At 32.1% G+C, this 117080-nt stretch overlaps 3 protein-coding genes and 3 long non-coding RNA genes across 6 annotated transcripts; 3 read left to right on the top strand and 3 right to left on the bottom strand.

Annotated features, from left to right (window-relative positions):
* Positions 1-11144: 11144 nt before the first annotated feature.
* LOC136987660 (uncharacterized) lies at positions 11145-11609 on the bottom strand. Its single transcript, XM_067285413.1, has one exon. It carries the CDS (start codon positions 11607-11609, stop codon positions 11145-11147), a length of 465 nt encoding a protein of 154 aa, XP_067141514.1.
* A 5797-nt stretch (positions 11610-17406) lies between these two features.
* On the bottom strand, positions 17407-28883 carry LOC136987647 (origin recognition complex subunit 1-like). Its single transcript, XM_067285396.1, has 14 exons — positions 28726-28883; positions 25678-25805; positions 25412-25590; positions 25099-25342; positions 23385-23934; positions 21454-21634; positions 21306-21388; positions 21132-21233; positions 20896-21067; positions 20578-20835; positions 20386-20505; positions 17918-18087; positions 17712-17836; positions 17407-17640 (listed from the first exon to the last, which is right to left on the bottom strand). The coding sequence occupies exons 1-14, from the start codon at positions 28818-28820 to the stop codon at positions 17477-17479; spliced, it is 2571 nt and encodes an 856-aa protein (XP_067141497.1). The 5' UTR covers positions 28821-28883; the 3' UTR covers positions 17407-17476.
* Positions 28884-43233: 14350 nt separating this feature from the next.
* LOC136987642 (uncharacterized) lies at positions 43234-43706 on the top strand. Its single transcript, XR_010882637.1, has 2 exons — positions 43234-43455; positions 43629-43706. It is a non-coding gene; the product is annotated as an uncharacterized lncRNA (long non-coding RNA).
* A 1862-nt stretch (positions 43707-45568) lies between these two features.
* Positions 45569-97920, bottom strand: LOC136987650 (testis-expressed protein 2). The gene is made up of 9 exons (XM_067285398.1): positions 97807-97920; positions 78926-80466; positions 69279-69517; positions 64430-65120; positions 62855-63105; positions 61567-61662; positions 59946-60182; positions 52313-52433; positions 45569-46727 (listed from the first exon to the last, which is right to left on the bottom strand). The coding sequence occupies exons 2-9, from the start codon at positions 80417-80419 to the stop codon at positions 46650-46652; spliced, it is 3207 nt and encodes a 1068-aa protein (XP_067141499.1). The 5' UTR covers positions 80420-80466; positions 97807-97920; the 3' UTR covers positions 45569-46649.
* Positions 97921-98947: 1027 nt separating this feature from the next.
* Positions 98948-101950, top strand: LOC136987656 (uncharacterized). The gene is made up of 3 exons (XR_010882650.1): positions 98948-99180; positions 99329-99496; positions 101720-101950. It is a non-coding gene; the product is annotated as an uncharacterized lncRNA (long non-coding RNA).
* A 7588-nt stretch (positions 101951-109538) lies between these two features.
* Positions 109539-111122, top strand: LOC136987657 (uncharacterized). Its single transcript, XR_010882651.1, has 3 exons — positions 109539-109638; positions 110548-110672; positions 110773-111122. It is a non-coding gene; the product is annotated as an uncharacterized lncRNA (long non-coding RNA).
* The last annotated feature ends 5958 nt before the right edge of the window (positions 111123-117080 follow it).

The following is a 117080-nucleotide window of genomic DNA, read 5'->3' as shown; positions in this document are numbered from 1 at the left end:
TAGTAGGCCCATTATGGGTTCGGCCAGGCCCACAATGGGGCGACCGGGTGGTGAGGGACGGGGCCCGACATATCCGAACGGACCACCCCCGAAAAATTCCTGGGAATTATTCGACCCGTTCGGATTCGAAACTTTTGGTATAAAATAGTTTTCGCAAGGTGTCCAGCATTTATCTAATCGCGTGCCGCGTAGTTTTCCAATGATATATTAACTGCTGTAACACTACGTTACGGGTTCTCGACCGAAACTAGACACGTCGAAATCAAAGTAACGTTTGTTTAAATTGAAAATACAGTCAGATAAAAGCACAGTATGAGTTGCCAGAGTCTTTCCGCCAAAAAACCCGAAAACGTTCCCTCCTATCCTCCCGCTACGAGCATTCCAACCAAAATGCCAGCTTCTATTTTCCCTACAAAAGGCGCCCTAATATTCACAATAACTCTTAACAATACAATTTTGACAATCGTAGAAACGAGTTGTTTATTCGAAGCGATTCTTGTCGGATGCAAGTTTTTGAAGAGCGAATTAATTTTGTGATAAAGAGTTGTATAAGTAAGTTAAATTATCTTATTTTGTATTTAATTACATTAGTTGTGTTTATGGCAAGTCCTTAATTGAAATCAAAACAATGCTTGAATGCTGATTTTCGTGGCATAATTTAAGAAATTGAAGCCTGCCATTTATGACACTTATTTGTAAAAATTGCTCTACTAATCAAATCCCCGATGCCTTTAATTGATAAAGATACGTTATTTTTAATTATTGTAATTATTATTACTTTTCCGCTGTTATATATAATGGAGGGAAAGTACAGTGAGCGATGGAAAACGACTTTCCCCAACATTTTTACACTTTTTGAATTGGAGGAACTGTAAAACGTATAGAAATGAAAAAAAAAACTTAAATCTTCAAAAGTATTAATTCTGGTCAGAGTTTTACTAGGAACTTAGGCGTAAGACTAAAGGAGCATAGATATAACGAAAGAAAAGGGTGCTAATGCTACAATTTTGTCACAAATGGCGCAAGCCCAAGGTTCTGAACTGAAGTGGGACGAGGCAACATTTATCGAACTTTTGTCTTCTCCAACTTTATCAATGACGGCGAAGAAGATTGAAATGTATAGAAATAGGCTACAAGAAGGCTGTTTAAATGCAAGAGATGCCGAGAGCCTGCCGTCAGCGTGGAAGTTCATGGTTAAAAAATTTTCTAAAAACTCTGACTTTTGAAGATTTATGTTATTTTATTTTGTTTAATTTTATACGTTCCGTTTAGTTTTATACTTCCGTTTTCTCTTGTAAACATTTTTAAAATTTTTGTTTAAATTTTTTGATTTAAATTTTTGTATTCTATTCATGGAACGTATCTGTTTCATTTTCGTTTTTGACCTGAAGATGGCCTGTTAATCGAGCTGAAAACGTTTGTTTTTTCAATTATATATATTTCTCGGCAACTAAGGTGTTTTATTTCTGTTTATTTATTATGCTGAGTACTTTTGATACTCAAGTATATTAGTATTCACATATCTGCATATACAGTCACGTAACTTCCGACAAGATAATTGACACAGAGGATAGATACACTGTGTATTATTGAAACCTATGCTCGGGCCTTTATCCACAGCAGAGCCATAATCTGTGTAATAAAATTGTTTCCGCTGTCTCTCTGATAAAGTCTAGAAAAATCTATCCAAATAATTAAAAGCAAATTTCAAAAAATATAGTAAATCAAAGCACTGTTTAAAAATTGTAGGGTCTTCGATCAATCATCCCGTCTTCAGTTGCTAATATATCTATCATTGACCTTGCAGTCAGATCTTTGATTTCGTTTCTTATTTAATTAAAATACTAAAATATTCATAGAATTAATTTTTCAATTCGACTATCAAGAGACTATTTATACTCGAAATGTTCTAATTTTTTTCAATATTTTAACATTAGTAGTCAGTGACCAATGTCATATTGTAAGTCTTGATACCTAACAACATTTACCCTCATGGTTATACATAGTTATGCACAATGCATAATTATATAGAAATAATAAAACGTCATACATAAGGTAATGAATGTATTCAATGGCAGAAAACTCTTTCAAATATTTGACTACTTATTTACTGAATTTATTCACGTTATTTCTGCCTTTTTGGTGTTATACAAAACTAGGTTTTGATTTCAAGCTTAATAATGATTAAATTACTAATTTTGATTTAAGAGGTTGTTACAGACTGAAACACCAGTGGCGTGCCGTCATTGGAAGCGGTGGAAGCGCCGCTTCCACCTTCCAATAACCTTCCCTTGTATTTTCTAAAATATAAATTTTCACGTACTTTGAATAAATTAAAATCAATATTTTATTATATCCGCATTATGTATCTTATTACAAATTTCTATACTACATGTGAAAAAAAACGATAAGATTGCTATTGTATATTCGAATAATCAGTGGCGGAATGGAAGCGCTTACGAGACAGCTTTCACGGCGAGAATAACTGAATGGTGTAAAGCAGCCAAGGGCATTGGCGCACGCGCTTTACAGAGCACCAACCTCAGCCGGTTTAGCCGGTGGATGCTACACACCGTAACGCTTCCGACGATTCTATCTCTTAGCCACTGGTAGGGAGCTATGTGACTAAGTGAATTGTTTAAGATTTAAAAAGTAAAGAGTATTCAATGTTATTTTTATGTACGTTTCTTCGCAAAGTTATACTTAATTATAATTTTCTTTTCATTATACTGTAATTATATTGTCAGAAAATCTTTAGAATTTTTATCACTTTTAAATGTTAATAATTTTAATATGAAAAACAATTTTTCCAAGCGTGTTTTAATTCTTTAAATTAAGTAAATTTTATGGGAAATTTTTTGATTTATCTAAATTACGTAGCAAATCGCAATATTTATATTCGTGTCCGGACTATATCGACAAGTAACTCTTAGACATAAAAAGTATTATAATTAATGTCGATCCGAACAAAGACGTACTAAAAGAATTATATGATTTAATATCGTTAATTTTTACGAGACCATCTACCAGTGGGTCTGCTGAGCGCAGTTTTTCGACCACGAAGCAAATTCATACATTGGCCAGGAACACTCAGTCGGAGGAAGATTGTCGTCGCTAGCGTTCCTTTCGATAGAAAAAGTGCTTTTAAATACGTTGACGGAGTCGACGACCAGCGACTTTTATGATAAAGTAATTAACGACTTTGCCGAAAAAAAATCGCCGAATAGAGTTAGTTTATAAAAAAAACAAGTTTTTCTATTATTGTTTGTATCATGTCAATTTGTATTATGTATGTATTATTTGTATTTTAGAACTAAAATACGTAAATTGTTTATTTTTGTCATTTCAAGTATTTGTTTAAAACTTTTATGGAAATGTCATGTACCGGACAGGTCTGACCCGTCACGAAAGACGCGAAAAACAGTTAATTTAGAGAAAAATTGATTAGTTTAAAAAAACATAAGTAAAAGTCGTTTGTAGTCGGACACTCATTGTTTATATCAAACTGCCATGCAGAAACCATAAATCGCGGAAGGAAGTCGTTCTGTCATCGGTGGAAGATCGAATTCATCTTCGATTTTGACTTTTCTTGCGCTCCAGGTAAGAGTCTCGTTACGTTTAGTAACTAGGGACCAACCACTCGGGAAGCGTGATTGAGGAAAAACGACTAATCAAATGGACGAAAGAAAGAACGGAGATCGATATAATCCCCGACAATCGAGGACACCTGGCACTCGGTTAACGTTCCGAGTAACCAAAACGCCGTGTGTCAACGCGCGCAAAAAAAAAAAAAAAAAAAAAAAAACAATTTCTCGTCTATTGTGCCAACCTGTAACCCGTGCCACTTCGGACTTAGACCGTGTCCCCGACGCCAACAGAGGAAGTCTCCCCGTGCCCTACAGACTTCTCAACGCCACTGTCCCGCGGCCACCTTCGATCGACCATCGAAGAACCACATTGACGCCCGGGATGTCCGAACGGCTGATTGTTTTAAAGCAAACTATTTTGTACATAATATATGTTTATTTTATGTTTCTTCTTTGTCGGTTTTTGTCAGATACGTCTTTTCCGCCACCACGCACGTACGAATGGACCCTAGGCCATCAAGGGCGTCGCCAGAGGGGCAGTTGCCCTTCCCTAGACATGCGAAAAAATTATTTAAATGCTAAGTCATTTATTGCCCGATTTATAATTCCCGCGCGAAAAACCCAAGAAGGTTATGTTTTAATTAAAATAATCTCCTTAAGCTTCTGAAAATTTATGAATCGTTTTTATTTTACCTACATACAATTCATATCCTCTATCAATTTATATCATCTTGCCCCCCCTGGCCCATTGGCTGGCGACGCCCTTGTAGGCCATCACTGACGCGCAATTAACTGATTGCCCCTGGAAGTCGGCTTCTTACAGAAACACAGCTTCCCTATCATCAAATGTCACGGCACGCCACTGTGAAACACAGATTGCATTTTTATTATATAAAACTTTATAATAAAGATATGTAATTTTTATTGTAAATTTTCATATTTTAGTGGCTGAATTAAACATTGAAAAAAATAATAAAGTAAAGTATCAAGGATTGAACTGAGACGATTGTCTACAATTTATAAGAAGGAGTCAGTAACAGAAATTCTTAAAGAAAACGAATCAATAACCAGAAAAAGTGTGACCACGGAAACATATTCCGTAATTTCTAATGAATTTTCTGTTGTAAGTTTTAAGTTAATTCAATTATTTTTCAATTTTTTTATCATTTGAATGTTGAGTAATACAAACCTGATAAATACATCATTGTTATATTAATACCAAAATATACATATATATTTAATTATTCAGCACAATGAAGTGCAATTGATAGGACACAAGATGTTCATTACATACTTTATTTATTCATTGATACGCGTTTTGGGTTCTTTTACCCCGGTTCATTCAGTTTTTAATTCCTTTTTTTAATATACATAACACCCAAAACACGTATCAATGAATAAATGAAGTATGTAATAAACGCCTTGTGCCCTATCAATTGCATTCCATTGTGCTGAATAAATAAAGCAAATAAGAAGACACAATTTAAAATAAGAGAAAGAAACACATTTATTTTATGTAAGTTCACTTCATATTATTTATTTATGAAGTTGTTCCTTGTTTAGTTTTTAAAATTGATAGATTCGTTTCTCACAGAATATTTGAAGTAATTATTGCTTATATTAATGATACTACGTTTAGAAATAATTGCTTTCATTTGATCTGGGAATAGAATATTAACATATTTTGATTCCAAGTCATAAAATAGAAAGACAATATCATTTTGCAATTAAATAATTGAAAGTATACTCTCTTTGATGGATTTAAATAATTAATTTTACGTCATATCTCTGATGTGAATGAAAATATCCACGATAAAAATTGTTTTTGAAAAGTTATAATGCGAAACGACATTCTTGTGTTTGTAAATGTGTACAGATTGCAGATAATTCAACAGACAGGCAAACAATGACAACGACCAAAATTCATCGTGACATAGTTACAATGCAAAGCGGCAATACTTTTGTCAGTTTTTTTTTTAAAATTTAAAAAAATAACACCACTATCGGTCTAGCCCGAACACCGTATATAGTTAATCGACACTTTGGCTTTCTAAGGTTCTCTTATGGTGGTCTCGGTTTTCATCTATCTAACTCCGTTCCCGAGATTAGCGAAGAACAGTCAAACAACCAGACCAACGACAATGCAAATGTATAGTTACAATTTCAAGATTGCAGTTCAGTTAATATACACCTGGGGTGCAAAAGTAGGTATATGTTACTATCGAAAAACATACAGGAAGAAAATAGGAAGAAAAAACATATATTTTTATGTACAAATTAAATCAAAAATTAGGAACACGAACTAATAAATGATTATAAGAATAATAATAAATGAACACCAGACATTTGTATTTCTCATATTATCAACTGTATACCTACTAAATCATACCCTCCATCTCGTCGTTAATGAAGTCTTAATGTTTTCATTATTACTCTGCGATATCCACAATAAAGGACAATTTGAGCAGTGTTTTTCCAATTGTTCATTACAACCACTTTTCGAAACGGCCTGTCATAGCGTTATTAAATTCGTTCAGCAATTACTAAAAATATAACTGTTGATTATTATGAATCAAATTTAATATTTAATAAATATATTTAATTTTTTTTAGAATTCTGCAAAAAATTCAAATTATCAAGTTGATGAATAAATAGAAAAAGGTATGAAAAAGTTAAAAAGTTTTTCTATGCCAGAAGAAGTAGCATATAATAATGAGAGATTTCTGGCAAAACAAGAGTTCTCTCAAAAATCTGAGGAAGAGGTTAAAAAATATTTTTCTATTTAACCTTTGTCTAAATTAAATTAAACATGTGTTATCATCTCATGTTAAACTCTCATTCATGACCACATTTCATTTTTTGGTTAAAGTTTACCTAGGGAACACCAATGGCCGCGCTTCCGGTAATCTCGACGGCAGGTGATGTTAGAAATTCGGTGTAGGTGGCGCAATTTTTAAATAACGCTATCGTATGCAAATTTTTTGTTTTTCGTGACGGCTCGACTGCTGCGAGTGGTTTTTTTTCACCAGTTAAACATTTTTGAAGAAAAAATGCTACTTTCTGCTATTTTTAATAGTAAATAGGTAAGTTTTTATTCCGTCTACTTTTCGTGATGCAACGTGCCGGAATCAAGCCGAAATGGAAAGAACCGGGGTCCGTTCCAGCTGCTCCACAAAGCGACGAGTGTAAGAAGGGAAAAAAAGTACAGGCACATTCGTGTGGCGAAACTAAAAAACGTTAAAAATATCAAGTAAAAAGAGAAACATCAGCGATAGGGATTGCAAATCAAGGAAAGCGAGAAAAAACGGAAAGGAAATGTATGACAGAGCGTCAAACACGTGAGTAACAGTTTATTTTGCAAGTTCAGCTAGCTATGAAATATAAAACAATCTTAAAACATTTATTTTTTATTAATGTAATTATTATTATTTCAAAAAATTATACATACTAACTAATTTGCATAATTTTTTGAACGTAGTACGCGTGCGTAGTACAGCAAACAAAATGGCGACCGGAAGCGCGGCCATTGGGGTTCCCTAGGTAAACTTTAACCCATTTTTTTCTTTATCTTAATTTGAATTAATTCTCCTCCTCCTCCTCCTCTTGTAATAGAAGCGAGAAAACCTCTCTCCTCCTCCTCTCTTGTAATAGAAGCGAGAAAACCTCTCCTTCTCCTCTTGTAATAGAAGCGAGAAACTCTAGAAGTCTGCTATTGCAAGAGAAGGTTTTTCTCGCTTCTAAGAAGTCTGCTATTGCAAGAGAAGTTTTCACTTCTATTGTTTATTTATGTAATACAATAGAATATGGAACTATTATTCATAAAAAATGTTGTATTATTAATTTAATAAATAAATTTTTATTTTTATTTATTTTATTTATTTAGTCATGCTGGGAAGAACCCATGATGCAGGGAATACAAAACTCAATACATAACATTTACAACTAAACTAATATACAAATACAATTCATAAGTTGTTACAGAGAAAATTAAAATATACATAAAAAAATAAATATATTACACAAAGCGATATCAAAATTATATATTTAATCAAAATTATATATATATATATAATATATATATATATAAAGAAAAACAAAATTGTGGGGAGAACTATCCGAACAAAAGAACATTATATAAAAGAAATAATCGCACCCACTTATAAAAAAAAACAAAAGAATTAAGTTGTCACGTCTGACAGCAGATAGACTCCCAAAAATTCTTTGCCATGAACACACTTTTAAAGGAAGAAAGCAAATGCCGTCTTTCGGCAAAATCGAATATTCTAATATGCAAAATGAAACAAAATGTACGCCATACTTCGTACAAAGGCTCACTGAAACAATAAGACAATAAGAGATTGTTCAAAAAATTTAATTAATTTTACCTAAAAAATAATTTAATCAAAATTACGTGCATTACCAATAAGGTTCAAAAACTTATCAAACTGAATACTGGGTATACCGAAAATACTTTCACGAGTTTTTTCTAAGTTAGTACACCTAGCTATCACATGAAAAGCATCCAATAGCTGATCACCTTGACAATATATGCAAATTTCTCTGCAATGATTCTGTAAAAAATTAAGGGAATTACATCTGATTTGCATTATCGTAGAGCTAATATTAAAAGAGAAATTGTTATAAATCGAACAGTCAAAAAAGGATTTGTTTAAGTGCTTATACCAAACATTATAAGAACTTACGTTAATACGTCGATTTAAAATCAAGAATAAAATTATCAAAATAATTTAATTTCAAAGTAAAGCAACAGTAATAATTATTTAGTAATTCATCAAAATTAATACCGTTATCAGCACAAATTTTCTTTAAACTTTTAGACCACAACAAATCCCTTTTATTTAACACATAACATAAGCACGTTCTACTCCATCGCTTTTCATCCAATTCAATAGTCTTAAAGATCCAATTCAGACACTTATTTAGTATTGTAAAAAACAAAGGTAATAGCGAACACTCCATAAAAATCAAATATCTTGGGATACAACGAGACAAACCAAATAACTTTTTAATAAAATTTGCCAAGACCGGATCTAACTCATCGGATTGATATCCCCAAACTTCGGCAGCATATAACAAAGATGATGTGACAATTGAATTAAAAATCCTTAAACAATCTTTTAAATTACGTAATTTAGCCGATCTACACATCTGAATAACTATCAGTTTTAATAAAGGCGTTCCTTTTGACAATCTGAATATGAGATTTATATTTTCCATTAGATTTAAATACGACACCCAGATATTTATATTGAGAAACTACCTGAATTACATCGTTTCTAAACCACCATTTGTCCGACTTAGCAAGTTTACCATCATTACGGAAGACAACAACTTTAGATTTCATAAGATTCAAGCTCATGTTATTTTCTAATAAATATTTATCCAAAATATTAATAAATCCTTGTAAACCTCTAACAGAATCGGCTATCAAGACTGTTATCTGCATAAGCCAATATTTTGGTACCAATGCCATTCACCTCTATACCTTCATAGTCAGAATTAGTTATTTGTTCAATTAAATCATTTAAATATATACTAAACACCGGACTTAAAACACAGCCCTGTCTAACCCCAGTAGCAGTGAAAAAAGACCTAGAACAGAGACGACCCCATTTAATCTTTACATTAGACTCACTATATAATTCTGTAAGTAAAGAAACAAATTTAAAACTAATGCCATATTTCAAAAGTTTTTCCACATTAAATTCCTATCCACAGTATCAAAAGCTGAGGACAAATCAACAAAGAATGCATAAACTTTTCGCCTTTTCCTCATTAAAGTCTTAGTAATAAGGGTATGCAGAATAAATATATTATCTATCGTAGAATATTTTTCACGAAAACCGGCCTGATTCTCAAATAAAATATTGTTTAAATTTAACCAAGTAACCAACCTGTGATACAATATATTACAAAAAATCTTTGACACAGTTCAGCAGTGAAATTCCTCTATAATTACTAGGGATTGATTTAGAGCCATTTTTATATACCGGACATAGAATAGCACTGCCCCAATCTTTTGGGACTACCCCCGTTCTCAAAATTCTATCAAAACTTCTAAGCAGTATCGGAAAAAAAGAATCCATTTTCCAAAATTCAGAAGGTATACCATCAACCCCAGGCGCAGAACCAACTTTAACTTTACTTAAAACATAGCTCAATTCAGAGTCCATAATGTCTACATCCAAAATTTCATCAGACCAACTTAAACACTCATTGAAAACAGACAAATCCACACTATAAGGAAGTGAAGAACCATATAAAGAATAAAAATAAGTAAACCACTCCTCCAAAGAAATATTCACTTTACTATTATAATTTGTGATTTTACACAAATTCCAAAACCATTCGTTATTTTTACGGAAGATATCCGAATTCTGAACCGTATACAAGAATTTTTTTTCTTAGCTACACAAATCTTTTTAACCAAACTACGAAATAACACAAATAATTTACGATACGATTCTAAACCATTTTTCTTAAACGCTCTCTAAGCTCTATTTCTATTACGGATCATTAGGCGACAATCGAGATTAAACCAATTGTTAATATTTAAATAGTCCTTAGGTTTAAAGTTCATATTATGAGAATTAGCTATTTCGACAATTACTTTACTAACACTTGATAAAGAAACTGAATCACAGTCTAACAAATATTTCTCAAAGTCACGCACAAATGTGTTCATAGTCTCACAATTCCAAAAAATTCTTTCGTAAAAGCTGCCCTTATTAGTCACCTTAGGTTGAACAGGATTGTCCAAACATAATACTATAGGAAAATGATCCGATAAACAACAATCATCAACAAAAAAAGATTTAACACAATCCCATACACAGGAAGTTGTTAGACCAAAATCAATAACCGATGAACCCAAACTCGACACAAATGTATATTCACCGGCTTCATCGCCCGACATTCTACCATTTAATATTATTAGGTTTTTATCTATACAGAACTGAAGCATCTTTTGACCTCTGCTGTTCACAATAGAATCCTTAGATGTTCTGCTTCTTTTAGTATAATCAATACCAAAAACATCACCAATGTAATCAGGGATAACATTTTCCGCACCCATCCGAGCATTTTGGGTGATCTTAATGATCACCCAAAATAATTAGGTTAGAGTCTTCATTGAAATGAAAATTAATTAAAATCTCAAAAATTTCCTGCCAACTATGCTCTTGCATATAAACAAAACATAACAAAAATTTGCCCGCAGGGACTATGATATTAATAAAAACCAAAAAAAAAAATCGCCTCTATAAATTACTTTATAACAAAAACACAGTTTTATAAACAGCAACCATCCAGCCTTGAAACTACCCCTACTACCATCTCGGAAAGCATCACCAATGATACAATTATAATCCGATAAAACCTCAAAATTACTTTTATTACCTTTAGCAGAATGCCAAGTTTCAGATAAAAAGATTATATCAAATTGCGATATATAGCCTACTTCCAAAATGAGTTCGGCTTATTTTTGATACCAGCGCAATTCCACGCCACAATAGAGGTAGCCTGGATTAGTGATTGCTATGAGGAAACAACAGTAATTTTCCCGAAATTCTCATCATATCCATATTTCACTCCATCAATAAATATTTTATCATAGGTTAAACGAATACTATGAGCACCTTCTGATTTCTTCTGCCTTCCAAACACACGTAACTTATATCTAATGTCTCTTAGTCGTTGAGAAAAGTCATCGTTAACAAATACATTTAAGTTACGCGACTCAATAACTGCTTTTTTATAAGATAATTTATCACTAAGAGAACTAAACTGACAAATTATTATTCTAGGCCTATCACCAAATTTTTTACCAACTCGCCTAGCATCAACATATCGCAACAGAGGCAAATTCAGCTTATTCACAGCAAAAGATTTAACTGCCTCCAATGTATCCATTGCCGATTGTCCAGCTCCCTCCTCCAAACCGTGTATCACTAAGTTATTAATTCTCCGCTGATTGTCCATATAATCCATCTCTCGTTCCATTTTCGACACTTTCATACTGATATTATCAATAAGGGAGGAGCTCATCGTCTCCGACCCACCCGAACCAATCCTAGTCTCAATATTATCTAATCTAACCTCAAAAATCAACAAGAGCCTCAACCACATTCTTAAGCCATTCCGTAAGATGGTCGAGTCGCTTTATAAAATCCTCCACTTTACCATTGAGAGCAGCATGCATACGCAGTAATAAACGAACACCTTCCGATACATCAAAACTCGGATTTTGTAGTAATTCAGAAACCTCATCGTCCTGACCGGAACTACTACTTCTAGGTCTACTTGGTGTTCTCTCCGGAACAGTTGGTGAAAAAGTCTTCCTCTTAACTCCTTGAGACATAATAAAACAAGAACTTACCTATAAAAAAAACAAAAGAATTAAGTTGTCACGTCTGACAGCGGATAGACTCCCCAATAAATTTTTATAATTTATCTGCATATATTATCAGTATATTTTATTACTTTTAACTTTGATATTCTTGCTAATAAAATCAACGCTTCGATAATTTAATAAACACTATAATACAATACAAATATAATATAACGTCTTAGTCGATTGTAGGGAAAAGAAGTGCCCCATTTGTTTCCCTCTACAGGCGCCCCTGTACATAGTTAAAACTTATTGTACTTGAAAGCTTTTTCTTTCACTATGTTTAATATTCCACCTTCTGGCATATAAAATCATTATCTATGTGAAAGTTTATTATTACATTAGCAGTAGTGCTATGTCATTTAATGGGTTAATTAAAATGAATTAATAAAAATGAATTAATTAAATTGTAATAATATAACTCTCCCGATTAAACAAACGTTGTCCACTTATACGAGTTGCCATAATACATTTTTTTATGTCTTGTATTATTTTATTATTTTAAACAAATTTTATTTTTACTGCCGAGGAAAAAACGGAATTCATCTCGTTTCCAAATATCTTTTGATATTAATTTATCGAAAGATTAGGACGTAGGAGAAGTAATGTGAACAATGAATTAATGTTTTTCTCGTGTTGCAGAATCTTACTCTAAGCGTTACTCTCACCCAATAAAAACGGGTTACCTGGAAGGTGATCCGTGGCCGCGCCACCGCCGTGGCTACATATCCAATTCCTTACATCGGGGTCATAACGAATTATGTCGTTAAATCGATAAATACTAACAGAAAGGTTTCTTTTTCTCTATAAAGCCGTCGATATCGCGAGGCTGACTCAATATCCGGTTGGAAAAACAACGGGAGATAAAGGCGGAATTTCTGTGGAAAATTCCCTTTGCTGTCAGATTATTACGTTATTTCGTACTTTTAACTTTTCTATTATGTTATATTATAGTATTTGATTTATATTTACAAAGGTTATATTACGTAAAAGTTTGACATCGAGTGACCAATGTAACACATTTTAAAAATTCTTTAAACCGCGAACACTAGATTCTCAGAGCGGTTCTGGGCTGTTAGCCGCCTGCCTGCTAGATATTTGGCCGCCCTCGCCCGATTATGTGAATCATGAGTAGACTAGATTTATAACTTAACCCGACAGATAGGAGTTTACTGGCATGTTTTTATGATAGTTCTGTATAGTTGACAGGAGTTTTAAAAAATCCATTAAAATATTTGATATATTTATTCTGCGTTTATTCCGCTCTCCCATCTTATATTACTTACGGATTTCAATGTTAAACCGGTGATATTACGATTTAGTATGTCCCATCTGTAAGGGGATGTCGAAAAAACGTGTACAATTCGTGTATAATGTTAAAAAATTAACTGTTACTTTGGCATCGTCATTTACAACCAAATTTCATGAATGAGACGTACAAGATACAATAAAAGCTCTAGAATTTATTTTCCTTAAATTTACGATTTATGTATCAGTTGTCATAAAAATTTGTCTTTCCACTGTTTTTCCAAGACTACAGATATTCAAGTACAAAGTAACTGGTTTCGACTTATTTCTACTTAAGAAGTAATTAAATAATTAAGAGATTAGGGAATTAGGGACATAAATAAAACCCTGCCGAAAGAGCCAGAATTTTAAACAAAAGCTTAACCCAACCAATTTCTAGCCCAGTACAGTGGGGACTGATTTCTTCGTAATATTAGATAATAAAGACAGAAATTTTTCCAGTTCAATGAGAGTGACTGAAAAGTTGTAAATTTTGGAAATTTTCGTGGACACTGGTCCTAAAACGAATTAGTTAGAAAACAAATGACGGACAATCTACTTAGTATTAAGTTTAACATATTTAGATTTTTACAGCTATGGTGAAAAACGTTTAAAATTTACAACAACCCTGTCGCGTTCCTTCAGGTACACTAGTGATGCGATTTAAGAGGCATTTGACATTGACCGGTATCGGACCCTCGAGATTTGGCATGCAAACACTGCACACCTACCTGGACCGTCTCTGATTCCATCCATTAGCAACTCGTATCGAGCTATTTGATTAAATGAATTGTTTTAAAATTTAAAAAGTAAAGAATATTTTATGTTATTTTTATGTACGTTTTTTACAAAGCTACATTTAATTATAATTTTCTTTAAAAGTATATTAATACAATTGAACAATATATTGTATCAGGTATGTATATCCAGCGCACATTTTATTTCCCCGAGTAAGTTTTTATAATTTATTTTTAATTTTAGCTCGTATGTCGTGGCTAGCGATTCGGAATGTAACTGTGATATTAAAAATACATTTAGAGAAGTCTACAGTTTTTACTGGCTTATCGAACAAATGAATACGAATGAACCCTACTAAACCATCACTGACGTGCAATTAACTGATTGCCCCTGGAAGTCGGCTTCTTACAGAAACACAGCTTCCCTATCACCAAATGTCACGGCACCAGTGGCGTGCCGTGACATTTGATGATAGGGAAGAGACTTGTAAACCGGGGAGACTTCCTCCGTTGGCGTCGGGGACACGGTCTAAGTTCAAAGTGGCACGGGTTACAGGTTGGCACAATAGACGAGAAATTGTATTTTTTTTTTTTTTTTTTTTTTTTTTTTTTTTTTGCGCGCGTTGACATACGGTGTTTTGGTTATTCGGAACGTTAACCGAGTGCAAGGTGTCCTCGATTGTCGGGGATTATATCAATCTCCGTTCTTTCTTACGTCCATTTGATTAGTCGTCCTCCTTCAATCACGCTTCCCGAGTGATTGGTCCCTGGTTACTAAACGTAACGAGACTCTTACCTGGAGAGCAAGAAAAGTCAAAATAGAAGATGAGCTCGATCTTCCACCGATCATAGGACGACTTCCTTCCGCGATTTATGGTTTTTTTTTAACTCTTTCCGCCCTGTGGGCACTAAGAGGGCCTCTTTTAGAAGGCCCATTATGGGTTCGGCCAGGCCCACAATGGGGCGACCGGGTGGTGAGGGACGGGGCTCGACATATCCGAACGGACCACCCCCCGAAAAATTCCTGGGGATTATTCGACCCGTTCGGATTCTATCCCGGGTCCCCCAGAGCGGTAGGCTGTTACCTTGACCGCTCGGCCATCCGGCCGCGATTTATGGTTTCTGCCTGGCAGTTTGATATAAACAATGGGTGTCCGACTACAAACGACTTTTACCTATGTTTTTTTAAACTAATCAATTTTTCTCTAAATTAACCGTTTTTCGTGTCTTTTGTGACGGGTCAGACCTGTCCAGTACATGACATTTCCATAAAAGTTTTAAACAAATACTGGAAATGACAAAAATAAACAATTTACGTATTTTAGTTCTAAAATACAAATAATACATACATAATACAAATTGATATACCAACAATAATAGAAAAACTTGTTTTTTTATTTTTTATAAACTAACTCTATTCGGCGATTTTTTTCGGCAAAGTCGTTAATTATTTTATCATAAAAGTCGCTGGTCGTCGACTCCATCAACGTATTTAAAAGCTCTTTTTCTATCGAAAGCAACGCTAGCGACGACCATTTTTCTTCCGACCCAGTGTTGCTGGCCAATGTATGAATTCTCTCCGTGGTAGAAAAACTGCGCTCAACAGACCCACAGGTAGATGGTACCGTAAATATTGATGATATTAAATTATATAATTCTTTTAGTACGTCTTTGTTCGGATCGTCATAAATTATATGTTTTATGTCTAAGAGTTACTTGTCTATATAGTCCGGACACAAATATAAATATTGCGATTCGCTACGTAATTTAGATAAAATCAAAAAATTTTCCATAAAATTTACTTAATTTAAAGAATTAAAACATGCTTGGAAAAAATTGTTTTTCATAATATTAAAATTATTAACATTTAAAAGTGATAAAAATTCTAGATTTTCTGACAATATAATTACAGTATAATTAAAAGAAAATTATAATTAAATATAACTTTGCGAAGAAACGTACATAAAAATAACATTGAATACTCTTTACGGGAATAGTTTAAGATTTAAAAAGTAATCAGACAGCTCCCTACCAGTGGCTAAGAGAGAGAATCGTTGGAAGCGTTACGGTGTGTAGCATCCACCGGCTAAACCGGCTGAGGTTGGTGCTCTGTAAAGCGCGTGCGCCAACGCCCTCTGGCTGCTTTGCACCATTCGGTTATTCTCGCCGTGAAAGCTGTCTCGTAAGCACTTCCATTCCGCCAGTGATTATTCGAATGTACAATAGCAATCTTATCGTTTTTTTCACATGTAGTATAGAAATTTGTGATAAGATACATAATGCGGTTATAATAAAATATTCATTTTAATTTATTCAAAGTACGTGAAAATTTATTTTAGAAAATACAAGGTGGTTATTGGAAGGTGGAAGCGGTGCTTCCACAGCTTCCAATGACGGCACGCCACTGGTATGGATGTTAATATGTGCGTGCACAAAACACGATTATCTTCACCCACTTCGAAACTTAATAATTCCTGTGTCTTTCGTTAATAATTTCTGAAATTTTGAAAATGGAATTATGTTACTTTATAATACTTTTATAAGTGCATACAACTAGTAGCCATGACCAGTGTGGGGCCCTGGAGTAGAGTGGACCTTTTAGTCATTGTTTTTTAAACAAATAAAATATGTAGAATGTTAAAAATTCGTAATATTTTTGTCATGCAAATGGCATTAATTTTTATCTGCATATATCTGCAACATAATACAAACTACAATTTGAAAAAACTGCAACTCATGACCTGCGTAAGTTCATATACAGGGTAGGTGGAAAGTGACTAAGCATTGAGAAATTACTGTAAGTTTTGTAATATAATGCATTCATAATAAAATTTGTATATGCCTGTACATCAATAATTGGAATTTTATAATTCCAACATTGGTGGTGTGAGCAATGAGTGAGAGGCTGCGTGAACAATGCCAAAGAATGGCCGATCACTTGTCTGTTCGGTTGTCGGCACCCAGCCACTGCATTGTGGGTCTGTCCAAACCAATAATGGGCTTGATAAATAAAACCCTAATAGTGACCAAAGGATTGAAACAATAAAAAGCCCAATCAGAAGACCAAATGTGCTGGGCAGCCAATGCTTATAAAAACTCCTCTCTGGACATCTATTGCAAAGAGGGCTAACAGGATATCACACAGACAAACAAAAACCAGACACTAATATACTACTGTACTGACGTGCTATCCCAGCTCGTCGGACCTATTGACTACGTCGGCATAATCTAATACACAATATCATGCTAGGTGGATCTATTGATCAAACTAGAGTAATGCTGCTAGATCAAGAGCAATTTGTTAATCACACTTTCTATAAATAGAAGAAAGCCACAAAACATCAAAATATGTAGAAAGTAATAAGATAATGACCACAAAACCACATACAAGTAACTGAAATTTTAAAAATACCAAATTTTCATTTACATATTTACAAAAGCAGTTGAATACAAATTTAACATTCGTCCTCTTTCAAGGCGTATTGAATGTCATCGGTAGAAACGTTGACGCGAATTCTCTGGTGCAAGTCGCAGCGGCCGTCTTCCACCAGAAGTAATCTGCAGCTTCCCAGTTTCATACATATCGAGCTGGCTTCAGACGTAGTGGGAGGACTGATACCTAAATTACAATATCCCTTAAATATCCTATGTATCATTTTGTATTCAGATTTATATAATTACCGTACTCACCTTCAAATCTGCAGTATGAGATGTGTTGTCGAAATACTTGAGAAAATGTAGCCTCCTCCACTCCTGTTCTCCGAAACTCTGCCATTAATGATTTTAAAAATATTTTTTCGTGCAGAGTCAACGATCTGAAAGAAGAGTAGACTTTATAGTAGAACTGATCCCTTGTACTAAATTAATGTTAGTAAATAAATACTGAAAATTAATACTTTATGGCCAGGATTGCCGGAGAGGAAAACATTTCCCTTAGAGCTTTCTCAATGTGGATCATCCCGACAAGACAGGAGGGCTTTTTTCCCGTAGTTTCCCTTTCGGCTATTTCTGTAGCCCTCCTGCATATATCCAAAGCTCTTCTTGCATCGCCTGAGACTGCTGCTACCTGATTATAATACATGTGAAAATCAAATTAGAACATTTCATAATTATACAAAAACCTAGACACATATATTAAATGCTGTGTTTCCTACTTAACTTCAATTCTAATAATATACTCATTGCCATAAAAATTAGTGTACCAAGAAGGAACTGTCTGAACCAAATGAAACTGTACATGTGCGAGTGTAATAATGATATAAGTAATTACAAAATGAAAGCAAAAGGATCATTTATTGCAAGAAAAATTACATACGAAAGGAAGTTCTAGTACCCTGTAAAGCTACCTCTAGCATGAATACACAATGTGATATGGGTGGGCAAAAAGGCATAGAGGTGCCATATAGTGTCCTGTAGCATCTCGGTCCACAGTTGCAGCAAGCTGTCCCCTAGTTCGACCAAACTCCTAGGCTGTCCAACCCGGAGTCCCAAGTGATCCCAGACATGTTCCATTGGTGACAAATCAAGGGACCGGGCAGGACAGGGAAGCGTGACAATATGGCAGAGGCAGTCCTGTGACACACTTGCCTGTGTGGTAGAGCATTGTCCTGTTAGATCAGTGTTCCCACAAAGTGTGTCACATGGTAAAAGGTGTGACATGAACTTTTACATATTCTATTAATTTCAAGTTTTATTTATATATTTTTATCACAGTTGTGTTTCTTGTGCTTGTATTTCATTCTCTGCCACAGAAATTATGAAATAAGTTTATTCTTTATTACAAGCCATGCATTTTTATTTATTCTAAGAAATTATATGTAAAATAAATTTGCTCACAAGTGTTGATGCATGTTTAATAATAATAATAAGTTAGTGGAATTACGTAATTCTATTAATAGTATCATATCATATGTTTCTGAGGGGAATAACATTTTGGTGTGCCATGTTGAGTCATGGGTGTGTTGCAAGTAGAGAAAGGTTGCGGAACACAGTGTTAGATAATGACTGTTAGAAGCCCTGCCACGAGAGGCAATACATGTGGTTGCAGGATGTCACTGTCACTACCATACTGCTGGTCTGTCATGGTCCCTCAAATCACTACTACTAGAGGCTGTCGTATGTGATGGCATCCCAGACCATCACACTGGCTGTGGGGGTTGTGTGCCAGTCCACAGCATAGGCAGGATTGAGGTGTTCACTATGGAGTCTCCAGACATAAACATGGCATTGTCAGTACACAAAGTGAATCTAGGTTCCTCGTGGACAACCCAGTTGCAGTCTAATCCTTCAGGTGCAGCACCACTCCAAACGGAAGCAACGATAGATGGTGTCAATGGCAGCACAATGTCAAATTTTTCTCACCCAGGGGCCTCAAAATGATATGGACAGCCATAGGGACCTGTAATGATGATGCCACCTGTGTCCAGATGGTAGACAATGGTACAAGTTGTGTGCATGCTTGTCGAAGGACCAGGAAGATCTCTCAGCTAGGGGTCTGCTGAGGGCATCCTCAGCCTGAGTGTAATGTGTATGAGCTTTCTCTCATCCACTGATTACAACACCTCCTCACAGTGTTGTCAGAATGGCCTAGGTCAGGGGTGGTGAATCTATGGCACGCGTGCCCAAAGTGGCACGTAAGAGAAATCATCTGGCACGTAATGTATCATATGATTTCTGTCCTTTTCAATCATCCTTTCTGTTTATCACCTGATCATCCTTTTTTCAATCAGATTTTTTACATTTATTCGAATTAAAGTGTATTTGTTTAATTTCTTTAAATATCATTATTTGAAGTCTAAGACTTTGGCATGCATTAACATCTTTAAAGCTAAGTATGCTTACAATATGGCACAATAGTGAACATTATATTAAAATACAATAGTAAACATATAATAGTATACAATAGTAAACATTATATTAAGAATAATTAGATATTTTATATTATTCTTAAATATCTAATATCAAAATAATCTAATTATTCTTAATATAATGTTTACTATATCACACAAAAAATCGTTTTTTTGCCCCAAAATATAAATTGTTACTAATTGCCCCCCCAACATGGAAAATAGCCCACATGGGGCGATGTTGCCCCATTGAGAATAACTGGTCTATAGGAATACGTTTTGCTGGAAAAAATCATATTGTTGAAACCAGCCTTTACAGTACTAAAAGTACATTTCACTTAATCACCCATGCATGTTTAACAGAGCAATGGGTAATTAAGTGAAGCTGTTTACATGGAGGATTTATGACACATGAAGATTTATGGTAGTGTGGTACAAAATTTAACAAAAGAATCAGGATGGCTAATGTTCATTACGTCAAATCCATTATAAGCAAACGCTGGAAACTTTTACTATACCTTTCTGGCTGCTAACTGAATGGCATCGGGATCAAACGCTCGAGACATACTCATTCTCGAGAGCAGAATCTCTTGAAGCTGTTGGTGTGTATATGGCTGGAAAGTCATTCTGGTGAGTCCCTATACAAAAACAAGAAAACACTTCAGTAAAATACATATACCACATTTAATAAAAGATATATTAATCCTTACCAATCGACTGACAACACGATTCATAAGCATTCTCTCTGGAAGATCCATCGTATTGGCAATGGCAACAACAATCAATTTGGAAGAGGGACAACTCGGCCAATCAAACAGATTATACATTACCGCCTGCTTACGGGTCCATAATAAATCTAACTCATCGACCATCACTACCACCGCTTCCTTTCCAGGCCCTCCTTTATAGAATCGCTTCTCTAACAAGTCGGCCGCATGACTAGGAGTTAAAGTCTGACCAGTGAGCTCCTATTTGAAGAAAATTGTGTCAAAATAACACTAAAAAAATATTTAAAACACTGTACCAACCTTCAATAATTGAACATAACACTGGTGAGGATCTGTCATTCTCATTCCATTGATTTCCACAAAATGAAAATCAGGAAGATCCCCACTATCTTGTGCCTTCTTTAAACATCTGATAACTTCAAGAACCGTGGCAGTTTTTCCAGTGCCGGGAACTCCAGATATATACATGCATCTATGATTAAAAGAAAATTTTAAAAACTAAAGCTAACCCCCTTTTGTTCATTACTCTTACTTACCCTCCAGTTCCATTCAATAGCTTTCCTTCTACAAAAGAATAAATATCAGAAAACTCGTATTCTCTGCACGGAAGTGAATCCGGAACTGCTGATACATGAAGTCTAAACACAGATTTAATATGTTGTGTAATTACAAATTAAAAAATTGATAACTCATAATTTCAGAACACTTACTTTCTTCTGGCTTCTTCTAAAGGACTCTTCAATTCTATTATTGGTTTTTCACGCCTAAATGATGCTACAAATTCCTTGACATTCTTTAGGAAAATCAGTTTTAATCGTTGCAATTCTAAATCAAGACATTGAAATTTAAATAACTTACAATTTTACTCCTCCTGTTATTTGGTGAACATTTAGTTTTTGTAAAATTCTTATCTTTCTTTACAGGTGAGTCATAACTTGCAAGACTGTCTTCACTCTCGGAAGTCGACATTTCGTAATCATCACTACTGACTTCAAAATCGTCCAAATCAACTTCAAATAACTCATTTCCCATGGTTATCCTGTTCCCAAAATTTCAAAAATTAATTTAAATTCAGGAGGAGTTAATTTCTTTTGTTTAATTAATCTATTCTATGTTGAAATTTCTCTCCATTGCGTGTCGCTTTGCGTTGAATTTTTGTCAATGTTAAGACTAACGAAATTTTTTAAAAAATTATTTCTTTATTTTTCACAAACAAAATAAATATATTGAAAAATATAAAAACAAAAACATTATATTTTGGAAGTTAATCTAGTCTCAAAACGTTCCAATTCAGCACAACACAGTCCTCAGAAAAACAAGCAAAACTTACCACTCGCAATGGGAAAAAAGTCTCGTTCAAATACTGGCGCGTCCTTAAGCACCCTCTCATGGTCGCGCCAGTATTGCCAGCTAAAAACGCATATCAAATAAAATAATATCGGAGTATCCCAGACATAGCCAAATATTGCAGTGCCCCAGCACTAGCAGAAATTCGAATTTGCCGACTGACACGCTTTTGGTTGATCGGTTTTCGGATAATCGACACTCTACTGTATTTCTAATTCGACTTGCCTACAGACGCAATGCTGCTAGCACCGTTGATATGATAGAACACCGTTTCAAATGACAACGCTGTTCTATCATAGTTTAGGCAGAGAGTGGAACTCGGGGATTCCCCAATAGCGCACAAATTTATGAATATTATATTTAGGCTCGTATTTAAATATTTATATTGTTTTTATTATTTATATGTGCAATTTATTTAAGTAAAAATTATTTTATATATTTTTTATTTCTATTATTTCTAAACATGAATCCATAGTAAATTTATAAAATATTTGGAAAAAAAATTGATCTCGCATCAATTTTTCAGCAACCCCCCCAAATATTTTTCGCAACCCCCACTTTGAGAATCACTGCTTTAACCAATAAGCATCAACTTGGGTTTGTGGGGTGGGAACTTTCTTGGATAAAGTTATACCAACTCTGAGCTACATTGTCAGCTACAAACATAAACAAACAATTATAAATCATTATTCTTATCTATTTTTAGCTTGAATTTAATAAATTTTTATGTATATTTATCCTATTTAACAAATAAGCAATTTTTTTTTAAACCATTCAGCCATAAATCTTTCAAAAAACAAAGTACTTCCGGTTATCGTGGTACCTCCATAATACCTAAGAAATACACGTATAGTCATTAATATAATAAAGTAATAATCTCTTATTATAGTCTACTATTAGTACAATAGTGTAAATAATGTATAAATAGAATCAAATACACATCATCAATAATAAAAGTGTATTGACCTAGATTTAAAAAGGCCACCACCCCCCACGCCAATCAGCCAATCAGCGTTATAATCTATAGGCTGTATTATTTCTCTACGTCGATTTAGAAAGCTGCAGTTTTTTTTCTATTTGACAGAAAATAGACATATCTAAGTAACGTATATAACAAATTAATTGAATATTTATAAAACACGATTTTTTTTAATATTTTAAAGTCTTAAATTTTATTAATTTTTTTAAACATACATAATATTTTGAAGTTAACAATCGTAAAAGTGTAATATGTATGTGATAGAAAACCAAAAACAGATCATATCTACAACAATTTTTAAGTGAGATATTGCAAATTGAAAAATTACAAAACGTCTATGCAACAGCGGTGTTGTTTTGGATTATTGAGTGCACAGCTGACAGGTTAATTTGCTTCAAATGAAAATCTGACTAAGAAAAATAAGAAACAAATTAAATTATGACTATTTTAGTATTTGACTTACCCTGAATCCATGGTCATGAGCAAGCGCTTAACAGGGTGAACTTTTCTTCCCGATCTTGTAACACTTCTAACCATTTTCAAATCGTCATCTGCTGTTGTAATGTCAGAATTCTCTTTCTTTATTTTCACGCCATTCAATAGAATCCTCTCCGGAGGTGTCAACTTCACAGAACAAGCTTTGATATTTTCAATGCCATCATAGTTTATAGATCCATTTGTGATTTTTTCCCTTTCTTCTCGACATGGTTTGTGCTTTGATCTTTTCTTTTTTATAACAGTTTTATTTTTAACAGATACCGATAGTTTATTCTCGACTTCAGACAAATCCTCCAAAGTAATCTGTGAAAGATTCTGCGATTCCGAAGACGTAGATTTCATTAATTTGTCTTCGATACTATCGTCTTCTGTTTTGATTTTCCTCTTGCTTCTTTTAAGTTTTGTGTAATTCAAAGAATTAACACTGTTGCATTTCGAACATTTCTGTCTGGTTTCAAAAGTATCTTTATTGGAACACGAGTTCTTATATCTATTCACGATGGCACTTTTTGGCACTGTAAATATGTAGTTTACTTTAATATCACTTTATAAATAGTAACTTTCTTTTAAAGAATAAATAATTTAATATTCTTGATGATTCTGAGAGATGTAAAAAGTATACATTAAATAATAAATGAATGCATTTGTTTTGTAATTTTGTGCCTTATTGATTGATTAGTTAATGCAAAGCACCCGCACATTCATGTCTGTCATATCTTTTACAGATATTTGCTATAACAAGAAGCTCAATCTTACCCTCTTAAACAGAGACTTGTGATCTTGGGGCAAATATAGTTAAAACCCATAATGAAATCATCACTAGGGGATCAAAATTTGTCAAAGAACACCCTCAAGATTAATAATTGGAGTACATATATAAAAGTAAAATTGTTATATGGATACTGTACATGCCAGTTAACAATAGAGTTCTTGTAAAATTATACTGAAGCTAAAAGATATATAACTGTCACACCTCTTCTAAGTTTAGACACATGTCATGTTACAATTGTTATTACAGCTCGATTCATCTAAACACACTATAATGTTAGTTTAACATATTTCTCCAAAGATATCATTGTTAAGTGGCACATACTTCTATATAAAAACCACATTAATCATATATGGCATTGCAACTTGCGAGTGGGTGATCTGCCAAAAGATGTCTCTGGAAAGACATTCTATAGGAAACTCACTCCTATTTAGGTGTTATAAATGTGAAGAAAACCCAGAGAACTTCACAACATCCTCAACCAGCTACTAGTGTTCAGTGGTTTTATCCACTTAGTTAATTGGTAGATCAATTAATAATAAGAAACTGCAAGATTTTATACCATACATTGTCAATGCTAAATGGAATTAATGAGAAAAAAGAATTTGTTTTTAATGTAGACAATTCAGGCTAATTTTTCAATCTATAATTCTATAATATATAAACTATTTGTAAACTTCTACTCTATATTAGTAGAGACTAAACAATATTTTCTAGAGTAATTATTAATCAGGTAGCTTAATAAAGAAAGTCTGTTTTCTCTGAAAACATTTCCTCATTCTTGTGTAAATGCTTAACATCAGTATAATTGTCCTGTTAATGATTAATGTCCATGTTGACAAATATATAATAAATATTTTCTAGAGATTAGCATTCATAGTTTAACTTTCCTCACTGCAAATTTCCTTACCTAGCAATTCAATTTCTGAAGAAGCCCTACTAAGCGCATCAAAATTATCATCAGAACATCGCACTTTACACCTTCGTGATAAACTCATTTTACGTTTTATGTTTTCAATCTTTCCATCACTCACATAGGCTGGCTCAAAATTTGATCCATCAAATTTCCATTTGCAGTAATAAATTGGATTCTCCTCGTCAAAGTTTTCTGCCCAAAAAGATTTCCCAGACACATTCAGAGGTAATATCACAACCTGAAAGAGCAAAAATGGCTTGAAGATATCATCCATTAAATTAAGCAACTATAATGATAATTTTCTCACCACACATTTTCCAAATATGGTTTCGATATCAATTGTAGAAGACCAGTATTTTCTATGTTCTTGAATAAGTTCTTGTTTGTAGCTAACTTCCTTCAGTTTACGCTGATGGTGAGGGGGTATGTCGGTAATTCGTGAATACCACTGCACTTCCGCCAGATACAAAATGCTAGAATTTTGACCTGAAATATAATATATATTAATTTAAATCCTACTGAACTTGCATTTAATGCTGATTTTGAGACTTTAAATAACTTTGCAAATTGTACCTTTCTCATATAAATCTTTCACCTGTGCAATGAAGCAATGCTGCACACTCTCTGGATATAAGCTGTCGTCGTTACGAATCAGAACAAAATCTCCAACGTCCACATGGAAACTATCTGACTGAAATGCCCTGTAAAATAGCACATATTTAAAAATTTCTGGAAAATCTCAAGTATTTGCATATTTATGCAAACCAGTTAGACAAACATAAATTCATCTTACTTTTAATTGTCTACATGGACATTACTCATTACTAGGACTTTACACTGGTGTTTAGATAGGCAATAAGGACTGTAAGGCAATTATAATAAATTCATCTTATTTATGATTAAAAATAAATAATAGTGGAGTGAGTGATTATCAGTGGTTGGTGTCAGTTGCTCTCCTGTTGTGCCTGCTTTTTTGAACCCCCTCCCAGTACAGACATTACTTATGGATAGCCTGTTGCTGATAATACATCATAAAACAGTTTACTCCAAAACAATTCCTTGATAAACATATTATTTTACCATTTATTAAAAACAAAAGCAAATTTGCATACTAATGAAACAGATAAGCTTATTTTTACATAAAGAATTAAATCCCAGCTGAATATTTGATATTGTAAGATGCAGGACATGTTCAACATTTCTGAGTCGACCAACATTTTGTCTTTGTAACTGTCAATGTTGAAAATGCCACTTTGCATAAAATTTCTGTTGCCAAATTTCCCAACTCCCACACTGAGTTATGCAATTCCAAAGGGGATCACAACCCAAGGTTAAGAACCCCACTGTAGAAAATTTACTGGATTTTAGTTTTATATAGTAAATTTTTCTCATAGTATACAGCAGTGGTGGCCAACTTTTGTGCACATAAGATCTACTTTTTATTGTAAAAATGTGTTGCGATCGACTTGTCATAGGCATAGTCTAAGTGGGGAGGGAAAAGTGTGAAATACATACATGTTTATACACTGTTTCAGTACAAAGAGCACTCACTGCTTATGAGTCGAGTCATAACTGCATGCATATAGTTGCGTTCGGTTACAAATATAATACATTAAGTCAAGACATCGCTAGCGATCGACCAAAATTGGTTTGGCGATCGACTTGGTGGCCACCCCTGGTATACAGTAATGATATGTGGCAAATATGTTTTCAAGGTTACAATATTCATAAAAATTTCAATATTGGGTAGCATAACAAGTTCATTCTGATTTTGTGAAGGATTTATATTAATGTTATCTTAAGACATTGCTTATAATAAATACAGTATAAATAATACAGTGTACATAGTAAACTACTTATAGACTAATGTGAGCAACATGCAACATACAATACACTGTAAGAAATGCAACACAAAGATATAGGAAAATGAGAAATACACACATTACAAATAAATATGAGAAACGAATGAGGACACACAAGAAATACACCTTTTTCTGTCTGTGTTTTGTGTCCCCATCTGCATTTCACTCTTTTTATTCATGCTATTTGTGTATGCAAGATGTCCTTTCATGCTAAATCAGTCATACTCTAAACTCTAATTGACTTTTTTCCATTTTGTGCATTGTTTTCAAGATGGGAATGCTAACTTCTCAATTTTACTGCTAGGGCTGCCACACAGTCTCATCTTCAAGTGCCTGGTCACTTTACTGTAACTAGACGTCACATAATAACTGCAGCCATTCTGCATTTGTCAGTTAGAGGGTATGACGACTTTGCAACCTAATAATCAGGTTGAAACAATTTTGAAGTATTACCTATATACAGAACTAAACAGTTTTAAAGAAGGAAAAAAACTCTTTTCTCATGAAAATACCAGACAAAATAAACTCCATTATACAACCTAATAAATTAAACCAAATATTTCTTTTGAATCAGGGTAAAATAAATTCATTCATACATTTTCATACAAAGAAGTATTATTTTACTCTAATGTCAACTCAATAAAACAAAATAAAAGAGATAAAAACATACAAACAAAAATGGCTATAAATTATTGGCATAACTCACTAAAGATACCAAAGCCAAAGATCATGTTAATGGCATGGCCATGTTACCATAATAGGTTCTTGTGTCAAAAAATTTTTAATGAAATAAGAGTTCAATAGTTTGCATTTGCTACTAAAAGATAAGGGGGCCATACGTAAATTACATAATGCAGTTACGGGTGCCTGGGTACGAATGCCGTCATTATGATGCATTACAATAGGTACGTTACATAACGCTAAGGTTTTTAGTGTGTCGTCGTTTGTTAAATGGATTAAGTTACTGATAGTGTTTTTTTTTTTTAATGCCAAATGGTGACAATATATCTTGTGCTGTTTTGTTCCTCAATATAATTAAGGTGGTTGATGAATAATACGCATTAGATAATTTTGTGTATGTGTGACGTTATAGAGCAGGGTGCAAATATACTTTAAAACATTTGAGCAAAATCTATTAGCATTAACGGCAAGCAACAGAGCCATTATGTGAATCATATTTACCCGTCAACTTACGTCGCCATCACTCGATACATCCATTCTACCTCGGGACCGACAAACTCGGGCAACAAAATTATGACAACAATAGGCATCGATCGTCTCTACAATCAGTTAAATGCCAGTGATCATCTTAATTTTCCCATTGCGTGCATTAGTTTTAACAACTGGAACTAGAAACTGCTATCAAAGATTGCCGAATGATTATCAATATAAAATTTGTAATATGAAAATGAGATGTAATCTAAAACTGAGGAAATAAATAAGATCGGCACAGAAAGTGGAAAATAATATTTAGGAAACATGTACATGATAACTCTGTAGGATACGATTAAAGTATACCTAGGTAACCCCAATGGCGGCACTTCTGTTAGGTTGGGTTATATTAGATTAACTACATTTTTAGTAGACGTTTCCTTTTTTTCTTTTGTTCAATAACTACCGTGAATCAATAACTAGTGACGTTTAGCACACGGCGGCTTCCCTCCGGGTGGTCAGTCGGGAGCACTAACAGTCGGAAGCGCGGCCATAGCGCCGCCATTGGGATTACCTAGGTATACTTTGACGGAATAGATTATCTCACCGATAATGTAATTCGTCCTTTTTCCTTCTGTCTGTCCTAAAACCGTCTCCAATCCACTTAAAATTACATTCGCCATCCAAATATTCACATTGCATCGTGTAACGTTTACAAATATCCACTATACTATAAACACCATTCAAAGACTAGGCAATCTGGCGGGAAACAGCTCGCCCTCTGATGGATAAAATGTTTACGGAATTCATTTTTAAAATTTATTATTTATAAAAATTTAATTAATCTTTATAATAGACAGATGTAATTTTCTTAATCATTAAATATATTTATAACCTGCAGGACACAGACGGAAAAAGTTATTGTTTAATGGTTTTTTAAAAACTCTTTCCGCCTTGTTTGTTAAGTTATTGCAACGCAACACTTGGACGCTCTGCCTAGGGGGATGCCTTCCGGGAGATCTTTTTAAAGGAAACTGGCCCCTATTTAGGCGTTACAGACGTGGAGAAAACACGGAAAACTCCACGTGGCCGGAGTTATCCGGGTCCGAGCGAGGCGCGAAGCCGGGGCAGAGACCGCTTGGCCACTGGTGGGCCCCCAAGTTCATTATGAATTCGGCCAGGCCCACAATGGAGCAACTATGTGGTGAGAGACGGGACCTATCCCTATCCCAATGGACCATCCCCCGAAAAATTTCTGAGGATTTTTCAACCTGTTCGGTCGATCCCGGGTCCCTCAGAGCGGTAGGAACCTTGACCGTCCAGCTATATTTGTCACCTTAACGGTTAATATACGCAAGCTATGCACTAAAACCTAAATGCCAGTGGCGTGCCGTGACATTCGATGATAGGGAAGCTATGTTTCTGTAAGAAGTCGACTTACAGGGGTAACCAATTAATTGCGCGTCAGGGCCCGTTCGTATTCGTTTGTTCGATAAGCCAGTAAAAACCGTATACTTCTTTAAATGTATTTTTAATAGATTATCCGACGTACTTAATAAATAGGAAAGTTCAATATAATTTCCTTCGTTATTAGATTCAATAAATTCCCTACGCCCTCTAAATGCCAATTCTCGCTTTGAGAAAAAACATATAACATCTATTAATTTAGATATATCTATTAATCGTAATTATCTTGTTATAATTTTCAATATTTATTTTATATTGTCTACCAATGTTAAATTGTATTCTGCTTTGATTTCCAAATTGCTTCAATTTTACGAAAGAATCGTCATTCGTCATAAACTTTATCGTCAAAATGTCGAAATTTTTTTGTCAACGTATTTATATTTAATTTAGGCATTGGTCTTTCTCTTTTAATAATGTTTTCTTTTTCATTATACGGTCTCGAGCCAAAACTTTTTTTAAATAAATTTTTGAATCACTAGCCACGATATAAGGGCTAAAATTAAAATTATCAAAAAAAAAAAAAAAAAAAACTTACTTGGTAAAACAAAATGTGTGACGAATATACATACCTAGTACAAAAAATTCTTCAATTGTACGAATATACTTTTAATGAAACTTATAATTAAATATAACATTGTGAAGAAACGTAGGGGAGAGCGGGGCTAAAAGTTCCCGGGGTAAGTTGTTCCGATTGAAATAGCTCCACAAGGAAAAAATATATATATAATTAGTAAATATGTCATGAAATCGAACGTTTCTGCGCACCGACGGCAGGTATCTTAATCAGGCCAGTGACGTCCGGTACATTGGAAAGAGAGCCTGTACGTCGCTGATCCACATAAGTAAATATTTTCGTGTTTGATATTTTTGGTATATCTGGCGAATTTAAATAATTAGCGATTAGTTGTTTGGCATTTTTAATCAAAAATATATCGAGTATCTTGATATACTACGCTAAAACTGTATATGTCTCGTAACCTAATCTAGTAGCTGCTGTTTTGAAGCCATGTGCTATCGGGGCTAGATGTTCCCTTCTTTGGGGGCATGTTGTGACCTTGGAACAACTTGCCCCAGTTCATCTGTACCGGTAATGCAGTAAAAATAATGTTTTTTTTTTTTTTCCTTTTGCAGTATGCGGACTTATATTCGAAAAGCAACACGGGGTTCTGTATCTCGGGAGTTGATGCAAAGAGCCGCAGATGCAGTTATTAAAGATGGTTAAAAAATAAAAACTGTTGCCAGAGAATTAGATATTTGTCATATGACGTTATATAGATTTGTAAAGAAGTTGAAACCTGGAGTAGAAAACACTGCAATTGGCTACAAAAAAGTAAAATTGGTCTTTACTGAAGAACAGGAAAACAAGTTAGCAGAGTATTTGTTAAATGTAAGCTTTACTGACGAAAGACAAATCTTGGATCAGTCAGGGTCATCGGGAGTTGTAAATTTGCCTGCAACTTCTGGTGTTATACAAGAACTTGGAAAGGATGTTCCTTTCTCCCCTTTTCTTTAAGTAAAAGTTATAAATGTTGAAACGTAAAAATGTTTTATTTATAATAAATTTAAGAAAAACAACTAATTATTGATAAGATATTATTGATTAGTCTTTAAATACATACTTAGTTAAATAAATTATTGTTTTTTTTACATATTACACCTTCCATAGATCTTGTAACAACTTGCCCCACCCTGTTAACAACTAGCCCCGAACCGGGGTAAGTTGTTACTTTCCGACTTTAGGTATTGTATTATTAATTATAAAAAAAACTTACAAAAAATCAACCCCAAAAACTGTATTTATAGCAAAGTTAGATATATTACTAAATTTTAATCTCTTAATACTTATGCTAGAATTATGTTTCCTTAACAAAATATAAGGTTGATTAAAAAACGGAACTTGTAGCCCCGCTCTCCCCTACATAAAAATAACAAAATATTCTTTACTTTTTAAATCTTAAAACAATCCACTTAGTGAAATAGCTCCCTACGAGTGGCTAATGAATGGAATTGGAGACGGTCCAGGTAGGTGTGTGCGTGCCAAATCCCGAGGGTGCCGATACCGGTCAATGTCAAATGCCTCTTTTGTCGCGTCACTAGTATATCTCAAAGGACGCCACAGAGCTGTTGTAGATTTTAAACGTTTCTCACCGTAGCTGTAAAAATCTAAACATGTTAAACTTAACAGATTGTCCGTCGTTCGTTTTCTAACTAATTGGTTTTAGGACCAAGTGTTCACGGAAATTTCCAAAATTTACAACTTTTCGGTCACTCGGCAAGAGATTGGTTCGGTTAAGCTTCTGTTTAAGTAAAATTTTGGCTCTTTCATCAGGGTTTTATATATGTTTCTAATTCCCTAATCGCTTAATTATTTAACTACTACTTAAGTAGAAATAAGTCGAAACCGGTTACTTTGTACTCGAATATCTGTAGTCTTGGGAAAGAAGTGGAAAGAAATTTTTTATGACAACGGATACATAAATCGTAAATTTAAGGAAAATAAATTCTAGAGCTTTTTTTGTACCACTGTGCGTCTTGTTCATTACATTTGGTTGTAAATGATGCTGCCGAAGTAACAGTTAATTTTTTAACACTGTACAAGAATTGTACACGTTTTTTCTGCATCCCCTTACAGATGGGACATACTAAATCGTAATATCACCGGTTTAACATTGAAATAAGTAAGTAATATAAGATGGGAGAGCGGAATAAACGCAAAATAAATATATCAAATATTTTAATGGATTTTTTTAAAACTTCTGTCAACTATACAGAACTATCATAAAAACATACCAGTAAACTCCTATCAGTTGGGGTCTAGTCTAGGGTGGGAAACCTTTTTTATAACACGGGCCAGAATAAATTTTACGTTTTTCCGCGGGCCGTAGTAGTTAATTGACGCCTTCTTGTGACTCGTAATTTTTTTAGTCTGCAAATATGAAATAAATAAATAAAAAGTTAATTACTACATTTATTTCACTTATCGTTTTCGAAAATTACAAAGAATTAGAAAAATAACTATTAATTAGTTATTTTTCCAATTTAATAATCTATTAAAGATCTCGCGGGCCGGATAGAAACTTTTCGCCAGCCGTAGCTGGCCCGCGGGCCGGGGGTTGCCCGCCGTTGATCTAGTCTGCTCGTGATTCACATAATCGGGCGAGGGCGGCCGAATATCTAGCAGGCAGACGGCTAACAGCCCACAACCGGTCCGGGATGTAAAATTAGAAGCTTTATGTGTGAAGCATCCACCAGCTAAACCGGGTGAGGTTGGTGCTGTAGCGCTTCGCCGCTATTAACTATATGTATATATTTATGTATTTTTTTTTGTATTTTTTTTATGTATTTTATATGTATATTCGATTGTTCTATTTTATATGTTTGTTTTTTCGTTTATGTCGCGTCGCGTATATGTTTTTGTATCGGGTTTTAGATGTAACGCACAGCCATTTTGTCGTGTACCGTACCGTCTGTTGTCCTCATTGCTGTGCCGCGGTTTTTGATTGGCTATGTGGAGGATCACGTGGGAGGAAAAGAAAAAGCTCCCGGATGGTGGGAGATAAAAACGGGTGACTTCCACGTGTCGGGGCATTCTTTTTCTTGGATCGGGGACTTGGAGCGGTGAAGAGACGAGAGAAAGGATTCGAAGCAGAGCAGCCGATCAGGAAGAGAAAAAACAAGAACCAGTGAGAAGAATCTCATTTTGTAACAACGTATCCCACGAAATACGGCGACGGTATCTACCATCTTGTAAATGTTTGTATAGTTTTTTAAGGTTTAATCGCGTATTAGTTTTAGTCTCGTGATTAATTACTGTTGTAATCATAGTGTTATTGTCATCCATATTTTTGTTAAGAACGCTGTTTGCCTGTTTAAATCAGGCGATCAATCCCCCTTTTTTGTGTGTGTAATTAATAAACCTTTGTTTGTTTATCTATACGCTTCTACCGACTATTCATTTCCACTTTCTTTCATACCCGCAAACCACGTGCTTGCGGAGTCTACAGTGCTCTGTAAACCGCATGTGCCAATGCCTATATAATCTGGCTGATTGGAGACTGACCCGGTTTCGACACTCCTTCCGCCACTGAATTCATTCGAATATACAATAGCAATCTTATCGTTTTTTTCACATGTAGTATAGAAATTTGTAAAAGATACATAATGCAGTTATAATAAAATATTACTTTTAATTAACGCAAAGTAAGTTAAAATATGAAAATTTATATTTTATAAAATACAAGGGAAGGTCATTGGAAGGTGGAATCGGCGCTTCCATCGCTTCCAATGACGGCACGCCACTATAACAATGGAAATTTAACATATTTAATAATGAAAATTTTTCGACATAGCAAACTGCCAATGATAATTCGATTACTTTTAATCAGGAAATAAAGGTTTTTAATTCGACTCTTTTTTGGCATAATTGAACGTTCTATAAAAATAATTTTACAAATGTGAAGTATCTTTTGTGGACACGAATAAAACAACTAAACTTCAGAGACATTTTAAGTATGCATATTTGAGGAAAATGTGTGGAATGACGAGGAGGAAACTAAATGAAGAATGAGGACATCATGGAAGAATGTGATGTGAAAGAAAATGTCGTTCAAAGGTGATAATATCTGCTTATGGTAATTTGGCTATGTTGGGAGGATGAATGAGGAGAAATTTCTGAATGGGTTTATTTTTACTTGGATTTATTTATTCTTTTTATGGCAACGCAACACGTGGGTAATCTGTCAAAGAGGAAGTCTTTTATGGAACACTGGCCTTGCCCATTTAGGTGTTACTAATGTGAAAAAAATCCGGAAACTCCATATGCCAGTCCATTGAAGAGGCGCGAACCCACTTGGCGAGAGTACACGTGGGAATAATGAAAGGAGAACGACTAAGGAAATCTTAGTTGTAGCAAATGTATATACATTTGAAGGGGACAAAAGATTATGAGCATGAGAGCTGCGAGAAAATGTGCTAATATGGCAGTAGGATGGCAGTAGCGAAAGAGTTAATGATAGAGAGAGATTAAAGTTGAGCCAAAAAAGTTAAGAACAGGTTAGAGAAGGGGATTAGAAGTCAGTACACTCAAACCTGTTTTTGTGCGGTCGATTTTTGTGCGATTTTTTATTTGTGCGGTTTGTTTTGTGTGATTTTTTGTGTGCGGTATATGAATTTCAATCAAATTGGTATACTGCACAAAATAATTGCACAAAACACATTGCACGTATAAAAAATCGCACAAAAAAAGACCGCACAAAAACAGGTTTGAGTGTAGATTTAAGAATAACTTAGAGGTAATTAGAGGATGATGAGGTTGACAAATAAAATAGGCAAATGTAGGATGGTAAGAGTTCAGACAGTATTATTAGATATTGACAGTGATTAGTAATGACATGGAGTCTAAAAGAAAGACATGTTACTAATGTTTTAGGTCTATATAAACTATATAAACAAAGGACAGGTGTAGTAGGCCATCAATAAATCTTCATTCATATTCTACTTTTGATGTTATATAAATTACCAAAATATGTAGATCCAATGTGAGTGTCGTAAGAAATGTAATTTCTCAAAAAATACAAAACTATTTCTCACTATACCGAATCAAGTAAAATTGTATTGCACACTTTATGTAGTTTTAATGTTGACAAACTATTTTTTAATTAATTTATTTTTATCTGGATTAAACTTCTGTGGCTATTTAAATAAATCAGAGAATGAGCTACGGTTTTCCTAATTATATTATCATACACATGTAATAAAACAAAACAGTAAAATGCAAATTTATTTACTTATTTTACCAGTACCTATTTATTGAACAGATATGTTATACTCAGAACATTATGTACAAAAACTCATTCACAATATGTTGCAATATAACAGTTTTAAACAGACCTCTATTTAAAACCTGGATAAACTAAATCGAAAATATAATTATTTCCGATTTATCCACATCCTCATCTGTAATTTCAAATTATCATGTCATTAATTTTTTTTTATAAACCAAATATACTTTTTCTGTCTTTATACGTGATATAAAATTTAAAAAATGTAATTACGAATAAGATTTCTTTTGACAGAACAGTAAAAAAAGGTTACAAAACTGCTCGAAAACGATAAAACTACCTACAACCAAATAGATAAACCAACTTCTCGTCGTAGAGCGACTTAAACGTCATCTATCGGTAACCTGACACATTAACTCTAATTGAGAACATATCTGAAGCGTGCAATGCCATAAGGTTGTAAATGCCAAAAAACAAATTTTTCAGGAGAGAGAAAAAACACTTTTTCTAATGAACAAACTTTAATCAAATGCTAGAAAAATTATTTTAACAATTTATAGTTTGGAATAAAACATTGGGTTTAATTTCAAACACCTACGAATAATAGTAAGGAAACAAAAAAAGTTTAAAAACAGGGTTAGAGCCATAACGTTGTAAATGCCAAAATTGTGCAAGTGCATAAAGTTGTAAATGCCAAAAACGATTGCAGTCATAAAATTAATGTTTCTACAGCTGAAAAACAGTTTTGAATACCAAAAACTTATATTTAAATTATTAAACACAATTTACAAATTCAATATCAATTTTAACATTAAAAACTGACAATAATCTATTAATGACTTGAACTGGGCTGTAATCTTTATCAATAAGGTATTAATTTAGTGTAATAAAAGTTAAAACGTATTTAAAAACTTCAAATTTGAAAGAATAATGGAAGTCCAAATATCATTTTGAAATATCAAATAATAAAGTGACAGGTTAACTATTAATAAACTGGCATTTAGTTATCCGGTTCTGCTAGCATCTCCTTGAAATAGGTTTGTGCTATTGGATTTAAAAATGGTATCATTTTACCAATGTCAGGTTTCTTCTTTTGAGGAATCCCAAAATGGGAGCGAGCAAGAGGAAGTGGAAGATTTTTGAAATCATCAATGCTAACTCCATCTTTCAGCACATTAAGCCCAGTGCACCATCTTGCTGCTTTACCTCCATCTTTAGCAATCATAACTTTACCAAAGTTATTTGATGAGAGTCTAATTTGGGATGCTGTTGAGATTCCCAGGTCTTTTGTATTCAAAAATGCGTGGGCAATCGATTTAAAGTCATGAAATTTCTCAAATACGATGCACGTAAAAGGGTTTTTGGTCCCTGCACTTATAATGATGTCCACAAGATCCTTTAGTGTGTAGGCTTTGCATTTTTTCCTCCGTTTTTCAATTAGAGCAAAGTCTCGATCACAGCTGAGAAATGTGTGACCCTTTACAGGGTATTTATGTGTTATTTCTGAAAATACATTATTGGCCAATAACACCAGATACATGGCTATCACGTATTGATTTTTGTTTTGACCAACACAATTGTCTGTCCACAAAGTCAGCTTCTTTCGGTCACCAATAGCAGCCTCAGTAGTAATATAATGGTATATACAGGATGATATTTCCAAAGACCCTCTTCCTCCAAAATTCTCACTCCACAAACACATGCATCCTTTCTCTTTAATTGAATCGTGAATTCCAAGGTTGTAGCATGCCAATTGTTGAGCATAATACATTTCAGTGTGTGTTAATTGTGGTATATACATTTGCTGCTGCAAGTCAAAAGATATAACATACGAATCTGAGGTTTTAGCATTTTTTGTGTCATCAGACATGTCTTTTGTGGTTACTTCAGCTCTGTAATGATGTAATTCCAGTTCTGTTTTTGCTGATGCATCACCAGCTTTTATTCGTACATCAAGGCGGTCACAAGTTGAGCAAGTGTCCATGCGAGGTCTTTGAAAAGACAGATTGAATTTGGTCAGGAAAATTTCATTGTACCATTGTCGAGTAACTGGGGCTTTGCTCCCAGCATACTGTTGACAATATTTCTCAAGGAAGGCTCTATACATTCTGCTAACATTGAGATCAGGTGATAAGTACATTTTATCTGTACTTTTGGCTCGAGCATAATGACTTTCTTCACTTGGAAAACTCTTAATGTGCTCAATTATTTTTTCCGTCCACAACTGCTTTTCAGTACATTTTCGTTGGCCTCCTCTTTGATCAGTAGCATCCATTTTTCCTTCCAAAATCTTTTCTCTAATCAACTGAATTCTTCTTGCAGTAACCCCGAATGTATTACACAAAGTCTTAAGACAAACTCTTATTTCACTTCCACCGGGAAGAAGCAAATGATAACTGAAAGAGTGTTGCCTTCTACTTCCAGAAGGATGGTGGTACTTCCCATATCGTCTCCTTTTTATCATCTGGGGATGAACAAGTCTTTGAAGATAACTCTGTTGCTTATTGTAGTCAGCCAGTTCATAAAATTGTTGGAAGAGTTCCTGACGGTAAGCCAACGTTACGTTTTTGCAAGCGAAGGAACACTTGCATGTCACCTGTAACGTAAACAAAAAGTTTGACAAACTTGTTGGAAACAGTCATATACAAGTTGTTCACCCATGCATAGACACAATAACTATCCATATCTTGCAAATCTCAAATCTACGTCTATATTTTTGAAGTATTAAGTCTTTTACTTACCCCTGTTGGTGGATCCTTTCTCGGATTAACTTTCTGTGCTTTGGGAGAAATGTACTCTAAGCCACTATTTTTTTGTTTCTTTCGAATGTTCTTCTTCCATTTTTCTGCACATTTCTTTCTTCTTTTAGGTATTTCATACTTTAAGGAATTCATTTCACTCGTACAAAACTCAATGCGTTACAAATTGGAATAACAAAATGATGTAAAAATAAACCGTAACATTTTACGGCCCAAAAGTCACGTGGCTTGCGCTTTGGCGCTTAAAACGTTATGGCTTGCACATAACGTCATCTTCAAAATATAGCCACTTAGAGCGCCACAATATTTTTTTGTAGGAAAAAACATTGCATTTAAAATTCATTTCTTCAATAAAACGAATTTTGAGAAAAATGGCATTTACAACCTTATGGCATTGCACGCTTCATCTATTATATATCGTCACCGAAATGTTTTGAAAAGTATATAAATCTTCATTAAAACATAACTTTTATCTATAAAAATAAATTTGTCTATCGTAAAGTTCCAAATTTCTGTAAAATTTAAATACAGGAAGTGGACATTTTAAACGATTTGATGTAGTAATCTCGTTCTGTTATTAGGACAATCGAACGGCTAAAACTTTTAATTTTAAGCTAATCTTATTTTTAATAATATTAAACAAAAAGAATACAACGAAAATTAAGTAATCAAAATTGTTAATGTTACTCTAGGTATACAAAATGGCGGCTCGTCTCTGACTCCAGCATACAGAAGCGAGGAAACAGTGGGGGCGCACGTTTTTTAAACCTAACCTATTCTGATAAATTATCATAATTATTAGCAACTAAATTATTAGAATAGGTTAGGTTTAGAAAACGTGCGTCACCACTGTTTCCTCGCTTCTGTACGCTGGAGTCAGAGACGAGCCGCCATTTTGTATACCTAGGGTAACATTAACCGATAAATAAGTTGATTTAAATGAATAGCACTGAATGAAGCGTGATATTTATCAAGCACGAAATCAATAGCCGAAATCATACGCTTATAAACAAACCTATTATTTATTATAAAGCGTCACTAGTTATTAATAAATAGTAATAAACAACTTAAAAACCGTTCCGTGATAGATCGCGTTATGATTATGTGGTCCGGGGCTTTTATTTAATATATTTAAAATAATGAGGAGCAAATTAATTAAAAAAATAAAAATAAAAATAGGAAAATGGCGCTTAAATTGATCGTCCAACGGAAGCCAGTAACAAATATGTTTTACTTTAATTAAACGGCCCGGGATTTTTAATGGCATTCCATAAAAACCTCTTAACACAAGTTTTTCTCGTGTCTTTACTTTTGCTTACACACAAGGTCGTGCACACGGAAAATTTTGGTCCATTTAGAAAAAAAAATTAAATAAAAAATGTCTATAACATTGTAAAAATTAATAAACTACGTTATTAAAAAACAATGTGTTTTTAAACCCTACTCCATTCCCTCTTTTAAAAATCCCGTGCACGGGCCTACTGGAAATACACACGATCCCCTTTCCCTTTATCTCCTCACCCCTTCGACCTTTAACCACCAAAATTTAATAATATCGATTTCCCTAATAAACAAACCTCCCTGAAAAATTTCAGAAATTTTCCATAAAAAGCACAGGAATTATTAAGCTTCGAAGAGGGCGAACTCAATTCTATAACCCACATAAAAGGCTTTGCTGACCTTTCGCCTCAAATATGATCAAAATTAATACATCTTGTCTTAATTGTTGTTTACCAAATGGCCACTCTTCTTTAATAAATGTTTAGTATAAATATATTTTATTTACATTAGTGTATACATAGTATAATTCGAACGATATTGTTCGGATTAGCGGAGTTACATTAAACGGAAAGTCAAAAAAGGACTACAAACACGTATACAGTAAACCCCCCTCTAACTCGGACTAATAGGGGGTGAAGGCTGTCAGAGTTAACGGTGGGTGGGGGGGGGAGTTTTCTCCTGTGACGTGGAACAGGAGATGGTTATGCAGTAATTTGTTACGGTACGATACAGAATCTTTATCTAGTAAGTTATACCGATAAATTCTCGCCAATTGGAACAAAATTGGTTCGGATTGGCGAGAGAAAGCTTTAATTAATTAATCTACAGCACTAAATACTGATCCTAGACTGTAAATTTAAATGCCGGATGCTTATGGTTTAAACGAAGACAGGGTTTATATTAAATATCAATAGTCTATAACCATCGATGATACAAGGGAAAGACCTCTGTTATATATAACAGTTTTCCCGGCTGTTATATGTAACAGAGGAAAAGTATGGCGATCGGTCAAAAAAAGAACCCTCCCCAAGATTTTTCGGACTCGGAGATATTGAAACGTCAAAAAATGCAAAAAATTAGGAGTGTTTTTTGTATGTATTAATAATGTTAGTGTGTCTGGGGACAAGATTTTTTTCACTCACTTTGAAGCTTAATAAGTCCTGCGCCTTTTGTCGAAAATGTCTGAAATTTTGCAGGGAGGTTTGTGTTTTAAGGGAAAATATTTCTAGAAATTTTCAGGAAAATCGGATTATTAGTTCGGAAGATATGACCAAACGCCCCAAATATCTCCCAGACCAATGTGAAGACTTAAAAGGTGACGGTAGAGATTATTAGAGATGAAAACAAAAAAGAATGCAGGGAAAGTGTCTTTTTCTTTTCTTCTAGCTATAATTTGACAGTTTTTAAAATATAAACCTTTAGATTTGTCTATAAAATTGTCATTTTTCTTCAAATGAGTCAGGTTTTATATCCTTACATAAGAAATGGACATAAGAATTACCTTTCATTAGACCCAACAATACAGGTAAATAATACTTTTTATGTTTAAATTAAACGTTATATATTTTAATGTTTCGTGTCCAGAAAACTTTTATGGTTTCGCCAATGGATTTATATTAGAATAATCGAGTTAATTACTTCCCGTATAGTCTATTATTAAGGCCCTTCATCGCAGTTAAATAACACTACCAAAAAGATTTCTTACGTAATTAGAGTTTTCATTTATTTATTTATAAAGAAATAAAAATTTGGATATTTTCTCATCTAATGGACGTTTATTTTACTTCTTTAAATTTGTAATTTCGAGGAAAATGATAGACTACGCTCGGGTCTATTGTTAACGCTTTAATGGGATGGCACGATTTCGTGAATAGGTAAGTAACTACGTCAATAAAAAGCTGATGGAAGTAATTAAAAATTAAATAACCAAATTTTTCATGGTCAAATTCGACATTATTGTTGCGAATTTCACATATTGGGGGCCATTCTTAGTTATTAAAATCAATTTAGGCTATAACATTGATTTCTTTTTAGTATAGAATAAAGTGAAAGTAAATGATCCAACTATAAGACTCATAACAGGAAACAAAGCATTGCTGGGGTCCTTCTCACTTGCAAACCGATCATCATCGGGTAACTTTATACATTAATTATACACTATAAAAGAAATCGTGATAAAGCAGTAAGCATTTGAATACAATTCTTACCTTACGACGTTTGTATTAAATCATTATTATAGTTATAAGAAGTTTTATTGGGGACGTTAGTAAAGAGAGATCAATTGTAAATTAGCACGTTTCGATCGATCATTTTATTATAATTTAAACGAAGAATTTCATTCGTTATTTAAGGGCATCAATCGATTTCCGTTGTCTGTCTTACAAAGTAGGTAATTGGCCAGATTTCCTTTCGATTTAGAATGACTAAGCTTCCTGTTCTGATTCAATTTGATTAAGAGCAGACTTTTCTGTCCAGACGTATTGTCCATTATCGAGACACGACCCATTCTTCGTACATGTGGCCTAATCTGCCGATAACAATAGTTGAATGGGACTTATTTACATAGAATTCACACATATATAATGATTTCATTCTGGACACTGATTTACTCCAATATTTAATTAAATGAGAAGATTCGACGACTGCCAGCGAGTTTACACGAAAATCTATATACAATTTAAATGGTTGGTAGAATTTATCAGTTAATTTTTGCCCCCAAAATATACATAGATAAAATTTTTATGTAAAATCGCCTATTATTACGGTTTAAAATCATCTCGGTACCGTATGATGATGGATAAAAATGCCGAGGAAATAAAATATAAAGTCCTAAACGAATGGAAGATGCCGATAGGTTAATTTTAATTAAAATAGTTTACGTAATCATTAACAATAACGAATTCTGAATAGTCGGTCGGTTGTAATACGAGATTCTTTATCCATTATAATCCATTGTAGTAGAAATAGATCATTCTTTAGTGTTCAATTGAAACGATTGTTCAATTTACTTAGAAGAATGCTACGCATTTTTCTCTGCAACCACCGGAATATATTTTAAATGTTCCAACATTTATAAAAGAATATAACTTATAGCAATTTTTAATATATTTACAGTATATAATAACGATTCAAACCAGAAAATTATGTACAGAGAAGACTGAAAATAGAACAAAGTAAGGAATGCAAATTAGACTTCTGGAGAGATTTTTAACTTATATTATTATTAATTAAACGGAAAATTAAGTGATAAAGTATTAATTTATCTCCCGGTTGCTAAATTTCGCATTATTTTGTACGAATATACGGCTATATTTTAATATTCGAAGTATGTAAATTGATATTGTAGTAAGTAAAATTATTCTATGACGACTAATTTATTAAATAAAATATTAGTATGTATATATAATTATGTAAGTTTTTATAGAAATTAGATCGTATTCCTAACTTGTCTTTTCTATACAGAATGGTCAACAGTTCTGCTGTTTGCCACTGTCCGAGTTTATCTGAATAGATTCTTAGTCACGCGGGATTGTGTTTATTAAAGTTAAAAACATCACGAATTTACGATTTTTTTAAAAAATAGTATAAATTTAGATACAGAAATATATTATATTTTTTCTTTTTTTGATCGGCATTAAACGTAAGTTTTGCCGATTAAATCGGAATAACGCACGGAATAATACACGTTTAACAACGTTTTCTGGTTACGTAGCGCCGTTTTTGTTTACGTATTTTCTGGGAATAATTGTTATTTTTGTTGATGACATAGTTGATGTTTCTGTCGAATAAATGACATCATTCAGTCCCCTCGATTCCAATTAGGTCAGAGGTCGCAGACGATCAACCTTGACATCGGCCATATTGTTCGTGGTTGAAACAGACGTATACTAATCCGGCCAATGGCACAATAGAATCAATCCGAATTCAACCAATAGCTACAATGCTGTGACAAAACTTCTAAACTCAAGAAAGAGAAAACGATATTTTCTCTTTCGATTCTGTTGCTTTCGGGTCGATATTTTTCCTTTCCATAGGCGAAATGAATCTAAGGTGAGTTAAGCTTTATTCGAACTTAATTCCGTCGTAATTACTATATATAACATTTACTCCGATTGGTTGGAAAAAAATCGAACTAATTTAAACCGAGTAAACACTAAAGTCTTTTATATATAAGAAATATGTATCTATTTTTTCTTACAGTTTTATATTATATTTTTAAATAGATCCCTCTTATTTATCGTGCTATTGTTGGGATTTTTTTTGTTCCTCGTCCGGACTGAATGCAAGGAAGAGGATAAGAAGGTCGATCCAAAAGTATTGAAAAATTCTCCCATTCATTTGGTTCAAACACTTTTTGGTTTTCCCTTTCGAGGGCAAGCTGCCGGTCCTCTGTTCTCCTTAGTTTCACCCTTTCACAGATTGCCCTTTTCGTTTTACAACAAAACAGCTTCGACTACTGCTTCCACGACCAGTGTAAAGCCGACCGAAATATACACTAGCAGCAGTAGCAGCAGCACAACAACGACGACGACGACGACGACAACAAAACCTCCACCACCTTCCGACGTTCCTCAATTGTTGTCGAAATCATCCGACAGTCGACCCAACTCGGCCGAAACCTCCAAGACAATTTACATCCCACTCAAATTTGTATCCAATGCTAAACCGTACAGAATCGTAGTACAGGACCCACAGACTATCGAGTGAAGTTCTTTGCAATATATTATTACAACTGATATGTTTATTCGTTTATTTAGTCGATGTAATTATATTTTACAATAAACAGGAGATAATGTAAGCACGTCGAACTCGATTCTCGAAAAGTATAATTTGCTCTAAACATCAACAAGATCTTTGTTTTGACGAAACTTACAAGATTTAATGGCAATCAAAGGTCGAAATTTAAATTCGATGAAATGTAATGTACATAGATTTTTAAATAATGCCACAATTACCGTACCGAAATTAACATTGTATTAAAAGATAATCTAATAAAATATTTTAACGATCGAATGTAACGAATTTATTTTAATTATGGATTAAGCCACTATCGAGAGAGATTTTAACATTACAATCAATCGACTTTGTTCTAGGAAAAAGGTATTTAAATGGGAGTTTTTCCTGTAAGTGGGGGGGGGAACTAATTATTGCTTCTCGACCTCGTTTTTTCACCGTTTTTAATTAATTTTTTAAGTCATTTCTCCGTTCGTTATTATTTGTAATCAATTAAATATTAAAAAGTATATATAAATTACGTTAAAAGAGTGAAGTTTTTCTCGGTAACTTCGGTATAAATACGCGATTCGACTGTTAGAGAAAATATATTGTAACGTTAAACATAGTTAGTTACAAAGGATTAAAAGCTAGTGGCTTTCTTTCTTCGGTAACACGTCACACGAGGAACAGTTGGGATTTATGTATATTTTATTAAAGGAAATGCTCTTTGAAGAACAAGTAACACAAACCTAATTAAGATTAGTTATTGTTAAAACAGTAACATTTTAAGATATTATGGAAAATGTTGGTAAAATGAAGCAATTTACGATGCAAGAACTATCTAAGATAAAGATGTCTTTAGCGGTTTTCAGCCTTTTCGTAATAAAATACATCGAGATTTTATTAATATTTTGTTTATTTTTAATAAGATTTTCTTGATAAATATATTGACATTTTACTGTTAAAAAAAGTAGACAAAATGTACATTAATTTAAACACTTTAAAGAAATCTTACAGCTTATATTAATTAGTTTCTATAATTAGATCTTAATAATGTATATAAAAAATGATCTCAGATTAAAGCAAAATCTTCTCTTTATTAAAGTTAAGTACGCTCTTTTCTGAAGCAACTATGCATATTTACAGATTTCTGGGGAATCCATAATCATTATTCACTTCTAAATATTTATTCATCTCTTCCCAAATATTTGAGTATTTAAGACACTAATAGTTTCCAGGTTAAGAGCAGCTTGAAGATCAAATACAATAATGGCAATTTACATATTAGAAAAAGAAAAAGAAATTGGAATTTTATTGAAATAAAATTAAAAACAGATTTATCATCATCAAATGTAGAATTATAAATCAAGATAAGCGAATTTAATATCGAAAAATCTTGAATATTTAAAGTCGAATGTTTTCATTGGTAAGCATAAAAATACACAAATGAGCAACCAACATTTTATTTTTATTATAATCAACTTGTCATGGAAAATAACTATTTTTCTGCATCAGTTATTCATTATGACAATATTTCTTAATGCCATTTATATATATATTATATCAACAAACAATATATTTTATTATACTATCTTAAAGTTAAGGCTTTTTACAATTATCTATTATAAATTCTCTTTAGTTTGAACATTTAAAATGATTTTCCTTAAATCCATGTTAAACATTCACATTTTTAAATGAATTATTGGATGGTATTTTTAAGATTTTCGTATGTACAACACACATCAAAATATAAATATTTCTGATTCCTCTTCTCAGAAATCTAATCATTGTGGAATTTTTTTAAAAAAAATTGCACTTTAATACTAGGAAAAAGTGAAAATCTTTCTAATAACTATTGGTTATTTTATTAATTAAGAACTTATTAACACTGTTAAAGAAGGAAGAAAAGAATTACATCTTAAAATTAATGAGATCAAATGACTTCTTTGGTATTTTAAATTAATGCTGCGGAATAAATAATCCTATTAAATACATTTCCTTTTATTTAACAATATAAATTTTTGTAAATATATATATAATGTATGTATGTATATATATATATTCAAAACATAACAACATACTCCACATATTTGCACAACGTATCACAATTATAAAATTCAAATTAATTTCTCGTCGTTTCGATAGAATACGAGCGAATCCCCGCGAGAAAACAAGTTTCGATTGTATTCTGCCGGAACCTCGATCCAAACGAAATCATTTAATAATTACAATGACCAGAATTTACTCCCAAAATAATAATAATTAAAAACAGATTTGAAGATCACAATAAAGGAAGCCCATGCCACATGTTACGTAACACGAACGATTTTTATCACAACCCTGAATTTCGGAATTTATTAATACCATATTCTGTTTTGTATCAATTTAGAAATAATCGCATCTCTAATTAAGAAACGAGCTCCTTTTAATTTTTTCTTCTTATTTCTCTTTTTTTTAGACAAAAAAATATTTATATAAAAAAGTTCACGCAAAAACTGGCAGGCAATTTTCGTTATTTTCGAAGGAATTCAGGATTTTGAAGATGGTAAATTGGCATTCATAATAGGTATAATTAAATCATCCATGTTAGGCATCACAAGAATTTTCTGAAATACATAGAAATTAATTATTTTTTTTCTAAATAAATAAAGAAATTGCTATATAGTTTGTATTATATTATTATAAATATTTAGTAGATATTAGATTAACTATAATAAAAAACCTAAGTTAATTTTAAAATTATATTTACTAGTAAGTTGAGTGAAATTTAAATTACCATGCATTATCCACACATGTATAAACTAAGCACAGTATTTTCTTTTGAAATTCTTTTGAGGCATCTCACAAGTCAATCATCGTTTGAGTGTCAATATATTTAAAATTGAAAATAAAACTTACTTTGAATAAATTCAAAAATGATTTGTATTATTATTAAAAAATTACTCCTTGCTATCTGAGATAAATGCAAAAAATATGCTGCCGGAAATGGAAATCCCAATATCGAGGAGGAATTATACCAGGCGAACAAAAATCACATAGAATATTCATCTACGTGATTTATTACGTTGATAGGAATTGAGAGTATAGCTCTCAAAATGCACTCGGCAGCACCGCACGAAAGTCGAATGTCGTCGTCTCGATATCCGCTGCGGTTACCGCCGTGTTGAATGCAGGCATCCACGTGTGTATGCATCCGATTTTAAAAGCGTTGACTGTCATTTGAACTTACAGGTGCTTATCGATAGTTATTGCTGGTTGGAATCTTGATCCAGATTCGTGTTCTATTGGTGAAAAATCTGGTGATCTTTCCAGCTAGGGTAATATGTTGCTATCTCAAAGAGCATGTTTGGTTGCAACTGCAGTATAGGAACAGACATTGTTTTGTTGAAATACACCTACCTCAATATTGTTCATGAATGGTAGAACAACAGGTTCAATCACCATTATGATGTAAACATTTGCTGTCATGATGTTTGGGATAACCACTGGGAGTCCTGTTGTCATACAGAATCCGTCCCTAGATCATAATGCCTAGGGTCAGACTGGAATATTGATGATGGATGCTCCTTGCAAACAGACATTCTTCAGGTTTCTTCCTGATCCATGTTAGTAGTACTGGTACCAAGGCAAAAGTGGCTCTCATCTGAATATCACAGAATTCCATTCTGCCCTCCAATAGGTTCTTGTGCAACACCACTGAAGATGTATCTGGCAGCGAACAGAAGTGTGCTGCAACCATGTCCCAGGGTGCCTGGATGCAAAGTTGTTAATCCCTTGTTTATGGAATATACTACTTAAATTTTAAGAACTTATTTAAAAGTTTAAATAATTTTTTTATGAATTGTATAAATTAACTCTTAACTAGAGCAGAGGCCCATGGAAAGTGGTCTCTGCTGTAGTTAAAAGTTAATTTGCTGCTTGAGTTTTTACTGCAGATGACCTCAGATCCATCTGTGGCATCCTGCATATGTGCTTATCTTCTCTATTTCTAGTGGCCTGGGAGTATCTGGAACCTGGTCTTCTGGTAGTTATACCCTCCTTGGACCACTGCTGCTAACAGTTGTACATGGTGGATATGTCTCGACCCATTTTTTTTCCATGATCTCACAAAATGAAAATCATTTCTTGTGACCTACCTCATAGCCTTGTTCACGTTGGGTTAATTGCTGATATGCAGTTCATTGTTGCCTTTGAAAACATCTAATATGCATTTGCTGTGGCACTGTACGAGCATCCTATGAGTTCTGCTATTGAAACTAGTATAAATGTAATAAACCGTACAGATAAATAGTTATATAATTTTTTAATTATTTGTCATAATTTTTAATAATAATTTTTTTCCACCTAGTATAACACTGTTGGAATTCCATTTCCAATATCACGACATCATAGTTTTAATTAAAAGTTAAACTGTAACAAAAATCTCAGATTTGAAAATATGCCTGATAATTTTTGCTTGATATTTATCATCTAATTTTATCTAACAGAATTATAATATCTGACGGCACCTTTCAAACTGTTTTAAACTACACGTCTACAAGTTTTTGTTTGAAGATTTTATGATTCTGTAATAATTACCAGCTATGTTGTGTCAAGATATATTAAGCAGTTATAAAAGTTAGAGATTGAACATATAATTATTTAGAGCGTTTTGAAAAATTGTCTTAATATAAAACCTTTTTGTAATCAATTTAAATTTCTCACTTTTCACATCTTAATTACAAGAATGAATCAAAAGGTAAAATGAATTTATCAGGAGAGGCACTAATTCAGTAATTTTGTTTAGTTAGTGCTGTCATTGTTTGCAAATCTGCTTTAAAGATGGGAACGCCACCTTTAAAAAAACTTGTTCAGTTACATCACTGAAACAGTGAACTGTAATACCATTTTTTTTATGTGATCAGAAGGCATTAAAACATATGAATAGATTATTTTAATACAAATATTTTAAGACACAATAATAAAAGTCCACATTGATGAAATTGTCCTTTAAAATATTTGTATTAAAATATAATTATTTCTGTAATTTTTCAAATAGATTGCTGAAGTCACAAGGTTAGCGTAATCATAAATTCACAAATACTAATGTTTCCAGCCTCTCTGAGACTGTCTTCAAGCATCGTTATAAAAATTGCTTAAGATTGCTAAAGTCATAAGGTTACTGTGATCTATTTAGTTGTCGTGTTCAATTTAAAAACTGAATAAATTTATATAAAATGTGAGTCTGTCATTAAAAATCATGTTCTAAATGATAAGAGTATTGAATGGGGTGTTTATTCCCACATGAAAACAAAGTTCAAATCCCCATGCTTCTTGGGAAGTGATGCTCATCTTTGTTTAGGACTGTAATTGTCCAAATACTGGAATTGAAGATCAAAGAATCAAAGGGTTAATTTGATGACTAATCCACAAGATACATGTAGTAGGCTATACAGAGTAAGTGCACATGTTTATATACATGTTTTCGAGTTTGTTTCATTGTAATACATTCAATATTTACTGACAAACATGAGACTTCACAAACACCTAGAGACAACTCTTGACAAGGCTAGAAAACTTTTTCCATGCGGTTTTAGTACGTATTATGTAGATTTAACCTACGAGTAGAATTTCCTAGCATAAACACAAAGGTGCCATCTAGTCATCATTCATACTTACTATCTCCTGAGTTGTTGGAGTTATTCAACACCATGGAATCAAAAAACAAAAATACTGTATAGTTTATTAAGAAATACAAATTAGAAAAAGATATATATATATATATATATTTTATATATCTATATATATATATAAATATATATATATATATATATATATAATTTTTTTTGTAAATTTTACATTTTTGAGGCAGTGTGTCAGCAAAGCCTCTTATGTGGCTTATAGAATTGTGTGTTTTCATAATTTCATTGGTCAATTTGATTAAACTTTGTCAACATACATAATATGAGGTGAAGAAATTAAAAATGTAATAAAAATTAATGTTTATGATTTTGAGAAAGAAATTTGTTAGCATAAGCATGCACGACTTTTTAAAATTCTTTTTTTACACAGCAGCAGTGATTGTCAGAAATGGTCTCCCCAATCATTGACTTGCTAGAGCTTTGACCCAATTCTTAACTCAATTCTTTTTAAACTAGGCACAGTTCATTTTCTATCTGTGTTCAAACAGAAAATTAACTATTAACTAGTTCACTCTGGGAGTAAAGGGAACCACTAGTAAACTTAGTCACCAAAGGGTTAAGAAAAACTATTGATAATAGTACTGAATAGTATCATCAGTGGAATAATTGAAACAGAGCTGATGCTAATTTGAAACAGGTGCAAAAATTTGCTCTCCAAGACAGTTCTTGTGCACCATGACAACACATCCATCTTTTGCTGCAGCATTATGTTGAAATAATAAGGTAGCTGTAATTTATTTTTCCTACCACTCTCAAAGTCTGAACTTTGGTCTGTTGAACTATCACATTTTTTTTGAACAACTCCACAATAACAAACTTGATGACAATGATAATGTTAAAGGCACAGTGTTGTGTTGTGTGTGCTGATGAAAGCAGGAACATTACAGATTTGATCAGAAAGCTTTTGAAATGATATAAACCATGTTGAAAAAGAGCAATTATATTCAGAAATAATACAATTTTCATTTGTCATAGTTATACAGAAAATAATAAATTCACTTTTTGATTTGTCTATATACTTCAGTAAGAATTAACTTTATAGCAAAATTAAAGAAACTAAATTGATAAACTTACGTGAACTAAGCTAGAAAACTACAATAATATAAACTATTTTCTATTTAAATAAAATTTTTATTAATTTCACAAATACCATATATGGCAGAGACCACAAATACCCAAAATAAAGTTCTGGAAGAAAAGAATCAGCCCGGAGTGTGATTCAAACCTACAACTTACTGTGCAGATGCATTATCAGTTATGCTACCTGGACATCTGCATCTGCCAAGTAAATGAGAGTTGTAGGTTTGAGCACTTATAATAATGACATCAAAATAAATGGAAATCTTATTCTATCTAAATACATACAGTGGCTGCCATGGAAACTGTATCACCTATATGTACCAAAAAGCATTCAACACATGTGCAAAGTAGCATACTACAAATATTATCATCACAATTTATAATGATAATATATGTAGTACAGAGAAAAAACAACGAATAAACCATAAACTATGAGTCATTACATATAATGCTACATTGAATTTAAGTAAGTGTTATTTTTACAGCAGAGCCTCAACAATACTGTTAATGAATACTACAGTAAGAATTTGCCATTTGAACTACTGTCTGAATAATTATGCAATCCCTGTTACAGGCCTCACCTTTCCTGTGCCCAACATGGGTTTGCTGTTAGATCTGTGCAGGTTAGATCTAAAAACATAACAGAATCATGCATGTTAATGCTCCAGTCTGCATGCTGTTTAGCCTGGATAAACTGCCTGCAATTTTATTCGTCGGCATTGGCTTCTAACATATGATGTACCTAAACTATTTGACTCACTTTTATATCTGTCTGCTCTTCCAACTTTACTTTTAATTCATAAGAACTACCAGTATGTTCTTACAGGTGAAAACACTTCAGCATCTTATTATCTTGGCATGTCATACTCACATGTGAACATGGCAAAATCCAGGAGATAAACATCTCCTTTGTAAATCCAAATCAATTAATTGTTTTAAACACAATTGTTAATTGATTTAGTTGATGACAATACACACTGCACATCAAGAGGATAAATTTTCAGCATTCAAAGCAATTACAAACTTTTTATATGGTGTTAATTGTTGAAAACTTTCCATTTTTCTTATAAAGGTGCAGTATCTCTAAATAATTTTTATACCAATGGGCAATACAATCACCAGGAACATTTCTGCAGAAACCTGCCAATCAGTGAGAAGGATGATACAATGTCTGATTTCACGAGATCTACAGCAAAATGATGATATTTTAATTTAAAAAATAAACATGATTTTATAGAATTTTATGGTTGATGACTGCTACTGTATTAAAATAATTAAAAAATGTACAATTTGAAGATTTATTATTAATTTACACATGTTCTGGCATGTGCTAATTCTGATATTACTAAACAACTGATAACAATATCCATGACAATAAATGAATTCTACTATATATGAAAAATTTATATTTAATAAATTAAGACATTTACCTGAAATTCTAAAACTAGTTTCTTTTTTATCCAATCAGTTACAGGAGAAAGAGTAACTTTTCGTTCTCCAAATTTTGGACGAGCAGATATACTTAATTGTGGATTTTTTCGAAAGCCATACCTTAAATAAATTAAAGAATATTAAGATATACAGTTATACTTTCAAGAATATATATATAGTTGAACAAAATAATGTAAAAGCAGCTTTGTTTAATAATATCTTGGCATTCACTGGGACCTACTATAACACTCAAAGGAAAGACCATGGCACATTATTTTGAACATTTGAGCAATCTACTCCACTCCATGATGCAAGTTTTGTTTCCAAAACTTGCCATCACAGGCCAAGGCCATAATACACCAATCCACACTGCCAAATGTGTCCAGTCACAGATTGATGAACATCAGAACGAAGTTCTACACTTTCCTTGGCCTCCACAATGTCCTAATCTCAGTATCATTAAATCACTGGGGAAATCTTGAAGGCTGAGATATGAAGCAGGTTTCCTCCTCCAAAGACACTTTCAAAATTTGATCCATTTTTGTGAACAACAAGGGCATTTCTCTGGACACTATCCATAATTTTTATTTGTCTATTTCATGTTGGATAAATACTGCAGTGTATGCAAAAAGTGGTCCAATCTCATTAATAAACATTCAGCATGATGTCAACTAGTGTTCACATTAGCTTGACCAACACCCTGTATATTTATAATAAAATCTAGTAGTTAATCTAGCTAGGATTTAATCAAAAGGTTTTATTGTTTGTTATACAGGGTTCAACAAAACAAAACATAATCACTAGATGAATATATTTCAAAACACCATTAGTACAGAGCCAAAGATATGCCATTTGCATATGCAACTGCACAACTTCATTCATCATGGAGACTTGTTTCAAAAATAATGAGTCTACCATCACTGTGCAAAGAATCTTCTATTGCCACTTTGGGCTAGGGCAGCATGCTTAAGTCCCTGACTGCTATACAATATTGAGGTAAGTGACACAGTTATAGAATACCATATCATGAAGAAACATAAAAGAACTGAATGGTAAAAACTCAATGGACTCCCTCATTGTATGTAGGAAACCTGCAACATACTAGTCAGTAGTCCTTGGTGATCAAAAAACAGGCATGCAATGGCATCTGGGAGGTCAGCTCGCTCACTATGCCACATCATCCACACTGACCTGCACTTTTATTCCTACAAAATCCATATCATGCAACAGTTGAAAGAACAGGACGAAATACATTAAAGAACCTTCACCACAAATTTCCTAGGACTTTTAGCAGCTAACCTACAGATCTTGAATAACTTCATGATGTCCAATGAGGCCCATTTTGACACCTGACAATCAGGAAATGATTTTTGAAGGTCACAAATATGAAAACAGCTTATCTTTTGTTGTGTACTGATGTTATTTTGAAATATATTCAGCCATTGGTTTTGTTTTGCTGCCTCATTTATATATGGCTATACATTTTGCCCAACCCCGTAAAAATGTTTTGGATAATTACTGATCTAAATAAAAGTCTACAAAACTATTAATACCACATTAACAAAATCAATTGTTTAAAGTAGAATCACTGTGCAATCACAGTATTTCATTTTTACATTATTAAAACAGTATTTGAAAAAAAAATTTGGTAATATTTAATTATATTAATAAATGCAATAAACTATAAATATTTACTTTTCAATATCAATTTCTAAAGCATTCCAGATATTACATAATATTAGTTTTCTATACTTTTCTATATGTTCTCAAAGAACACATTAATTTCCATTAAATTCAAATACACGTTACCTTCTTGGAATCACGAGGAATCATTATTCTTACTACTCGAACATTCATTTCAGACCCAGACAATTACATGCACTGTAAACTACAACAACCATAAGAAAAGATTTAATTACCTTGCAGCAGTCTAAAATGGTAAATAAAAATAACTTAGTTTATTTATCATTTTTAGATTGTTTTTAAAAAATTTCTGTAAACACATGCTCATGCACCCAACAGATTTACATTGCATATTTTTCCTGGTTAATACTATATAATCAATTAAAATATACAATTTAAATTAATAAGTATATCTACAATTTACCTCTATCACAACATATAAAATATATTGAGTGGCTAATCAGCCTTATAACAGTTATTTCTTTAAAAGAATGACAATAAACCTTAAGGTTCCATTGGATCTGAACATGCAAATATAAAATGCATAATAAATGTATTTTTATAAATAAAATGTATGCCAATTCTATCCCTAATGTTAGTACAATGGAACTTCACTTAACGAGCAAAACAAATTGTAGAAAAATGACTTGCTTAATGAGTGATGTTTCGCATAACAAGTGACAAAGAAAGAGGAAGTCCCAGATTCTGTGCATGCTCCACCAGTCTGTTTAGCGCTCGTTCCACTAGCATCTTACTGTTGCTTGTGATCACACATATTACATATAAACACTTGGAACATTGAGCATGATTCCAACGACGTCCCAAACACCAATGTCAAACTTCTAGCTTTACAAGATGGTGGCGCTCAACGTTCATGTTTTAGAGATGAAAACTTTGGTCGCAACCTCTAATATTTAATTTATAACCTTTAAATAGCCCAGGAATTTGGCATATCTTTTGGTGTGTTTATCAGACATGTTATATGTGATTTTTTTGTTTTCTGCAAATCGAATTTGCATTTCAGGTTGGTTCATTTAGTGCTAGAAGAAAAGCTGAATGATTCACGCTCCTTAACAATGTATATTGTATAATTTTCTTTGAATAAATGTTATACATAAAACATTTCAGTATTTTTTTTCGGTATGGAACACATTATCATACTTTTCATTAATTTATATGGGAAAAACTGTTTTGCTTAAGTGTTTTGCACTACGAGTAAGATTCTGAAACGAATTATGCTTGTTAAGTGAGGCTCCACTGTATGTTGTTTATGCTTGTTTTAAGAACAACAGGACATAAATGTCCAAAATACATGTTTAATAAGAATAAAGATTTCTCAGGACCCCAAGAAGGCAACAATCAGCCCTATTAGCATTTTTTTCACAACTGAAATTGCTTTTTTTCCCCCTCTCACACTTTTTCACATCATTACAAATGACCTTTATTCACATAGTTTGTTAATTATTTACTACTTTTCTCTACTATTTTCACATTATTTTAATAGAATTTAAAATAAAACAAAAATACATAAAATTACTTTCATAAACATAAGATAATCATTTTAGGTTGTTTGTATCTGAAGATGAACAATTAAACCAAAAACACAAGTATTTTCAAGTTAGTCATCAATAGATACAAACAGTATAAATAAATTAAAACAATAAAATACTGTTGCCAGGATAACAATCATATCAAATTTACTTTGTACTTCCTGTCAGCTATTATGAGGGTCTACAAATTCTCCTGTCTTAACAGCAAATAAGTAAGATTCAACTTACTAGAATTTATATATTGATTTGGATGATTTAATTGAAGTATGATAATGAGAAACACGTCACATAACATACACATCAATAAAAATTTAGTCAGCATTTTATTCCCACATGAGAAACTAAAAAATTCTGATTCTTAAGATATTCTTTTTTAAAAGACAAATATTGAGATGGGCCAATTCAAATTAATCAGGCATTTCTTTTTGTTAATTTGATAGTAACTTTCATGTACAAAAAACTGACATTATAGTAGGATCATGTTTTGGTTGAAACAATAATAGAAATGATAAGAGGTACACAGATGACATCTTAGTGGTTTGAAAGGGAAACCTCTCCAAAACTCTTATCAAAAGGAATATCAAACTTTGTTACAACTTTTCTTAAAACTTGGATTCAGTATAGTAAACAACAAATTCATTTTTTGGAATCTGATTACACTCATGTACAAAAAATAAGCATAGCCATAAATTTGACCTATACACTTAACATTAGAGAGATTGCAACTGATGTTTTCAACATGAAAACATGTATGTCAGATGTTCAGCGCCGCCATCCTGTAGGCCTAGAAATTTGACAATGGTGTTTGCAATATCAAGCATGATTCCACTGACGTTCCAAATGCCATTGTCAAATTTCTAGGCCTACAGGATAGCACCGCTGAATGCCCGACGTACACGTTTTCACATTGAAAACTTTGGCCGCAACCTCTCTATTATATTTTTTATGCAACAAAACAAGTGGAAAGCAAAATTTTTCATCAAAATTATGACAAACTGAAAATAAGAAATAGTAGTAAGTATTATCATAAATATTTTTTACACAGAAAATTATTAACATGTGTGGTTGCCTCCTGCATGTACACGTTCCACAGCACCTGTTCATAATGATTATACACCAAAAGGACAAAACATCAGAGATATTGTATGGAATGGAGTATCTCCACAGCATGCTGAGTATATACATATTCTGATAATATAAATAAGCATACATCTCAGCTTTGTAATAGTTCAAAAAAAGTGGCCAAGATTAGTAGACAAGACAACATTTCTGACTTTGGACAGTGAACATTTCTACACTATGGAAGGTCAGTGTGTACTGATAGTACACTCTTCATACCATTGCCTTTGAAAATTATAGTCTTGCTACCAATTGGAAGAGTGAATGCCTCATCTGCATAGCATCAACAATATGTCTATGATCCATATTGTTGATGCTGTGCAGATGAGGTATTCACTCTCCCAATTGGTAGCGAGACTATAATTTTCAAAGGCAATGGTATGAAGAGTGTACTATCAGTACACACTGACCTTCCATAGTGTACTGATGGGAACATTCTATAGGATATCGAGTCTGAGACAGTGGCTCTGTTGACAAGTCTTACATCTACAGTAGAGTTGTGGACCATAGAGAAAACGTAGCTGGGCTATCTTCAGCAACAATCCAACATCTTGTAGATTCAATATCTAGACAGATTCAGGCTGTTATCCAAGTAGGTGGTGGTTCTATTCAATATTAATCTTTGTTTTATCCTGTCAGTGTAAAGTTTTTGGGGCCAAACATGAAAATGCAGAAGAACTGTGGTTTCTACTTCAACATTTTGTAGTTTCACAAAGTGGAGAAGAACAATGTGCTCATTAATGGACCATTGTTGAAAGGCAAGCAAAACTGCTTCGAGATGAGGAATTGTGAAGGGCTAAAATGAATGGCTACAGAAATTCAAAGAATGCTTTTGCATCACATGGTACAATATTGCAGGTTGGCTCAACAGACACTGTGGCAATGAATAAGTGGTTGAAGAATGTAGCCCATTTTTAAATACTACTGTGAAAAGAACATTTTTAATGCTGATGAGTCAAGTGTATTCATCAAAGCAAGGTCACTGAAGGCAGCCATGCCATGAAGCCAAAAAAATTAAAAAATCATAGTACTATTTGCTTGCAAAAATGCCAATGGAATTGAGAAACTGCCACGTCTTGTCTTTGGTAAAGCATGGAATTCATGCTGGAAAAGTGAAACAATTTGCAGTGTGGCAGTTGCCTTGCCAATATGAAGCAAATGCAAAAAATGTTCTACGAATGGCCGTACATCCTATAGAGAAAATGGCAGTCCAAAAGAAACATCTTGCTCTTGCTGGATAACATCTCTTTGCATACCAAGATTGTCTCAACTCTGCCAAATATTTGAGTGTTGTTTTTGCTATCAAATATAACAACAAATTACATTTAACCATAAATTAACGAAGCCTTTAAGAGATGTTACCGATAGCTACTGTTGCACTATTTGGTAAGAAATTTTGTGAGATAGACAACATATAAAAGTGAATATTTTTAGATGTCATGCAGAAATGTATGAGCACATAAAATGATATTCCAGAAGACAAATACAAAATTGCTTATCTTAGGCTGGCTTCATTGGATGAAAGCAGCAGAATCAAAACAATGGAAAATTGCAACAAGCACAGCTGATAAAAATGATGATTGAGATATTCTTCACAAGCTTTTGGCACTGAAATGGACTTTAATTAATATATGGCTGTTGACAAAGATATAATGTGTGTCTTGCATTGTATCCTAATGATGAGCATGTATCTGTAGTTAGCAAGAAACAATATTTGTCCAGTAGTGAGAATAAAGATGATTATGACATGCTTCAGTCTCTTGAAAAGAGGCATTAACTGCAATTTTATGTGTAGAAACACTACTTAAGCAACATTTTGAATGCTACAGATGATGTCCTTGCATCATTGAAGAAAGATTTAAGATTTAATTGATTACTTACAAAGATAAAAATTTAATCTACATCTTTGAATTGTGACACAAAAGTGAATAAAAGAGAAACGTATACTAGAATGTAAAACAAACGTATTACACCTTTAAAGTAGGAAGTTTTTATTAGCTTAAAAATGTTTTCGGCTGCGTTAATCAGCCTTTGTCAGTTAAACGAATACCAAAAACAAACGAAATTCGAAATTTACAAAAAACCGTGTCTGCGCATTGACGGGTCTAAGCTCCATTTTCTGTGTCAAAACGTAATGTTATTCGACAAGAGACTTCCAGGCCGATGATAGGCCGTCCGCATCCCAGTGGTTGATGCAAAGCGTAGATAAGTGCGCTTTATGTATTTCCATTTTTTCCAAGTATTTGATAGCCTGCTTGGATCGAGTGGCTCTTACGATGGAGGCCTTATCCCAATGTACCGTTATATCTTGTTGTCTAGCAAAGGTCGCTAGGACCCTGCTGTCACTGCCACTGCTTATCGAGTATTTATGCTCTTTTATCCTCTGTTTCAGGTTACGTAATGTGGCGCCTACGTACACAATGTCGGTGTTAAAACGATGATCTTTTATCGGTATAGAATATACCCCTGTTAACTCACTGGAGCGATCTCTCCTCTTGTCGTTTCTCAATAGTCGGTAAATCGTTGGATTGCGTTCGTAAATTACGTGCAAGTTCTTCTCTCTGGCCACATTTTTGACAACCTTATTAAGAAAGGGCATATAGCTCAACACAACTGCTTTCCGTGAATTTCCATTGTTGCGATGCTTTGTGACAAAAGTTTTTGCTAAATTTAAAATATGCATTTCAATCTCATAATAATTTAATCTCTCTCTTCATTCACAGCATACGCACCAAAATGATTCAGCAATCCACCTTAGATGATTTCTTTGTAAAGAAGCAATAAAATACAGACCATGTAACAATTGAAAAGTTGATTCTTCATTACAGTGCCTATTTTATCCTCCTGTGCTCATATTATACTTAATATATTTATATAATAATTGCAAATATGCAAATATTTATGTAATAATTGTGTAAAATTTTCTTTATATTTTTTTCTTCTTTTTTCTTGTAACCCCAGAAAATAGCAAGGGCTATGAGATTTCCTACTGTATAAAAATGTGCATTGATGCAATAGATAATGTTTATGTGAATTTTTTTTACTCCATTTGAAATTTAGGTTAAAAATTAATTAGTCTGAAGTGTGTTCATAAGCCTACCAACTGCTTTTATACACCAAATATTGAATTTTGCTGCATGAAAATGACAGTGGGAACTTGCAACTCTGTTTTTGGAAGGAGTACCCAGGCAACTCAAAACTTTTTAACAAAAAGACAATTTTTTGGTCCTGAACATTTCGAATTAACAGTACATAGAAATTTCAAATATTCAAAACTTACCATAATCTATCAGTTGGCAGAGGAGGAATGTTAATTGCTAAAGTACCTATCAGACCATGGATTTCCACAGTCAGAAATAATGGTGTATTAGATACTTCTTCCATAGCTCTTTTTACAAATTTATTTTCTGTAGCCTGTTGAAAACATTTTGATTGTGCAAGCTTATCAACCCAACGTAATAATTTTTTACTCGTACTACTTCCTGAGGTAGTAATATGTTGGGATACAGTTGCTGAACTGGAAATGAAAGAAACAAAAGTAACAAGTTATTATTTTAACAGGAAATTCTAATGTTTATTAAATACAAAATTTATATATATGTTAAAATACATTAATAAAACAACTTGTACTTCCTTTCTAAAGATATTCACATTCTTCTCCTCTTTTTAAATATATTATGTCAACTTTCATTGCAGATTTAAATGATGATTAAAATGTATATACAACAGATTTCTCTTTACAATGTATTTATATTAAAAATTAAAATATTGTGTGTGTTAAGATCATATTTATAAAATTAAACTGTAGAATACATCAATATTTACTTTTGAATTAAATTATAAGATATGAATTAATTGACTGAGTTTACTGTTTGCATAATATTTTAAATGACTACATTTTAATTATAAATTACAATACAAATACAACATTTACTCATAATGAAACATTATATATTTACATTTTTATAATAATTATAGTATTTAGTCATAAAACTGAACTGTTTATAATAAATACATTATACTATACATCTAATGCAAAGCTTTTTTAAAGCAACAATAAGTGTATTTTTAACATAGTATTTTCCTTTATTTCATATATATATAAATAACGGGATCTTAGAATCCTGGTTGTTTTTTTAACCCAGGAAATTCTTCTAATCCTGGGAAATCGTGCAAATTTCTTAAAAGTTCACTTTTTTTCTTTTTTTGTGTTAAGGTTGGGGAAATTTTGCAAATAGAAAGTATACTTAACTCATAGACTGTCAGAATACATTTGTTTTTATTAATTTTAAGCCTGCTTTTATTAGTTTTTTAAATTTTTGCTTGTTATGACATCTCAGATTGTCAATAATCAATATGTATTTGTGGCAAGACTCTGAAAATTCTTTACTTGTCAGAACCTGTAACATCTTGAATAATTGTGCTGATGCTGTCTTAATTTTAACTATGCCCAGTAGCTTCAATAACTGCATTATGCCAGATTGTATCCTTGCCCAATTTGCACAAACAAGTATGAAATCTGCAAAATATGAAATCCAGTTCATACTAATGTACTATCCAACAACTTTTTGTTAACACCCCAGGGTTGTCCAAGGTTTTATTTGGTGAAAAGATATTTTAACATTAACTGTACATTTTGAATTTGCATTTTTATTAACATATTTGTTTAAACTTATTAATAAACTATAACATTTGTTTATATAATAAAAATGCTGAATGGAATTTGTATTCTTTTGTTTGCTTTTCTGCATATAAAGTGTAGTTCATTTAAATTTTGTAAGAGTCCAACGTATTACTTGTTGGAGTTGTAGCAAGTGAGCATATGAATTAGTATTAAATATTATTTAATTTTCTTTTCATATAAAATTATTTTAGAATACACAAATATGTAAGATACCTACATTAAACTTCCATGTTCGCTCATTTCATTCGAATAGAGTTCATCATCACTAGAAGATTCTGCACTATCTTCTTCTTCGCTATTCAGCATATAAGATCTACAATTAGATAAACATATTAAAATATTCTTATTAAACACATTGAAGAACTAATAAGTATTATTACAATTTAAAATGAAAAGAGAAAATAATATGCCTAAAAATTACTAAAAAGAAATTGAATTCAAATCTAAAATTTAGTTTAATAAATTAATATATTTCACCAAAAACAATGATTTTTAATATATATATTTGTAGTAGTACTTCTTTATAATGAAAATAATATTTCAAAAATATTGTTTATATCACATTAAAAATTATAATTTATAGAAAACTATATATATAATATGCAGATATTCTTCAAGTTGTTCACAAATGTATTCGCTTTAATAAAATAACAGTAATTCCTATTTCCTTACAATGTATACTATTTATACTCATAATATATTGAGCAAGAACAAAACTATTTACAATTTTTATAATACCTAATAATACAGACAGAAAACTATATCTAAAGTCAAGAATGTAGGCCACAGAAAATCTATTTAATAGCAGATGTTACATACAGTATGAGTATCTGTAGTACAAATTATATATCATATAAATTGTTTATAATCTAAAATATTTGTCTTAATGAGTGTAAAATCTTTAATAGTTAATGATAAATATGAAAGATGATACTTATTTAAGATCTTTGTCATTATCACTAATAAAAATCAGCCTACATTAATCTTAAAAGTATCAAAATATTACACTTCATTTATATTGTATTAATACAGGTACTTGTACAAATATAGTTATTAATATGTGTCTCTCTTCAAATTACTATAATTAGCTTTAGAACAATTCAATAACTCTTCCTTCACTTTTTAAAAATGACTAGAAATCTCCTAAATAATACCACCATTGGTTAATCTGCCAGTTCATAAGGTATCGTAAATACCCAAACAATCTCATTGGAAATAAAAACTTTTTGAAACTAGCTACACATAATTATTCATAAAATACTCATATTATAATAGCTACATATCAATACTTTTATAATGCTTTTGTTCCTCTAACAAATGAAAAACTGAAAACAAACCATTCTATCAACACAATCTATTTAATATATCACATTTATTGTTATTTTTATCTAATTCTTTTCCAGCAAAATGTTTAAAACTTCATTATTCAAAATTCTTTAGAATATTAAATTATTTATTTAATATTCAAATTATGAATATTAAATTTATTATATTAAAATACTAACCTTGATTTCTCGCTTAGACATCTATCAGACATTAAACCAACTTCGCCCATCTCAACACTTTGATTTTTTTTCAATCGAAGTAGATTTAATTTTGTTTCTAAAGTCATTTCAAATGATCCATTATAAGTTATATCTAAATCTACCCAGACACCTTTATCATCCATGACTGGATCAGATGCTCTTTGAATCTGAGGAATTGCTTTACCTAAATTAATGTCAGTTAATTTTAATTCTTGTATAAAATAAGGAACCTGAAAGAAAAATTACTATAGCTTTATTTATGAACAAAAATTTAAACCTGTAAATGTGTTGGTACATATTATAAGGGATCACCGTTAATAATCGGTCATTTGTGTAAAATTAAAATAAAAAATAATATCCCAGAGTGCACGAGAAGGAATCCATTATTATTCACAGTAGTAGCTAAAGTTAAAAGTAATGATAATTACGATCGTTATCATATTTTAAATCAAAACCCTTGTCTACTGATCCCTTATCATACATACTGACAAAAATAATGATTTTTAATCTACATTTTAAATTATTAATTTACTATAAATACAGTTTACAACTAGGTAAGAAAGAAAAAATAGTACATTAAAAATAAGTAAATTTAGTTTAAGTATAAAATACAGTACTGTGGAAATTTTTATTTTAAAATATATTTTTTTTCTCCTTAGATCTTTAGCAAGATTTTTTTCTTAATTCATATGTTCCACTACAAACACTTAAGTATACTTGAAGCATTTATTATTGGTACATACATAATGTATCATGTGGTGCTTATTGTTTTGGACTGCAAATATAAGATGCCATTGATTCCAAGATGCATTGTACTTCAGATAAGGTTAAAAAGAAACCTCTCTTAAGCTGAGTCCACATTAGTAAAAATTTGCATTGTGCATTGTATTTGGCAAAAATTTTTGCGCACACAAACAAAATTTCGTAAGTTTGGATGCATACACCACAGGAGAACACACAAGAATTTTTGACACATTCAATACACACAATCTGTTCACTATCAGTTTTTGAAAAAAAGACATAAGAGATTTACACTGCACCTGTATTTGAATATGGATGCTCACAAGATTTTGACACAACAGGTGCTTAATTTTTCATGCTAATGACTAGTTGGTGTTATTATGAGACCATTATTATGTCTGAATTAATCATAAGTATCACATTCTCTGACTCCAACACTACAATTTACAAATCTAAACTATTGACAAAAGTACTAAAACAAGAAAAAACAAGTTACTACATACAGCTTGAGGGTTGACGCACATAAGACAAAAATTTGTGTGGAAATAAATTCAGATTTATGGCAAAAATATTTGTGCTGAATTCTACATTCAACACACAATGCAAACTTTTACTAATTTGGACCTGGCTAATCAAGAAAATATAGTTTATTTATAAATTATTTAGATCATTATAATTGTATTATAGTTGTCATAAACTTCTTGCATTTTTTTATTAGACACAGTCTTATACATTATATATATATATAAATTCAATTCATTTTATTTTAAATTTATATAATAGACTAATTCTTAACTATTAATATATTCTTACCCTAATTTTGTCCAATTTTTTCTGTATTCGATCAACCACTACATCAGACCAATCTTTTTCTGTCAGAAAATTATAAAATATCCTTCCAATTAGAGCATTTAACCATAACATACTTTCTTTAATATCACTCTTTACAATATTGTTTTTTGCATCAGGAGAAGTCAGTCTTCTTTCTCTTGAATAAGCTATTGGAGCAAAAGATGTAAAAGTTGAAAACCATTTTTCTCTGTCTAAAAACTGTGTCATATATTGGTTAAATTCTAAACTGTCATCTTTTGTAATTTCCTTATCTGTAAAGCCAGTAGTACTGGAAATATTTGCAGATGTGCCCAAATCAGCAGAGTAAGTTCTTTTTTCTTTTGTTAATGGAGGAGGAATACTACCACTTCGAGAACCAGATAACGATGACTTTAACCAGTTTGTTTTTTGTTTAGTTGCAGCATATAATAACCAATACCATTCTTCTTTCTCTCTACTTGTGCGTGCAAATAAATATATGATATTTGAACCAGTAGTACTAGTTGCTTTTTTAAGCGACTCGTCGGGGGTATCATCAAAACTTTCTAAAGATGAAAAAGAACTCATGGAATCTCTTGGAGAAGTTTCCTTTGAACCACTGCCGTCAGAATGAATTACTTGGCTTGGCGAATTTGGAATTTCAAGACAAATTGGATACTTCTTGCTCCATAATCTATATAGAAACCTTATAATTAATTCTTGAATTTTATTCAAAAGCTAATTTAATAATTTCACATAAAACTTTTTAATTTTATATGCAAAATTATAGAAATTATTTATAGTTGAAAATTTATTATATAACAACATTTAAAGTATAAAAAAATACACACTATAAAACATTTAATAATTATTTACTTAGAGTAATCAATTTAACATGTTTAATGTGAAATTAAGTTTAATATACGAAGAGCTTTAGAACACTTTATAGAATAACAACAAATATATATGTACTGTCTTTTCGGCATTAATACACATCAATTCTCATACACACAAGTACTTTCAATATTGCATAAATGTCATCATCTTAAAATGTGTTCTATTTTACCTGTAGATATCATTTATACAATGTTGAAAGTACAGTGGTGCCTCATATAACGTACTTAATCCATTTCAGGTGCACGTCCGTTATACAAAATGCATTTTCCCATAGAAATACATGTTAAAACATCTAATTTGTTCCGCAGCATAAAATAACCGTACTGCACCATAAAAAAATGATGGAGCAGTCACAAAGTATGCTGGGTAGTCAGATGTTGTGAGGTGGTGGTGGAGGAACACTTTCTTCACACATTCATACAAACACACACTTTTTACACATTGCAGCAGGTCTCTTTTTATTGTTTTTTAATCTGAGTCAGATTCAAGAGGTGCTACTGGGGCTTGCAGGGTCAACTCCTCTTGTTTCATCCTTTGTATTTTGGCAACTGGCATCTTGAAAAGCATGTCCAAGGTGATCTGTTTCTCTCTCTTCTTCAACACCTGTCGGAAATGACGGGCAAGGGTCATTGTAGAGATCATTGATCCTGTTGGCCTCAGCTGTGTTTGGATAGTGAGTGTTGGTAAACACCTGAACCTCTCCCCATTTGACAAAAGTCCTTGATGGCAGCAGTTGAAATTGGTTGATTAGATTGCTCCACCTCGTCATCAGATGAAGCTTCCCTTTGAGCTTCATCATGTTCCTGGGCCAGAAGTGCTTGGAGCTCTTCAGTTGTCAAGCTCTTCTTGGTGTTCTTCAATGAGCTCCTCCACATCCTCTATTTCCTCCTCCAATTCCAACTCTTGGGCCGTCAAGATGATCTCCTGCACCACTTCTGTATCCTCAGCTGGTTCTTCCTGGGTCCATTCAGGAACAAGCTTCTTCCAGGCTGAATTGAGAGTCTTCTGCGTGACTTCTCCCCAGGCCTTCTGGATGAGTCTGATTGCCACAAGAACATCAAACTTCTCTTTCCAGAACTTTCAGACAGTCATGTCTCCACAAAGCTGACATTCTTCAAACACCTTCGTGAAGAGAGCTCTGGTGTACAGCTTTTTTGAAGATGACAATGATTGCTGATCCATTGGCTGAAGGATGGCAGTGGTGTTTGTTGGCAGATACTGCACCTTGATGAAAGGATAGCTTTCTTCCAGGATCTCCTCCAGGTCTTTTGGGTGACCAGGAGCATTGTCCAGTATCAAGCAGGGCTTTGAGCGGCAGCTCTTTGTCCAGCAGGTATTTCTTTACAGCAGGAGCAAAGGTTTCCAGGATCCATTCCTTGAAGACAACCTGGGTCATCCAGGCTTTTTGGTTAGACTTCCAAGGGACAGGCAGGTTGGACTTGACAATGCGGTTCTTCTTGAAAACCCTGGGATTTTCAGAATGTTAAACCAGCAGGGTTTTGATCTTCAGGTCTCTGCTGGCATAGGCTGCTAACAGGAGTGTCAGCCTGTCCTTCATGGGCTTGTGTCCAGGCAAAGTCTTTTCCTCCTTGGTAATGAAGGTCCTGTTGGGCATCTTCTTCCATAAAAGACCAGTTTCGTCAGCATTAAAAACTTGTTGCAGGTGGTATCCTTCATTCTTGAGAAATTGTTGAAATCAACAGAGAACTTCTCTGCTTCTTCCTTGTCATTACTGCCAGCCTTACCATGCATGGCGACGCTGTGGATTCCACACTTTTCCTAAACCTAAAAAACCACCTAAAAAACCACCTGCTGGCTTTAAACTCCTCTTCTTCATTGCCACTGCTTGTTCCAGGAGTGTTTTTCTTCAACTCACCGTAGATGAGTTTGGCTTTTTGACAGATAACTTCTTGGGTAGAAATATCACCTCTCACCTGCTTGTCATTGATCCAAACCATCAACAGCCTCTCCATTTCGTCATGGAGTGAAGACCTACACTTCACATGGAAGAGCTTGGAGACTCCCTTGGCAACATTGGCTGACTTGATGGCGTCTTTCTTGCTTAAAATGGTGTTGATGGTGGTCTTGTTGAGACCAAACTCTTTGACAAGATCACACTGTTTTACCCCACTTTCACTCCTTCTGATGATTTCTTACTTTGTTTCAATTGAAATCACCTTTCTGTTTTTTTTTAGAAGCCATGATTTGCACAACACTTGAATAAATGTAAATACCCTGCACTGAGGTGATGTACGTAATAAACAAGAGAGCAAGCAGAAAATCCCAACAGCAGCTTTGTACTTCAGACGGTGAAGGAGCGCGACTGTCGAGGCTACTCGTGAAGAAAAAAAAACAGCTTACTCTTCTGCAGCCAAAAAGCAACTGTTTTCAAAGGCTCCCAAAATACCTACATCAAGAAGCTATTCTGGGAAGCCAAGAAGGGGAAAACATCTAAAAATAGCAGATTTTCATTGGCAATGGCAAAAAAGTGAAAACATCGTTCGCCTCACGTAACGGCCAAACAGAAAGTTCGTTGTTCACAGCGTCCGTTATTTGAGGCATATGTTATACGAAGCACCACTGTACTTGTGTGCACGAGAATTGATGTATATTAACATCGAAAAGACAGTACATATAGATTTATCAGTCAAATTTTTATAGGTTGACCAGACAAATAATGTCAATTTTTTTATCACTGATATTTGATATATAATTAATTTTGATGAAAAATTAGCTCTTAGACATTTTCTTCTTTGAAAATGGAATTATTTTATTTCTTTGAAAGAAAAACTATCAAAAACAGTTTACATAGACAATTTCAGATTCAAAATGTAACTAAATTTTATCACCAAAAATGGCTAAATATGTTCTATATGATGATGCCATCTGTCGGAGAAATAGCGAATTAAACATATAACAACAGTTAACGTATCCAATACATTAAAGTAAAAATTTCAAGAGCATTTTTCATACTGAATGTTTGACATATGTCAAAGCCAAGAAAGCAATCACTTTATGTAGACATATGGGATGTGTCAATGACTGAGAAACAGGATTAAAGCATGTCAAAGGTTTTGCAATTAGATACTTTTGTAAACTTTTGTCTCAAAAGTTAGCCCCAAAAATGCTTTATAAAACAGAACTGAGGTACATTAGGTAACTTTTCCTTTTTATATATGCAATTTATACTGTATTTTTCATTACACCAATTGTTTCTCCACCATAGTATGCAAATGTTCTGTCAAGCCAAAAAATACTGATTTTTTGGATAATTTTCTTTAAGAAATTATTTCAGTCTTTTGTTTTTTACGTGGCAAAATAAGATTTTTTAGTTGTGTATTAATTTTTCTAATAGGCAGTGGAAATAAGAACTTTTAAAATCACATAAGTGTGGTTACAAATTGGTATGATAAACCCTTGATAATCAAAACCAGCAATGAGTTGCTCAACTTTTCCTTTATGCCTGGAAAGTTGAGCAATGTTGCTAATAATGAGTAAAATTGTCATTAAGTCTGACCCTAATAGATATACATGCAACCCCATCCTCTTGACCTTTAACAACTAAAATTTAATAGCATTAACTCTCTAAACAAACCTTTTGACAGAAAGCACAGGAGTTATTAAACTTCAAAGAGAGTGAACAAAATTGTGCCCCCCCACACACACTAACATCCATACATACAGAAATTACCCCCAAATTTTTTTGCATTTCTTGATGTTTCAAGATCTCCCTAGTCCAAAACACGTAAAAATCTTGGGGGTCATTTTTTTTGACCGATTGCCGTACTTTCCCTCTGTTATATATAACAGCTGGGAAAGTAAACATACTAATCTATATTTTAATATTAATTTACAAAATAAATAAGATCATATATATATATATATAAATGATCTTATGATAGAGATTTTATATATATAAAATTGCAAAAGAAACAATAAAAAAAATTTGTTTTGCCTTTTTCTAGCAAGTCCATCTGGTAACAAAGAAATTGTGGCACCAGCAATGTTAAAATGTCTCTGATGAATGAAAACTGGATCGTGTCTGACTTCATTCCACATGGCTCTCTTTGGAATATTATTCTTTGGATGAGAGAGACGAAGTGATGTGCCATCCAGACGTACATATACTGAATGTGTGCAATTTACATGATATGTATCTGGATTATATTCCAAAGGAAGTTCATTCATCCAACCCTTTAAAATAAATAAAAAAGTTGTATAAATAGAATACAAAAACATTAATTCTTACAATGGTAAAGATATTAAATTTTAATATAACTTTAATTCTAAAACTTGAATTCAAAGTTTGAGCATGCTTTGATTTGAAAATTTAGATTTTATACCACTCTAATTTCATGTGTATTAAAACAAACATTTTTAATTATTATATAATTGATTAGTAATGATGATAATTCAAATCTTTTCTATTTCAATGAAGTTTTTAATTAACTATACTATTTATATCATTTTACAACTGGCATAATTATTTCAATTCAACCAAATTGCAGGTAAAGTTTGCTTATATCTAAAAACACTTTTAATACAGATTTATTTTCTCCCTTTGATGATGATAATACCATACTTTTCTGTATATAATGCACAGAAAATTGAGAGAATAAAAATTAAAACTTTTGCATAACCCAGAACTATGAAACATGTCCAATTGCATAAAGTTCAAAAGAAATTAAAGCAATACTGAGGAAATTTGCAGTAGAAATTATTACAGCAATATCTGCGAAAACATTACAATAAAATGGAACAGTCTTGACTAAGCCCGTAGACCTTAATTACTTGCCAAATCACAAGTTTTAAAAGTGAAGTTGAAACATTGTTTACTTTTGTTTCTGATCAGTTTAGTCACGCATTACAATACTGCCTACTTACATGGTTGTGTGCTTGCAAAAGGATAGTCATCATCCCTTATCAAACCACTATTTAATTGATGAAATTATAGGTTTCCTCAAATTTTAAACTAAAATATTCACTCATTTCTCACAAAAAGTTTTAAAATTAATAAACTGTTTAGTAACGTTTTCCAAATTGTCTCAATTAAATAGCTAATTAGAAGTTTTATCATCATCATTTTTCTTTAATATATTTTTATTTTATAAAAATTCTAATGAAATGTTGAAATGTATTTTAAAACATAAAAATATAGTCATTTTTTTCAAAAAATAAGTAATAGTATAATGAAAAAGTCAGTCAAAAACTGTAAAAAAAATTGGGTCATTTCTTAAATAATTATTCAGAAAAAGATTGTGCAACCATTATCATCAAAGAAATTTTGCATTTTTTTTTTTTTTGGACATTAAAAAGTCTTAATTATTCCACTGTTATAAATAGGTCATTCACGGTGTCAGCAATGACTTCAATTTTATTTACATTGATCGATTGTATGTCAAATTTATAATTGTATATGCTTAGTGTGTATGCATAGATGATGACATGTGCTTAAATTAAATCATTCTTTTAATTAAAAAAATTTTTACATTAATTTATGTTTAGTATTGGGCTACAGATTATATGGTAGGCCTATTTAATTATTTGTATAAGTTAATTTGAATTTTCCAAACTACATAATAGGCTAATAATTATTAATTCATTAATAATTATCACTCAAATTATTGTGCGCGCAATAATTTCGGGAAATTCTGTGTATGTTCTAAGAAAACTTTTGGTCTTAAAAATATTCTGCATAGACCACATCTCTAAAATTGCCATTGAAAAAAAATTACCTTCTGAACTGCATGGAAGTAAAAAATGGAGTTGCAAACTAAGTGACGTGATTTGAAACATTTTTCCTCGTATTTTTATTAGCAATTCGCTGTAAATATGGTTATAAAATAAGAGAAATGGAAAAAAATAGTAATATTTGAGACAGAACCACGTAAACTTTATTAAGTGTCAAAAATACAAATAGTTATCAAATAAAACTTGTTTCATTCTATATTATATTGTATGTATCAAATATCCTCAATAAAACAAGGTGATCAAAACTTTAAAAATAGAATACAATGTTCTAATGTAAGTGGAACACACATTATTTAAATTAAAAAAAAAAAAAAACATTATGAACGTCCTACAAAGTTTGATTATGCTGGATGTGATGTCTTGCGGTGCATATGTGTGGATACAGATCCACATTAAAGATGTGATAGCAGACATATATCACTAACCATTTATAGGGCAACCCACACACTGAGCAGGTCAACTATGTAGCATGTTCATAACAGTCTTTTAATTTTTAATTTAAATAATGTGTGTTCCACTTACATTAGAACATTGTATTCTATTTTTAAAGTTTTGATCACCTGATGACAAACAAAAGTTTGTTGAAAGTGCTAGCAAAAATTAACTGTTAGCACTGCACTCAGTGTGTCTTTACTTCTCTTTTACAATGTATTTTTTCCTTTGTTTTAATATAGAGTATTTTGAAACAACAGATTCTTTAAAAAAAATATAGCAATAATCTGTTTATTAAAGTCTACTTTAATAACGGTACTTAAAAAAAAACTGTTATTAAAGTGGACTCCAATAAAACAGATTATTATTGTTATATATGGAGGAATGCAATACAATAGATTAAGGAGAAACTAAATGGGTATCAAAATAAACAAACAGGGTTCCTACTCAAATTCTTGTTTTGAATTCCCTGACTTTCCCTGACCAACTTTGTCCAAATTCCCTGACCCTCACATTTCTTACAGTGTGGAATATCGACATAATGAAACAGCATTTTATTTACCGTGAACATTGATTGAGTATATCTATCCCTCTTTTTTGAACAGTTGATATGTTTCAAAGACTGCCACATTAAAAAAATACAGTACATACCGGTACATCTTGTAGAAAAATGTTTGATAGAATCCAAAACTTCAATGTAATGAAAAAATAAGCAACAAATGAAACATGAGCTTTTTATTTTATCATTACTTATCATTATTATTTGTATGTAAATCTAGTAAATACAAGATAGCATAAAATCAACAAACGGTATTTGATATACAGTACAAATAGTACTGTACTGTGCTTAAAATGAACTCGACTTAGAAACACGTAATTTTAAAACCAATCTTTCAACAAAAAGAGTAACTTTTTTTAAACAGCAACATAATTTTAACAAAAAGTTAAATTTAAAAATTTTCAAATAAAGCATTTTTTCCCTCAAAAAAATTGATCATGTAAAAAAAAGAATTAGTTTTCTTTTGTCAACCACATTGTATACAATCTATTTTTACACAATTTTGAAATAAAGAGAGATAGGTGTAAGTTTACAGTATAGCTTCTCTAACAAATGTATCTAATTTATTGTAAAATCTTTTTATTTTTACAAAATGGACAATCAAAATACAGAGAAACTTCTTAGTATTAATTCTCTGTTTTTCAAAATACAGATAATTAGAAAATAAAAAATTAATTACAATTCACAAAATAGAAGAACTATTAATGTAGTTTTAGCTTTTTCTCCTCAAGTGTATTTATTTTCATTTCAATCTCTTTTTCTTCCTTTTCATGATCTTTTCTTAACATTTTCTTGTGTTGTTTTAAATCCTTAAGTTGTTGTGTAAGTTTTCTTTTTTCTTCAGCCCTCAATGCCTGCTGCTTCTGAATATCTTTTTTCTGTTGCAGAGATGCAATATATCGCTGTCTAGATCCTCTGACTGTTAACAACATTTTCTGGTCTATATTTATTTGATCAATACCACCGGCAAAATGGATCCCATCATAAACTAAGCGTTGAGCAACTAAACTTTCTTCCTTAAGATTTTCACTCAACAGTGATTTGTTAACTGAAAAACCACTCTCAACACTTGCATTCCCATGTGAGAAAGAAAGAGAAATTTTGATAATAAACCATAGATCTTGCAGTTGCCTATCATCCTTCATAATTTCACAATAAAATGTGTCCAGACCATCATCATCACTCCTTTCAGATATGAAGTCCTCAAACTTTGTAGAATAGGGTTTTATGGATACTTTATTGCAGAGTATATTATACTGTTCTTTTGCTTTGACAGCACATCTTTCATCAATCCTGTTTGTATCATGTAGAATCTCCAGTAAAGCATTGAAATACAATTTTCCAACATTTGATTGCATTTTAATAATTTCTGGATCTAAGCTGCTCAAAGCTTTCACAAGTACTTGACAGGTCCCTTCTCAATAATCTTTTGTGTCATCACTTTCAGCACTTTTTGACAATCTCTTAGAAAACACAGAATATCTTTATCGCTTACTTTAAATTCTTTTAAAACCTTTTTTGCTCCAAAACCAATATCCAAATTTTTAAGATGTACCAAGTTTTCATTAGCATTTAAATCTATTTTTAGAAACTGCTTGTCGGTGACCCTGTCATTTTTCACAAACTTTCTCATCAGATTCATTAATAATTGAACAACTGCTTTATAAAGATAAGGTGCAAGAGGTTTGTTGCTCTGAAATCGGGTGAGAAAGCTCTCACTTTGTGTACATATTGACCGAAAATTGCCATTGAGAAATGCAGAGAGAAGATCATCTGCTGTACTATGATCCAGAAAGACACTATTTAAATATCTGGTCATAACCTTATCTTTACTCTCATCCCAGTATTTTATCACAAGATCCATTTGAGTTCTTTGAGCAACTTTGTTTAGTGATTCGTCAAAGGAGATAGTAATATTATCACAACTTGTAACAGCATCAATCAATTTTTCTCTGAAATAATGGGCTAGGCCATAATTTATTATATAGGAAGCTTTATCTGGACCCAATTGAAATTGTGTGGCTATAGCACTGTCAGGAAACATTTTTTTGAAAATGTTTTTAATATCAGAGCATGAATTGAGTGACATCTTTTTCTTTACAACTGCCAATGCCCAAGTTATCTCTGCTTTTATTACATCATCTTTTATCACAAAAGGTGTCAATGTGCTGCTAAGAAATGTTGATTTGGTGAGAGACTGTTCATTAATGATCTTAGATCTATCTTCCACAACAGAAGCCGTTTCACACACATTTTGTTGACTATTAGAAAAGTTTGAATTTGTCGGGGTTAAAAACCTTACCAGTGAAGTTTGTTCCGACTTCAATCTTTTTATTTCAACATGACTAGAACTATTTGCATGGGATATTAATGCACGCTTTCCCATATTACTTAACGAGAAAACTTTACAACAAATGCAGCAAAATGCTTTTGTATCATCATCTTTTACAGTTCCTAACCAGGAATTGAATTCTGGATGAATAGCTGGATCTAGCCATTGGAGATTAAACCTCGTTTGTTTCCGTGCCATTATAATTTAAGAATGTAGAAAAACACAAACCTCGAACATTATTATTAAAAGACAGATGAACCAGATCAGATAGCAATGTGTAAGACTTGTTTTGTCACAATACTAAGTATAACATTCAAACGACATCCAATCCGCATCTGCATATATATTAATTAAAAGTAGTGTTGCCAACCAACTCAAAATTCAAATTTACAGCTAGACATTTTTTAATAAAAATACTCAAATCATACTGTTTCCATTAAAACTGTTTGGTTTTTTTAGCTAGATTGTTCATAAATCCACTAAATTAGCTGAATTGGCAACTCATTAGAAGAAAAAAAAATGTTCCGTTGCCGCCATTTTGATTTCGGTTTGGATGTAAAGCCAGAGTTTTAATAATTATTTTTAATAATTTTTATTTATTATTTATTTAATTTTGCATTAAATTTCATCTTTTCATAAAATTTTCTTAATAATTCAGACAAAACTTATTTATTTTAACCCTTAATTACAATTCTTATAATTATTGCAAATCATATCACAAACCATCTTTCTCACTTTTATAGCAAATTTTAATTAAACGAACTAATGTTATAGAATTTAAATAAAATAAAATAAATACAGAAATAAACATCAAACGAAATTACAATTATACATTAATAAAATATAGAAGTTCAGCGCATAGAATCGTAACTATAAAATCTCGTTCTTTTGCAACATAACTATAAAAATAGTTTTGGTGTTGTTTCGCACTAAGATACTAAAAAATTAAAATACATTTGATTAATTTTTTAAAAATTTACCAGCTTTTTAAATTTATAATTAATTATAAGCAAGTTAACATTGGTTAAACTATTGGATTATCTAGTTCACTGTTTCTCAACCACCGGTCCGTGGAGATTCTTGATCGGTCCGCAGAGAATTTTTACCGCTCTGCGTTAAAAATTTTCTTATTGAAAAAAATAGTGATAATTTAATAAATAAAAATTTTATAATGTATAAATGATAATAATAATTTTACAATTTACTTCTGTAGTAATTCTTTAATATATAGTAAAGTTTTTTGTTAAAACACTACCGGTCCGCAAAATTTTTTTCACAAATTTTATCGGTCCGCGGGCCAAAAAAGGTTGAGAAACGCTGTTGGTCAGCCATATTCAGCAAACGAAATCAACGAGGCAGCTAAGGAGACAAATTCCCTGATTTTTTGACAATTTTTGACAAATTCCCTGACATTCCATGACTTTTTCCGAAATTAATGAAAATCCCTGACTTTCCAGGTGCGTAGGAACCCTGAACAAAAGTTTACAATACAGAGTTTTATAAAAATAGTAACATTTTTCTGTTTGGGAGAGATTAAACCCCCATGTGCATGGCCTTGCTTTTCACACAGAACTATACATAGGAAGTTTGGAGTCTATTGCTATATAATGAAGATTTTTCTACTTATTGTATTAAATTAGAATTTATAGAAAATAAAAATAATCTTTATAATCTAATAATTATTAGCAAGTTTAAAGTTAATGTTACACTTATCACATAATTTCACAACTTGTTTATGTTTACAATTTAAATTTGTGAATTTTTAATGTGCTCTAAAACTTAAATATGAAATGATTCTAAATATCAAACGTCTTCTAAAACTCAAATGTAAAATATTCTAAAATGTCAACTTATTAATTTTATATTTTATTTTCTGAATTATACCTAAGTTCTACTTAGATTGCTAGTGCTGTACTAAATTTGATTTTGGATTTAGTATTTATGGTACCATCAGTTATCATAGTTTAGCAGTTGATTTCTTGATATTCGAAATTAAATTATTATTAATAAATAAAAATGTTCCTTTCTAAGATTACAACACAGATTCACAGTTAGTAACAAGACTTTACTGTGACTTATGAACTTGTATTATTTTACAATCATCTCCTAAGATATTCTGCAGTATTTTTTCTTTAAATTTGTACTTTATTTTACTTTAAACTATTCAATCTTTCTTGAATCTCATTAATTTTTACATAATCATCTACTTTTCCTGATCTTAATGTTCAAGCATACCAAATAAAAAGAATATGTTGTGGGACAACCTGATCACTCGAAATTACTCTGCAATTAATTTTTGTTTTTCTACATAACATTTAGTCTATCTGAGAACTAATTTATGAATGATAAAACCTAAAATCTTATTGAAAAGAAATTCATTTTAGATATATAAAATCTTACAGTAAAGTACGTAAATCCTTTCTCATTCTTGAATAGCAATTCCAAATCCATATTGACTATGGATTCACTTAATTCCTTCATTCCTGTATCTATGTCCATTCGGATCATCTCCATTGTTCACTTTCATTTTCTCTTACATCTGCATTTCTACCACCAATTTTCAAAATTGCTTTCTTTCCATCTATATATCTCACTGATGGGATATACAGATAGCAGAAGAATTTACATATTTCTGATCTTGACACACATTTAATAAAAATATAAAATTTTCTAACAAGTTTTCTTGTGTATGAGTAATACATACAGTAGAATTTTATTTTAACAGATTGCGGAACAATGGATTTCTCAGAATAACAATTTTTCGCCCAGGTCCCGCTGAATCAGTATATTTTTACCTCCTTAGCAGATCAGTAATTCGGAATAATGGATTTTTTCTAGTCCCATCTATTGTAAACTTTTTCGACATTTAGTTAATATTTGGGTATTTCCAGAAATTTGTAGAGTTCAACGATGCACTTTTTACATGTGGGACAGGCACAACTCAAGAATTGTATGAAGAGAATCAGTGGGCCAATGCAATTGAAGAGGAGCCACCTAGTGAACATTCTGATGCTGAGATTTAGCAAGACCACAGAGTCTTTCCAAGTTGTGAAGCACCTTTCTGACAAGTTTCAACATAAACAAACAGGCTGTACTTGGTATTACTAATATCAAGTGGTTGTTGTATTCAATACACAAGAAAGTGACATCAGAACAATCTAAGATGGATGAGTTTTTTTAACAAATCATGAAGTGAAGTGCTAATGAGCATATGTAATTTGCCTCTCTTTGTGCTTCTAGTAAATACAGTTTCCGTCAGCTTCATCTCACACACACACACAAATAATATAAGGTTTTGTAACATACATGTTTCTATAGAATAAAGAATAGAGATCTTAGAAGCCGAATACTTTCAACTGTAAGTATTTCTTATAAGTAGGGTTTAATGCGCTCTTTTTATGTGCGATTTTTATTTGTGCGATTTTTTTAATGCGAATTTTTAATTTGTGCGGTATAGTTGGCGACTAGTCTCGTGCGATTCGTCGTGTCTCACGTTGATTTATTATAGCTAAATAAACTTATTATAGCATAAATGCACTTATTATAGTAATATTATTGCATGAATATGCGAAAAATGAAATAATTTACTTTTTAAGTCAACAAAACACCACCTGGACAAAAATATGTAAAACAGACGATAGACCGGACGATGCAGTCGAGTGCTGACATCTGTTGTCAATAAATTCTATTTCGTACGGTTTTGAGTTATTTTCTATGTGAGACTTTTTTTATGCGGTCCCTGTTGACCGCATAAAAAAATTATTTTTTTAATTGTGTTGCAGAAAACTAGTTATCCGTCAGCTTCATCTCACACACACACACAAATAATATAAGGTTTTGTAACATACATGTTTCTATAGAATAAAGAATAGAGATCTTAGAAGCCGAATACTTTCAACTGTAAGTATTTCTTATAAGTAGGGGATTAAATAATGGATATCTTCCTGGGTGTGTGAGAAATCCATTGTTCACGATATAACGGATTCTCAGAACAACAGATGATTTTTGGTGACCCGAGCAATCCGTCAAAACAAGATTTTACTGTAATTTACTAAATTTAATTCTATATATGAATCCTTAAATATTTATACTAAATTTAAATTATATATAATAAAGTAATATTGAAATATGCTTTTTACGTTACAAAAACAATAAAAATAAAATAGCATATAAAACTTTCAATGCAGATATTTTAGGCTGTTTATAGTGATGCAATAAGCAAAGCAGCAGTGAAAGTGATGTGATGAGCAATGAGTGGATAAATCAAACTTATTTCTTCTCACACCTTCCCTTTTGAAGCCTTGGGCATAGCTCAAGCTAGTCCACATCACTATAAACGTGCAAATGTTACATGTGTTTGTTCTTGTCTTGCCTCATCACTTTGCTCACCATGTCACTATAAAAACGTAGCCTTATTTATTTTATTTTTAAGAGAGTTATAACTAATGTTCAATGTTTAAAAAAACAATAATGTAATTTTAATTTAATATAGAAAAACACATTTAAAATGAAATATTTAAAACATTACCTTATAAATATCTGTATCTTTATCTGGAGAGGATGGAATTGTAAGCTTTGGCAAGTTGGCGTAATCAGGAATGGCTAATGATTCATTAGAATTAATTGGGTGAAATAGCCACCAGATAATACTTCCAATAATAATAGATATAATTATGCCTATAATAAATCCTGATAAAAATGGGGGAATTGGTGCACGCAGACATACTATAAAAATAAATAAGAGACCAAAAATTTGATTTTGCCACGAAGCAAAGAGATTTGTGCAAGTAACATAAAGTTGTTTTGACAACGGATATTTATTACAGGCTTTTAATAAAAAGTTATCTTTAGTGGGATTTTCTATAGGAGAATCAATAGGAGAATCGGTTTCATTAGATACTTGAGAAACATTTAATTCTTCAGGTGTTTTAGATTCTTTAACATTTGTTGTCTCGGGTGAATCTAAATCACTTTTATTTTCCTCAATACTATCCGAGTCCAGAACTTTAGCTGCCATTAATGAAGACAATGTAACAGACATGCTTGGTCGTGTACGTTTGGGTGACAAAAGAGCCTGTGCACTTGCTGCTATAGTTGACACAGATTTCTTTTGGTTAGCATTTGAGGTTAGGATAACACACTTGGACATGTCTGTACTATCATCTGTATTTTCATTAAAATTAGAGAAAGATTTGCTATCAGTATCAATTGATAATGGTAACTGATCTTCTGATGACACGGATTTTCTGTCGGCATCCACGTAGTCCGATGACATTGTTTTATCTTCACTTCCAACGTTTCCAAGAGACGAGGTAGATTTTTCGCTGAAATCTAAGCTCATATCCTTTTCACTAATTATTATTTCACTGGGTGAAACAAGTTCTGTGCTTTTTTGATTAGATAATTTATCTAAAGATTTTGAAGAATAATTTGATTCTCTAGTTATTTTTTCTTCAAATGTTTTTGTTATTCTTCCTTTTAATTCATTAAATAGAGACCAACTATCAGTTTCAGTTGCAGGAGAATTTTCTAAACTGGAAGATTTTTTACCAAATTTTGCTAAATAATCTTTTACAGATTCCTTCATTGGAGAGGAATCCCTTGTTTCTTTCATTACAACATTGTGCATTGATTCAGAGTGTAATTTTATTGGTTCTGATGGAAAACTTGAACTATATTTTACATCAGACTTTTCCAGATTGCCATCACCAAATCTATCAGTTAATTCATTTTCTGAACCAAAAGAAGTGGAAAACTTTTCTTTAAAAATATCATTACTTTCTGTTGATAAGGAATGTGGAATATTTGATATTTCATTATTTGCACTGTACTTTTCATTAAGCGAAATAGGATATGTGTTAGATGATTTAAAAGGTATTACTGTTTCTTTCTCATTTTCCTGTTCCTCAGGAGTCACTTCTTCTAAGTCATCTTCGTTTGGTAGAAAACGAAACGACATCAACGGAACAGACGAACTAGGTTTACTACCTTTGATTTTAGATAAAGTTAATTTAGCTGCCATGCTTTTTAGTCACAATTTCTTCTAATTTCTTCCATCGACAAGTTTTTCTGTAATAAATGTAAAAATTACCATTTACCAAAATGATATTTTAATAATAATAAATTAGAATATCTAGAACAGTATAAATTTATGAATAAAACCAAAAATTTGTGACAAAATATACTAAAAATAATTAATTCTTATTATAATAATCTCTTAACTGGTTTAAAATTAAAATCAGTTAACCATATACAACAATCACAAATAACTCGTTACGTTAAAATCTATAAATTACATTTTTGCATAAAGTCGATCAATATGTAATAAAAAATTCATTTGAAGATCGATGCTTCGTCAATAATTATTTTTATAACTTAAATACACACATTGAATCAAATAACAATAACCAAACAATTTTGAAGATAATTCCAGGCAATTATGAAGAAAGAAACAGCTTTAACAAAAACATACAATTATATGGCAGTTCTAATAAAAAGATATTCTAGAATTTAGACAAAATAGATACAAATACAAAAATTATAAATTGATTTAATGTGTAAAAATTATTAAATCAATATCATCAAAAGAACAAGTTTTATTTTTAAAATAAAAGTTGTTCTTTTGATAGATTTGTTACATTTACATAATATCATATTATACAAATTTTCAAGTAATTATTATTGAATATCATGCAGGATAACTAATTAATTATAAGACTTCAGTTTATGCAGATGCAAAATAAGCAAGACATTTTGAGGTGTTCTCATAAATTATTATTTACTTTCTTTTTACAAACTTAATGTTATTCAGAGTAAATTTATGTTAAAAAATTCTTGCCTTTCAACTATGACTTACTATAAAGTAGATGGATACTGCAAAATCTTAAAGTGGATAAGACTTTGTTTACATTTATTACAGTAGGGTCTACTTGGACCACATTTACTTACCTTAATCAGTTCAAGGGAAAAAAATAAAATTCTCCTAAAAAGATTGACAACTCTAGTGTGCAGAATATCTCAAATATCAGCACACAGTTCAGTTACATGCTGTATATTATGTAATGTTCATATATTGAATATATAATCTATATACACACACACACACACAGAATATTGATTATATATTCAAAATCATTAGAATTATGTAATGTTCATATAATCTTAACAGTTTTGAATATACTTGTATAACTAATACTCTAGAAATTTTTGAATTTTGTTTAGAATTTAGAATCTTTATTGAAGAATTCTGAAATGACAAATCAAGATAGCTGAAAACATTCATTCAGTTTTTAGATACTTCTGAACATAAAATGATTATTTTCATACTTCAATAATTGAAGTACTGATACACCTCAGAACAACATTGTATGGGAAAATTGAATTTTATTTGGATAATCAATATATAACACTTCCTTCACATGGAATACATACTGACAGGTCTAATTTCCATCTCTGGAAGCTTTTAGTATTTGCACATTTGAATGGTTTGAATAGAACGTTGCCGTATAGCAAACAAGATAGTTGGACAGAGTATTCACATTTCACCCAGCAAGCTATACAGGTTGTTCTGGGACATTAGTTTATTATAAAAAGCCTCCTGAAAATACTGAAGAAATAAATAGCAAAAATGTCTATTTGTCTAAGCTAACTTACCAAATAGATATGCAAACACTTCATATCCATTTCATTACTATTCTATACAATATGTACAGAACAGCAATGAAATGTTATACAGTGATGCCTCGTATAACGTACGCCTCGAATAACGGACTTTCTGCAAACAAGTGCAAATAATGTTTTTACTCTTTTGCCATTGCCAATGATAATCTGCTTTTTTTAGATGTTTTCCCCTTCTTGGCTTCCCAGAATAGCTTCTTGATGTAGGTATTTTGGGAGCCTTTGAAAACAGTTGCTCTTCGGCTGCAGAAGAGTAAGCTGTTTTTTCTTTTCCTTCTTCTTTGTCCAACCTGCCTGTCCATTGGAAGTCTAACCAAAAAGCCTGGGTGACCCAGGTTGTCTTCAAGGAATAGATCCTGAAAACCTTTGCTCCTGCTGTAAAGAAATACCTGCTGGACAAAGAGCTGCCGCTCAAAGCCCTACTGATACTGGACAATGCCCCTGGTCACCCAAAAGACCTGGAGGAGATCTGGAAAGAAAGCTATCCTTTCATCAAGGTGCAGTATCTGCCAACAAACACCACTGCCATCCTTCAGCCAATGGATCAGCAATCATTGTCAACTTCAAAAAAAGCTGTACACCAGAGCTCTCTTCACGAAGGTGTTTGAAGAATGTCAGCTTTGTGGAGACATGACTGTCCGAAAGTTCTGGAAAGAGAAGTTTGATGTTCTTGTGGCAATCAGACTCATCCAGAAGGCCTGGGGAGAGTCACGCAGAAGACTCAATTCAGACTGGAAGAAGCTTGTTCCTGAATGGACCCAGGAAGAACCAGCTGAGGATACAGAAGTGGTGCAGGAGATCATCTTGACGGCCCAAGAGTTGGAATTGGAGGAGGAAATAGAGGATGTGGAGGAGCTCATTGAAGAACACCAAGAAGAGCTGACAACTGAAGAGCTCCAAGCACTTCTGGCCCAGGAACATGATGAAGCTCAAAGGGAAGCTTCATCTGATGACGAGGTGGAGCAATCCAATCAACTAATTTCAACTGCTGCCATCAAGGCCTTGTCAAATGGGGAGAGGTTCAGGAGTTTACCAACACTCACTATCCAAACACAGCTGAGGCCAACAGGATCAATGATCTCTACAATGACACTCCTGCCCGTCATTTCCGACAGGTGAAGAAGAGAGAGAAACAGATCACCTTGGACATGCTTTTCAAGATGCCAGTTGCCAAAATACAAAGGATGAAACAAGAGGAGTTGACCCTGCAAGCCCCAGTAGCACCTCTTGAATCTGACTCAGATTAAAAAACAATAAAAAAGAGACCTGCTGCAATGTGTAAAAAGTGTCTCTCTGTAGAATGTGTGAAGAAAGTGTTCCTCCACCACCTCCTCACAACATCTGACTACCCGGCATCATTGGTGACTGCTCCATTGTTTTTTTTATGGTACAGTACGGTTATTTTATGCAGCGGAACAAATTAGATGTTTTAACATGTATTTCTATGGGGAAATGTGTTTCGTATAATGAACTTTTCACTTAACGGACTTGCACCTGAAACGGATTAAGTATGTTATATGAGGCACCACTGTAAATTTGTTACTTAAATTTGTAAGTAGTACAATGAAAAGTTGCTTCAACTTATGCAGTAAGAAAATAATAATAGTAATAGTAAGTTTTTAATTGAAAAATAAGCTTTTTAGACAGATTTACATTAGCAATCATTAAGTTTAAATAACAATATCTTTTAATCTGACAATGATGTTTTAATGTAAATGTTTTTGAACTTTGGGTACTTGAGGATGGCTGTACAAACAAGAAATTTTAAGTAAGTGACCATTAAATTCATTTAATAATCTAGTTCACTAACCAAGAGTAAAACATTATTTTCTGAACATTTTAAATAATCAAACACATTCAAGTTTCTAAACATTTAGTAAAAAATACTGTAATTAAAAAAACATTACTAAATTAGAATAAGCTATTTAAATTGTTTAGTATCCAGTAAAAAATTTAGTTTATGTTTAGCATAGTTAATTTTTAAACAGCTTTTACTGTCATATTTTAAATTTCAAACTTTAAATATTTATGTATAATACACTATATATTACATATTTGAAATCTCTAGATTATTTAATTACTGTAATTTTTTGTAGATAACCTGCAATGACATGTATCCTATGGAAAATTTCAAGAATGGAAATAAATCTTGATAAAAGGAAGTAACCTTCATTTAACCTGCCCTACTATATACTGTATACCCTAACTGGGGCAGCCATAGAAAGCAAGATAATTACTAGTATGCATTTGAGAACTTGCCATCTCGATCATTAAAATATTGCTTTTACTGTTTCGTTTCCATTAACAAATTCTGTGGATACACACAAACAACTAAGGTCAAATATTCGATAATAATCATAATAATTTCCAGATTACTCAGATTGTATATTAATTATTATAGTTAGCCAAACTAAAGTAACTTTTTCTAAAAGTAGGTGGTTAGACTGCTGTTTTATACTAACATTAATTAATATGGTAATTAAACTAAAATTATTTCATTTGTATTTAATAATTAACAAAAATCAAAACTAAAAATAGATGGCATTACAATTTTGCTTTATTTTTTAAACTCTAATGTAAAAATCCATTACACATTAATTTAAACTAGCAGCTGCATAAAATTTAAAATATTAAATAATTTTCAATAGGTTCCCTGCCTATACATTTATTCTTTAAACAGAAATTCTTGGTATCGAAGTAACCACTTGCAGCCATACCACACTGAAAATACCAGTTCTCGTCCGATCACCAAAGTCAAGCAGCGTCGGGCACGGTCGGTACTTGGGGCATACCTGATTATAAATTTTCCCGCTACTGATGAAGACCTCTTGTGGTAAAAATAGTGAACTTTGTAGTTACAAACAACAGAGTTACAACTGAGCTAACGTGGCAAAATCAGTGAATTTTCTTCTTGAATAAAGAAACAAAATATTTGTAGCATAATAAAGAAATGGAAGGAAAAAAAGAGGATGTAATAAGTTTTTCAGTAATACCACGGAGTAGTTGTTTTTATTTTTTTCTGAATGAAAAAAGCTGCAGTTAGAAGAAACACATGGATTAATGTTGTACAGAGACTTTAATTTTATTTGTCCATCTTTTACTTATAAAAAGCATTCCTAAGTTTTGATGGACATTTTATTTGCAATAAACAATAATGTCTGTCATTGTCTCTGATAATTCCATCTGGAAGACAGCATAGCCATGGCATTTCTGGGCAATGCACTCTTCATTGAACAGATAACTGATGAGTTTGCTATCAGTACTATATTGTATTTGGATCAGCCAGAGACATGTGTTGGTTTGTCATTTTATCTTTTTCTTGTTCCAAAAATGTGACTAAGTCTTGTTGCTTGTTTGTATTCCTTTTTTAAAGTTGTTGGTTTATTCCAAGCTCGTGATAAACTTGTTCTTGGTTCTATTTTTTCTTCTTTACTAATAAAAAAGTAAGACATGCTGCATCTTGCATCTACCAAGAAGTTCTGCCTTGCACGAGCAAAAAGCATTAATCATTTTCCATTGGTCATTAAGCTGAAAAAAATAATATACTGCCATTAAGTTAATATGTTTATGTTGACGACAACAAATTTTACATGTACTGTCTCTTTCGCAATAAACATTAGATTTAAAAAAATTTTTGCATTAATATTTTTATTTTTAATATAAAACACATTTTTATAAAAATGTAAAAATGCATTTGTACTGATACAAAATTAAATCTTAATGACATTTTAAAAAATGATCATACGAAATGTAATAATTAACTTAAAATGATTAACTTTCCTTTGGGCAATTTACTTGTAATAGAATTTGTTAGCTAGATTTAGGTATGTGCATTTGTGGAATATATTTACCAAAAGCTGTATATTTTTTAATATTTTGAGTAATATTATGAAAATAGCCTGCTTATTTTAATTTTATCCCTGCTCTAATGAATTTTCTACAAAGAAATCATGTTCAAAAGTAACAATTTTAAGAAATAATTTTATTTCCTATGTTCATTGCACCTAAGTAAGTATACTTGTTTGTAACTGTGTTTTTCAGATTTCCACTACAAGAGGATGCTTTACAGTAGTGCCATCTGATTTAGGCAGGAAGTGTATTCAAGAATCACATTAACAAAAAATAATAGCTTAGTACGGTAGCATACACACAAGCATTTGAAAATGCCTTGTGTGTGTGGTACAATACTTAGCCTTAACAGGAAAATAACTACTAAGAAATCCCTCTAATACTGAGAAATTCATCCCTGTACTCACTGACCACTCCTGTAATTCAATTACAGATGTTTATGAACTGGCCTGATTACATAAATTAAGTGTAAAAATGAATGCGATTTATTGTTTTTATTTTGAGATTAATTTCTTTTATCTACTAATAATAAGAGAATAAACTCAAAAAATTAAACAGAAAATGATTTTATTATTGATATTAAAATTATCAGCCAGTTGTATAGTGCAAATAAACTGTCTTGTGATTAGAATTTAAAATCGACATATAACCTGCACCATCTTCAAATAATCTTTCAGTAGATAACCCACACGTTATGATACTGAATTATATCGTCAATTAAACAAACTTATATTATTTCCAATCTAGGCAATAAATAACTAAATAACTTAAATTTGTAATCTGAGTACTTCAGTGTTTTAAGTATTCTAACTCTGATTTCAGACAGGTGAAGATTTTAAAGCTTCTGAATTAATTGCAATCTTATTGGGCTGCAATTTTCAAATTGCAGACTTATAAATTCCCCACCGACATCCATCTGCTGCCTGTCCTCCATTAATCTCAAGAATGGAGTTAGATATATGAAAATTGAGACCAGATATTGAAAACTAAGGGGCCAGAGTCCCAATTAATTAACTATATAAAAACTTCTGGTGTAGACTGGAAATCACATAATTTCGTGATTCAAAATTTTCTCAAGTACGGAGTTAGGTGACTGGAATGACTTAATTGTTTTCAAGAGAAGTACGATGTACGGAGGCAAGACACCTTTAAAATCTATATCAGATGTGGATAGTGTTGCCACCTTTACAAAATCTCTGACCCAGATGGCAGGTCAGGTTTGTTCGAACAAGTTCCTGGTGCATGCAATGTCATTTTACAATGCAAAGAATAACGTGCATACTGGTTCTAAATCAGTTACAGTTAGGGACTAGGGACTTGTGTAGGAGTAATGTATGTAACCTAAATTAAGAAAGAAAGAACAGATAATTTAGCTCCATAGAAGACGTGTACAGACGTACAAGCAAAAAGAAAGAAAGAAAAAAAAAAGGCCGAGAGGCAGGTTGCGTGTCACACGTTTCCGCCATGTTATGCTGTTTACGATGACGTAAACAGCATAACATGGCGGAATGGCAGATGAGTTTAAGTGAGTGAGGGGGTCTTTCGCTGTTCAAATGGTGTAAATTTATAAAAATATTTGCAAGAACCTTGTTTCGTCGTAATTTCACAATTTCTATGAAATTCCCGGACAAAATTAATAGTTCACGCGAACAGTGAGTCAATTCCCTGACTGTCCGGGTGAAAACCAAATGGGTGGTAACACTAGATGTGGAAAGCTTAAAGGCCAAATACCTCAAGTAACAGTACAGTACATGAACTTCCATTCTGCACCGAAAGACACATGATTTTTTTTAAATTACAATTTTTAATCATATTCAGCCCGGTTTTGTGACAATGTCACAATAAATTATTGCTCATTTACTATTAAAATATCATGTCAGGTACAAAGCATTTATGCATTTTAGAGTCATTATTGTTATAACCTTGTCAGAATGTTTGCAATTTTTTACACATTTAAAATAAGAGAGTAATAAAAAAAATTACTAAGATAAAAAAAAAATAAAAGACTACATGACATCTGTTATCCATGTGCTATAGCAGGGGTGGCCAACAAGTCGATCGCGATCGACCGGTCGATCACGATGCCAATTTTGGTCGATCGCTCGCGATGTCTTGACTTAATGTGTTACACTTGTAACTGAACGCAACTCGTGAACGTAACGCGCAAAAGCAACAATATGCATGCAGTTATCACTGGACTCGTAGAAAACACAGCCATTTAGCTTGAATATTTGATACTGTCATGCGGTAGCTTCTTTTCTTTAGTATTAACAATATTATTATTATTAATCAATATTATTTATCCACGGTGACAACGTTGAGTTTCAATTTTTCATTTGTTTAAAATGTAAGTACCTGTTCTTTATGTTTTAAATTAAATTATGGCTTTTCTTACCTATCTATTTACTTGATAAGTGAGCGTTTTCGGCAACAGACCTCTATATTTTTGGATTTTTGGAAATACGTCAATTGAGAAAAATATCCCAGTATCACCAAATGTAGCAAATATATTTATTCCTGTTTCAGAACTACATACCTGTGTGAATTGGCATTTTCATACTTAAAGTTAACGAAGACTAAACATTCTGTCCTGACTGATTCCCATACTGAAGAATCATTATTATTATCTTTGTCAGGATATACACCTAATTATGTTTCCTTGGTAAGAGACGTGCAAACTCAGTCCTCCCATTAATGTAACGTAATAAAATAAATTCTAAATCTGTCTTTATCAGTAGCTAATTTGAATTAATAAATATTGTTAATAATTACTCGTGTTGTTTTAATTCCCCTGGACGTGAGTTTTTTGGCCCGTTAAATAATTACGTTGTTTTTTACGTAGGTAGATATACAGGGTGTTTCAGTACAAAGAGCACTCCCGCAAGCTATTGATAGATTAGCAAAAAATAAGTGTAAAAATCTTATATCATTCTTCCATGATAAATTTTCCTCGCCCAAAAACAAATCGCGGAAGTAAAATCTTATAATCGAATTATCAGCCGTACTGTGCAGTTTTATTTCAATTTTTTCAAGTTTACGAACAAATCTAGCTTAAAAGTGTGGAAAAATCGATTTTTTTAAGGTGCCGCCTGTACGGAATGAACTCGTAACTGCAAATATCAAAAGTTGGGTCTGGAAATTTATTTTCTTTATGAGCTTATATCTTGAAAACTTAATAAGTGATTTAAAAAATAAAAAAATAGTTTTGAACATATATTTTCCTTATCTACCCATAGCTCGCGGGAGTGCACCTCGTACTGAAGCACAGTCAAAGCCGGATTATCGAATAGGCAAAGTAGACAAATGTCTAGGACCCGTAATTCGGAGGGGCCCGGCTTCAGTGCAGAAGATTTCTCTGTTTCAAAACGAGTTAAAATTATTTAAGAAATTCGATAGGACAGAAAAGGCTGTATTTAACAATTCCTACTAAGCTCCGCTCGACTAGCCATTACCTAAAAAAAAAAGGTCAACAGCCACCCGTGCGTCAGAAGTAATATATGCGACCAGATCTCTCGCACCATCCAGAAATATTCGTAGGGCCGCTTCTCGTGGTAGTACTGATGTATGGTTATGATTTATATTCTAAATCTACACTTACACGTCGCGACATCGCATATTCGATATAGCGGTCAAGTTGCTCGAGTGCGAAGATATTACAATTCAATAGTGTTTTATAAAAGAGTTAAAAAGGTGACACTACGGTGTGACTTGGGGTGACACCACGATATCCGCATCGGGTGTCAGCCATGCTAGCTACGCTAATGTCACATTATATAAGATTTGTTTAGAAGCAACTTATTTAAATGGGGCCCCAATTTAAATTTTGTCTAGGGCCCGCTAGAGGCTTAATCCGGCGCTGAGCACAGTGTATAAACATAGTATGTATTTCACACCCCCCCTCGCCACTTAGACTATGCCTACGACAACAAGTCGATCGCGACACATTTTTAAGATAAAAAGTAGATCTTATGTACACAAAAGTTGGCCACCCCTGTGCTATAGGACCACGGTTTGATAGTTTACAGTGTCTTCTATGTTCAACGGATGTCATGTAGTCTTTTATCCTTTTTTATCTTAGTAATGTTTTTTTATTACTCTCTTATTTTAAATGTGTAAAAAATTGCAAACATTCTGACAGGGTTATAACAATAATGACTCAAAATTCAAACATTTTGTACCTGAAATGATATTTTAATAGTAAATAAAAGCATCTGAATTAATTGCAGTCTTAAATCACTTTACTGATTTGAATAACACTTAAAATACCGAAGTGCTCAGATTATAAATTTAAATAATTTGAAACTAATTTTAAACTAAATAAAGTTTAACTAATTCAATATAGTCATTAATTATTTTTGTTTAAAATATATATTAATAATTTTTTTTTTATTTACTTAAGTTCATGACTACAAAATGCACAATTTATGTATTTAATAATAATTAGCGAGGTTGAGCCGAAGTTTTAAACACGAAAACGTGTATGTTGGACGTTCGGCACTGCCTTCCTGTAAGCCTAGAAGTTTGACGATGGTGTTCGGAAAGTCAATGGAATCATGCTCGACATTCCAGAGGCCATTGTCAAACTTCTAGGCTTACAGGAAAGCAGTGCCGAACGTCCAACATACACGTTTTCGTGTTTAAAACTTCGACCTCAACCTCGCTATTATATAAATAGTTTGAGTCAAAAAACTTAGCTAGTCACAATTGTTCAAGTCAAAGTTAAGCAAATTCAGATTCTCATTAAGTATAGTGAATGGTATCAGAAAATTTATTAAATAAAATTATAAAATTTAAGAATTTTTTATTAAATGTGATTCGACACTCTTAAATGAGGTTATTTTTCTGGTGTGTGTTATAATCTGAATGACATCTTATTTATAAAAATATTAAGAACTAAGAAGAATAAACAGATAGAAAACTAATAAGAAGAATTAAACAGTTTACTAATATATTGGATATTTTTTTTATTAATTTATAAAATGTTTTCTTTGAGGTTGTGACCAAAGTATTTTACATTTTATTATTTAATTGTGTTTACTACAACAATTATAATAAGTTTTCTTACAGTATATCATTTCTATTAAGCTTCATTTACCCATAAGAAAAACTTTAGGATTTTTAGAACTAATGTCTTTTTATAATTTTCAAAAATAATTCAATAAACTAATGTTTAAACTATTAGTTTACTTAGTCATTTTATTATTATAAAAATTCTATATCAATGAATGAACATATATAATGTCATATTTATAGATTTTTATTGTGGAAAATAAATGCAATAAAAACAAGTTTAATTTCTGCATCAAAATGTCTGATAAAGAAATTAAAGTAAGTAAATAAATTTTTAAAGAAATCTATTAAGAAAAATCAGTATTTTCAACAATATTCGAAGAAAACTAATTAGAAGCATTTATGAATATTTATTTTTATATAAACACAAAGTGTGAGCATCATTTTTAGCCAGTATCTGCAGAAACTGCCATAAGGCAAAACTAATGCTGTCAATGGCTACATTCAGCAGACAACAGTTCTGGAGCTGTTGAGTATTTTTCTGCTGAACGTCTATAGTAGCACTGTTTTGGAACATGTTTGGTGTTTTGATGCCACATTTAGTAGCATATTTCATTTATGTTACCTTTCACTAGCTGTAACTGATCAATGGTGCTGATGCTTCCTGTTCCAACATATATGTCACTCATCATTCAGCAGATCCATATTGTTATGTAACAGTTATCAAATGAAACACTTTTGCTGTTACAATTGTTGAGCCTGCCGAACACTGCCAATGTCTCAAAAGGGCTTGTCTCTAAGCAAAATTTTCCATTTTTGGGAAAAAGTCAATATTACATGGATTCATGTCAGGTAAGTATAGTAGATATTCTAGTATCTCCCACTGTCATCTACTTAACAATGTCTTCATTTGTGACAAAGAATAACTGTCATTGTCATGCAAGGCAATTGGATATGATCATAGCAATTGTTATCTTTTACAATGAAATGCTGACTGAAGATGATAGTTAATGCTAAATACTAGTGTTTCCTTATTAAACATGTCCTTGTATTACACAATGATACATTATTGTGTACTACAAGGTAAGCCCCTTGGAAGGCATGGGTGACGATCATTAACATCAAAATAAAATAAAAACAGTTTATTAAGATTATTAACACTTTCACCATACCCAGTTCTTGCCACAGTTTCTTCAAGTGCAAGGATGATTGGCAGTGCCACTTATTCAATTGACATTTCAGTTGCAGTTCTCAGGATCTGGCTCATGTTTCAACTGTAATAATCCAATGAAAGAAAGATTCTCCTTCATGTTTGTAATGCTCTAGATAAATCTGAGAAGTTTCCATTCATTACCATTTCTATATTTAGTTCAGAGCATGAGGAAACCATCTTGTAGCATTGCCTAGTTTGGTACTCATTTCTTGGAAAAAATTCATAAATGACCTGAACATGGTTTTTGCATGATGTTCATCTACTGGAATGATTGGATGGTTGCCATTGTCGGATACTGCAGGGTACTCACTTTGTTTCTTTACTTTTTCTGCATTTTTAGTTTTTCCTTTTACTTTTGTCAATGAATACATGAATAAAATATAACGTGCTTCCTATTTATCTTAATCAAAAATTTCTGTCATACCTGATTTTCTGTAAAAACTACATGCTAAGATTTAAACCATGCATTTGGAATCTTTTAATATACTTTTTAAAATTTGCAATTTAAATGTTATGTATACTCTGCCCAAAGATGACATTCTGAGATATCAAAAGTACTTGTTTATATTAAAAACTTATCAAAATAATAAATAATTTATTTTGATATATTCTTAATCTAAGTTTGGCATCATTAGTGAGACATTTTTAATAAACCTAGGTGATACTGTCACACATTTCATCCAAGTGTAAGTATAATTTTGATAAAAAACATTGTTTTTCTTGGCAAGTACACATTGCTTAGGACGGTAAAATAAACACTTAAATGTTTAATAATTTTTGAATGAGAAATAAAAGAACAAGAGAAACATAAATGTACAATAAATACACGAATAGTTAAAAAAATATATTTGACGGGCTTTTGACAACTTGCCAGATTATAGCCAATTTCCAGTGTTGTCAGTTCAAACCCTGTATAAAGAAAATGCTCCTAAAAAATGTTTCTGGTGCTGCCATTAGCAATGCTTCTGAGATTTTAATAATTGAATTCCCTAAATTTCAAATTTAATATTAAATCACATTTGACATTTAAGCCTTATGTTTTCAATTTCGAAGCCTTAATTTCACACCTTTAAAAAAATATTTAAATTTCAATTTTTATATTTGTCCTTTATTCCAATATTTTAAAATTTGTCCCTAAATGACGACAGTATTGTTACTTGGAATCAGTAGGAAATGCAAAACTAAATTTAATAAAACTTCAAAAATTCAATAAAATCAATATAAATCATCAATATCTGTAAAAATTTTTTAAAATTGGTATCACTGTTACATTGATTTGCTAGCTTATGTTGTTTATTGAAGCATATCATCAAGTTTCTGTTGACTGGGAACTGAACAAAACTTGGCACCATATTTGAATAAAAACAAAATTCAAATTTCTTGTTAAGGAAGCCAAAAATAAGAATTTATTAGAATATTTTTGAGCAGCTTCAGCTAACTACATCAGGATGAAAACATTCCTAATAAACCCATACTTTTGGCTTCCTTAATGAGCAGTTTTAGTTTTATTTTAATTTCTATCGTATTGTACGTTGTGGAGTTTATTGCTAGTCTCCTACACTAAATAAGGTTAATCCAAAGATAAGATGATGAACATTGCAGGAATAAATGAGTCAATCGTCTTGACATAATTGCACAAAGGACACAATTATCTTTTGATAGGAAAGGATCAATCAATCTGTTTTATCATACAACTGTTTTTTATTTAGCAAGCATATTTTAACTGTACATCCAAATTTTTAACTCTACTCACTCACTCAGCATTTCAATGATTTTTAAGTTTTAAATATTATTGAATAAGATTTTAACTCCAACATCACTAGTTTTATCTGATATTAATATTTAATGACATTCCAACTTTAAGTTTTTTGGATTGTACTAGATTTATTTTATTTTTTTAGTCACACTAATTGCTGATATAAGTAGTTAACAAGAAACATGACAGTAAAGACTAATATCTTATACCACAGATAAAGTAAACTAATGCAAAAATGTTTGTTACATAGTTTTTATTCAGGCTAATTTCATTCAGTGCTGTATTGATTATAACATATAAAACAGAATGGAGGAAGATCCAGATGAAATAGTATCTGCCATAAAGGATAATTTAAGAGAAATTGTAGTTCTGTAGCAAAAAGGAGAAATAACTGTTTCCTCCTAATAGTAACTAGCCTACAGCTTTAAATGCCACACCATTGATATTGTTCAGAGAATATCAAGCTTTGACTAGACTTTAAGAGATGAAAAGCATTGAACATCAATGTTTCCAGCCTATTTGCCTATTTGAAAAGATATAACAACAATATATGATATTAAAGTACAATGCTTGAAATAGTTAAATCAAATAAAACCATTTGTTATGCTTAATACAACAAAACATTTCACATCTCAAAATTTTCCTATTTGATGATAGATAGAATAAACCTAAAAAACAATAAAGTTTCAATTATGGTTAAAGCTTGTACAAGTAGTAATTAAATTTAATAAAAAACAATTCAAAATTTCATCTTCACACTATCGTTGGATGAAGACCTTCCAACAATTTTCATTCTTGTCTGTTACTTGTTCACCACTGTAGACCAGCAAAATTACAATTTCATCTCATCTAGTTTTGGTTTTCCTCTTATTTTTTATCAGTTGGTCTCCATTTGGTTAAGCTCTCTGTCCATCAATAATTATCTTTTCTCATTACCTAGCTTGCTCATCTCCACTTCTGAGATTTAGCATGACCTACAGCATCTTTTATTTTAGTTTGTTGTCTTATCCAAAGTAGTGTTTTCTGTCTTTGGATAATTTCCAAGATGCATCTTTTTATTTTTCTCTGACTTTTAGGTTGGTAATCGTTTTCTGTCAAAGACCAGTTTCTAATTCTTGATCTTCCAGCAAATTAGATTTGGTAGTTGCTGTATTATTAAATATTACTTTGAATTAAAAATTATAAAGCAAAAACTGCCAATGATTTTGCTTTCTCTGTTTAGTTGCTGAATCATTCTATTGAGTTCAGCTGTATTTGCTATTAAAAGAATATCATCTACATGTCTTAAATGTAGAAAGTTCTTGTTATGAATTTTAATTCTCTTCTGGCTCCAGTTTAACTTTTCAAAAACTTCTTGTAGCATAGAATTAAATAGCCTAATTTAGGGGAGAATGAATAATCTTATCTAATGCCTGTTTTATTTTGGTTTCTTTGTTTCCGAATTTTACACGTGGTAGGATCATTATATATGTTTTTAATTATTCTGATATAGTTTTTAGTAATTGTTGGCTTTTCAAGGGCTGTAATTTTAATTCATTATGAAAAAGATTTTGATACAATTACTAATCTACATAGACAGGGCATAGAGGTTTATTAAATTCTTTGTACTTTTCTATTAATTGGCTAAGAACAGGGATGGACAACCTTTTTCTATGCGAGGGCCACATTTAAAAAACTTTTAAACTGATGCAGGCTGCATACAAGAAAAAAAAAAATGCAGGTAAATCACACTTATTTATTCATGTACGATTATAAATTAACATAAGTATACTTGATTTAACTTCTGGAACTGATGTGAATGTAATATATCCAGAATATTTGGTTGATTAGTCACTGCTAGTTTTAAATTAGTTTTGATGTGAGTCTGTTAGCCAATGTTTTGTTTTAACTTTATATTAAATTCATTGCAAAAAAAAAAAAAAAAAAAAAAGCTGTTCACATACATAAGTTGTAGAAAATAATGATAACTTTTTTTTCAGAATATTTCCTTAAGGTGGAAAATTCATATATTTTTTAAAATATTTTGTGCAGCACAGGCCACAAATTTCAGTATCAGTATTCGTACTGTTAGCCAGGGGTGGGCAACCCCAAGCTAAGAGTACAAATATGATCCAAGATACTGAAATTTGACCTAAATCCCCCTTCATTAGCATCAGGATTTTGTGTTTATCTTGTATAGTAATGATTTTAGTGGGAAGTTTGTAAAATGTTGGTAATAGCTTGACCTTATTAAAACTTGAAAAGAGAAAAATTTACCAATTTATCTTAAACCTTCTTAATCTCTGCATTAAAAAAGGAAAAATCCTAAGTAAATGGAATATTGTGGTTCTTAACTTAATTTTTAAAAAAGCAGGGCAAAGAAGATACAAAGATTAAAAAGCCATTAATACTTTCAAATCAGAAAGATTCCTGACAAAACCGTTAATTTTTTTAAATTAACAATAAATTATAACAAAAGCTATAAACTCTATTTTAGTAATCTATTCAAGAGAAGTTACTTTGAATAAATTTATTTATTTAAAGCTATTTTTTTTTAAATATTAAAACTTAACATAAATGAAATGTATTAAAATAAACTGATTTTATCAGAACATTGTTTCATCTTAAAGTTTTTATATACGAAATTAATTAATTGTTTCCGAAAATAGATCGAACAATTTTCTTCGGTACAATTCACTCATATAATTAAAATATTAAATCCTATTTGATATTTTAGTTTTTAGAATTATAACCTAGAACTTTTTAGTTACTCGAGTTGATTTTTTAAATAAGTGACATATAAAATTTATACTTTATGATTCATAACAGTCATATTTTATTTTGAAATAAATTCATTTTTTAAATTTTAATATGACCTAATTTTAAGTAAAAACAGATAGAAAAGCATTAACCATAAAATAAACTTACAAATAATAAATGAAGAAAATTTGGTAAAATCACCCCTATGGCGTAAAGGTCGGTTTTTAACAGGTATCGGTCTACTGCCTATTCCACATGCTTCGCACGTAGACGTGCGCCTCGGTGCAAGCAATAGCAAACTCCTTGGTGCCCGGGTAAAACTATATAACATCAAGTACTCCACGAACAGTCGAGCAAGCTACTCGAAGCCATCATACTCACGTGGGCTAAATAATTGAACGCCAAAGTCTCGGAAGTGTCGCCGTCGGTGCTACTGAGACGCACTTCTACCAGAGTCCTAAAATCATTCCTCGATACACAGAGTGGTTTACCCGATATCATTCAAACGAGTACCTTCCAGATTAAAATATTATCGTCATTTTAACAGATAAGTTATCGTATTTTATTCCTCATCCAAATATAAACACAAACAGTTAGTCATGTTTAAAAAATCTGATAAAATTCTTCATAAAATTCAAAATATATTTATAGACGATAACAGACCCGAGAATATACTTTCATCATTCGATAACAGTAAATTAATTAATTGAATTCATACAATATGGTGATACTTTTGATATTCTATACTATTAATTATATTTTAAAAATGGCACGTGAAGAATTATCAAAATGAAATTTATCAATTGTTATGGAGATAGAACATGGTTTATTCTCCCTTTAAATCTATAAAACTTTGATTATTTTTTTTTACGTTGTTGATAAGAAAACAAGTGGTTATTTCAAATTGAAGTGAAACATTTAAATGCAATCAACGTTGATAAAATACGAAGGAAATTGTGTAATTTCTACCCAACAACCATCTGCATTTACTACAGCTTACCCATTTGAATTAATTAATGTTTAATTTGCATACCTTTAAACATTATAGAATAATTGTGTGTAAAAGCAAACACGATTAATATAAACAAACAGGAATTGGTAAAAAGTTTCCTTTTACCCTTAAATCTACGTATTAATGTTAAAATAATCACACGTGAAAACATACCTCGTTACTTCACCATTAAATAAAAATCGAGCGTACAACGTCAAAGTTGATTTCTCGTCGTCTCTCAACAAACAGGTGAAAGCGCCTCCTATAAAATGTCGATTCGTTCAGGTAGACGAACATAATGTAACACATTAAATATTCGATATTTATATATGTTTATCAAATTATAATTTATCAACATTTAATTACCATATTTCTATTTGTTATAAATAATTAATATATATTTTTGTATATTTTGAAATATTAAGAGTATTTTACGATCAAGGTTATAAGTTAACCAATTATCATTCGATTTACTTTAATACGTCAACGCTTATTGGTTAACTTGTAACTTCAACTCTCGATTCTTGGTTGTGAATGAAACCTTAAATGATATATTGAATTTCAATAAAATATCGTCGGTGGGAGTTAATATTATTGATAAGAAATTAAATGAAATACGAGAGTGATGATTTTGAAATTACTTAATGCGTACGGCGAAATACAGAAAAAAAATTTCAGAACTAGAATTTAGTACAGAGTAGATTACATTAATATGATTTCGGTTCAAGAATATTTAAATTCGAGATTCAGAACTGAATTGAATGAGTGCATAACATACAGTACGATTGCAAAACGTACAGTAGATAAACGATTTATAAACAAAAAGAAAAAATACATTTCCTTTTTTCAAGGTTTCTGCAGATCCTGGCATCCTGCGCTACTGAATGCAACTCAGATTCCAGTGTGTATATCACGCTGTGTAAAACAATAATAAAGAATATTTCATGAAAACTATTGTACTGTACAGTATATACAGTTAGATTTTTTATTACGTTATTTGTCAAATATTGTATGAATAGTATTACAGCATATTGCAATGATTAGTTTTTTTTATTTTGGTTTCTTTCATCTCTGTTGGCACTAAGCGGGCTTATTAAATCATATCCATTGGGAATTCGTCCATAACTCCCTAATAAGGTAAAGGCCCGACTTGTTACTTCACAATTATGCAATGATAGGCTGTATAATTTCACTGTTGTATTATCTCTGCCGCCAGATGTCACCCAAACTATATGAAATTCGTTGTGAGTGAAGTACATAATTTTTTTTTCTTTTAATTCTTTTCGCTCTCCGGGCATTAAGATAGCCTGTTTTAGCAGACCTTTTGTGGGTTCAAGCAGGCTCACCATGGGGGCGGCCGGATAGCGAGAGACAGAGCCCGTCATATCTAGAACGGATCACCGCGAAAAATTCCTGGGGTTCTGGAGGATCCGGAATCGAATCCTCTAGAGCGATAAGCTGCAATTTAACCACTCGGACATCCGGCTGTCGGTGCTATCCGGAGTAGTTCCAAACACAACCATTTCACTGCAAGGATCATTCCGAATGGTAAGCTGACATTTTATAAATGTATACTTTACACAAAGAATGGCTCAAACATATTTTAACTTTTATTTATGTTCATACTTTTATAATTTCCATTTCGAAAAAAGCAATTTTAAAATTGTTAATTTAAATTTCATTACTTTTCTTATAGAAAAAACCTAACTTAACCGTAGCTACTAAGCGATGCATCCCAGAAGCATTACTCGATATCGCTCTCCTCTCCGCCAATGCTTCTCAATTAAAATATGTGCTGCAAAACGATAAGAAATTTTTATTTTACCCGATGATAGTTTTAATTTCGCTTTCCATAACACTTCAGGTAAAAATATAATTACTGGTAGTTTTAATTTAATTTATCGTATTAAAAATTTTTATTTCTAATTCTTTAATTTTTAATTCCAAGAATGCATAAGTTTTGCCAAATTGTATAAAGTTTTATAGCAAATCAGTTCAGATGTTCTTTATAGATAAATTCTTCCTTCCTGTAACGTCAAGTAACTGTAAGTCGGAAATTGACTTTGGATTACGAAATAGAATTTTTAACTATAATAAATTAATAATAAACTGTAAAGAAATTGTTTTTAAATAGATTGTTAAATTATAAATTAAAAACATTAAAATATCCCGCGTAAAACGGACGTTTACTAATGGCGAAGTGGAAAAAACAAGTAATTATTTATTGTGACATCGTCACAATGCCGGACTGCAATTTTAAATTATATTTTTAATTTATTTAATTTAAAATATATTCTCTCCGCCTCAAATTAGAAGTGGCTTGCCCTTGTACGTCATACTTTCGCTTTAACAATAGAGCCGTGTCTGTCATCTATATAACATATTGGGGGGAAAATTTTTGAATTGAAATAACGTGACTTCTGGTTTATATCAGACATTCGTATATAGTTAATCGAGGCCTCCTGCCACTAAGGTTACCGTATCTGGTCTCATCTTTCATCTATGTAATTCCGAGAGAGAAGGAAGGACAGACAGACGGATGACAGCGGGAATTTATGAAGGTTGGGCTACAATTTGAAAAAAAAAATTGTTCAGTTGTTGGGCTACAATTTGAAAAAATTGTAACCCAACAACTGAACACTGGTATTTTATTTTAGTAATCTGAAACCGTGCTGTAGACTTTGTTATTGCTTAGGACACAATAAAGTGCTATAATTCACACACTTGGCAGTGTTTTTTTTTTTCATCCGCCAAGTGTGTAAATTATAGCCCTTTATTGTGTCCGAAGCAGTGAACACTGGTAGTTGGTCGCAGGTCTGGGCTTGATCACGAAGAGTTTTCCGGGTTTCCTTCATGTATCTGATACTTAGACGGGACCAGTTTCCCATGAAAAATCCTCCCGGGAGGCATCCTCGTTGGCGATTGTTGCTTTTGTGGCCGCCAGCGCCAGAGATCCCGAATACTGCCTGGCAACACTTGCCAACGAGAGTTGGCTGGCAACTTGTAAGAAAAAGAGGCGCGAAAGTTCGCGGGTTTTTGCCTGCATGTTGGCCGAGGATGTCGGTGACAGTTCTTACCTTTTTAATAAAGTTTTTTTGTTACTGTTCGTGTTTGTCTGCTTAGTTCTAAAGATCAGTAGGATCGAATGACAAACTTTATTTCATCAATACAACTGCTAAAAGGAAATTCCGTGTAAATTTTTGCTCCTTTCCAACATTCCCGAATCCCGGATAATTGCCACTAACACAATAAAATTATTTACAATTAACGCAAAAACATTAAAATGCGTTTAAAAAATTTTACTTGTGATTTTGCAGAAGTATTTGTGTATTAGGGTGTTGTTATTACTATTAAATTTTGATGGTTAAATGTCGAGGGGGTAGAGAGATAGAAGGTGGTCACGTATTATTTTATATGTAGATAATGCTCGAAAAATTTGAAAATATTAATGAATGATTGTTTTGAAGCAGGTTCTTTTTCTTCGTGTGTTTACCAGTTTTAAATTAATGAGTCTCGAGTTGTGTTTCCTGATTTTCACGTCTCTACGCTAAGTATGACGTGACAAATCCCACAGTTTTGTTCTTAAACCGAATTATTCGAAAAGCTTGGCGTTCGAAACCCGAGGTTTGACTGTATTTCTCAATTTACCACTTGTAATTATCGATTTCTGTATCTTACAAAATTATTCTTTCGAAAAATTTTCTGTACAGGTTCTCATTGTTCTCACAGCCAGCTAATCTTTCTGATTGTCGTGTGATTCGTTCCTTCCCGTTGCATAGTGGCACTGCTGCTTTACTCGGGAGACAGTTTAAGCAAAAAGTCAAGATTTGCAAAATGTTAAATTTGGAGTGTTAAATTTGACACATTGCAATGCTTTCCCGTGTTATATATATAACAGTCGGAAAATTGATAGCGTGCAGAATTATCCCTGTATATCCATGGGTTAATTTAGCCATTCACCATCCGCAGAAAACACAAATCCACGTATACTAATACTGTGTAAAACATGACTGTTTTAATAACAAATTCACTAACAAGTGGTATCACATCCCATTTTAACTAGTAAAAGATTAATTTTATTTTTCAGGTGGCGGCCTGCATCTTAATAATCATGTTGGGAACAAAATGCCTGAAAGGCGAGGAACAACAAAAATCGAAACAAAATCTCTTACCAGAAACGAGTCACGAAATCGAGAAACATCAAAAATCAATAAACACTCTTAATAATGTATTGTGCGTGATCGTTTTAATTATCACTGTAATTAATGTCGTTATATCGACGATCGGAATAAAAGACAGTAATCATTAACCATAAAAAGCTGAATTTCTACCTGTTCTTTGTGGAAAAGTTATTTTTCATACAGTACGACAATCAAAACTGTGTAGAATGACATGTCAGAATACGTTCTAAAGTATTAATTTAATTTAAGAAAAACTTTTATACAGTAAAAAATTAATTGATTTTAGTTTAAATTTAAAGACCTGTGGTCTGAAGACCACGTGTTCCGTTGCGTAACCAGAGGGTGGGCCAGAGTAAAGGAGGGAGAGAGAAATATCGCGCATGCTCAACGGAGGAAGCGAGTCTTTTTGGAAGAAAGAAAAAGGAGATAAGACGTGTAGATGAGAGAATCGCGAGTTTGTTTTGTTTTTGTGTGTTTTGTTTCCTTTGTTTTAGTGTCTGTTATAGCGAAAGGACAGAGAAGTGATCGGAAGGACTAAAATAAACTTTAAATTCCTTGCATTTGAGTCAGAGCGTATGATTTGTTTCTTCGAAGTTTCTTTTTGTTTTCTTCGTGCACGGGGAATACTCTAAATATCGACTTCTTCCCCACAGACCCTTTTTAAAATTTTAAGGTAATACAACATAGAGGATATCTGCCAAAGAAGATGCTTCCCGAGGAACTTTTGTAGAAAACTGGCCTCTATTAGAATGTCAAACACTTGAAGAAAACCCGGAAAACTCCACTTGACTAGTCCGTTGGTGAGTGCAAACCCGTGACCAACTATCAGTATTCAGTAGTTTTATCTACTCGACCACTGAGGACATTACCACTCTCATCCGGCTATTATTTAAGACTAATAAAAATGTTGAATGTGCCAGATATTACTGTATTTAAAGGATAATATTTGCTGACATATTGTACGATTTAACAGAATGTTTTGGTACCTTAGACGACATTTTAGATAAAATGATCATACCGTGTAATTTCTACAAGTTTTTCAGATTTTCCTCTGGATACCTCGGAAATAAGCATTATTGATACGACAGGAAAATATAAATTAGACAATACATTTTTCTCTTAATAGAGATAGGAACGAGATATTAATAAAATAGTAAAAAAAACCAAAAAAAAGAAAATAATAATAATAAATAAACGGCATCCCACACTCAATGCACAAAGAAGTAATTAAACTTAAAAAGAACTAAAAAGAATTAGGTTTAGGAGAAAGAGTAATTAGAGAGGTTGCGGCCGAAGTTCAAACTTTATACTTATACGGCAAGCAAAAGTACACGTTTGACGTTTGAACTCCAAGAAAAGCACGTTGTGCCACACGTTCATGTCGCGCACTGATTCAAGAGATTACCCGTTCATCCCACTAGATGGCGGGAATTTTGGTTTTTGTCGAGAGTTGGCGACAACAAGAAAAAGTTGTTAAGTTCCAAAAGGCGCGGGAACATAGTGGAATGCTCTTATAACCGAATTAATGTAAATACAGTAGTTGATTTTTGTTTTGTGTGAATAAAATCTAAAGACAGATTTAGTGGACTTTGCTTGATTGGACATACGACAGGGAAACAGGCGTACGAACAAGATGGTCAGGTGAGAGTTACGAAAATTAATTAATCATTACACGAGACTAGGATGGGCCTGACGCGACAGATATTGTTGAAAAATGGCGGAAACATTCAAGAGCGGACGAAGGTTACCAGCGAAGGTAAATAAACAAATTAAACTATGTTTAGAAATTTACAAACGTATTATGCTGTTGATGGTAGAAGATGCCGTGAAAGAACAAACCTACTACAGTGTTATGGTGAGCTATTATGAACACAAATGTATAAAAATTCTATAGGCACTTCATATCATTTGCAAACAAAATTGAATAATTAAATAATTTCTGAATTAAAATCGTTTTTCTTTACAATGTTATTCATAAATGCTTGAATAATCATTTTCATAAAATACGTCATAATTTTAACTCAAAACACAGAAAAATGCAGATGTTTAAGCAGAACTTCTACTCGTCATGCTCGACGTTCCAAACACCATTGTCAAACTTCTAGGCTTACAAGATAGCGGCGCTCCACGTTCGACGTTCACGTTTCAGGGATAAAAACATCGGCCGTAACCTCTCTATTAAAATTATTGAAACCTGCTACGCAAATATGAGCACATTACGTTCAAATACTTCTCTAACTCAGATAATGTCGTACATTCCATCCCAAACTTTCTATTGGATTTAACCATCTCATTGGTTTATATGGAACGTGCAGCTTTTCCGGCTATAATACTCCGAAAGAGCGATGGCGTTAGCATTCGTTAATCCGGCCGAAGCTTTTAACTGCTTGTCCTTACGTGAGAGCGAGGGAATAATGCCCTCCGGGAGGTCTTTTGAGGGTAACCGGCCCCTTTCAGGCGTTACGGACGCGAAGAAAACCCAGAAAACCTCACGTGGCCAGCCCGCGTGAACCCATGACCGAACTCCCAGTGTTCAGGAACACCTGGAGTTCGGTCATGGGGCTTCTATTGGATTTCTGTAAATCAATTCATTCCTATCTACATTTGATTGCTGGTTTTACATGTAACGCCATCTATTGGAAAAAATTAACAAAATAATTAACTAAATATACAGTAAAGCGTCGTTAATTGGAACGTCGGTAATTGAAATGGCCGGAAATTGGAACGATTTTCAGTCGGACTGTGTCGTGCTGAATCGAACGTTTTTGATACTAAATTTACTTCTAAAGTATAATTTTCATGTTTTTATATTCTTCAATATATTTATTTTGTTTGTACAAAATGAATAAATAATTTTTAACAATACGATATTTTCGATTATTATTATAAAAATGTTCGTTAGGCTTAAAATCGACGAAAATTCAACACGAAGCGACACGCAACGGAGAAAAATTCAACACGAAGCGACACGCAACGGAGTTAAATTTGAACATCGGACAGGTTAATATATTTTTTCGTACAAAGTCGGAAATCGGAACAAATAACTAATTGGAACAACCCCAGTCCCCAATTGACTCCAATTTTCGACGCTCTACTGTAATTCTTACAAAAAAAGATACTGTATAATTTAAATATATATATATCTTATATATAAAATTCTCGTGTCACAATGTTAGTTACCGTACTCCTCCGAAACGGCTTTACCGATTTTTACCAAATTTGATATGCATATTCAGTAGGTCTGAGAATCGGCTACTATCTATTTTTCATACCCCTACACCATCTCCCCCCTTTCAAAAATATATTTATATATAAATTAAGGCTTTTATGTCCAACAGATGGCGCTACCTTCCGACGAACTAAGTTTGCTTTTCTGTCAGGCATTATGCTTTTCTGTGAGAATGGACTGAAGCAGATCATTTTCTATCTATCTATATAAATAATATATAACGTTCGTTTGTTCTTTTCTATGTTGTTTATATTAGTTTTAGTTTACGTTGTTTAGCATCGCGCGTGAGTTCTTTTGTATTTTATTTAAATTTGAAATTGGTTATTCGGAACAGTATTCGAATGTTGTTAGCCTGACGATAGCCATGGAATGGGCCGAAAACGTTTGTTTATGATTAAAGTTAAAGGTTCTCAGCATCAAGGTGTTGTTGTCTTACAGTGTAATAGAGTCTGAGTGAGGTTAGGAGAATAACTATTAATTATTCCTATTTTATTAAAATTATTACTTAATATAAATATTAATATAAATAAAATATAACGTTCGTTTGTTCCTACCGATTCCTTTGAAATTTTGACACAACGTTGCATTCGAATACGCACGTGTTTTTATATAATATACATGTCGAAATTCCCCCCAGTGGGGGGAGATGGACGGGATTAAGGCTTACCGTGAAGAACTCGGCTTCTATTATACTATTTTACATGCGTGTTTTGCGTTTTTAATTGCGTTTTAATAGGTTACGTCAACAGAATATACACTAAAAAGGGATTTTTCGATATTCCCCAGCGGGAAAAGTGACGGGATTAAGGCTTACTGTGAAGAACTCGGCTTTTATTATACTATTTTAGATGCGTTTTTGATTGCGTTTTAATAGGGTACGTCAAGAGAATATACACTAAGAAGGAATTTTTTGAAATTTCCCCCACGGGGGAAGTGTTACACATTTATAATAGATACATTTTGAGCCACAACAACGCGTGGCCGGGTCAGCTAGTCTTATATATAAAATTCTCCTGTCACAATTTTTGTTACCGTACTCCTCCGAAACGGCTTTACCGATTTTTACCAAATTTTATATGCATACTCAGTAGGTCTGAGAATCGGTTACTATCTATTTTTCATACCCCTACACCATTTCCCCCTTTCAAAAATATATTTATATATGGATTAAGGCTTTTATGTCCAACAGATGGCGCTACCTTCCGACGACCTAAGTTTGCTTTTCTGTGAGGCATTATGCTTTTCTGTGAGAATGGACTGAAGCAGATCATTTTCTATCTATCTATATAAATAAAATATAACGTTCGTTTGTTCCTACCGATTTTTTTGAAATTTTGACACAACGTTGCATTCGAATACGCACGTGTTTCTATATAATATACATGTCGAAATTCTCCATACTGGGGGGAGATGGACGGGATTAAGGCTTACCGTGAAGAACTCGGCTTCTATTATACTATTTTACATGCGGTTTTTTGCGTTTTTAATTGCGTCAACAGAATATACACTAAAAAGGGATTTTTCGATATTCTCCAGCGGGAAAAGTGACGGGATTAAGGCTTACTGTGAAGAACTCGGCTTTTATTATACTATTTTAAATGCGTTTTAATAGGGTACGTCAAGAGAATGTACACTAAGAAGGGATTTTTTGAAATTTATACATTTATAATAGATACATTTTTAGCAACAACAACGCGTGGCCGGGTCAGCTAGAAATTACCTAGAAATAATTTATATGGCAAAACAACGTTTGCCGGGTCAGCTAGTATATATATATTATATTCTCTGAATTACTGTGACAATGATAAAGCGCGAAATAAATGCGCCATTACGCCTTTACTGTGACAGGTAGCACATACTGGAGTGTAGTAGTGTTTTGCGCTCGTGCATTATTGCACTTTTCTTGTTAGCAATAGAGTCGTGCCGATTAGGTATCTCAGTTCAGGGAAAAATTTTTGAATTGAAACAGCGTGACTTGCGGTACAACTCGAAAGTTCATATATAGTTAATCTGGTCTTCTTTTTCTTACGATTTCCATGCTTGGTCTCGACTTTCATTTATCTAACTCCGTTCTCGAGATTAAGGAAGGACAGAGACGGTCGGACGACAGTGGGAATTTATACGACTACAGTTTTTTCAAATTTCAGCCCATAAAGTACAGTACATTCCAGTAACCGAGTTGATAAACCCACCGAACACTGGTAGTCGGACGTGGGGTCGTGCGACTGGCCACGTGGAGTTTTCTGGGTTTTCTTCGCGTTAGTAACACTTAAATTGGGCCAGCTTTACATAAACGTCTTTTCGGAATAAATCCTTCTTGGCAGATAACTCACGTGTTACGTTGCCGTAACCAAATAAACCAAACCAAGTCTAATAATCTTTCTATAAACGCGATATTTATATGCTTAACTACCAGGAAACCTGGACATCCCGCCCCTTCCATGATTCCATCTCTTCTTAGTAACTCGTAAAACCATTGACCTAAACTGCTTTCATTGATGCTGCTTAAAGATGTTCTGACGTTCAGCCAAATTAACAATATTTTACAAAAAAAGAACTACTTAAGCATTTTAAACAAAGCATTTACAATCAGTTAATATTCTGACGTAGAACTTATGACGTAACGCGTGACGCAATTGTTGTAACGTTCGACTGATTCGAATTCGTTCTATTTCGTATTGTCGGCGCCATCTTGGAATTGAAAGTTTTCCGGAATTTGCGAGTTATTTTTCGCTCCATTTTGGCATTGTTCGTACGAATTTTAATAACGAACGCCTACGTAACCTAGGTAACGTAATATTTTTCGATTAATAAGATATTAAAATTGAATAACTTGATTTATATTAGATACGCTTTAAACCTAGATTTGCGGCTGTGAGGATATGGAATACGTTTTTATAATTCTATTTATCACTAATTTCTTAACGATATTTTACTAAAAAAACGACAATTTTAGCATTTTAAACAAAACATTTGCAATTAGTTAATTAATATTCTGACGTAGAACTTATGACGTAACGCGTGACGCAATTGTTGTAACGTTCGACTGATTCGAATTCGTTCCATTTCGTATTGTCGGCGCCATCTTGGAATTGAAAGTTTGCCGGAATTTGCGAGTTATTTTTCGCTCCATTTTGGCATTGTTCGTACGAATTTTAATAACGAACGCCTACGTAACCTAGGTAACGTAATATTTTTCGATTAATAAGATATTAAAATTGAATAACTTGATTTATATTAGATACGCTTTAAACCTAGATTTGCGGCTGTGAGGATATGGAATACGTTTTTATAATTCTATTTATCACTAATTTCTTAACGATATTTTACTAAAAAAACGACAATTTTAGCATTTTAAACAAAACATTTGCAATTAGTTAATTAATATTCTGACGTAGAACTTATGACGTAACGCGTGACGCAATTGTTGTAACGTTCGACTGATTCGAATTCGTTCCATTTCGTATTGTCGGCGCCATCTTGGAATTGAAAGTTTGCCGGAATTTGCGAGTTATTTTTCGCTCCATTTTGGCATTGTTCGTACGAATTTTAATAACGAACGCCTACGTAACCTAGGTAACGTAATATTTTTCGATTAATAAGATATTAAAATTGAATAACTTGATTTATATTAGATACGCTTTAAACCTAGATTTGCGGCTGTGAGGATATGGAATACGTTTTTATAATTCTATTTATCACTAATTTCTTAACGATATTTTACTAAAAAAACGACAATTTTAGCATTTTAAACAAAACATTTGCAATTAGTTAATTAATATTCTGACGTAGAACTTATGACGTAACGCGTGACGCAATTGTTGTAACGTTCGACTGATTCGAATTCGTTCCATTTCGTATTGTCGGCGCCATCTTGGAATTGAAAGTTTGCCGGAATTTGCGAGTTATTTTTCGCTCCATTTTGGCATTGTTCGTACGAATTTTAATAACGAACGCCTACGTAACCTAGGTAACGTAATATTTTTCGATTAATAAGATATTAAAATTGAATAACTTGATTTATATTAGATACGCTTTAAACCTAGATTTGCGGCTGAGGATATGGAATACGTTTTTATAATTCTATTTATCACTAATTTCTTAACGATATTTTACTAAAAAAACGACAATTTTAGCATTTTAAACAAAACATTTGCAATTAGTTAATTAATATTCTGACGTAGAACTTATGACGTAACGCGTGACGCAATTGTTGTAACGTTCGAGTGATTCGAATTCGTTCCATTTCGTATTGTCGGCGCCATCTTGGAATTGAAAGTTTTCATCGAATGAAATCATCAGATTAATAATAATAATATATTATTATTATATTCTCTTGGATATTGTCTTATATTCTTTTTAATGAGACAATAAATGTCCTGTATTAGAAAATTAGTTTAAAGAGATAATCTTTAATTAATTAATTAATCAATCAATCAAACTTTTCGATCTTTTCTATTCTTAATAATTAAATTCTTAAATTATTCTAGGAAGAAGTATCATTCTCAAATGTACTGTAATCCGTTTTGCAAAGAGACATGCAATCATTTTGGAACTTCTTGTGCTGAAAAAATTAATAAGCAAAACAACAGAAAGGTAAGGCATTTTAATTTATGATACATTGATGCAGTAAAAAAATGATATATAAAAGTTTAGAATCTTTATTGCCTAGTCTAACAATTTATTACTGTACAATGATGCTGGAAAAATAATGTTATTCATTCAGGCGTTCAAATTAACAGGAGTTACAATTTTAATTAGAAAAAATAATTTATTAATATAACCACAATTTTACAATTTACATATTCTCATCTGATTTATATATGAAAAATAAGATGATTTTTTCCCATGTCTTATAAAGGTCTGAAAAAAATATTTATAATAAATTAGTCCTTCAAATTATACTTATTTGATATTAAGATAAGTTATAAACATTTAAGAAAAACATTAGCAGAGAGTTAAATCTTAATGTAAATTGTTGGAAAATTATTGATGAGAATTTAAAATTTCTATCTATTGATAACAGCATTTAAAAAATGAATTTTTAGCTTGTTATTTCAATTAGTTAAATAGAGTATGTACTTAAACAGTTTTATATATACAAATATCATATTGCCGTCGATTAATTCCAAGTCGAAACAACCTTCCTAAATTTATTACTACTTTTTGGAAATTCGGCAATAATATAAATAATAATGTTTCCTTATCATACTGATTTTATGTACCTTTTCATTCCTTGTATAATTCCTTTCTCTCTGTGTGATTGTATAGTTAATATATTTGAATTTAATCTTGTATTATTGTGATGAAAAACAATTTCTTCCCCATTTTAAGAACTAATCCATTTTATATACACAAATAAAGCTTTAACCTATCAAGATTTCACTTGACTAAATATTTTTATTTGTGAAATAATGTAATTTATAATAAATAATTTTTCTCAACTCTTGTATGTAACTCTGGAATACATTGATTCTGACTTTTTATTTTTTACATGTTTAATAGCTTTAACCGATTGTGAGCAGTTATAGCCAGGAGTTATGTGACATCGTGTAGGCTTCTGATGCACCACTAGAGCAGCTACGTATCATCTATGTATTACAATTACTTCGTGGAGAATCGACTCAATGGTAAGTAGCTGGAAGTGATTACAATTATTTTAAATCATTACTACATTTATTCATATTTTAGAATCTACAATTTTAAATAATGCTTTTTTTAATTATTCAGGTTATCTGCTCCACAGATAAAAAATTTTTAATATTTCTACTCTACGATACCTGTAACTGATGATGGGGATGGTCCTTTAGAGAATGTTGATATTGAACTTTGTCACTGCAATCCTTTAACAAACATTTCCATTATGGAAAAAAGCACACAACATTTTCTTCTATAAATGGTCAGTGAACTATACTTTTGCATTCCTAGGACCATTTTGATTTAAAGTTTTTGTAAAAACTTCCATTCAGAGTTTGATTTAGTCTTGATTTTTATTTTGGACTAATCATCCCTATGTTAATTAAACACAATAAAATTAGATTTAAATTTTCTTTATCATATTTAATGTAATAGAGATCACTGTAAAAACAGACTATTTATTATGAATTATTGTAAAATTTATATTTTAGATAAATAAAGAATCGTTCTGTTTAAGTTTTCATACTATATTTCACTATATCTGTACTTGTAATTTATAATATTTGTAATTTAATGTGATTGTAATTGCTATGACAACAAACTATTTAAATTTATTTTTTATTGCATTTTTTGGAATCCTTCCTTTTTTTGTTATTGTTCAATATGGTATAAAAATATTTTTTGGATTTGTTGTACTTGTTTAAAATGAAAACAATATAGTTTTAAAGAAAATTAAAAGTGTATTTGAGAGAATGTGCTTAATTTTTACTGCTAAATATATAGATAACTCTATTATAGAAAACACTCATATAATGAAATTTTAGTATAGCAAAAACTTTGAACTTCAGGTGGCCACTTGTAAGACTTGGCTTGAGAACTGTCAATATAAATTCCAGAGTACCAAAGGTTTATTCACTATACTAAACATTCCCAGTATATCAAAACACTGGGATGGGCTAGATGAAAATAATTATGAAATTCCATAGACGACTGCACAAAAGGAGGGCATGGGCATGTCTAGAAGATGCATTAAGTCAAGGCTAGTGTGGTGGGTGGACTGGATTCTTCATTACCCATATTAGAATATCCTAGAAGTGCCCAGAACAGCAAAAGAAAAAAAACCTATAAGAGTGGATGGCACCAGTGACATGAATGTCATCACCACTAGATGACTACTAGGGATGATACTAAGAAGTTAGAGGAGCAAATAAGTTTTATATTCAATGAATCCTTATACTACTTTAGTATCAAATTGGTAATATACTTTACTACACTGTAGTTATGGTCCATCAGACACTGAAAGTAATATTGTCAGATAATAAAATATGCCAAAGAGGAAAAAATGCAGCCAATTTTCATTGTTTGAAAAGTGCTTTCCTACAAGAAATTGATTCTCAGTAAAAAAGTTGTTGTTGCAAGGGAGCATGGCATCACCCTTTCCATTTTGTCAATGAATTTAGAAAATCATCCAACATTGAAAAAAGTTAAAAAGATCCAATGTTGGGTCCAGCAGAAATAAAATGCATAGCATACAGTTTGAGGATGCATAGAAAGTTATTTTCATATGGTTTCAAGATGTTCAAGCATGCCACTGTCCCATGAACAGTTTCTTCTTTTTACAGGATTTTGTGAAAAGTATGGAATTATCTCAAAAGCTATATGCACAGAAAAAATTGATGTTTTATTGCACATAGCATGTGCATAACCTACAGGCAAGATACAATATTCAAGTACAGCACAGATGGCATTTTCAATACTGATCAAACATGACTTTTCTTCCAACTGCTGCAGCATTGGATTCTGACCATTTTGGGTGTTTGTTGAAGAGAAACAAAAGTTCCAACTAGTGATTAACTGCAATGTTTTGTTGCAATGCTTCAGCTAAGAAATGATTTCACACTACACTGCAATACATTCCTTCATCCCTTTTAACCTAAGAATGATGTGATAGAGATGAAGAATGATTGCCTGGAAAACATGCAAGTTGAGTGCTTTATACTGCTGCTCTACAGCTGATCTTGGAATAATCCACACTGTACAGGCTAAATACTGAAGCAGACCTAAGGATCATTTTTTGCAACATTGATAACTATGTCTAGAGAAAGATCAACGTAAAGCGAGCTGTTGACAAGAATGCTGCAGTATGAGCACATGTCAAACCATCAACAAGACAGATTGAGTGGCAAAAACATGGCATGATTTCACATAACCTGTCACACACTGACTTGGCTGAAGGAAATGAAGCAGAATCAGAAATTGACATGGTCAGGTAAGAAGTTGTCAAGAGGAATAACAAGTGATTTTGTCATCAATTATATTATATACTGTAGATCAAAACAAGAACTGTAATAATGTAAAGTCTCTACTAAAATAAATTGATTATCCATCACACATTTTCTGTAAGGCTAGACAAAATCAGGAATGAAAATAAGGATAGATTTGAATAATGTCAAGAAGAACAGGCAAGTCGTCCATTGTTTTGGTAAGTTGGTCAACACTATGGAAATATGTAAGGAATCTATCATATCATCGATAAAGAAGTGCAATAAGTGCAAATGGTCAGAAATTTAAAGAAGACCCTATACAAACAGACAATGCAAAATTTGCTGAGGGAAATACCAAAAGATACTACTATTGATCACCAACAAGTGCTTGGAGTAATCAGGCCTTTCTTGTAAAAAAGGACAATTTCAATAAGTAGATAATCAGATGGTCAGTTAATGATTCGGAATTTGATTTAATTTGAAGAGACTTTAATATATATGCAAATAAAGCTAAAAAGCTAAATTTACAACTGGAAATAACAAGGCCTAGATAAGTTTCTTGGATATGGTAAGTTATCATAAAACTACCTACTTTTCAGTTTGGAGTTTACTGAAAATCACCTTATACTTTTCTGTCTTGCTATAGTCTTCCAATATAGAACTTTTTTATTAGTTGTCATTCTCCGTATCATATTTCTTTACCACTGGGTAACCCCTGAAAGTGCAGTTCAATACAGTATGTAAAACATCTTTATTTGTAACAAGATATTAATTAATAACTTTCTATAAGGTTCTGAGAAAAGTCCAGCATTCCATATTTCCAGATACATTAACTCTGATCCAGTATTAAAAATATTCTCGAAATCATTTATTTTTCAAATAATGCAAATTTCTAAGTTTCTTTGTATTGGTGCTATGACACATGATAACTAAATTATTAAAACACAATAAAAGATAATATGCAGGCTAAGATAAACTTCAAGTTGGTCATTTTAATCCAAAATTATAATTTACAAATACCTAATTGTCAATTAGCAAATAATTGACATTGCAAATTAATAATGCGAATAGTTTGAAACTTGTGTGTGGAATATTATTATTATTATTATTTTCAGAAAGTTTGAACAAAATATAAGTTTAGCTGATTTTTGTATTCAAAATTTCAGGATGTTTTAAGGTTTTATGCATAACATATGAAAAGTACTATGATCTTACATTTTACAGTTATATTAAGGAATTTTGTTTTTAAAATGCCAAAACATAAATGAATAAGTATTCTTTTGGCCATCAAGCAAAAGAGAATTATAAATTCCAATGGTTTTTTATATTCTCATTTGGCCAAAAAGCACAAGATTCAGTAAAAACAATTTTTAAACCTCAATCAGCAAAATTATTTATTAACATAACATTACTTCCAGGATTATAATGGATAAGATTCAGAAAAATTATCAGAAAATAGAAACTGCAGTCTTAAAGTGAAGTATATAGTGAAATTTAATAATTGGTACGCAGTATAACTTTCTTTGAAGACAAAAATTACACGCTATGGGTTTAAGTCAACTACTGGTTAACGTCAACACTTACAGACAGTCCCACCAGGTAGCGATGCCAATGTGAGTCTATAATAATATATCATCATATTTGTCAAATACACTAAGTTAATGTTTTCTTTAAAAAAATCTTAATATGTAAATCTTATTACTTTTGATAACTTGAAAGAATCATAAAACAAAATAAAAAAATTGAAATAAGTTAATGACAGTGGCATATTATAACTTCACGAGGCCCAGGTGAATTTGAATTTGTGGGCCCACATACAGTACAGTGTTGACTTCAGACATTTTTCTTTGGGAAAATTTTTTGAGGAAAATATTTTCTTGTAAACGATTGATTTGGGGCCACCTGTTAGTGGAGACCCCAGGCAATTGCCCTTTTTGCCCATAGGATAACATGCCACTGGTTAACAAAAATATTTTTGTATGTTTTTATTGTTAGATATACTATTAGATATTGTGATATAGATATACTATTTTGTGTATAACATTGATATTGCAAATTTAATTTTATTCATTGTATAAGTTTATACAATACATAAGACTTAATTCTATGCATAGAAACTTAAATGATGCATTAATGCAAAAATACTCTCATGTATTCAAAATTAATTTAATTACAATGAAAATTTTAATTGCCAAGTTACTTTCATGCTACTCTAAATACATATTTATTTAACAATTTATTTTTATTACAATTTCCACGTAACCACACACGGCACACTAAATATAGCATAATGGCACCAGTAGTTGACTGTTTACAGCTGTTTTGGACTTTGACATTTTTTATTATAATACATAGTAGCACAGAAAGCAAAATTCATACACGAAAATAGTTTGTTCTATGCATAGCCTGAAAAAAAAACATTTTTTATTAGACCTTTGTTTACATTATGAAAAAAATAATTCAAATGACAGAGGCCGTTCACCCAGTCGTCGACCGGTGGGTCACACGACAGTTTACCTTTGTCAAGAGCCCGACAAACGTAGCAACCACGAAAGAATAAGCGAGCTCAATAATAGGCATTTTGTAAAAAATACACACCCAAATCTCGGAGCCCTCGTTATCTCCCAAAGACTCGACATTGCCTCACCACTTAGTCGACTACCAGGAGCGTTTCACAATAATTTTTTCTATACAAATATACATCAACGAATCCCGATAATATAAGTAAATTTTTTCTATCACCGAAAGCCAGGCAAACCAATATTCTTTCATATCATCAAGAAAGGGGTTGTCTTACGACGCTTCTGGCAAAAACAGCTTGCCTAAACACGATCGGACGGACTAATTATGCACAGATTTCGGCTTACACGGTCGACTATCGAAGCAGTCTGCAACAAAATAGCCACACTTAATACTTTACGAGCATTTTTTGTCTATTGTAACAAAAACGTTGATTTCATATACCATTTTAGGATAATATTCCTAGTTTTTCCAATCATTTAGCATTGCCAGAAGCAAGTTTTAAAAGGTCTAGGTAAATATGTCTAGGAACAATCCCTTGTAATGTTTCTAGGATGCATTTCTACATTTCTTTTAGATTGTTTTTACTCAAATAGGAAGATGATAATATTTAATAGCTATAAAATGTCTGAAAGGAAGAAACAATTAATTTTTCCTGAAATTCATGTTCATTATTACTCAGACATTTCCCCCCTTTCTATACAGAGGATTTTCCTATCATAATCGGGGAAATATTGAGTTATTCAGGATACAGTTTAACACGTGATTTTGATGTCATATGCATTCATAAAATCATCATTTTTCTGAAAAGTTTAGCAATATTTTTAGATATTGTGCTTGTTTAACACCAAAGTTATCTTGGTTGAGTTTCTTTAACCAATTAAATAATTTCTAGTCGTTCTCTCAGCTTAATATTAAAATTTATGAGAAACTGAATGAGCATAACTCCTCAAAAACTAATTACTAGCGTAAATTTACGTCATAATACAAACTTACCACATGGTTATTTTGACAATTCTCCGTCAAACAACAAAAGCCACCACTGGTTGCCAACTCCACACGACTATGACAAAAATCTCCAACGATATCGCCGAAAACACGCCAACTATTCTTCCTCTCTTATTATTTCATTCCAGATTTCCAATCTGAAATTAAAATTTATAAATTTACCGAGTAAAAATTCGTATTTACAGTTAGGGTTTTACTCTATTAATATTTTATTTATTAGTGCGATATTCCTAATACTGTATATTAATTTCCTTTTAGACGCCCGTTAGAACGAGTGCACGCATATAATCCATTAAGTAAAACAGTATTTCCGCATACTTATTGAAAGTTGTTTTTTCGAAGAGCCTATATGGTTTTCTCGCCTTACGTTTAAAGATACTACGGCAGTTAATAACCTAATTAATTTGGATGCAAAATTTTATAATATACACGTACACTTAGATTCGATATTCAAATTTGAACTTATATATTGTTTCTATATAATACCAGAAAAGTTTAAATAACAACTAACACATTATATACAAAAAATATCGCGATGCAGTTGACATTAAAAAAAGATATTAACGCAATCGCTGATTAAATTTTGTCTTGAATTTAATATAAAGTACA

Source organism: Centruroides vittatus, unplaced genomic scaffold (assembly GCF_030686945.1).
Source record: "Centruroides vittatus isolate TY-2023 unplaced genomic scaffold, ASM3068694v2 scaffold_2569, whole genome shotgun sequence".
Classification (NCBI taxonomy): domain Eukaryota; kingdom Metazoa; phylum Arthropoda; class Arachnida; order Scorpiones; family Buthidae; genus Centruroides; species Centruroides vittatus.
This window is presented reverse-complemented; position numbering and strand designations above follow the sequence as displayed.

What these genes read in the sequence shown, in the direction of transcription:
- LOC136987660 (XM_067285413.1), bottom strand. Translation starts at nt 11,609, where the DNA reads ATGGAACGAGAGATGGATTATATGGACAATCAGCGGAGAATTAATAAC.
- LOC136987647 (XM_067285396.1), bottom strand. Translation starts at nt 28,820, where the DNA reads ATGCAATGTGAATATTTGGATGGCGAATGTAATTTTAAGTGGATTGGA. An exon ending in GAAAGATTTATATGAGAAAG is followed by an intron (nt 25,591 to 25,677) that starts GTACAATTTGCA and finishes ATTATATTTCAG; the next exon opens with GTCAAAATTCTAGCATTTTG. An exon ending in CTCATACTGCAGATTTGAAG is followed by an intron (nt 17,641 to 17,711) that starts GTGAGTACGGTA and finishes ATTGTAATTTAG; the next exon opens with GTATCAGTCCTCCCACTACG.
- LOC136987650 (XM_067285398.1), bottom strand. Translation starts at nt 80,419, where the DNA reads ATGGCAGCTAAATTAACTTTATCTAAAATCAAAGGTAGTAAACCTAGT. An exon ending in TGTCTAAGCGAGAAATCAAG is followed by an intron (nt 61,663 to 62,854) that starts GTTAGTATTTTA and finishes ATCTAATTGTAG; the next exon opens with ATCTTATATGCTGAATAGCG. An exon ending in AGCGAACATGGAAGTTTAAT is followed by an intron (nt 60,183 to 61,566) that starts GTAGGTATCTTA and finishes TTTCATTTCCAG; the next exon opens with TTCAGCAACTGTATCCCAAC.